The sequence below is a fragment of the Miscanthus floridulus genome, chromosome 16 (assembly GCF_019320115.1).
Source record: "Miscanthus floridulus cultivar M001 chromosome 16, ASM1932011v1, whole genome shotgun sequence".
NCBI classification, from domain to species: domain Eukaryota; kingdom Viridiplantae; phylum Streptophyta; class Magnoliopsida; order Poales; family Poaceae; genus Miscanthus; species Miscanthus floridulus.
Genome location: NC_089595.1, coordinates 117623175 through 117752718, shown reverse-complemented (window position 1 = coordinate 117752718; position 129544 = coordinate 117623175). Strand labels below are relative to the sequence as shown.

Here is a 129544-nt window from a genome sequence, read left to right as displayed (position 1 = left end):
ATTTAGTCAATAAGGAGGGTAAATCAAGAAAAGAGGACTACATTCACCGCTAGGTGAAGTGTAGCCACTTAGTCCCCGAGCCTATTGGAAGATGAAGAATGAATCTTGTAGTAGGCTCAAAGAAAATAAGTCTAAAAGCTTGTTGACGTCATCTGACATGTGCATATCAAGACCCAAATGTGCTGCCCAAGATCAACTCGCTGATCCGAATAGCATGGTGCAACTTGATAGCACATCGATGAGACGTAGCGAGATTCGACTGCCAAGGGAGTCCCCATCTTAGCTAGCGACTCTTGCACGAAGAATTCGAACACTAAGTCCTCAGCTTAGCTGGCGACGCTTGCACAAAGGATCTGAACACCGGGGAGTTCCTAGCTTAGCTGGTGAGCCCCGAGCGTGGCTGACAATGAAGCAATGGACAATCTAATCAGTTGGTTGGCGAAGAATCGAGCACCAAGCAGCCCCACCAACTGGTCAGCGACGAAGTGAGCGCCGAGTAGAAGTAAATGCTGAACAGTCCGACTAACTGGTCGGCGACGAAGTCCATTCACCTAGTGGTCTGACTAGCTAATCGGCGGAGAAAACTACGACGGAGCTTGCTAGAGACATCGACCTTAGGTGAAGTGTACACACTTAGGCTTTGTTGGCGAAGTCAAATGATAATCATTTATGACTTAGTCAAAGAGGATGTTAGTATTGATACATGCGTCGTAAGGTGCAATGTATACCTTGTAGTCCCCAAGCCTGACAGTAGGTGAAGAATGCATCTGGTGTTAGGGTCAAAAAATTACAATGATCACTTAGTCAGAATAACTGAGTCCCAGCTTAGTCGAGCACACAGCCAGTCCCTAGCTTAGCGGAAGACCAATAAGAAAAAAATAGTACACTCACCGCTAGATGAAGTGCACACACTTAGTCCTCGAGCCTGCTGTAAGATAGAGCAGCATCTTGTAGCAGGATCAAGGAAACAAGTAAAAAGGATGAAACCCCCGTGCTTAGCACTGGACATTGGAGTAAAATTTGGAGAGTGCTAAGCACTTAAAAATGGAGAAAAATTGTAGAGTGCTAAGCACTTTACCATTGGAGAACATGGAGAGTTCTTAGCACTTGACCGTGGCGAAATTTGGAGAGTGCTTAGCACTTGACCATGGCAAAATTTGGATAGTGCTTAGCACTTGACCGTGGCGAAATTTAGAGAGCCGTGGAGAACATGGAGAGTGCTTAGCACTTTACCGTTGGAGAACATGGAGAGTGCTTAGCACTATGTCATGGTGAAATTTGGAGAGTACTTAGCACTATGCCATGGAGAACATAGAGAGTGCATAGCACTTTACCGTTGGAGAACATGGAGAGTGCTTAGCACTATGCCGTGGAGAACAAGGAGAGTGCTTAGCTCTATTTTGTGGTGAAATTAAAGAACATGGAGAGTGCTTAGCACTATACCGTGGCAAAATTTGGAGAACATGGTGAAATTTGGAGAACATGGAGAGTGCTTAGCACTATACCGTGGTGAAATTTGGAGAACGTGGCAAAATTTGGAGAACGTGGAGAGTGCTTAGCACTATACCATGGCGAAATTTGGAGAACGCGGCGAAATTTGGAGAACGTGGCGAAATTTGGAGAACATGGAGAGTGCTTAGCATTATACCGACAAGACGTGTGGGGCATTCGATCCCAAGATTCTCGTGCATGCTTAGGAATATGGGCATCACCGAGGAGCCACTACCGCCCGCTCATGACGTAGGGCGCTACTACTCGTGCACGTTTAGGTGCTAAGTTGAGGATAGGGTTGTTTCTGGATAATGCAAATGAAAACGTCACTAGTCGGTGGCTATGAAATTGCCTAGCCCTTGAGCTTTTCTAGCCTATCGTCATGACGGCGGTCGCTGTTGTCACAACGTCGTTCTTTGCGGTGGTCATCATCGTGGCACGGCATGGCTTGCTTATGACTCAGGCAGCTCGCTTAGCAGCTCGCTTGGCGGCTCGAGCGACTCAGTGGCTCGAGTGGCTACGCAGAGTCATAGGCAAACATGCATAATCGGAGCCTGATGAAGTCAATTCGCGCGGGGAGGCGAAGCCCTTGAGCGTGTCCGACTAAGGCAAGGGCGTAGTCCGATTTGAATAGCGATAGTATGCGGCATCTTAAAGATGCTTAGCATGGAGAAAAGTCATTTGGAGAAAAATTATGGAAAACAAATGGAGAAAACATCACAGATAAAATCATTATTGAAATGCATATATACATAAAAAGGTACATAACTTTTGTAGAATGTCTTAAGGATAGAACAGCCTAAGGTGTTCGATGCGCTAGGAATTAGGGGTGTCGATGCCATCTTGATCGCAGAGCCTATATGACACAGTCGAGTCATAGCTTTTATATGTATGGACCTTCTTAGAGTCGGTGATAAAAGCCTCCATTCTAGTCAAGAGGTCCGTCGCTTCGGCGATGGCGAGTCCTTCTCTTTCGCATTCGTAGGCGATGGAGACATTGGCGCACAGGGTGAGGGCGCCCTGCTCCGTTGGAATCTTCAACACTAGATAGACATAATGGGGCACGACCATGAACTTGGCAAGAGCTGGTCGGCCAAGGATGGCGTGGTAGGCGGTGTCAAAGTCTACCACAAAGAAATTCACGTACTCAGTATAGAAGTGGTCGGCGCTGCCAAACTGGATTGGCAAGGTGATCTGCCCAAAGGTTGGGACGCTCTACCAGGCACAATACCCTAGAATAGAGAATTAATAGGAATGAGATCGTCCTTCGTGAGTCCTAACTCAGTTAGGGCTCCGGCAAAGAGGATATTGAGGGCACTCCCGTCATCAATGAGGACCTTCTTGAACCACACATTGCGTATGGTTGGATCCAGCACGAGTGGGAAACGCCCAGGGCATGGGATATCTGCCCACTGGTCAACCCTACTGAATGTGATAGGATGCTCCAACCAGTCTAGATATTTGGGATCGGCGACCGTGTCGTACTTGGTGATCGACATGACCCGCCGAGCGGTGAGCTTCTACTGGCGTTTGCTCTCAGAGGCGACCGTCTTGTTGGCATCTTGGAAAGCAAGTCGTGCATCCTTAGGACGCTCCTCCTCCTTGCCACCATCGGACTTATCGTCCTTGCGTGTCTATCATTTTTGTTGTTCATCGCAGAAAGCTTTGGCCATGACATAGCATTGCCGCATGGTGTGCTTGCTGTTCTTGTGAATTGGGCATGGATCATCAAGGAGATTTTCGTAGGCAGCATTAAAATTGTGCTTAACGCGTGGCTGCTCTATGTTGTTGATGAAGTTTTTCGATCAGCGGCGACATGGCTGTGTAGTTCTCGATCCCTCTAGCCGATCATTATGCTGGCGTTTGCGATCATCGTAACGCCGTTCTTCGCGGCGATCATCATCACGACGTGGGTGGCGATGCGAGCGAGAAGCACGAACAACGTCGTCCTTGAACTGCCTATCAACTTCTTTGGAATCTGCGTATGAGTTTGCAACCTTGAGGAGTTCGCCGATGGTCTAGGGCCTCTTGCCATAAAGTTTGGAGCGTAGCTCCTGATGGTGATGGAGTCCTCTGGTCAAAGTGGAGATGGCCTCGTTGTCCCTGATGTTGGGGATGGTGTTCCTTGTTTTGGAGAAGTGCCTGATGTAGCTTCGTAGAGGTTCCCCAAAGGTCTAATGGAGTTTCTCCAGATCATATTTTGTGCCAGGCTGCTAGCACGTTGCCATATAATTTTCGATGGAGACTTTCTTGAGATCATCCCAAGATTTGATGGAGTCCTCTCTTAGGCCCATAAGCCAATTGTTGGCTGATTGGGAGAGCATGATAGGCAAATAGTTTGCCATCACATTGGTGTTTCCTCTAGCGGCACATACGGTGATCTCGTAGAGCTACATCCACTACTCGGGGTTAGCCTTGCCGTAGTAGGGATCGACCCCGAAGATCTTGAAACCTGTGGGCCACTATACAGCTTGCAGCATTGCTGTGAAGGGGCAGGGTCCTATCGGCTCGATAGCTTGGAGTGGTCGAAGGCCGATGGGGTCGCCGTGTTGGTCGTCGTACTCCTGCCGGCATTGGAGCTCTGCCTGATGCCGCTGGGCACGACTGTTCTCGATGCTATTGCAGGCATTGAGATTGGCGTTGATACGGTCGCGGGTGTCACCGTGCAGGGGTTGTTTACCTCTGGTTGGTGTTACGAGTTGGTCAGCCACATTGATTTTGTGGTCCTTGTTATCTAGGATTGATGACAACATTGCCCCTAGACCCCCCTTGGACAATCTGGTCGTTGTGGTAACGACTCCCCCCATTATGGCGAGAACCACGGGGGTTACGACTGCGTTGGACGCTGTCGAAAAGGACAGAGCTGGGTTTCGGATGTCGTTGACCTAGACCTAAGCTGCTTTAAGCAGCGCTTGGATCTTGAGTACCTCCGGCGTTGGTGGGAGTCTAGCCAACTCATGGGTGGCCACAGCCAGATTGGCGCTCGGCGTCTGCTTCACTTGCTAGTTGTCCACCATGAGGAACTCTTGTTGGAGATTACGAGCGAGAGGCGGCGGGTCATCTCTGGCAGCTTGGTCGGCGTTTTCTGCTTCTTCATTACGACGTCGTTGGCAATCAGCGTTCCTGGCTTCGCGTTCACGGCGTTGGACACTGGTCTCTCCATCGATAGCAACGCTGTCGTGGCTAACCATAAAAAGCTCTCTCCCAAAGCCTAGAGGGAAAGGTGGACAGCTGCTGGTAGAACCCTCAGATTATGGCTCGGGGCTTTCCTCCAGGATTGTGTGGAGCGTATCATCCAGAAGATCTGTTCAGATGTGCACCATGTTTACCATTGGCGCGGGCTGGTCGGCCTTAGGGAAGTCGATCTGATAGAGGTCGTTGACGTGGCTTCGGTCGGCGTGGTCGGCGAAAAGATGGTGCACGGCGTCCCGACAGATCGAACCTTGTCGACGAAATATGGTCGGCAGTCTACCTAGGGGTATGCCCAAGGTAGTAGATTATCGGCAGACAGATGCGCAAGTCCCAAACAAGACGGTGACGCAAGACAGACACGAGGTTTTATCCAGGTTCGGCCGCCAAGAAGGCGTAATACCTACGTCCTGCGTCTGATTTGTATTGCTGTATGTCAATGAGAGATGTTTTTTAGAGGGGTCCCCTGCCCGCCTTATATAGTCCGGGGGCAGGGTTACAGATCTGGAAACTAATCCTAGTCAGTTACAATTGCCATATGTGGCCGGACAAGGATTCCTATTCTAATCGACCAGGATCCTGCTTGGTCGCCAAATCCGTCTTGATTCCTTGTGCGGGACTCCGATCAGGTGGACCGAGCCGCACGTCGTTTTTCGGGTGGACTGAACCCATCGATCCGGGCCAGCCCAAGCTTAGCCGTAAGGGTATAGGGGTTAATACCCCCACAGCTAGTCCCCGAGCATCATGTATTATGCTGCGACACGCCATTTTCACCTTCTCCGACAAGCGAGGCTTGGAACCTTGACGCCTCCGACCACCGTCATCACCGGAGAAGTAGGTTGTCCGAAGAATGTATGGTGCTCTTATAAAAAGAAAAGATTTCTGTCCTGAGAAGTGTGCCCACTTGTATTTCTGAAAAGAAATGTAAGTGGTCTTGAAGCATAGCATTCTTGAACATCAGAAGCGTAGGGGTCGAAAAACAAACACATTCACCGCAAGGTGAAGTGTGCCCACTTAGTCCCCGAGCCTGGTAGGAGGTGACGTAGGCACGTGGTGCCAGGGTCTAAAAAGAATTCATAGTTTAGTTGAGAACCCAATCGTCGTACAGGCGATACGAGATGCACCGGCAGGTGCATCGTACCGATGTAGTCCCCGAGCTTGCTGGAAGGCGAGGTATGAGCCTTGTAGCAAGGTCTAAAGAAATGTCTCTTAACTGTATGTGAGTACAAATCACATGTAGCCAAGGAAAAACACTATTCAAACAGTGGTCGGGGCAGTCCCCGAGCATATTAATAATCCTTATAACCATTCAAAGCACAAACACATTCACCGCAAGGTGAAGTGTGTCCACTTAGTCCCCGAGCCTGGTAGTAGGTGACTCAAGCACGTGGTGCCAGGGTCTAAAAAAGAAATTCTGCTGAAGTTAAGAATCCAATTGCCGTACAGGCCAAACAAAATACACCGGCAGGTGCATCGTACCGATGTAGTCCCCGAGCTTGCTGGAAGGCGAAATATGAGTCTTGTAGCAAGGTCCAAATAAATGTCTTTCAACTGTATGTGAGTATAAATCACATGTAGCCGAAGAGAGCAAAACTCCAAAAAGTGGTCGGGAGGGTCTCCGAACACAGCGGTGGTCATAGCAGTTCCTGAATATAGTAATGGTCGGAGCAGTCCCCGGGCACAACCGTGGTCGGAGCAGCCTTCGAGCAAAAAAGGTGGTCTGGACAGTACCCGAGCACCGTAGTGGTCTGGGCAGTCCCCGAGCACCGTAGTGGTCTGGGCAGTCCCCTGAGCACAGTAGTGGTCAAGGCAAATCCACGATCACGTGCGCTGCTTGTACTATTATTTGGTGTATTTATTTTTCTCTACTCTCTGCCAAGTCTAGTCTGTCCAGTCTGACACGTCTGGTCAAAAAAACAAATAGGTATAGTACGTCATTCTGTCTTCTTATTGTTTTCTGACAAACAGTCGGTTGACACCTGTATTGAGGTGTGTCAGTGTGGGCCCTCTTACACCATCAACGAAGAGGCGCGTACACTGTTATCGAAGGAGCGCGTTTATTGGCGCAGATTTCGGGGTTGTGTGAACAACCGTCCACGGCGCGTGCGCACGACTCCCAATATTCTCGGGCGGACGAAACGACGGTGCCCTTTTGCTTTATATAATGTAGGTCTGGTAAGTTACCCTCACCATTCCCCATTGTCATCCGCCGCCACAACCTTCTTCTTCCTCCTGCCAAACCCTATTCCCCAAAGATCATCACCAATCCCCTCGGTCTCCCGCATCCACCCACTTAGTAAGGACGAACAAATGGCGAAGAGAGACGCCCAGAAGAAAGGCGGGGTCATGGCGAAGGAATGGTGGAAGTCGCGGAGCAACGAGCAAACCATCGAGGACCTCGTCGCCATGGGAGTGCTCCACAACAAGGCACTTGCGGGATGGCGTGCACCCGAAGGAGAAAGCTTCCCCGATCCACAACCAGGTGAAATTGTGATCTTTGAAGATTTTTTCAAACGGGGTTTTGGGATTCCAGTGCACCCTTTCCTTCAGGGGCTCTGTTTGTACTACGAGATTGGGATTTGCAATCTGCATCCCAACTCGATTCTTCTCGTCTCTACCTTCATCCATCTCTGCGAGGCGTATGGTGGCTTCCAGCCCCATTTCGACCTCTTTCGCCACCTGTTTTGCCTTCGGAAAAAGGGAAGCGGTGGCTCGAAGATCGCCGGAGGCGTCTACCTGAACCTTCGGGACGGCATGAAGGCTCAATACCTGCACTGCCCCTGGAACACCTCTTTGGACGAGTGGTACAAGAAGTGGTTCTACATCCGTGAAGAGCCAAACTCCATCACTCTGTGCGATGTGGGACTGATTCCAGAGAAGAAAAGCAGCTGGTCGGAGAAGCCCGACAACTTGGAGCAGATCGCCGAACTACTCGGGTTGATTCCGTGGGGAAGGCTTGACGGCCCGAGCGTTGTCGGCAACTTCATCAGCCGTAGAATTCAGCCGTGCCAGAAAAGGATTCACCCCGGCTTCGAGTACCAAGGAGGCGCTGATCCGACGAGGACCAGAAAGGAGCCGCTGGACAAGCTGGAGATCAAGGCCAGGATTGGAGAGCTATTCAACCTGGCCGATCCCAACTATGTTGCATTGAACGCCATTGAACACGCCTTCAAGCTGGCTCGCCCTCCCCCAAAGGTAAATGACGCCTCCTTTTAACTGTAAAGTCATGTTGCACCAAGAAAATAACTGTTTTTTCCTTCATTTTGCGTCTCAGTATAATGGCCGTGACCGGGCAGGAGTGTTTGTGTCGTCTCCCCCCGGTGTAGAGTGGCCGCAAGTTACTGGATCAACCGCCCAGACCAGCGCCAGGACCGACGGCGTTCACTGGGCGGTACTCGAGACCGTTGAAGACGCCTCGACCAGAGCCGCCGGCAAGCGTCCGGCTACCAGCAAACGACGCCAAGCCATCATCTCCCAGTCGGACGACGAAGCAGAGGATGCGGACATCTTCCGGCTCATCCCCCGAAAGAGGAGAAGGCAGGTGGGGCCGTCGGAGCAGGGTGGCTCCTCTGTGCCAGCAGTGGTCACAGCACCGACCACGGCAACACAGAGCACAGACGAAGGGAACATGCCGCATCATCCTCCGACGCCCGTACCGGAGGTTGAACAAGTCCCGGTGGAAACTGCCGAGCAAGCAGAGCAGGGGCGGTCGAGGAGACGTTCCTTCGCCACATCCTTCCGCAAGTCAAAACTGTAAGTATATACATTTTGGATGTAAGCTTGTCATTTTGCATTGGATGCTATTGTCTTATGAATTTGTCTCTGAATGTATTAGATCGGCGTCCACCGAAAGCCCCGACCAGCTAGCTGGGTGCGGGACGTCCTTTCCAAAAACGGCGGGACAAACTGCACAGAAACAAGCCGTGGAGGAGCCCATGGAAGGGACTCTGCCTGGGCCTCGGCAGGCGTACGACCAGACGCCAGTCCCCGAGCAGAACACAAGTGCTCCGAGCACAAACCCCGATGAGGAGGATACCACAGCACCACAGGAGCTGGATCTAGCCGAGGGGCAGCAGCCAGAAGTTGCCCAGGACAAGGGTGCCGACGCGACGGCTCGTGGGAAAGCCCTGGTGGTCGTGGAGTCTGCGAACTCCGGACCACTGCCGCCTCCCGAACAGGAGGCTGAAGAGGATGAAGTGGAAGAAGTCCTGGGCCGTCCCCAAGATAGACGACAACATGTATATGTGTCGCGCTATCGGAACGATGAATGGGTCATGCACGAGGAGATCCCAGAGGCCGAGGAAACCTTAAGAGTTGAGCGAGCAGCCAAACGCCTGGTGACTGAAGTCCAGGTATATTTGGCTTTAGTCCTTAAACCTGTTGTGTAGTCAAGCTGTCTGACGTAGCTTGTCTGTATGCAGGACGTGATGAAAACTGCGAGGTACCGAAAAAGGTGCTTCGACCAGATAGAAGTAGTCATGAAGACCAATAAGGAGCTGACGGCTGAAGTTGAACGCCTACGGCGCCAACTTGAAGCCACCGACCAGGAGAGGACCAACCAAGAAGCACAGAACCAAAACCTGGTCGGCCAGCTCAAAAACAAAGAGCAGGAGAAAACATGTAAGTGTTCACCGTATCATAGCAAGTGCTGGACTTGTGTTTTTTTTTTTTTTTTTTGTTCCTGACAGTAATAGCTGTAATGCAGGTTTAGAAGCTGAAGTGACCCGCCTCCAGGGGGAGAACAGCCGCGCGCTTGCAGAATGTGGTCGCCTGAAGGAGGACAACGAGAAATTGGAACGCCGCCAGTCGGAACTCCAAGACCACACTAACAGAATGAAGGACGACCTGAAAAGTAAGCACTCCAGACCGCCTTGCTCATTCAACTGTCCACATTGCCTTGTCGTGTCATCACGTTTGATGTCTTGTAATATTTTCAGTTTTGAAAGTAAATGCCAAGAGGCACCTTGAGGCCGTGATCAAGGAGCGTGACGACTGGAAAGCACAATGCCTTAAGGCCGTCGAGGAGCGGGACACGTGGAGCAAGCGGTGCCAAGAAATGGCAACTGGCATTGTGCCCGTCCTCGACCTCATCGACCCGGTGCTCACAGAGGAAGAGCTAAGGACGCCTCAGCTCGGACTGGTCGAGAGATGCAAGCAAGCATGGGGATGGTTCCAAGACTTCGTGAAGGAGGCAGGTGAGTACACGGGCGCCCATGTGCTAAGCATGGTGCGTGCTCACTACCCCCTGATCGATCTCAAACGCTTGGAGGCTGGGTACCCGAAGGAGATAGACCCAGACAAGGCCGAAGAGCTTCGGACGGCCCAGCTGGACTTGTCGTCAAGGATAATTGGCGATATTAACCTGTGCGGAGGTGGGACAGCACCTGTGCAGGGTATGCCATCGACAAGCCAGCTGGAAATGCCATCACCTTCAAGCCAACCAACGAAGCCTGCGGTCTCGACCAGCCAGGCACCGGCGGGGCCATCCCCTTCAGCTTGACTAGCTCTAGAGTCCCCTAGAATCGAGTAGGGTATCGGAGGCGGCGAGCAGTAAATGCCATGCGCCCCGACCAGCCAATGTAATAGGCTTAGAGCTGTAGAAGGAGGACATAGTTGTGTTATTGTAAACTTGAGCCTTTTCAGGCAAGCTTGTAATAACGTAACTGTATATCATTATAAGCTTATTTGTTTTATACAAAACGCACTTTAAGCTTGAATTTTTTTTTTTTTTGTCGGTGTAACTAAGTGGGAACGTGTTAACGCTCTGTTTTAGTTGTACCGTTTTGCTCGACACGTCATCCTGAAAAGTTTGTGCGGCCCCAGTCTGGCATGTGGTCGGAGTATGAGGTACTATGACCTGTGCATACGTGGACGCAGACAAGTCAAACCAGAGGGGACCTGCCGATCACCCGCAACGCAGAGAGCAGATCCCGTGCACGTGTTGGGAGGAACCGGAGACAGGGCCTGCTCCGAAAACCGTAGAAGGAGTGGTGGTCGGCTTGTACTGCCTTAGGTTAAAATAACCATGAAATTCGGAGTGACACATTAGAGTGGTCGGAGAAATCATAATTGCTTTATTAAAGTAAATCAAAAATGTAAGTAGAGTACATATCTCAGTAGTTAAGCATAGAAACGTCTAAGCTTGTCGATGTGCCACGAGTTTGGTACGTCCGTGCCGTCCAGGTGAGCTAACCTGTAAGACGTTGGACGTGTGACTTCCTTGATCATGAAGGGTCCCTCCCATGGGGTTGCGAGTTTGTGGACGCCAGCCTGGTTCGTCTTCCACTTCAGGACTAAGTCCCCGACCACGAAGAAACGCTCTTTAACGTTCTTGTTGTAGTACCTGCGCAAAACAGCAAGGTATTTGGCCGTGCGTACGCAGGAATCAAGCCTTTTCTCTTCTGCGCTGTTGACTTCTAGCTCCCGTATTTCATTGACCCTGCCTTCATCGAAGTTCTCTACCCATGCTGATCTGAAAGCTATATCTGGTGGGAGGACTGCCTCAGCGCCGTAAACCATAAAGTATGGTGAGACGCCGGTGTTACGACTGGGCTGAGTTCGGAGGCCCCAGACCACGGCTGGTAACTCTTTGAGCCATCTTCCAGGAGCTTTATCATTTTCTCTGTACATCCTCTTCTTCAATGCGTCCAAGATCATGCCATTTGCCCGCTCGACTTGTCCATTAGCTCTAGGATGCGCCACCGAGACGTATCTTACAACTATGCTCCTTTCATCGCAGAAGTCCCAAAAAGCGTTCCCGGTGAACTGAGTACCTAGATCAGTAATGATGCTGTTGGGCACGCCGAAACGGTGGATGACCTGGTCGAGGAATGTGACAGCTTTCTCTGAGGATGCCTGTACCAGAGGCATGTATTCTATCCACTTAGAAAACTTATCAATTAGCACGAAGACACATGTAAATTTCCCAGGAGCTGGTTTGAAAGGCCCAATCATGTCCAGTCCCCAGCAGGCGAAGGGCCAAGAGGCTGGAATCGTCTGGATCTCATGTGCTGGTACATGGATTCTCTTGGAGAAGAACTGACAACCCTCACAGCGGCGGACTAGCTTCTCTGCGTCGGCCACTGCTGACGGCCAATAGAACCCTGCTCGGAAAGCCTTACCGACCAGTGTTCTTGAGGCCGCGTGGTTGCCGCAGGAGCCAGAGTGGATTTGGTCTAGGAGATGCTCGCCTTCCTCCTGGGTTATACACTTCATCAAGATTTCCTCCTTAGCGTTTTTGCGCCATAACTTGCCATCGGCGAGCAGATACTGCTTACTACGACGCATCAGGCGCTCATTTTCTGTTCGATCGATATAACCGCTACCATCTGTCAAGTACTTGATGAAAGGTGTTCTCCAGTCCGGCTCATGAGTGGTCGGAAGCGGCTCGGCTGTGCTCGGCGCCGGAACCGTAGCCACTAATTGCTGGTCTGAAATTTTGTTGGTCGTTGAATCTTCGTCTTCAATGGAAGGCGTGAACAGGTCCTGGACGAATACGCCATGTGGGATTTTGGCTCGGGATGATCCTAACTTTGACAACGCATCCGCTGCTTGGTTCTTGTCCCGGACCACGTGTATGTACTCGATGCCATAGAACCTGCCTTCCAGCTTTCTTATTGATTTGCAATATGCGTCCATCTTTTCACTGGTCGTGTCCCAGTCCTTGTTGAGCTGGTTGATGACCAGAGCCGAATCTCCGTAGACATAGAGACGTTTAACCCCAAGCTCAATCGCAATGCGTAGACCATGCAGGCATGCTTCATACTCGGCGGCATTATTAGATGCTGGGAAATAAATCCTGAGGACGTACCGGAGCTGCTCCTTGGATGGTGACACGAAAAGAACTCCTGCTCCCGCACCGTCAATGTTGAGAGAACCATCGAAGTACATCGTCCAATATTCGTCGGATCCCGGAGAGGCAGGCGTGCTTAAGTCTGTCCACTCGACGATGAAATCGACGAGTGCCTGAGACTTGATTGTAGTACGGCTTGCAAATTCCAAGGAAAGGGGGCATAGCTCCATTGCCCATTTGACGATGCGCCCGTTCGCATCCTTATTGCGAATGATGTCCCCCAAAGGATACTCGGTCATGACTACCACACGATATCCGTCGAAGTAATGTCTCAACTTTCGGGATGTTATCAGTATGGCGTAGAGCAGTTTCTGAATCTGTGGGTACCTGGTTTTGGATTCGTTGAGTACCTCACTAATGAAATAAATTGGCCGCTGTACCTTGTAGGCGTGGCCCGGCTCGTCGCGCTCGACCACCAGTGTAGTGGAAACCACCCGATCGGTTGCCGCAATGTAAAGTAGGAGAGTTTCGTCTTCTCTGGGAGCAGTAAGTACCGGAGGTGACGTGAGGTATTGCTTCAGCTGCGTGAAGGCAGCGTCTGCTTCCTCCGACCACTCAAACTTCTCGGACGCTTTGAGCAGTTTGAAGAACGGTAGTCCTTTTTCTCCTAACCTTGATATGAAACGGCTTAGAGCAGCCATGCAGCCGGTAAGCTTCTGGACATCCTTCACCTTTCTCGAGGGCTTCATGTCTAAGACAGCTTTGACTTTCTCCGGGTTAGGGCGTATGCCGTCGTAACTGACGACGTTGCCAAGCAATATGCCAGAAGGGACACCAAAGATGCACTTCTTTGGGTTTAATTTCCATTGGAACGTATTAAGGGCTACGAAGGTGCGTTCTAGATTGTCAACAAGGGTATGAGCTTCCTTGGTTTTGACAACTACGTCGTCGACATAAGCCTCGACGAGGCCGTCTTTTATCTCGTCGTTGAGGCAGGCCTGTACAGCGCGTTGGTAGGTAGCACCGGCGTTTTTGAGCCCGAACGACATAGTCGTGTAGCAGTAGGCGCCGAAAGGCGTGATGAAAGATGTCTTGATCTGGTCGTCTTTTTTGAGAGCGATCTGGTGATAACCAGAGTAGCAATCGAGAAAGGAAAGTAGCTCGCAACCGGCGGTTGAATCTACGACCTCGTCTATGCGAGGTAAACCAAAGGGGTCCTTAGGGCAGTGTTTGTTGAGATCAGTGTAATCAACGCACATTCTCCATTCATTATTCTTTTTGCGTACAAGAACCGGGTTGGCTAACCATTCCGGATGATACACTTCTTTGATAAATCCGGCTGCCAAAAGCCGCGTAACTTCTACCCTAATCGCCTCCTTTTTGTCGCGAGCGAACCGTCGTAGCTTCTGCTTGATTGGTTTGGCCTTGCTGTTGACATTTAAGGAGTGCTCGATCAAGTCCCGAGGTACACCGGGCATGTCGGAAGGTTTCCATGCAAACACATCCACGTTGCCCCTCAAGAACCTGACGAGCGCGTCTTCCTATTTGGGATCCAGGTCGGCCCCGATAAGGGCCGTTTTGCTGGGATCGCCTTCGACCAGCTGGATCGTCTTGTGCTCCTTGGATCTGATGTTCTTGCGCGGAGCCTCGAGCTCTGGGATCTCCAGGTGGTCGGCCGGGGTCTTCTTAGCGTCGAGCATGGTCTCGGCCATGCGAATAGAGAGGTCGTGGGCCTCTGTGATTTTGAAGCTGTCGTCCTCGCAGGTATAAGCTGCGTATACGTTGCCCCTGAGGGTTAAAACTCCTTTCTCAGTAGGCATCTTGAGCACCAGATACCTGTAATGAGGTATGGCCATGAACTTGGTGAGCGACGGTCGACCAAGAATAGCATGGTAGGTGCCGTCGAAGTCAGCGACCACGAAGTTGACGTAGTCGGTGCGGAAGTGGTCCGGAGTCCCAAACTGCACAGGTAGCGTGATCTGCCCGAGAGGTGTGGAGCTCTGTCCGGGGAGAACGCCCCAGAACTGTGCCTCGTACGGCTTCAGGTCTGCCTGGGCTATTTTCAGAGCAGGCAGGCTGTTCTTGAACAGTATATCAATGGAGCTGCCGCCGTCGATCAGTACCCTGTCGAATTGAACCTTGTTGATACAAGGATCGAGGACCAGGGGAAAACGCCCTGGCTCGGGTATGGCGGCCCATTGGTCCTTCCTGCTGAAGTAGATTTCACGGTGAGACCACGGAGGAAGCCGTGGATCGGTGAGAAGGTTGTCGGTGTTTGCCACGTTCATGCAAGCGCGGGCGAGCAGCTTGCGTTCTCGTTTGGTTTCGATGGACACCTTGCCGCCGATGATGGTGTGTACGCGATCAGTCGGCTTGACGTATTTGTGACGAGGGTCTACATCGTCGTCGTCGTTGTCCTCGTTGCGCTGTTCCCCCGCGTCGTTAGGCTTGTCGGACGTATCCGGAGCCTGTTGACGCGTGTAGATAGTCTTGAGGACGCGGCAATTCTCCATGGTGTGGTTCGACTTAGGATGGAGCTGGCAGGGCCCCTTCAATGCTTTGGCGTAGTCGTCCTCGTAGTTACGACGTCCGCCGCCCTTTTTCACGGTATTGACCTCGCCGTCGTCTTCCCGAGCGCGCTTGTTTCTGTAATCGCCACGGCGGTTGCGCCGCTGATTACGTTGATCACGGTGGTCGCGGGAGTCGTTGCGCTGGTTGCGGCAGTCAAAATTGTCGTTCCGACCACGATTACTGCGGTAATCGTCGCGGTGTGGAGGGTGGTCAGAGCGTGGAACCCTTGCTGCTTCTTCAACGATTATCTTTTTAGCGTCGTCAGCGTCCGCATATTTCTTAGCGGTGGCCAAAAGCGCTGTGACCGATTCGGGTCTCTTCCAGAGGAGCTTGTCTCTTAGGGCGTCGTGGAAACGGAGGCCGGTGACGAAAGCCTCGATTGCTTCGTTGTCGGATATTGATGGGACCTTGATGCGCATCTCCGAGAAACGCCGAACGTACTCGCGCAGTGGTTCATCCTTTCGATCTCGGATCCGCTGCAGATCGTACTTGTTGCCGGGTTGTTCACAAGTAGCGATGAAGTTGTCGATGAAGGCCTGCCTGAGCTCCTGCCAAGAGTCAAAATAGTTCGCTGGCAAGCTAACTAGCCATTGGTGACCTGCATGACCAACAGCGACTGGGAAGTAGTTAGACATGACGTGCTCGTCGGCCATGGCCGAGCGGCACGCAGTTTCGTAGAGCATGACCCATAATTCGGGGTTTTCCTTGCCGTCGTACTTCTGAAGCTTCTCGAGCTTGAAATTCTTGGGCCATATGACTTGGCGCAGGTGTGGAGTGAACTGCTTCAGGCCCGGCGGACCGTGGGCGGTGTCATACTCCATACGGCGATAGCTTTCATGGGATGCACGATCGTCGGCTCTCTGGTTGATGCGAGCACGTAGATCACGTCCACCGAGGTGATGGCGGAGATCGTTATTGCCATCGCGGCGATCTCGATTGCCATCTGGGTTGGCCCTGCGACCGTGGTTATCACGGCGATTGTCGCGGTTATCTCGGCGGTTGTCGCCTCGAACGTCATGGCGGTTATCCTCCCAGCGGCGGTTGTCGTCCCGACCACCATCACGACCACCGTTTCCGCCTTGACGGTTGTCTGATGGGTCGTTATTGCGCGAGCCACGTTGGTTGAGTGGCTGTGAGCGACTTGAGTACTGGCGGCTGTGGCTTGATTCGACAGAAACGGATGGAGCCCGGGCTTGGTTCATCTCTGCGGTCTGAGCCATAGCAGCCGTCAGATAAGCTTGTATGTCATCACGGATTACTTGAGTCTCGGGAGTGTTGGGCAGCCGCTGCATTGTCGCCATGGCGACGGCTACGTTGGCGCTTGGGGTCTTGAAGACTTGTTTGTCCCCCACCCTGTCGAAAGCATTGTTGAGGTCACGTGGCTGGACCCTTATGCGTCGTGCCTCCTGGTCTGCTCCAGCTTCGGTTTGCCGGCGATTAAACCGGTCAATATTGCGTGCTTCGCGTGCAGTCTTTTCTTGTTCTGTTTCGCCAACCGCTGGCGGCTCGTCGTTGCTGACAACATGGATTAAATCCCCTCGTCTTGGCGGGAAAGACGGAAATTGGGGGAAACCCGGGGCGTGGTCTGGTAGATCCAGATCGTATTTGACGCCTTCATCTTCGTGACGCTGAAGCTCGGTGTGGACCGATGCGTTGGAAGCAATGCCGGATGAGGAGCTGGAATCACCCTCTCGGACTGTGTGGACGGATCCTTCTTGATAATCTTCGATCCGGACCATGTTGACGATGTTGCATGGCTTCGGCCGAGATCGATGTATAGGACACAGATCCGAGCGGCGTCGTAGGTTGTACGCGTAGCTTGAGGCAGCGTTTCGCAGGCCGTAGGGCTGGACCTGGTGGTTCTCCTTCGGGACCTCGTACTCGCAGAGTCGGAGACCCGTCGCGAAGGCTGGCTGGCGACGAGCGGAGCGCCCCTCAGGGGTAGATACGACCACAAGATCTGTTCCAAGTCGTGCAGGACGACTGGTCCGAGCTGGTCGGATAGATCTGTTGCGGGGAGATGTTACCTGCTCATTAGGTTGGCTTTGAATCGTACTTACCAGAGCTAGGGTTTCAGCGAGTTTGATGCCGACCCGATCGATGGAGTCGAGCAAGTCGGTGTCGTCGATCTGCTTTCCTTTGTAGCGGGGAAGCGGACGACGGGTTGTCGGCGTGGCTGTAATCGTGGTCGGAGCCAGATGTACCGTGGTCGGAGCCAGATCCATCGTGGTCGGAGCCACGTTCGTCGTGGTCGGAGCCGTGTCCACCGTGGTCGGAGCCGTAGCCGATGCAGGTGAAGTAGTCGTCGGCGCGGGTTGAATCCACGCCTCCTCCGTGGTCATGGCGATGGAAACGTCGGGGCCGGTGGTCCAGGTGATCTGGCCGACGGTGAACGTGAGGCCGTTGGGCGTAGCCATGGAGCCGGAGATGATGACCATCTTGTTTGCTTGGAGAGCAGTACGCACACCCCCTACCTGGCGCGCCACTGTCGACGAAATATGGTTGGCAGTCTACCTAGGGGTATGCCCAAGGTAGTAGATTATCGGCAGACAGATGCGCAAGTCCCAAACAAGACGGTGACGCAAGACAGACACGAGGTTTTATCCAGGTTCGGCCGCCAAGAAGGCGTAATACCTACGTCCTGCGTCTGATTTGTATTGTTGTATGTCAATGAGAGATGTTTTTTAGAGGGGTCCCCTGCCCGCCTTATATAGTCCGGGGGGCAGGGTTACAGATCTGGAAACTAATCCTAGTCAGTTACAATTGCCATATGTGGCCGGACAAGGATTCCTATTCTAATCGACCAGGATCCTGCTTGGTCGCCAAATCCGTCTTGATTCCTTGTGCGGGACTCCGATCAGGTGGACCGAGCCGCACGTCGTTTTTCGGGTGGACTGAACCCATCGATCCGGGCCAGCCCAAGCTTAGCCGTAAGGGTATAGGGGTTAATACCCCCACAAACCTGCACCCACTAGCTCGAAAGAATAGGGCTTCAGTATGTTCTCCGTCGGGGCAGAGAGTGGTCGGCGTTGAATGGTATGCCCTTCTGGAGTTGCCTTGATCACCAGATCATAATCTGGCCACCTTGAACGATGTGGTCGAGCAGGTCGCCCGATTGCAGCGGCTTGGTGATCTTGGAGTACGGGAAATTGGTCGCTTGCTCTAGATTGATCTAAGACCGAATCCACGAGGAGCTGACATTCCGTTAAGCGGTCTGTGACCCGATCGATGGATGCGATCAGATCATCATTGCTGATGGATCTCCTAATCCAATAGCGATGCGTCGGGATTAGAGATGTCATTGTAGACGTTGGCACGATCGGCACAGGGTGATTCTGCACCGCCTCCACGATTTCCTCGACGTCGTTGGCGTCGATGACCCAGGTCATAGATTCGACCGTGAAGGTCTGGCCTGGCTCGGGAAGGATCATGGAGCTCGGGAAGCGGATCATCTGGCTCATCATGGAATCAGCACGCACACCCTCTACCTGGCGCGCCACTGTCGATGAAATCTAGTCGATAGTGTACCGAGGGGTATACCCACGGTAGTAGATAATTGGTGGAGGTGCGCGTAATAGGAACCGGATGGTGACACGGGCGCAGAGACAGCGATTTAGACAGGTTCAGACCGTCTGATCGACGTAATACCATATGTCCCGTGTCTTTGGTGGATTATATTGAATATCCCTACCCGCCTTATATAGTCTGGGGGTAGGGTTACAAGTCTGTTTAAACCTAGATCTATTCGGCTATATGGTAAGTATTTATAAGGAATACGATATCTATCATATCTGAACATATCTTCCTTCATCGTCAGGATGTTTTCTGATTGCCTTGCAGTGCACGCTAACCAGAGCCGAGCACCGTAGGCCTTGATCTTATGGGCTGGACCTTCTCTGATGGTGCGGCCCATGTCCATTATCATGGGTACTTGGTGTTATAACCCCACACCCGCCCATGTCACGCTCCGTGTCCTCTCTCTCCTGCCGCTCCTCCGGGTCCGGCTGCAGCACTGCCGACACCGACGCCGACGTCTCCGACGCGTGCAACCCGGCCAGGAACAACGACGTCGACTCGTCGTCTAGCTTTTGATGATGCCCTTATTCACTTCTCGTCGTCATGGTCGATGGCAAAATTTAGAATAAAGTGTACGCACGCGTGCTCGATCCATTCGATTCGTCGTTATTTGCCACGAACATCAGTGCATGCACAAGTGTTTATTGCTACTTGGATCATGATTTGATTTTCTAACTAGTAAGAAATTCATTCATGGTAATGGCTTTCCTTCTGGCCGCCGGCACACCTGATGCATCCCACTGTCCATCCATGATCCGGTGCTCCTCGTGCGATGACGCTTTCATGCTGATTGAAGGAGTCATCATTCCTTAATTAAGTATACATGCATGGTTCTAGCTTCAGTCACGTGATTTCTGCCCCAAGTTAGGATTCATGCACGCATGGGATCGACTGATTATCTTCCTTCCTTGTACAGGCCATTTGAATACGTGATTGATTATTCCTTCCTTGATCACACATCTCGCACGCGCCCCTTCCATCATCTGAAACCTCTTGCTTCAACTTCGCCCGGTCACATTCAGTCCCTTCGTTCCAGTCGTTAGGTCTTTCATTCATTGATTCGGGTTTGTTGCAAGCACAAAATCCCAGCCATAAGTCCTTCAGTCTTATTAATTCATTCTTTCTTTCAGTTTTTACTGATGCACAACAAGGCTGTTAATTTTGCAGTGTTGCCTGCCATTGTTGCGCATAAGCCAACAGCCCATGCTCGCTCTATTTTATTATTCATGCTGTTGTGTCCGAGAGGAAAAAAAATTAATCACATGCTTGTGACCGTGCTACATTTGTCAGCAGTTAGAAATAAGAAATCACTGGGTTATGCAATGCATTGGTGCACTGAGCATTACCATGCTCCTTTTAGTAAGAAATCACCTTGCTAGGTCAACTAATTAATTGGGCTTTCTTTAACCAGAATCATGAATGAATAAAATAAAAGCAAATGTCCTATGTATCCCATGTTTCAGCTTTAAACAAAACCATGAATGGGACAAACATACGTCAATCATTGCACATTTTCATTCTATGATAACTTTCTGTCTTTTGATGCATGTTTCTTTTCCCCGAAAGGTCAGCAAGAGATTTGCTAAATTTATATTAGTAGAAGAAATAGAGAACAAAAATAGAAACAATTACATGCCTCCTTATGAGGGGCAGCCACACAACCAAACACAATCCACCCCATACACGAAAAGAGACAGTAGGAGATCACTGTTGTTTTTCTTCATGTTGGAAAGTTCATTTGTTACATTCCTTCCGGATACTACACCAGAAATAGACCATGACTAGAAACGCGGGCGTGGCTTTGCCGCACCTTCCTTTTCGATTAGGCCAGTGGCAATAAAAATATAGGTGTAGTGATGAGAAACTCAGCAATTTTTTGTTCATTTTATGATTTTTATGTATTTTCGAGACTTTATTATGATGAAGGTATAATTTTATATTAAAAAAATCCTTACTAAAACATGTGATATTATGGATGCACTGCATAGTTCTACTCGTTAGGATTTCAGATCAACTTGATTTTCTAATTTATAATTTTTCTGTGATTTACTATGCAATTTTAAAGTTTCAGCTAATTTATTTTTTGAAAAAAGAGATATAATCGAAGGTGCCCTGTATTTTGATTTGAGAAAAATCTGAGGAGATTTTCGCAAAAATTGCTGAGAGTGTCTCCGGAGTGCGGGTTGATTTTTGATAAAGTGAAGGTCTTTTTTGCAAAAAAACCCGGACCATCCGTTCTGGACTGAGGGTTGATTTGGAAATAATCTGAGGTGTTTTTTGCAAAATATTCTGAAAGGGCCTCTGGAGCGCGGGTTGATTTCCGAAAAATAGAAGGGTTTTTTCGTAAAATGACCGCGCCCGATCGAACGGCCGCGAAAAGCCCGTGACGTGGCACGCTGGCTGGCCGCGGTTTGGGCGCAGGTTTCATATATAAAAGATGTCATCAAATTCTCCCCTTGTTTTTTTTTTAAAAAAAATTGATCTCCATTCTTCAACAGGTGTAGATAGTGGCCTGATATGGTTGGCATTATTGCTAATTCCTGCTACGTTGAACCACCCAAGAATAATGTTCCAAACTTGTTTAGTATAACTACAATCTTTGCAGTAGTGGTTGAGGTACAATATATATAGTCTGAAAAAATTACAAGTCATGTAAGCCTGTGGCTTGGCAGCATCTTTCCACTAACAACAACAAACTTTGTGAATATATTGCCTCAGTGGCTAGCATGGCAAGGCGATGGCTAGTTTGGTGCGGCAATAGAGTGCCACATGTTTTGGAGGATGGGTTGGCGTGTGGGGGTAGGGGGCTTTTGGGTGGAATTCCTGCTCGGCTATGTGTCGATGGCAACAATGGTGACGTCGTCTCTAGCGTCAATGTCCCTTGTTAGAGGCATTGTCGTGAAGTCCTTCACGTGTCGGTGCTCGTTGTTGTCGTTGCAATGCAAGTGAGTTCTGTTGTTTGTTGTAACTTAATCCTTCTGTATTAATAAATACCCAACAAAGCTTTTTGCCATGTACGTGTGTTTAATTTATAATTGGACTAATGGTGTGTAAATAAACTTGCTAAAACCAGGGTCAAGAATACATGGTCCTCCCAAAAAAGAAAGAGCCTGTTTAGACCCTGCCTTTGAGAAATGGAGGAGTGCATGTCCAGAATCCGAGATAGAACGTACGTTCCAAACGACCAACAAGTAACAAACGAGTTATATTACCACGCGTGCAACGACAGCAATTCAGGCTTACAAGCATGCGCCTGCATCTGCATTGCCATGCAGTTTCGTTCATATTACGTACACACAGACTGCCGGACATCGTCAGGGGTCGTCAAGCCGGCCTGCCGGTCCGCCGGCAGTTCTCTAGCAACAGACAGCCTAGTTGTTGTCGCTGTCACCGGCCTTCACCGGCAGCTCCATGCCCGTCGTCGTTCCGCTGCTCTTGGGCGTCGACCCGTAGTAGCAGAAGTAGAGGATCAGTTGCACCAAGCCCAGCAGCGTTCCCATGCCGTTCGGGATCTAAATTTGCTTGCATATATCTCAGTTCATCAATCAACTATATATATTTTTATATATAATTATATATGCATGCAGATCCATCATGCATGCATGGATTGAGCCACTAGAATAATGACAGACAAACAATTAAACCGACCGTGATGAAGATGTCGAATCTGATGAGCGCGTATGTGGTCCAACAGATGCCATTGAGGAAGCTAACAAACGAGAGCGTGAACGGCATGTACTCGACGCTCTGGGTGACGATGACCTTCTTCATGACGGTGAGCGGGGACGCGTACATGAGCGTGCCGAAGAAGACGCAGAGGCAGCCGACGACGAGGGACCGCTTCTCGTGGGTGTGCGCGCCGAGGACGACGCCCGCGACGACGGCGGCGATGAAGGCGAGCTCCACGGCCAGGACGCCCAGCATCTTGGCGCGCTTCGGCCTGGGAGCGAACGCGAAGAAGATGGAGAGGTAGGCGGCCTCGATGGCGAGGCCCGTGCCGTTGATGGTGGCCACCAGGATGCTGTTGGGGTGCACCACGGGGAGGCCGTAGAACACCCACAGCGCGCAGTTGAGGAACGTCGCTAGGTATGGGTCCGGCACGAATTCCTCCACGTCGCGCTTCCGGATGATCGTCAGGAACGTCGGCAGCGGCGACAGGAACAGACCGAACGAGATGAAGTTGCCTGCAATGCATGCAATTCATACATTATTCATGGATCATCTATCAATGCATTATATATATCGTTATAGATAGATAGATAGATCGATTGAGAAGAGAAATATGGATCGATCGTATCACCAATGATGCCGACGACATTGCGGACGTCGTCAGGATTAACCATCTTGCTTGCCGCCGCTTGGTGGGTCGCCTTCTTCCTCCTCTTCTTCTTTCACGAGTTCTTGCAAGGAAGTTGGGGATGGACGGGGGTTGTATTTCTTGTACGTGGAACGGCCGCCGCGACAGAGAGAGAGTGACTGATATATATGTAGCGTAGGATGTGTGCAACCGCAATGGAGAACTGGAACTGCACGCAGGAAAAATGGGGTTAGTTGTTCTGCACGGTTGCTACTATATGTACTATAGTTGTATATATATACAAATCCAGACAAGGGAATTACTAGCTAGCAGTAAGCAGTTGTATATGTGTGTTAATAATCAGGATATGGCTTTATCTAAAAATAATAATAATCAGGATATGGAGGCCTCTCTGCCTTTCTCCTTCCCTCCTCTTGCACAGAACGAACAAAGAGTCGGAATGGAGAGGCACATGGAGGCACGGTGGTATGGTTGCCTTGGGCTGCTGCTTTCCCCTTGCTTCCATGGCTGTTATATATAGGTCCCCGTCTATGGACATGCCAAATAAACTAGCTATTTCCGGCTTCCCGGCCGGATAAGACGAGCTATTGGCAGCGTGGACGATGATGGATGCTTCAATGGCGCACAGCCGCTCAATCGGAGGCATATTTATGCATATGCAGTTACTGGTAGGTTCCGTGACTAACATGTGGGCCATACACAACACGACCCTATAGGAGGTCATGCATGCATGCATGTTGTTTATTAGCGTCTAAACCACACGTGAGTATTTTAGGGCCTTCCAAGTGTCTAGACCACATTTGATCTTTCAGCCATCCAATAATTATAAGGTCATAGCTCATATTAAGGGTAGCACGATTCCAAATGGCTCTCGCTCCTTGAGGAGCCGGAGCCGATGAAGGGGAAAAAATGGTTTCACTAGCTCTTAGTTCATTTAAAAGAAAAATAACTCCTTGTTGTAGTGCATAGAGGAACTAGAGTTGAAGCTCTACCAAACAAGGCATAGCTAGATCTAACCTTGTGCCAAACAAGGCCTAGCTAGATCTAACCTTGTGCTAACAAAAAATATGTGTTGTGGGAAGCTCTTTTTCGAAGGAAAGAAAAATATATAAAAACTTGGCACGGTACATCGTCAAATTAGAGATGAAAAAAAATCTGAAATAAAAAGATATAAAATTATATCGATGTCTTCTTCTCTGTGTGTTTGTTGCATGTCCAAGAAATAAGCAACGAAGCCGGTGAACTACAATGAGGGGGTTCGGCTTATCACAAAGGACATTGTGCCGAAGGTGGATGCGAAGAACTCCAACAACAAGGCAGAGGTGGAGCGGGTATAGGTGGCCATGAGGCCTGAGGCCTGAGGCCCATGGACGGCACCTGATGGTTTGGCCTAGCTCAGGCACCCCATGGCTCAACAGTAGTCGTGCCCGTGCTGGCTCGACCCAATGGGAGGGCCGCTACTACCTTGGCATGGCGTGCTAGCTACCCCCGGCTCGGTCAGATGCGACTCGCTATATTTTAATATATAAACCCTAGCTCCCGCATCATCTCTGGCTCTCCCCGGCCCTCTTCCTCCGGGATCGACTTTCTTCACCCAATGACCTGACCACCTTCTATTTCCGCATCGCCTTCCTCGATCCCGCATTGCCTCTTTGTGCCCCTCCTACCACATTGTTGCCTTTGCGGGCTTCTTCTTGGCCACCATCCATTCCATCTCTCCACTCCCCTGACCCCGAGCAACCGTAGCAGTTCCTCCTCTCCTCCCACATCACCTATTGCTCCAAAGCAACCACAACAGCAGTCAAGCTGACCACCTTCCATTCCTCCTCACCCATCCCCTAATCTCTCTTACAACGGCATAGGTGTGGCGGCACAAGCACGCACACTACTACAGATTGATTTATCACTGTCACCACTTTCACTGCCGTAACGATAGAAGCGACAGTGTTATACTTACACCGTTGGTTGGACTGATGGCAAGGCCTCCTAAGGAAGAAAACCGGTAGTTGAAACTTCTGCCACCCACGGGTTAACGATAGATGCAGCAGTGGTATTTTTTCCGTCATATGAAAAGCCGAGCCGACTGGGGTAAGCGTTATGGTTGACGGCTCTGCACAACCGTTTTGTGTACCATCGGTAGTAAATTTAGCGTGAGTTATTTCCTCATTTCCCAACTACCCACACAACACAGGTGCATCACCATTACTTCCTATGCCTCGTCTTCCCTGATGCGTATTAACTGCTCCTCTCTACTTCTCCATCTTCAAGGTTGGCCTATTTAAGCCGGGGCTGGATGCGCTTCTTGGCAATCTAGACACTCCTTCCTCCTTAGATACAGATAGATACAGACAAAGCTCTTAAACCAACTATATATTTTTTCTTCATCGCCATGGCGCTCCATCTCCAACTCCTCTGGCGGCGGCAGCGGAGTTGGGAGAAGGCCCTCAAGATTGGGTACTACCAGCATCTTGGCGCAGCGAGGGCTGCTCGATCTAGGTGCTAGTGGAAGTTTTGCGATTAAGGGGGTTCGCTTATTTGGGCAAGCCAAGGGGTACTGAATTCACTTTGGTATCCCTAGTTTGGTAAAGTAGGGAATGCAAAGCACCTCACTAAGATGCTAGTGGAAGTTTTGCGAGGTGCTGCCTCGTCCTAAGCTTGCACTGCTTGTCTCCAGACTCGACTAAGGGTTGTACCTGTACTCGATAGGTCTTTATTATTATACATCCAGTAGTCTTAGATAGGTCTTTGTTATTGTACAACTTGTGGAATGTAAGTTAAATTATCAATGAAAATTTTCCTTATGTGGCTATGATGCTTGTTATTATGTCGTTTATATATAGTTTTTGCCTTAAAAACAATTAATAACTGAATCGCTGTGATGCTTGTTAATCCATTATTTAAAGTGTCGTAGATTTGCCTTGGCTACACAGACGTGAGATAAAACACCTCACTGAGATGGTGCTAGGGTGGAAGTATCCGCCATGTTGGCGGCCATAAGCCTTCTATATTTCTTATATTGATATTAATTGTGTTTATTAGTGGAGATAACTTGAATAACTTGTATTAAGAAGTTAGAAACATGTGCAAGGAAATATGAACCACATCATACAAGAAGGAAGGTAACTATAACGAGTTTAAAAAGGAATCATACTTGCATATCATATCATTGCATTAAGGAAAATAAAGAGTTTATCATACAAATCCCCGCCATCCAGATATATACATATCAACATTGATCTGCCCAGAATCTACCACATTCTTCTGAAGAACCTATCACACTCATTGTGGATCCTACACTCCTCGCTGCAGAACATAGCCCACTCCTCCCAAGCTTCCCATCCTGCGTGGTCGCCGTAGCCTTCACCTCCACACTGATGTCTATCCTGGCAATGCACCGGCATGGCCAGAGGAGGTAGAGGATTAGACTCACCCGGCGTCGGCCGCCCCACCAAGTCCCGCAACACCCACATGGCATGTTGGAGCCACCATGTACATTTCTCATTCTTCCACATCACATTCGCCACCGGGGCCGCTTTATCACCCTCGACCTACCTCAATAACCGCCGGGCAATGTTGTCGTTGTTGGCACTGCTATTGGGCCTATGGAGCACAAGGGTGAGAACAAATGCAGCAACATCATGGCTTGCCGCGGTAGAGCGCTCAAGCATGTCGAGCCATGGCGTGAGCGCACCACGGTCTTCCATGAAGATGACGCACATCCTAGCGTAGAAGTAGGCCTTTAGGTTGCCGATGCTAGCAAGCCAGGTGATGAGCTTGGCATGGTACTCATGGTCATAGTACCGCTTCTAGATCCCATGCTGCAGCCCATGCAACGCACCCGCCACAGTGGTATATTCCGTCCCACTACGGCATCGCCACACACCCTGTGCATCTAATAACAGGTTGCCTACAGGCTGCCAAGATCTTTCATAGGTTCCAATACAGCCGCAGTGACGCGGCTAGCAATCACAACAGCCACCTCCGTGGAACGAGGACACCCGCGGCAGTGGCAAAAGATGGATCCTCGGGTCAGGGAGCGACATCGTGGCAAAGCAGAGCACTAGGAAGGGGGTTGGAGTAGAGCAAGGTGAGTTCCAAAAAACCCTCATGGGATTTTATGAGCACTCCGTTATTGAAGGTTCCACGGCGTAGGGATGGCGAACGTATCAGGGAAGTCAATTGTCATCCTCCAAACCGTGGGAACCGCGTAACTGCTCGCACCGCATGCTTCTCCAAACTAGCGCTAGAGGGGGGCAAGCCGCATGGTCGAGTCAATTTTCTCCGTCCAACTTCCATCACCATTACTTCTGCTGGGAGAAGCGTGCTCTACTAAGATCATACGAGATGTGGCCTCGCCTTAACTCCTGTTCTTGCCTGGTGTAATCGAAGGGAACTCCAACGGGCGCCTATCTCGCACATCGTTGTATAAAAGCAAAGGCTCAGACAGGGAAGCAAATACACGATTCCTTTCTAAACTCTATCTTCTCGTTCTATCTTCTTCGTTCGGTGATTCGCCTCGACACACCCCCATCTTCCAGATCTCATCCAATGACAGATCGAGGAATGAAGCGCCCAATGGAAGAGTCACCAGGGGTTGTCTTAGCTCGTCACTACATTCATGTGATCCTATGATGAGACGAGGAGGGCAGCTCGGTGGTGGTGCCACCAGAGAGTCGATCCCTACTTCTAGCTATCTCCGACGATGACGTGGAGATGATGTCCTAAGGTTGGTGGAGAAACTAGACATGGTCACCTCCACCCTCCGCGAGGAGAGCCGGGAGGTGGACCGGCTGCGCCTCTCTATTGCCGCCGTGAAATAGGAAACAACCACGGCAGAGCTTGCCACCGCTGAGGCCTAGGCGTGCCTTGCTGGTAAGGCATTCGGCATGGTATGATCTTGCTCTCTTACTTTGTGCGACATCGTGTCTTCAGTTGTACCATTTTCTTGTCTTCTTTTCAGCCATCCTGGAGCAGCTGATCGCTGCATAGGGCGAGGCGGTGGAGGTGATCCACCTTCGCTAGGTAGCCGAGGACAACACTCGTGTCTCCTCCCAAATGGCGGCGGAGAGCAACAAGCGCTACCAGGACCTCCACGGGTCCTAGAGGTCCTATGCCTGTGAGGATGACCATGGCAAACCACCTACGCATCGTGCCACCATGGGTCCTAGAGGTGGCCACATACTGCATTCGCCAAGGGGCCGCTTCGGCCATGGCTGCTGCCCAGCTTCGGCTGGGTGAGGACCTGACCGTGGTGGAGACAAGGTTCCCAGGAGAGACGAGCTATCAGGATCACGACAACCTAATCGATGACTTCTCCACCATGGGTGATGGTGTCTTGACCACGGTGAATGTAGAAATGATTATAATATTTAGTAGTTATTACTTTGAGTTTGAACTTCTTTGTTTCATGTTGACTGGAACGTTCCATTTGTGCGCCTTAGAGTTCGAGACCGTATGACACATCTGTCGTTAGTAGGTGCTAACATCTCCCAATCACCACCACCGGTAGCCTATACTGCCGCTTTCGTCACATTCCAAGCCCGTGCGTGAGTCCTACGCGTCACTCGCGCGTGTATTTACTAAGTTTTGTAGAAATGTGGCTGAAACATTTGCTTACAAAGGATGCTCAGCACTGTGTCTTCTACTCACTGCTGCTGTTCCTCATTGCCCCTCCTTGCTCCCCAATGTTAAACTACGTGATAGCCCCTACTCCTAGTAGGATGCAAGCCGCCACTCACCGCTGACAAGCTAGTACCCCGCGCTAGTATGCCTCACTGGCACGGCTCGCATAGATCCATCAGTGACCAAGCTAGTACTCATCGCCGTCGTGGCCGCTCCAGCTCAATCCCGCAAGATTCCAAGGCAATGGTAATGCTTTCGCACTTTCCTCCATCTTTCTTGGATTTTGATTCCCCTCTTCACTCATTTGAGTATGAAGCAAGCTTCCATCTGTTTACTAGGAACCTCACAATCCAATCTCCACAAGTGCTCCTTCTCTGAATTAGGTGACAGTGCCACCACTTCCATCGCTGGCCTCGCTCCACCAGATCGTAGTGAAGATGGAGAAGGAGGCCCACAACAAGAGGAACGAAGTGGCTGTCCTCACAGACCATGTATTGGTCCTCATCCTTCATCACCTCACCACCTGCTCCTTATGCAGCTACAAGTGTGCCTATCGCTCCTAGAACAGCCTCATCTCAGGATCCAAGTACCGTAAGAAACTGCTCCAGATTATCACTGAATTCTTCTATCGCAGCTAGAAAGGCAAACGCAACTTCACCAGCATCACCGATGATTAACCCTCCTTGTCCTTCTTGCCCTTCCCCATTCAGGATGTCATGATCTCAAATTGCTCCTAGGGCCTCATCCTCTACTAGTACATTGGGTTTTGCTATGTTGTCTGCAATCCGGTGACTAAGAAATGGTTGCTACTACCTGATAGCAACCATTCTTGTGGTTTAGCTCGCTTGGGGTTCAAGCCGACAGTCTCCTCGCACTTCCATGTGTTTGAATATGGGATCAACAATGATGACTCCTTAGGTGTCAACATCTACTCATCTAAAACTAGAGCATGGATCTTTAAAGAATCTGAATGGAGCGAGGGTATTGTAGTATCCACATATGGGAAAGTGTGTTTGTTAATGGTTTTATGCACATGCTAGAGTTCACCCAGATAGTTGCTATTGATATGGAGGGAAAGACATGGAGAATAATACATAGGCCAACTGGTGATGCAATCTCCATCCATGAAGCTCAGGGTCATTTGTGTTTATGTACCGCTAATACTCTGAATAGGTATGAGCTTTCAATCTGGATCCTTGAGGACTATACTAGTAAATGGACATTGAAGCATAAGGTGACCATGCTGGAGCTATTTAGATAGAAGAATATTGAAATTGGTACCAAGGTTTGTGATGTGGCGTACATAGTGATTACAGTTCATCCAAAATGGAATTTGATTTTCCTTGTTGGGAGGACAAAACACTGATTGCATATGACATGAACCGCAGTAAAGTTCATATCCTCCTTGCTCGGCCCATCGGTTATCCTAGAAGTACCTGGAAACTATTATGTATGAGCGGTAGACCTTGCTATCTTCCTTATGTGAAAGCTCTAGTTCGATTTTGGTGAATTGATGAAACCTTAAGTGCTTACCTAGTTTATCAAAATGATCATAAGATAGGTAGCATTATTCCAAGTGTGGAGAAAATGGTGAATATCATGATGATGGTGATGCCATGGTGATGATCAAGTGCTTGGACTTGGAAAAAAAGAAAGAGAAAAATAAAAAGCTCAAGGCAAAGGTGAAACTTGATAGGAGCTTTTTGGTTTGGTGATCGAGACACTTAGTGAATGTGATCACATTTAGGATTGATAGCCATACTATTAAGAGGGGTGAAACTCATATCGAAGTGTGGATATCAAAGTGCCACTAGATGTTCTAACTCATTGCATATGCATTTAGATTCCCATGAGTGCTAACACCCTTGAAAATGTTTGTCAAAATATGCTAACACACGTGCACAAGCTGATACACTTGGTGGTTGGCATATTTGAGCTAGGGTGGAGAAGTTAGTGAAGTTAGGGAGCTCAATGGAGCTGACTGGACGTAGGACCGGATGCTGGACCTACGCGTCCAGTTAGTGTTGGCTCAGTGGCGCTGCTTTCGGCGAATGACCAGACTCTAGCGCGTAATGGTGATCATACATGCAGGGCTAGGGTCCGATTGTTGCTGACATATGGTGATGTGGTGCTAGCATGTGGCTCGAGTGAAGACCTGACTCTAGGCGAGTCTGGTCGGTGGAGATCGGACACATCAGGTCACGAAAAAGGGGCTCGGGGAGCTCTCTGGAAGTTACTAGATGCCACGTTGGTTGCGCGTCCGGTCAGTCCACGGAGCGTTAGGTCGTAGGCTTTGCTGCTCGGTCGAGTGTGTGATCAGACATGACATTGATGCGTCTAGTCATCATGGGCATATGTCCGGTCGTCACTTAAGTGAGGCGCGGGCATAATTGACCATTGGAATCTGACGGCACACATTCAAAGCGAGGACATGTGGCAGCGGATCAGCGACCAGACGCTAAAGGTGGTGCGTCTGGTCACATTGACTAACGTGTTCGGTCACCCCAAGAAGTGTGCAATGAGGAGCCCAACAACTCAATTTCAAGAAGGCCTCTATTTAAGCCCTATGGCTGGCTTAAGCTCACTTTTTTGGCCATTTGCATTGACATAGAAACCTTGTGAGATTAGCCAAAGCCCTCTCACTCATCTTCATCATTGATTCATCATATTTGTGAGATTAGGAGTGAATCCAAGTGCATTGCTTGAGTGATTGCATCTAGAGGCACTTGGTGTTCATGTTTTGCCTCGAAATTCACTTATTACTCTTGGTGGTTGCGCCACCTAGATAGCTTGGTGCAGTGAGGATCATCGAGTGGAGGAAGTTGCTTGTCTTTGGCTTTGATCGTGGTAATTGTGAGGGGTTCTTGACCTTTCCCCGGTGAAGAGCCAAAAGATACTCTAGTGGATTGCTCATGGCTTGTGTGATCCTCATCTTGTGTTGGTTGTGCGGCACCCTATTGAGGGTTTGGCATGTGATGCCAATTAGCGTGTAAACCTCTAAGTGAGTGAATCGCCATAATGAGGACTAGCTTGCAGGCAAGCAAGTGAACCTCAGTAAAAAATCTTGTGTCATCATTGTCCAAGGATTTTATTAGTTATCTTGTGATTGATTGTGATCATCTTGTAATTGGCTCACTCCTCAACACATTGGTATAATCATCACCGCCATCTCTTGTATTACATTCATAGTGTTGCTATGCTCTTTAGTGTAATAAGTTTTGAGAGCTAGCTTGTGTCAGGTCTAGTGGTTAGTGTGGCTCTTTAGGTAGCCTTTGAGAGCACACTAACTTAGTGTAGTGACTTAGCTTTTGTGTGCTTAGAGATCATACTCACTAGAATTATGGTAGGTGACTTGCATTTTTAGTAGGCTAGCACAACACTCGCTTCACCATTTGATTGTCTAACATCTTTGCTAAGTGTTGTTGTAGAAATTTTTAATAGGCTATTCTCCCCCCTCTAGCCATTAGGACCTTTCAAGTGGTATCAGAGCCATGGTCACCGTGATTTGAGGATTAACAACCTTCGGTGTTAAAATAGCTCAAATCAACAACATTAAGAAGCCACCCTAATTTGATGACTCCAACTATCCTTATTGGAAGGCTAAGATGACAATATATATGTAGAGAACCATGGCGATTAAGAGGGAGGGGTGAATTAGGCAACTTAAAATTCTAACTCTAAACTATGACCTCTTTTTATAACCCTAGCAAAACCTATGCAATAGATAAACTATCTAAAAGTGCAACTATGATTTTGCTAATGTGTTGCTATCTCTACCACAAAAGGAGTAATACAGTCAATATAAATGCGGAAGCTAAAGAGCAAGGTAGAGATATGCAAACTCCCATTGATGACTCTGGTATTTTTACTGAGGTATCGAGAAGCATGCAAGCTTCCCCCTAGTCCTTGTTGGAGCCCCTTGCAAGGAATCCCTCGCAAGGGCCAAGCTCCTAGCCAGGTAACTCCGTGGATAGCCTTGGGCCTTTCCCACATGCAAGTGGGTCTCTGACGTGCCTTTCAGCAAGCCTCTCTCGGATGCTCCCCATCGTCTTCACTATCAAGCTTTCGACCGAAATGCCACGGGCCATGTTCCCTCTGGTATACGGTGATGACCACACCACAGCCACGGTTGGTGTGATCTTGCAAGACTATAAGCCCCTCTAATGTACAACAATGGTGCGCGCAAGCACTGAGTGGTAAGAGGTATGAAAACCTCACTAAACACTAAGCCTAAACCTAGAGCAAGTGCATAAGCAGTGGTCTAATCAACCTAAGCACTTTGCAAAGCACCTACGCTAATCACCTAATGAATCACTAAGCACTATGCAAGTGGAAATCACTAAAATGATGTATCAACACTCTTGATATGTTTCCTTAGCTCCACACACTTCAAATGGCCGGTTGGGGGTCTATTTATAAGTCCCACTGAGAAAGTAGCCGTTAGGGATGAAATCCTGCTTTTCTGCTACTGATCAGACGCTGATCACGTCCTGAACGGACGCGTCCCGTCGTCCCGATCATTGGAGCTATGATCAATTGATCGGACGCTGCCAACGTCCGTTCACATACCACCAGACATGTCCAGTCGTAGTATCGCCGCTCTAAAACCTTTCTATACTTGATCGGACGCTGTTGTCCTATGTCTGGTCGATTTGGCTTTTCAGCGTCTGGTCCAGCGTCTGGTCACTTCTGTGAGCTTGTTTCTTCATGATCTTGCGCCCAGCTTGGTTCCTATCTTTGTGCTTGGACTTTACTTGGTATCTTAGGTCTTCTCTTGTGCTTCTAAGTTCTTGCTTATGGTGTTAATCATCGAATCATCACGTTACCTTCGTCCAAGTCACGTCTTGCATCCTATTGAACTACAAAACAATCACTTGCAAATTCATTAGTCCAATTTAGTTGTGTTGGTCATCAAACACCAAAATCCAAAGTAAATGGGCCAAGGGTCCATTTTCCTTACAATATATCAAGTCAATCAATAGAAAGATGTGGAAGGTGGTGAGGACCAAGATTGAGATTACCAATGAAGAGGCTCCCACCGCCGCCGAAGAAGTGCTAATCCAAAACAATGATATTGCTCTTAGTGCCATTCATGATGCTTTGGATGAGAGAATATTTGAGCAAATCAAGGATATTAAGATGGCTCATGAGGCATGGAAGACGTTGGAGGAATCATTTGAGGGCACTCAAGCCGTGAAGGGTGCCAAGGCATACATCCTCAAGAAGAAGTTTGCTAGTTTCAAGATGAAGGATGATGAAAGTGTGCCGGAGATGTTCCATAGGCTTCAAGTGCTTGTCAATTATCTCAAAGCACTTGGAGAAGAAGTGAAGGACAAAGACTTCTCCCATAAGTTCTTGAGATACTTACCTTCGAGATTTGGCATATTGGTCACTATTCTAGTGAGGAGTGGTTTGGACACCATGACACCAAACCAAGTGTTAGGAGATGTGATGACCGATGACACATATAGAGATGATGATAAGAAGGAAGAAAAGAAGGAGAAGAAAGCTGAGAAGAAGAAGAAGAGTGTGGCATTCAAGGCCACATCATCCAAGGGTAAGGCAAAGCAAGAATCATCAAGTGAAGATGAAGACTTGAGCTTTGATGAGTTGGATGATGAGAAGATGGCTCTGTTTATCAAGAGATTTGATAAGTTCATGGTGAAGAAGGGCTACCATGCTAGAAGAAAGAAGTCTTCATCCAAGAACAAGGAAGAGTCAAGAAGGTGCTTTAATTGTAGAAGCAAGGATCATCTTGTTGCTCAATGCCATACAATAGCGACAATGATAATGACAACAAAAAGAGCAAGAAGAAGGACAAGAAGGAAAAGAAAGAAAACAAGGACAAGATGACCTTTAAGAAGAAGAAGAAGGGTGGTTCATTTGTGGCCACTTGGGATAGTGATGCTTCATCAAGTGATGTTGATGATAGTGATGATGACAAGACCACCAAGAAGAAGGCTCTCGCAAGCATTGATATCAATGAGAAGCCTTCTCTCTTCTATACTCTATCATGCTTCATGGCTAAGACACTAAGGTACAAACTTTTGATGATGGAAGTGATGAGGAACATGATAATGAAAGTGAAAGTGACAATGATGATGAACCAACTAAAGATGAACTAATTGACATGTTAGAAGATGCTAAAGAACATTTTGACATTAAGAGAAGGGAATGCAAAGACTTGTGAAAGAAACTAAAAGCCCTTAAGTAAGCCTTTGATGAGCTCAATGCATCTCATGAGATGCTAGAGAAAGCCCATGAGAAGCTTGGCAAGGCTCACAAGAAGCTTGATAAAGCTCATTCCTTTCTACTTAACGAGCAAAATGAGAATGAGCATGTCATAACATGTGACAAAGGCTTAACTTGTGATATAATTGATGAATCATTCTATAAGCCTATCATTATTTCTCCCACTAACCCTTCTTGTAGCACATCCACTTGTACCTCATCTAGTAGTGATGGTTTTATTTGTGATGCCTCCCTAATAGTTGAGAATAAGACACTCAAGAAGGAGGTAAAAGAGCTCAATCACACCTTGTCTAAGACCTATGGTGGTGAGGACCGTTTGCTTATGTGTTTAAGTAGCCAAAGAGCTACTCTCTATAAAGAAGGATTAGGCTATACCCTCAAGAAAGGCAAGGCGACATTTGCTCCTCACAAGACTAGTTTTGTGAAGAACAATGGTCGGTTTTACACTAGTTATAAGCAAGTTGGTCATGTAGAGCAAAAGTGTATGAAAAAGAAGCCTCAAGCCAATGTATCCTCTATTAAGCATGATTCTTTCTATGTGCTTACTAAGGGTACAAATGGTGTGAAGGCTAAGTTCATTGGTGTACCATGGATAGGCTCAAAGAAGAAAGCCATTTGGGTACCAAAGAGCTTAGTAACTAACCTTCAAGGACCTAGGCAAGTTTGGGTACCTAAAAAGAATTGATCTTCTTTTGTAGGTAAATTAAAAAGCTGGAGGAAAGCATTGGGTTCTTGATAGTGGGTGCACTCAACACAAGACTAGTGATGCAAGAATGTTTAACTCAATCAATACCAATGGCAATAATGGTTATGATAGTATCACATTTGGTAACAATGGCAAAGGCAAGGTCAAAGGGCTTGGTAAGATTGCAATATCCAATGACATGAGCATTTCCAATGTGTTGCTAGTTAAGAGCTTGAACTTCAATTTGCTATCCGTGGTTCAATTGTGTGATCTTGGATTCAAATGCATATTTGGGGTAGATGATATAGAGATCATAAGTGTAGATGGCTCTAATTTGATCTTCAAATGCTTTAGATATGAGAATCTATACTTGGTTGATTTCAATGCTAGTAAAGATCAATTGTCAACATGCTTGTTCACTAAGTCTAGTATGGGTTGGTTATGGCATAGAAGGCTTGGTCATGTTAGAATGAAACAATTGAATAGATTGGTTAAGCATGACTTGGTTAGAGGCTTGAAAGATGTTGTGTTTGAGAAGGATAAGCTTTGTAGCTCTTGTCAAGCCAACAAATAAGTTGGAAACACCCATCCTAAGAAAAGCATGATGAACTAGTAAAACATTTGAGTTATTGCACATTGATTTGTTTGGGCCAACACAATACACTAGCATCGGTCGAAACAAATATAACTTTGTGATAGTGGATGACTATATAAGATACACTTGGGTATTCTTTCTAGTGGACAAGAGTGATATATTTGCAAGTTTCAAATCATTTGTCAAGGGCATTCACAATGAATTTGAAACAATCATCAAGAGAGTTAGAAGTGACAATGTTAGTGAGTTCAAGAACACTAGAATTGAAGAGTTATGTGATGAGTTTAGAATTAGACATCAATTCTTGGCCAATTACACTCCACAATCAAATGGCCTTGTTGAGAGAAAGAATAGAACCTTGATTGACATGGCAAGATCAATGTTGAGTGAGTACAATGTGAGTCAATCCTTTTGGACCAAAGCTATCAACATGGCTTGCTATTGTAGCAACCGCTTATATTGTCACCCATTGAAAGAAAAGACACCATATGAGCTCTTGAATGGTAGAAAGTCCAACATTGCATATTTCTAGGTCTTTGGTTGCAAATGCTATATCTTAAAGAAAGGCACTAGATTGGGCAAGTTTGAAATGAAGTGTGATGAAGGATTCCTTCTTGGTTACTCCACTACAAGCAAAGCATATAGAGTTTAGAATTTGGCAAGTGGTACTCTTGAGGAGGTTCATGATGTTGAATTTGATAAAACCAAGGGTTCTCAAGATGAGAATAAGAACTTGGAAGATGTTAGAGACATCCAACTTTTAAATGCCATGAAGAACATAGATATTGGTAAATTAAGGCCTAGGCAAGTGAATGATAATGAAGATGACCAAGTGCAAGTTCTCTCTAACTCAAATGTGCAAGTTGACACTAATTAAGCAAGTATAATTGGCTCTCATGATAATGCGCAAGATCAAGTGGCTAGTACATCTTCTCAACCCAATGATAAAGCAAGTGTAAGCAATCAAGTTCCTATTCTCCAACCAACTCATATTGCAAGAGATCATCCATTGGACACTATTATTGATGATATCTCAAGAAGTGTGCAAACTAGATTAAGACTAGCTTCATTTTGTGAGTATTTCTTATTTGTGTCATCCATTGAACCAAAGAAGATAAATGAAGTATTGAAGGATGTTGATTGGGTGAATGCTATGCATGAAGAATTGAACAACTTTACAAGAAATCAAGTATGGGAATTAATGGAAAGACCAAAGGGACACAATATGATTGGAACCAAATGGGTCTATAGAAATAGGCAAGATCAAGATGGGATAGTAGTAAGGAACAAAGCAATATTGGTAGCACAAGGCTATACACAAGTTGAAGGTCTTAACTTTGGAGAAACATATGCCATGGTTGCTAGATTGGAAGCAATTAGAATCTTGCTAGCCTATGCTTATGCCCACAACATCAAGCTCTATCAAATGGATGCCAAGAGTGTATTTCTAAATGGCTACATCAGTGAAGAAGTATATGTTGAGCAACCTCCCGGTTTTGAAGATGACAAGAAACCCAACCATGTATACAAGTTGAAGAAGGCATTGTATGGCTTGAAGCAAGCACCTAGAGAATGGTATGAGAGATTGAGGGATTTTTTACTCTCTAAAGGGTTCATGATGGGTAAGGTTGACACCTCTCTTTTCACCAAGAAGATTGGTAAAGACTTGTTTATGTTGCAAATCTATGTTGATGATATCATATTTGGATCAACCAATCAAGACTTTTATGAAGAGTTTAGAAAGATGATGGCTAATGAGTTTTAGATGTCCATGATTGGAGAGTTGAGTTACTTCCTTGGTCTTCAAATCAAGCAATTGAAGAATGGTATATTTGTGAGTCAAGGCAAATACATCAAAGACATGCTCAAGAAGTTTGGCATGAATTAAGCAAAGGCCATTAGTACACCAATGGGAACAAATGGCAATTTAGATAGTGATGCAAGTGGCAACATAGTGGATTAAAAGGTGTATCGGTCTATGATTGGAAGTCTACTCTATATGACCGTATCAAGGCCGGATGTCATGTTTAGTGTGTGCATGTGTGCAAGATTTTAAGCCTCGCCAAAAGAAAGACATTTGAAGGCTACAAAGAGAATATTGAGGTACTTGAAGCATACACAAAATGTTGGTTTGTGGTATCCCAAAGGAGCAAAGTTTAAGTTAGTTGGTTATTCCGACTTGGATTATGCGGGATGCAAGGTTGAAAGGAAGAGCACCTCGGGCACATGTCAATTATTGGGAAGATCACTTATTTCATGGTCATCAAAGAAGTAAAATAGTATTGCATTATCAACCGCCAAAGCCAAATACATATCCATCGGTAGTTGTTGTGCACAAATACTTTGGATGAAGGCCACCTTAAATGACTTTGGAATCAAGTTCAAGAAAGTGCCATTGTTTTGTGACAATGAGAGTGCAATCAAGCTCACCAACAATTTGGTTCAACATGCAAAAATAAAGCACATTGATGTATGCCATCATTTCATTAGAGATCACCAACAAAAAGAGGACATTTGCATTGAGAGTGTGGGCATCGAAGATCAACTTGCCGATATATTTACCAAGCCATTGGATGAGAAAAGGTTTTGCAAGCTAAGGAATGAGTTGAACATATTGAATTTCTCAAATATGTGTTTATGCCCCCCCCACTTATATGACATGCCTCTCTTTCGAGCAACCAAGGTAAAAGTTAATTGGCATGCATACATCCTTTGCTAAGGACATGTTTAGTGCATCTAGTCATTCCCCACATGTCTTAGGCTTATTTATAAAAATCAAATGAATTTGATGCCTATATTGTACCACTATTGCTTCTATGCTTGACTTGATCTAGTGGTAGCATATGACATGTTTGTAGGCTTATGAACCTAGTGTTTGATCTAGAAAATGAGCTACAAGTGTTTAACTCAACATGGTAGAATATAACCCTTGAAATGAGGTGTAAAGAAGCTTGTCCTTGGATCAAACCGAGTTAAATATCTTTGGCAAGTGTTCTAGATTGAACTAAATTTGGGAAAATGATCCTCACCCCATTGATTGACGTTGATAATCTTAACCTATCTAAAATTAAACCTTTATGGTCATTGATGACAAAGAGGGAGAAATTGCACAAAGATAAGGTTAAATGACAAAGGGGGAGAGATATGAGAAATTAAGGGGATCAATTAAAATTTTGAGCACACAAGTAGGGGGAGCAAGCTCATAAACTTGATTGGTGCATTTGGATGTGCATTTCATATGTTTGCTTGCATGGCACAAGTTTTAAATTTAAAATTCGATGCTTGTGTGGTGTATGCTAGTTGTAGGTTTGAATGATGAAATAAAAAACTAGCATGCATAGGTTGAGTAACTAGACTTGTGTTTATATTATGAAAACTAGACTCTTGCTTCTAATGTTGATCTCATGAGGTATTCTAGTTTTTGTGTGCATGTCTAGTTACTAATGGTGCTAAGGATGGTATATTAGTGCACTCCGATTGGTATCATGCTTCAAAGGTCCATCTCTTATACCTTAGCATAATTTGGTAGACTTTACTCCCCCACAACTCAATTCTATGCATATGTACAACCTTTCAATCCAAACTCTTAGCACATATGTAGGGGGAGCTAATGCTACCATTTGGGATTCATAAAACTTGTCCATATGCTTTTACACATGGTAAATATGCTTGGGCAAGCAACATGAATTCAATTAAATTTCAATTCATATCTTTGTGAAAGGGTTGTCATCAATTACAAAAAAGGGGAAGATTGAAAGCTCTAGTTTGGTTTTAGTGAATTGATGAAACCTTAAGTGCTAACCTAGTTTATCAAAGTGATCATAAGATAGGTAGCACTATTCCAAGTGTGGAGCAAATGGTGAAGATCATGATGATGGTGATGCCATGGTGATGATCAAGTGCTTGGACTTGGAAAAGAAGAAAGAGACAAACAAAAAGCTCAAGACAAAGGTGAAACTTGATAGGAGCTTTTTGGTTTGGTGATCGAGACACTTAGCGAGTGTGATCATATTTAGGATCAATAGCCGTACTATTAAGAGGGGTGAAACTCATATCAAAATGTGGTTATCAAAGTGCCACTAGATGTTATAACTTATTGCATATGCATTTAGATTCTAGTGAGTGCTAACACCCTTAAAATGTTTGTCAAAATATGCTAACACACGTGCACAAGGTGATACACTTGGTGGTTGGCACATTTGAGCAAGGGTGGAGAAGTTGGTGAAGTCAGGGAGCTCACTAGAGCTGATCAGACATAGGACCAGACACTAAACTTACGCGTCTGGTCAGTGTTGGCTCGGTGGTGCTGCTTTCAGCTAGGGACCGGACTCTGGCGCGTAATGGTGATCGGACACACAGGGCTAGGGTTAGATTGTTGCTGACGTATGGTGACATGGTGCTGGTGCATGGCTCGAGTGAAGACCTGACTCTGGGCAAGTCCAGTCAGTGGAGATCGCACGTGTTAGGTCATGAAAAAGGGGCTCAGGGAGCTCTCTAAAAATGACCGAATGCCACGTTGGTGGCGTGTTCAGTCAGTCCATGAAGTGTCAGGTCGCAGGCTTCGCTGTTCGAGCGAGTGTGCGATTGGACATGACGTTGATGCGTCAGGTCATCGTGGGCGTGCATTTGGTCGTCACTTAAGTGAGCTGCAGGCGCAATTGACCGTTGGAATCTGATGGCACACATTCAAAGCGAGGACACGTGGTGGTGGATCAGCGACCGAACGCTGAAGGTGGTACGTCTGGTCACATTGACCGGCGCGTCCAATCACCCTGAGAAGTGTGCAGTGAGGAGCCCAATGGCTCTATTTCGAGGGAGCCTCTATTTAAGCCCCATGGTCAGCTCAAGCTCACTCTCTTGGCCATTTGCATTGACATAGCAACCTTGTAAGCTTAGCCAAAGCTCTTCTAGTCATCTCCATCATTGATTCATCATCTTTGCGAGATTGGGAGTGAATCCAAGTGTATTGCTTGAGTGATTGCATCTAGAGGCACTTGGTGTTCGTGTTTTGCTGTGGGATTCGCTTATTACTCTTAGTGGTTGCCGCCACCTAGATGGCTTGGTGCAGCGATGATCGTCGAGCGGAGGAAGGTGCTTGTCTTTGGCTCTGATCGTGGTGATTGTGAGGGGTTCTTGACCTTTCTCTGGTGAAGAGCTAAAAGGTACTCTAGTGGATTGCTCATGGCTTGTGTGATCCTCATCTTATGTTGGTTGTGCGGCACCCTATTGAGGGTTTGGTATGTGATGCCAATTAGTGCAAGTGAGTGAATCGCTACAACGAGGACTAGCTTGCCAGCAAGCAAGTAAACCTCGGTAAAAAATCTTGTGTCATCATTATCCGAGGATTTTAATGGTTATCTTGTGGTTGATTGTGATCATCTTGTAATTGGCCCACTCCTCGACATGTCGGTATAATCATCACCGCCATCTCTTGTATTACATTCTTAGTGTTGCTATGCTCTTTAGTGTAATTAGTTTTGAGAGCTAACTTGTGTCGGGTCTAGTGGTTAGTGTGGCTCTTTAGTTAGCCTTTGAGAGCGCACTAACTTAGTGTAGTGACTTAGCTTTTGTGTGCTTAGAGATCATAGTCACTAGAATTATGGTAGGTGGCTTGCATTTTTAGTAGGCTAGCGCAACACTCGCTTCGCCATTTGATTGTCTAACATCTTTGCTAAGTGTTGTTATAGACATTTTCAATAGGCTATTCAACCCGCTCTAGCCATTAGGACCTTTCATTATGTTCTCTTATACATGGAGTCATTAGCAGAGCAGTAAAGTTGCATTTGCTATATTTCGTCGTCACGACATTCTTTGTTCAGGTAGAGAGTTGTTTTCATTCTACGTATGTATAGGCCAATTTTGGCTTGTTAACTAAAGCAATGGTACAATATTATTAATTCTGCTGCTTTATTCAGGTTGTGGATTAGAGATGAAGAAGAGAGGTTCCATGGTGCATTGGCTACTAATCTGAAGGATGCATTAATTATATTCATTTTGCCTTGCAAGCAGGAATGCCACATAGAAGGAGCACAATTACGTCATTTCATTATGTAAGTTTGTATACATTAGTACCTTTAGTATGCAATCTATGTACCACTTGTGTTAGGACATCAGTTGACAAAGATGTTATGGTAGCGTCCATTGTTATTGTAAAAAGTAGTCTTGTTTGTGAACATGATTTATGGATGTAATGATTATATATCTATATGCTTTGTGTTCATGAAGCTATTAAGAGCTTAGCTGAATTAGTAACTATTGTGAAACCAGATGAAATTCTGCCATTGTCAGATGTAAGCGTCATTCATTGTTTTGTTATCACCACCGCCGGTGGTGGTGCAAATGTCCAACACCATCGCTATACGTATGATGCGGCAGGGATCAAAAGTATATCATCGCTGACTCATTTAGTAACCCGACAGTGACTAAACGATCATCAAAGGCAGATCATGGTGCAAGGCGACGGTGACCATGACCTTTGTACTGGCGGTTCATACACTGAAGCGATGGTGGTGTTAACCTCTACATAGACGTCTCGGTCGTTGAAGCGAGAGCGATCCCGCACCACAGACAGTCAAGTCGAAGCGCAAGGCGACGGTGCTGGTGACATACACAGGCAGTTGATGTACCCAGACAATGGTGATGATAGCCTCCACATAGGCAGATCATTTGCCAATACGACGGTGTTAGTGACCCACACAGCCAGGTCGTGCTCCAATGCGATGAAAGAAAGGACCTTATCATGGACGCATCATAAGCCAATACAGCGGTGTTAGTATAACCGCAGATGGTCCAAGATAGCGACGGTGAGGGCTATGACCATCACTGTCGGCTGCTTACTGTCGAGGCCAAAATGCGGCTGCGATAGGGGTTACGATGTGGCTGTGAAAGGTCCGAGTGTAGTAGTGACATCACTATCATCGTATTCATTTTTTTGAGTTGGTCAAAAATTACTAACAGAGACGGATAGGCTGTCCGCCTCCACTTCACCGTCACTGCTAATCGGGAATGCCTGCCTTTGTTCATAAATTACAAAAAAAACAATGAGCCCATCAATGGGGCCTGCTGAGCTCATCGACAAGGCCCGCCAAGCCCATCTGCGCGCGACGCCACTGCTCACCGGATCCGTCTCCACTGGATCCATAGCTAGAGGGGCGGCACCATCGGAGAGACATCATCGTCGTCGGATCTGCCTGTCTTCAGAGCGTCGGTGGTCTTCTAGATGCACCGCCGCTGGAGGTGGAGGGGGCGAGCCCCCGAGCGCCGTCGTGCACCTCCACCTCGCTTGAGCACTGCCTTGGGGCTCGCCACCGCACTTGCACTGCACCGTCACCCCCAAGAGCGAAACAATAACTTGAATAGTCATTGAAATTGGTTGTATCTTCTACTCACCAGATTTGTAATGCCCAACGTGCCTCACTAAAATGGTACTACTATAAAATCTCTCATCCATGTTACCGGTCATCTAACTCTTATCTGTGTCGGTTATCCAACCAACAATTTGCAAAACACATGGATACTCAATTTTCGTGGTGGCTCCTACTGATCCCTCCGCTCAAATGTAAGGACTCCTAGGATTTCTTGACAAATTAAGGAAAGAAAAGTCATCCACATCAAGAGAGAGATACTACTCCTTCTGTCCTAAAACATAATGCATCCAAACAATTTTAGCACATATTATGGTTACAACAAATGATGCGTATAGCCCTCCCTGATTACTATATTTGGATTAGTGATAGATATTTATGGTAAGTTTGCATGTGAATGTTGCTTTTTAAAAGGTTTGTTTATACTTTTAGGATGGAGAGATTGTATGACAACTTGATATATAGTGTGTAAATCTCGATGCAAATCATGGTACATTTGTAAGGATAATTTCAATGGTGACACCCTAGCTATCTATATATTGCATCCACGTTGGCATTTGCTTGTGTGAAGGGAGAAAGAAATTGGCTGTTAAACCCAAGGTGCTAAATAGAGCTACCAACATCCACACCCTCTCCCTACCATGTAGATCCATGCCAGTTTTTTGGATAGTATATATATTTTGTAGTGTATATGACAGATTCACCCCTTAGCAGTCGTTATTTGCCCTTTTTCTTGTCTCCAGTTTGTATCGTTCTCTTCCTGCTTTAGTCGTTATGTGAGAGTTTTCTTTTTCTATAATGAAAAATGTGCTCAGCATGTTATCCAGATTTCTTGAGGAAAAAACACACTCAGTCCTTAATTACTTGCTTATCGTAGCTAGAGGCATGTGGCCATTTGGGTGGCAACAGGCGAATTTCACTCATGAATTAGGTGACATTTGCTTTGATTCAATCACTTTGTATTGGCAGACATCCTTCTCTTCTGACTCGAGAGCACACTCCAATTGCTCTATCTGACCACATGTTTCACTAGTAATGGAAAGTGACAACACTACACCAAAGCATACACTACACATGATGGATCAGCAATGCAAAATTCACAACAGCTACTCTACTATGGCTTTCTTTGGGGCTAGAATTATCTATGCAGGTCTGAGTTATATGCTAGCTGGACTGCTCTCCAACTTGTGCTTTTTCCTGCGAGACAAACATAATATACCTTACATGTTAGAACATAGTAGAAAGAAATACACAACTAGCTGGAACAAAGAGCAAAGATTTCTAGCCTAGTCAGGACACCCACCTTCTCTGAAAATGGTTTTGCATCGGCTTAACAATATCGCCATTGTGCTTGCTACCTTTCTCTCCCTCCTCTTGAGGATCATGCTCAAGTGAACCATTTGTTGGACAGCCTGGAGACTGAGCACGGGGGAGGACACAACAGATAGCAAGATGTCAATTCGATATAACTCATGTAACACCAATTATTCTTTTTTATGTGTCCCACTATTTTTATCCAGATGGAGTGGATGGAAAGTGAGGGTGTCGGGTACCATAAAACGGGGTACCCCGAGCATACACCAAAAGGGTCACTTAAATCCCATCAACAACAAAGCTAGAGGGTAAGCCATGGGCTCATCACCAGCCCCATCCGAGCCCACCGGCTCTTCGCCTTGCCTCAGGCCTCGCACGGGAGGTCTTGGCGCCGCGACGCAATCTCCGCCTCGCGCGAGGCCTCTCATAGGAGGCCTCGGCAAGGAGCCCAATCTCTGTCTCGCCCGAGGCCCCGTGCGTACAGCCTTGAGTGAGATGGCTATTCTCCGTATCGCTCGAGGCTGGCTTGTTAATAACCCGTCGCTCCCACCTCGACTGGTCTTCCCGATAGTATGTCATGTCCCATTAATGCGTCAACCACTCCCGCAATCTCAGCCGGACGACGGCTCGACACCGTGGAGCAGTCGATAAGACAAGGAGTCACATCAATGCTATACTGGCTGGGATAAGGCGCAGCGGGGATTATCGACCACTGTGTTCTAGCGCTGTGCCCACGATCAGCGCCTGAACTGCACTGTGCCCCGTAACCCCCGCCTCGAGGACAATGCAGCATGGGAAATCTGGCCCGGGTCATCATCATCTCCGAACCAGTGGACCAGATCGACCGCTCCCTCCAGGCCTCGGCACTCTACGTCAGGGTCTCGACTATCTCGGGATTCACGTCTACCGAGACCCCCCACCGCAGTTCGGCCTCGGCGCCAACCGAGCCTCGACCTCACGCGCAGTCAATCCACAGCGACCCGCACGCTGACCGCCGCACCCGCTCTGAGGCAGCCCTGGAGCTCCCATGACGCACAGGATCGGATGTGACCAGCACGTCGCCTCAGCGCTCCAAGGATGGACCGCTCTGATGACCACACCACCACAGGAATAGGCTACAGGGCTCGGGCATGCCTCCTCTGTTCGCACGACGCCATATAGTTAGCACATGTACTACCCTTGTCCTCCCTTCAAACTATAAAAGGAAAGGACTTGGGCCATTTCTAGGGGGAAGATAGGCACTCACGAAGAACAACACCCTGTAACACGCACACTTCCCTACCGCCTGAGAGCAACGTCTCAAGCAGCCCACATCACTCCCTGCCAAGACCTGGGACTAGCTCCCTCTCTCACCTGGCTTGTAACCCCCTACTACAAGCACTTCGGTGCAAGGAATACAAGATTGATTTCTCAGACTGGACGTAGGGCACCAATTGCCTGAACCAGTATAAGCCTTGTGTCTCTTTGCATCACCATCTAGGATTGGGAACACGCAGCACAAATTCACTAGTTGGTTGAGGATCCCCCGGTCCAAAACACCGACAGTTGGCGCGCCAGGTAGGGGCCTCTACGTGTCAGTTTCGTCATCCCAACAAGTTCCGGATGGCAGACCCCGTACGACTGCTGCGTCTTGGCACGGTGGTCTGGTTTGGGAGCCTAGAGTTCATGTCTCTAGGACACGAGTACGACATGGTACTTCTCACACCCTGAGCCCCGCCTGCCGACGACGACGTCACGCACCGGTAGCCTAGGCGCAGGCGGTGCCCGGGCGGCCGCTCTCGCCGCGCTCACCGGGCACGACGCGAGCAGGATCACCCCGATGCTACGCGAACCTAGGGTGACTCACCGCTCTCTGTCGGTATCCTACGACCAGCTGTTGGCACAGGGTCCCTGGTTGGGGATCTGTCTAGCCTAAGCCTGGACAAGGGAAAAACGCCGGTGGCACCCGGTGACGCCCCGACATCAAGCTCCGCTCCACCACTCCCTGAGGAGCCAACACTGGCAGAGCAGAGCTTGGCGACGACACCATCTCCATACCCCTTTGGGCTGAGAAATGCCATTGTCACTTATGCTCACGCCTACGCTTCCACTCACGTGGATCTCTCAGGGCGCCGCCAGCGCTTCGTTCTCAACTTCGACACCACCGTGTCGACCCACACCCACACCGACTCCTCAGAGGAGGACGAGGCATGGGCTAGAGCGGATTTCTACGACCTCCACGACCGCAAAATCATGCGCTGCTTCTTGGCCGCAAGTGACTATTGCTTTGGCTACTCTGATTCTGACGATGAAGATACTTACGATCCCACTCGTGAGTGCCTCCACGTCGGACTTGGGATGCCAAGCATGGGCGATGAGGATGAGGGGGTAGGCAACCGCACTCCGCTTCATCAGGGAATGGGTGATGCCACGCCTTCACGCATTGTTCCACCAGTAGCATGGAACGAGAACCTTGCCCTCGGACAATTTCGACGCCCGGACCTGGAGCAGCTCCGTGAGCTTCAGGCCAAGGTCGAGCAAGATCGACTCCTTCTGCAACAGCTCCAAAACACTCTCGAGCAGGAGCAGCAGGGCCACGCTGATGGCGGAGGAACCCAACGATGGGCTCGCGACGTGCACCACCGCATCAACGACGATGAAGGGGACGATCGTCCCCCAATCTTCAATCGCACTAGCCAGAATGTCACGGCTACGATGATGCTAGTGCACGTGATGCCCGAGCCCTCCACCACGAAAGGGTGATAGGTTCGCGGTGAGCTCCGAGATCTCCTTGAGACCGCCGCGGTGCAACCGGCCGAGAGTTCCACCTCCCGGCGGCGCGGTGCCGTCTCAGACCTCCCCTCAGCACTGCATCGGCAGGATAGGGAGGCCTCGGTTCATCCTGAGCCCGCTCGGGCGCCAACAATCAACAGGGTCCCCTTGATCCATGACCGCCTCGACAACCGACACGAGGCTCAGGGCGACCACGAGGTGATCAGCCAACGACGGCGCCACAACAGTGAGGGGCCCGCTCGAGGCTACCATCTGCATCGAGGTGGCTGTTATGACAGTGAGGAAGACCGTAGTCCTTCTCCTGAACCACCTGGCCCATGGGTCTTCAGCAGAGCCATCCGCAACGCTTAGTTTCCAGCCTAGTTTCGCCAGCCATCCAACCTCACAAAGTATAGCAGTGAGACCAACCCCGAGCTCTGGCTTGCTGATTACCGCCTGGCTTGTCAGCTAGGCGGTGCGGACAATGACCTGCTCATCATCCGCAACCTCCCCTTGCTCTTGTCAGACTCAGCGCGAGCCTAGCTCGAGCACCTTTCTCCCTCTCAGATCCATGACTGGCGCGACTTGGTTTAGATCTTCGTCGGGAATTTCTAGGGCACATACGTGTGCCCTGAAAACTCCTGGGACCTTAAGAGCTATTGCCAAAAACCAGGCGAGTTTCTCCGAGACTTCATTCGGCGCTTCTCTAAACAGTGCACCGAGTTGCCTAGCGTCAGCGACTCAGAGATCGTCTAGGCTTTTCTCGCTGGCACCACCTGCCGAGACTTGGTCCGAGAATTAGGCCAGAACATGCCGCGCTCGGCTGCCGCGCTCCTCGACATCGCCACCAACTTCGCCTTAGGTGAAGAGGCTGTAGGGGCCATCTTCCCCGATAACGACACCAAGGGGAAGCGGAGGGATGAGGCCCCTGAGGCCTCGGTTCCCCGCCTCCCCAAAAGAAAGAAGAAGGATTGCTAGGGGAAGCGGGCCGTCCTCGAGGCCGATCTGGTCACGGCCACGGAACGCAAGAATCCCCGAGGCCCTAGGGGCCCCAGACCTTTCGATGACATGCTTAAGAAACCCTGCCCTTACCACCAAGGCCCGGTAAAGCACGCCCTCAAGGATTGCTCCATGCTGCGGCATTACTATGCCAGGCTCAAGCTCCCCGACGACGATGCCAAGCAGAAGGGCGTCGGTGACTGGGACGATGACAAGGACGACGAGTTCCCCGAGGTGCACAACACCTTCATGATCTTTGGCAGACCCTCGGTGTGCCTTACGGCGTGGCAGCGAAAGAGGGAACGCTGAGAGGTCTTCTCGGTCAAGGTGGCCACTCCTCGGTACCTCGACTGGTCTCGGGAGGCGATCACCTTTGATCGAGATGACCACCCCAACCATGTTCCGAATCCTAGGCAGTTCCCACTTTTTGTCGACCCGATCATCGGCAACACCTAACTCACCAAGGTGTTGATGGATGGAGGCAGCGGCCTCAATATCCTCTACGCCAACACCCTAGAGCTCTTGGAGATCGACCGGTCGAGGCTCTGAGGCGACGCCGCACCTTTCCACAGCATCGCGCCTGGGAAATGCACGTGACCCCTCGGGTGCACCGACCTTCCCGTCTGCTTCGGCACCCCCTCCAACTACCGCAAGGAGGTCCTTACCTTCGAGGTGGTCGGGTTTAGGGGAACCTACCACGCCATCCTGGGGCAGCCGTGCTACACCAAGTTCATGGTAGTCCCCAACTATACCTACCTCAAACTCAAGAGGCCAGGCCCCAGCGGTATCATCATGATTGAGTCCATGTACGAACATGCATACGACTATGACGTCGAGTGCATCGAGTACGCCGAGGCTCTCGCAGAGGCCGAGACCCTCATCGCCAACCTCGACCAACTCAGTGGTGAGGCGCCTGACTCCAAGCGTCATGCAGGGGCATTTGAGCCCGCAGAGGCCATCAAGCTCATCCCGGTCGACCCTGCCTGCCCCGACGACTGGGCGCTAAGGATCAGCGCCATCCTCGACATCAAATAGGAGGATGTGCTCATCAACTTCCTCCATGCAAATGCCGACATGTTCGCATGGAGTCCCTTGGACATGCCGGGCATACCGAGGGAGGTCGTTGAGCATGCCTTGGACATCCGAGCTGGCTCTAGACCGGTGAAGCAACGCCTACGCTGATTCGATGAGGAAAAGCGTAGGGCCATCGGCGAGGAGGTGCAGAAACTCTTAGCGGCCAGGTTCATCAAGGAAGTGTCCCACCCAGAGTGGTTGGCTAACCCTGTGTTAGTTAGGAAGAAAAATGGGAAATGGAGGATGTGTGTAGACTACACCGGTTTAAATTAAGCATGTCCAAAAGTCCCCTTCCCATTACCCCGAATCGATCAGATCGTTGACTCCACTGCGGGGTGCGAGACCCTGTCTTTCCTTGATGTGTATTCTGGTTACCATCAAATCAAGATGAAAGAGTCCGACCAGCTTGTGACTTCTTTCATCACCCCATTCGGCATGTACTACTATGTGACTATGCCTTTCGGCCTCAGAAACATGGGGGCCACGTACCAGCGGTGCATGACCTAGGTCTTTGGCAACCACATTGGGCGAACCGTCGAGGCCTATGTGGATGACATCATGGTCAAGTCCAGAAAGGCCGAGGATCTCATCAACGGCTTGAAGATAGCCTTCAAATGCCTTAGAGAGAAGGGCATCAAGCTCAATCCTGAGAAGTGTGTGTTCGGGGTCCTCCGAGGCATGCTCTTAGGATTCATAGTCTCGGAGCGTGGCATCGAAGCCAACCCAGAGAAGGTCTTGGCCGTAACCAGCATGGGACCAATCAGAGACCTCAAGGGAGTGTAGAGGGTCATGGGATGCCTTGCGGCCCTGAGCCGCTTCATCTCGCGCCTCGGCGAAAAGGGCTTGCCTCTGTATCGCCTCTTGAGAAAATCCGAACACTTTTTCTATACCCCTGAGGCCGAAGAAACCCTCGCCAAGCTAAAAGCACTGCTCACTAATCCTCCTGTCCTGGTACCCTCGGCCAGGGACGAGCCCTCTTACTCTACGTCACCGCAACGACCCAAGTGGTCAGCGCTGCCGTAGTAGTAGAAAGGCAGGAAGAGGGGCATGCTCTACCCACCGAATGACCTGTTTACTTCATCAGCGAAGTGCTCTCTGAGACCAAAACACGTTACCCCCACATCCAGAAGCTAGTCTACGCTGTAGTCCTGGCCTGGTGCAAGCTGCGTCACTACTTCGAGTCCCACCCAGTGACCGTGGTATCATCTTTCCCCTTGGGAGAGATAGTCCATAACCAGGAAGCCTCAGGTAGGATAGCCAAGTGGGCCGTCGAGCTTATGGGGGAAGCCTTGACTTTTGCGCCTCGAAAAGTGATTAAGTCTCAGGTCTTGGCTGATTTTGTGGCTGAGTGGACTGACACCCAATTACCACCTGCTCAAGTCTAGACAGAATGCTAGACCATGTACTTCGACGGGTCTCTGATGAAGACTGGGGCAGGCGCGGGTCTCCTCTTCGTCTCATCCCTTGGAGTACACATGCGCTACATGGTGCGGCTCCACTTCGCCACCTCCAACAACGTGGCCGAGTACGAGGCCCTCGTCAATGGCTTGCAAGTCGCCATTGAACTTGGGGTACGGCGTCGCAACGTCCGGGGTGACACGCAGCTCATCGTCGATCAAGTCATGAAGGAGTCAAACTGCCTCAACCCCAAAATGGAGGCTTACTGCAAGTTGGTACATCGCCTAGAAGACAAGTTCGACGGTCTCAAACTAAACCACATCACGCAGAAGTACAACGAGGCCACCGACGAACTGGCAAAGATGGCCTCGGCACGAGCTTTGGTCCCCCCGAACGTCTTTGCCAGGGACCTCCACAAACCTTCCATTGACTACACCTTGGTAACAGAGGAGGGCCCACCAGCCAAAACCACCACGGGGCTCGACGCCCCCTCCGCTGCTGAGACTCTCTCAATCAAGCCCGAGGTCATGGAAGTCAACACCGAGCCTCCACAGATCGACCAAGATGCGGACTGGCAAATCCTGTTCCTTGATTGGCTTGATCAGGGGGAGCTTCCTAGTGATAGGACTGAAGCCCGACGGCTTGCGCGCCAAGCTAAGACTTACGTCCTCTGCAATGATGAATTGTACAGGTGAAGTCCCTCCGGTGTCCTCCAATGATGCATCATCGCTGAGGCAGGCCGAGCCCTGCTTTGGGACTTGCACATAGGGGCCTGCGGGCACCATGTGGCGCCTCGAACGCTCGTGGGAAATGCTTTCTGCCAAGGGTTCTACTGGCTGACGGCGGTCGCCGACGCCACCAAGCTAGTACGCTCCTGCGAAGGATGCCAGTACTATGCTCGGCAGACACATCTCCTAGCCCTGGCCCTCCAAACCATCCCCATCACGTGGCCGTTCGCCGTATGGGGGCTCAACATGGTTGGGCCTCTGTAAAAGGCCCCTAGGGGCTACACCCATCTACTGGTATTAATCGATAAGTTCTCCAAATGGATCGAGGCTCGTCCGATCAATCGAATCAAATTCGAGCAAGCAGTGCTGTTCTTCACTGACATTATCCACAGGTTTGGGGTTCCTAACACCATCATCACCGACAACGGGACACAGTTCACCGGCAAAAAATTCTCGACGTTCTACGACGACCACCACATCCGTGTGGCCTGGTCGACCGTAGGACACCCAAGGACCAATGGCCAAGTAGAGCGTGCCAACGGCATGATCCTACAAGGCCTCAAGCCAAGAATTTACAACTGGTTGAAGAAGTTTGGCAAGAAATGGCTCACCAAACTCCCATCGGTCATCTGGAGCCTAAGGAATACTCCAAGCCGAGCCACGGGGTTCATGCCTTTCTTCCTAGTCTATGGGGCCGAGGCCATCCTCCCCACTAACTTGGAATATGGCTCTCCAAGGCTACAGGCCTATAACGAACAAAGTAACTGCACCCCTTGAGAGGACGCCCTCGACCAACTGGAGGAAGCCTGAGATGTCGCGCTGCTACACTCAGCTAAATACCAGCAAACCCTACGACGCTATCAGGCCCGGCGCATCTGGAGCCGAGACTTGAAGGTAGGCGACCTGGTGTTGAGGCTGGCGTAGAGCAACAAGGGTCGCCACAAGCTGACCCCGCCATGGGAAGGACCATACATCATCGCCCAAGTGCTGAAGCCCGGGACCTACAAGCTAGCCAACGAGAAGGGCCAAATCTTCACCAACGCTTGGAATATAGAACAACTACATCACTTTTACCCTTAAAATTCCAAGCATTGTATATATGTTTTTTCTCGGAATACAATTGAAAAACGTTCTTTAGTTCTTCTAATTTTTCGAGAACCCCCCCCCCCCCGAGCCCATTGTTGGTCTCAGCAATACGATGACACTATAAGGAAGACTCGGCTCTGCCTCCGTAGAACCAAATCTCCCTCGGGGGCTAGATGGGGGATTCCCCCTAAGTCCCATGCACCATTTTTAGTCGTTTTTTGATAAAATTCCTACGCCAAACCCCCTAGTACGCTCTGACAAATCAGTTGTGAAAAACCCAAGGACCGAAAGCCTGTCTTAGGGCCAGAAGGCCGGTAGAGTCACAAGACGGCCTAAGCCTCCGAGCTACGACGCTCCCTCACCACCTTCTGCCCGGTGGATGGCTTAGGCTCCAAGAGGGTTTTTTTGCAAAGAAATCTGATCAGAGACAACAAGAGGGCAGAGGCTCGGAGATACAAGACAAGCGATTAAAGAAACATGAGTACTTTAAAAAGAAAGGCCTTGACGGCCACAAGCGTTACGATACAAATTTAATTCCTACTCTATTTACATGGCCGCTTGGGCCTAGGTCAAGGCTCAGGACCTCCGACATCAGCAGACGGTGGGGGAGGGACCACCTCCTCTTCAAACAACGTTGCCAGCGTGGTGCCAGGGCCTTCTGCCTCCTCCAATAGCTTCGTCACCACCTCGTCGGCCTCATCATCATCATTGGGCAAGACGTAGCCATCGCTGATGGCTTGAAGGTCAACACCAACGTAGTGCGAGGCGATGACGGCCAGTGCACGCTTGACGCCCATATGTAGCCCTCCTCGGAGCCGCTCACACACTTGACCGCTCAGCGCAATCAGACGGCTCCCAAGGGAGCTGCCTGACTGAACCCCCTCGACCACCAGGGCCTCACAAGCGGCACAGGCGGCACCCTTCAGCGCGTCGTGCTCCTTGATCTCGATCTCGAGCACCGTCTACACCACGACGGAAACCTCAGCCGCCTAGGTGACCTCCGCCTCCGACTCTGCACCACAGAAAACAGAATGGGGTTGAGCGAGGGAAAAAACAAGCTAAATAGGGATGGAAGCCTACGGAACTCACCCTTGGCCTTAAGCTCCCAGTGTCGGGCCTCGACCCGAAAGGCCTCGGCTTTCTCCTTTAGGCACTGAGCCTTGACTCTAGAAGCCTCGGCCGCCCTGGAAGCTTCACTCCCCAGCTCTGCGTCACACCAGGAAGTTAGGGAGCAAACATAAGGAAAAGAAAATAAAACGAGGGGACTAGGACTCACCCTTGGCCTTTCCCCTCCAAACCATAGCCTCGGTTTGCGAGGCCTCAGCCGCTGCAAGGGCCTCATCCAAAGCGCCTTTTGTTAGCTAGTACACACTCTGTTCCACTCCCAGTTGCCCAGCAAGAGCCTTACCTGAGGCCATGGCTTCTTCGGCCCGAGACCTAAAGGCATCCCGATCATTGGCCACGCGGGTGAGCTCCTCCTCCAACTCCTTGACCCACGCTGCTAGAGGGGCGAGCTGCTCTTGAGCCGTGGCTACCTCGACCTTTGTGTTGGCACAACGAAGGCGGAGGTCCTCCACCTCTGCGCTCCACGTCGATAGGAGCTCGTTGGCACCTGCAAGAAGGCCCTTCTGCCATTGAAGCTGGTCCCAGACGTCCCTCTCCTGCCGGAGAAAGACTGACTTACTAAGAGACCGGGTCTCGAGCTCCTGGGGGAAACAGAATAGGGGTCACTCCCTACAAAGAAAACTCAGAAAAAGACCACCACATGAGAGAAGAAAGCACGAACCTGGGCGACTCCGGGCAGATCGTTGGCCACCACGGACAGTGTCGTCCGTAATGATCGCTCCGCCAGCTAGCGGTACTGCTCAAACGTGTCCCAGCGGCTGCCCTCAGCCGTGTCCTTGAGGGCAAATAGGGGCTCAGTCCTAGGGTCGTCTTGGCTCTACCACAGGACACACGGGTGTTCCCACCCATGGGGCTCGGGTCGTACTCGCGCGAGGGCCAAGCTTCACTCACCCGGGGTTAGAACCGGTTGTTCCATGACACCGGCCACCTCGGCGCTAGCCATCTCCTGCACCTAGGAAGTATCGTCAGAGGAGATCGGAAGGACCTCCACCTCTCGAGCGCTTTCTCGCAACAACAGCAGGCCTTGAACCAAGGGTGCCACCGAGGCCTCCACCGCCCTCATCTCCACTTCCTGGGCTAGCGGCCTCACCACAATCACGTCAGCCTTGGTGGTCCTAGGGGCTCTGGCCTCTGCCATCGTGGCCTCGGTGGTCTCGGGGGCTCCGGCCTCCGCCATCGTGGCCTCGGCGGTCGTGAGGGCTCCGGTGCCCGCCGCAGCGGCCTTGATGGTCCCGGGCGCTGCAGCCTCCATCGCCCTGGCCTGTGAAACCCCAGGGACCTTGGTCCCGGTGGTCTTGGTAGCCAAGGGAACCTCGGCCGCATCTGACCCATGGGCCTTGCCATCGCGGGGCAGAGGCGCTCCCTCCCCCTCCTATGTTAGGGCCACCTCGGTAGCCCCTCCTTGGGTGGCCGGCTCCTTTGGGTCAGCCCTCGCCGATGTCGCACCACGTTGTAGGGCGGCTTGTGCCTCCGCCACCCAGTGGGCGGTGGAGCTGGGGTTAACCTTGAGCACTTTAAGGTGCGCCAAGGTAGGAGCCTCCACAGGTCGCTTCCGGCTAAGGACAAAACGTTTATAGGGTCAGCACAAGACAAAAGAACAAACGGAAAGCACTACAACCCCACCAAAAATACACCTACCTCGAGCGGGGCGGCAACCGCTTCGCCACGGCGACCCTTGTTCGCAAAGGCGGTGGCGGCGGTAGAGGCATGGCCTCCGTGTCCATCAGCGCCGGTTGGTCCTCAACGGACCCTAACGCCCCCTCAGTCCTCTGTGGGGGCAGTTGCGTCGCCTTCGCCGCCACTTGCTCTACCGCTGCCCCCAAGCCCACCGGGCTGACAGTGCGTTTGCCCAACGCCCGTGCCTCGGGCATGTCGGCCTCGGTCCTGGAGCGGGCAATTGCTGACCCTGGGTCAGCTCCTCCTCCTCCTCCCGAGAGTGCCGGACTGCTTGCCAACACCCCAGGCACCACCTCCCCTATGTCAGGGAGATGGTCCAGGGGACCTCGCCCCATCTCGTCCTTGTCATCCCCGTCCGAGGCATCCGTCGATATCGACAACGACCGGGATTCCTCCAATGGGAGGCCATCCTTCCTTTGCTACCGGCGGCGCTTATCTAGTTCCTCGCGTGTGAGGATCTTCTTCGTGCATTTCGCCGCCTTGGTGTCTTTCTACTTTTTATGCGCCTCGGCGTGTGCCCGGTTGATCGCCCGCCGCCTCGGGTCCTCGAGAACGGGCGGTAGAGAGGCGCACACGTCCCTCATCCCTTGCAGGAATGGCGAACGCGCATAAGGGAACGAGAAGTAAGGAGAAATGGAGGAGGCTTGGGGGCTATGGTGGCGCATGACTTACCTACGAGAGGAACCCCCACGACAGGCACATCGCGATGGGGGTTAGGTTGCCGCCCCTCAGCTTTGGCTCCACTGTCTCCCTCACCCGACGAAGAATTTCCTCATCAGAAAGGGCGGAGGAGGACATCCGGATGCCCTCATTGGGCTCACCCGGCCTCATCTCGAACAGGCGCCACCGCTGAGCCATCAGCGGCAGCACCCTCCGGCGGTGGAAGGCAGCCACGACCATAGCCGCGGTAAGGCCACGGCCCTGTAGCCTCTCCAGCCCCTCTAGAAGCGGCTGCAGCTTGGGCTGATCCTTCCTCGGGACGCCGTACTTCCACCTCTCCGGGTAGCTCCCCACAATCCGCCTAGTGTAGGGGGGAGTCCTCCATCGTCGTTGCGAAGATAGAACCAGCTCGTGTACCATCGACGATTGGATGACGCGAGCTAGGCCAGGATGTAGAGGTGCTGGCGGTCCTGGCGCACTTGGAGAGTGCAGCCGCCGGCCCTTGTCGCTTTCCTTATTCCCGACATGCCCATCGGCTTAGTGGTATGCCCCGCCCGGAAGAGATGGAGCCACAACTCCCAATGGGGAGCAATCCCCAAGTACCCCTCACAGACAGCGACGAAGATGGCCGCCTGTGCGATGGAGTTGGGGTTGAAGTTGTGGAGCTCCACGCCATAGTAGTGCGGGAGCGCCCGCATGAACCAATCCGCCGGGATGCCGAGGCCACGCTCGTGAAAAGAGACAAAGCTCACGACATAACCGTCGCGAGGCCTTGGCTCCGGCTTGCCCGATGGAGCGATCCACTCTGGCCTGTTGGGGTCCATCACCGGACGAAGGAGTCCACCGTCGACGAGCGACTGAAGCATCTCCGCGGTGACGTCAGATGGATCCCAAGGGTCCGCCTCGATGACAACAATGTCGCCGGCCATGGATGCGGTGGAGGGATCAAATACGGCGGTGAGTTTCTCTCTCTCTCTCTTTATTTCTCGCTCTCTCCCTGGCTCGCTCTTCTCCCTTCTTCTTCCCAGCACCCGCTGCTCTAGCGACGGCTCGATGGGGGCAGAGCTAACGCAGGCAAGGTAAGGTGGGGAGGGGTGAGGCTCTTTGCGTATTTATGCAGGGTGAAGGCAAAACGGATGGGCGATGAAATCGGGGAAGTTTCCCCTGGATCCGGCGCGGTTAACCCCGATCCAATTTTACCACCCACGCGCCCACCTTTTTCTCATTAATTGCGGGAATAGTTGCGTCCCATCCGCTGACACCACGTCACGCCCGACCGCTGTGGCGGCAGGCGTCATTCCGTCTCCCCAGAAAACTGCCTCAAAAGGCGCGCCAGCCATTGTCGAGCCGATGGGGAAGATATTCCCCCCGCCCTATTCCTTTTAGATGAAGGAACTAGGCGCAAAGCCTATTACGGTCCAGGGGTTCGAAGGCTGGGCCCCTAAGGTTTCGACAGCCGCCCTAGGACAACAGAGTCAGGGATGACCGCGGGCAAGCCCACACGGGGCTGAGGCCCAAGCAAGCGAAACGCTTGGGACGCCCTAAGTCGTGTCCGAGACCGGCAGGGAGGTCTCTGAATGGGATCCCACCGTAGGGAGGCGCCAAGCCACCGAGGCCCAGCGAACGGCCTCGGCACCCACTAGAGAAACCCTCTGGTATTCTTGGAGTGTGTCTCTAGACCACTAGCCGTCCCCTAGCGAACGGGGCACGGGCCTCCACTCAGACTTACCCGATAACAGCTCACCGGAAGTGCCAACGCTCGTGCCCACCGAGGGTAGCCTGGCACATTCCACCCCTCCTTCTGAGTGAAAAGGAAGCGTGAGGGTCGTACAAAAAGCCAGGGGAACCCCTGACGGACCTCTTGCTCCATGCAGAGGCTAGGGGGCTCTTCCTGCGACCTTGCCAAGACCTAGCGACCCCGGCTCGCACTCGAGGGGGCTCGGCAAAACAACCCCTCCTTCCGAGCGAAAAGGAAGCACGAGGGTCGTACAAAAAGTCAGGGGAGCTCTCGACGGCCCTCTCGCTTTGTGCAGAGGCTAGGGAGCCCTTCCTACAGATATGTCAAGACCCTGCAACCCAGGCTCATGCCCAAAGGGGCCTCGGCAGATAAACCCTCACGTGCGAGGGCATACAAAAAGCTAGGGGAACTCCCAACGGCCTTCTCGCTCCATGAAGAGGCTAGGGGGCTCTTCCTGCAACCTTGCCGAGACCCAGCGGCTCTGGCTTGCACCCGAATGGGCTCGGCAAACAACCCCTCCATCTGAACGAAAAGGATATGTGAGGGTCGAACAAAAAAGCCAGGGGACCCCTGACCGCCATCTCGCTCCGGGCGGAGGCTCGGGGGCTCCTTCTGCACCCAAGACAAAGACAAACGACCTAAGCCCACGCTGGAAGTTTTGTTACAAATACGATAAAGGGCACCGAGCCCGTTACGGTCCAGGGGTTCAAAGGCTGGGCCCCCTGAGGTTTCGACAGCCGCCCTAGGGCAACAGAGTCAGGGACGACTATGGGCGAGCCCACGAATGGCCGAGGCCCGAGCAAGCAATTGCTCGGGGCGTCCTAAGTCATGTCCGAGACCGACAGGGAGGTCTCCGAATGGGATCCCACCGTAGGGAGGCACCGAGCCACCGGGGCCCAGCGAATGGCCTCGGCACCCACCAGAGAAACCCTCAGGTACCCTTGGAGTGCGTCTCCGGACCACTAGCCATCCCCTAGTGAACGGGGCGTGGGCCTCCACTCGGACTTACCCGATAACAGCTCACCGGAAGTGCCACCGCTCGTGCCCACCGAGGGTAGCCTGGCATATTCCACCCCTCCTTCCGAGCGAAAAGGAAGTGTGAGGGTCGCACAAAAAATCAGGGGCACCCCTGACCGCCCTCTTGCTTCGTGCAGAGGCTCGGGGGCTCTCCCTGTGACTTTGCCGAAACCCCGCGACCCGAACTCGCACTTGTGGGCTCGGCAAATACGATAAAAACTCCTCACTCAAAACACGAAAAAAGCCCCTAGAGGAGTAAAATCCACTCCTCTAGGGCCTCGGGGGCTACACCCGGCGGGTGCGCTCGCGTGCACCCACTGAAACCTCAAGAAGCGAGACACAATCCCTACAGAGGCCGCTGCAAGCCAAATCTCGACAAACCCTTAGGGAGAGTGCACGCACTCCCCCTAAAGCTCGGGGGCTACTGTCGGGTACCATAAAACGGGGTACCCCGAGCGTACACCAAAAGGGTCACTTAAATCACATCAACAACAAAGCTAGAGGGTAAGCCATGGGCTCATCACCAGCCCCGTCCGAGCCCACCGGCTCTCCGCCTCGCCTCAGGCCTCGCACGGGAGGTCTCGGCGCCCCGACGCAATCTCCGCCTCGCGCGAGGCCTCTCACGGGAGGCATCGGCAAGGAGCCCAATCTCCGTCTCGCCCGAGGCCCCGTGCGTACAGCCTCGAGTGAGACAGCTATTCTCCGTATCGCTCGAGGCTGGCTTGTCAATAACCTGTTGCTCCCGCCTCGACCGGTCTTCCCGACAGCATGTCACGTCCCATTAATACGTCAACCACTCCCGCAATCTCAGCCGAACGACGGCTCGACACCATGCAGCGGCCGACAAGACAAGGAGTCACATCAACGCCATACCGGCTGGGATAAGGCGCAGCGGGGATTACCGGCCACTGTGTTCTGGCACTGTGCCCACGATCAGCGCCTGAACTGCACTGTGCCTCGTAACCCCCGCCCCGAGGACAACGCAACATGGGAAATCTGGCCCGGGTCATCATCGTCTCCGAACCAGTGTACCAGATCGACCGCTCCCTCCGGGCCTCGGCACTCTACGTCAGGGTCTCGACTATCTTGGGATTCACGTCTGCCGAGACCCCCCACCGCGGTTCGGCATCGGTGCCAATCGAGCCTCGACCTCACGCGCAGTCAATCCACAGCGACCCGCACGCTGACCGCCGCGCCCGCTCCGAGGCAGCCCTGGAGCTCCCATGACGCACAGGATCGGATGTGACCAGCACGTTGCCCCAGCGCTCCAAGGACGGACCGCTCCGACGACCACACCGCCACAGGAACAGGCTACAGGGCTCAGATACGCCGCCTCTGTTCACACGACGCCGTATAGTTAGCACATGTACTACCCTTGTCCTCCCTTCAAACTATAAAAAGAAAGGACTTGGGCCATTTCTAGGGGGGAGACAGGCACTCACGAAGAACAACACCCTGTAACACGCACACTTCCCTGCCGCCTGAGAGCAACGTCTCAAGCAGCCCACATCACTCCCCGCCGAGACCTGGGACTAGCTCCCTCTCTCACATGGCTTGTAACCCCCTACTACAAGCACTTCGGTGCAAGGAATACAAGATCGATTTCTCAGACTGGACGTAGGGCACCAATTGCCTGAACCAGTATAAGCCTTGTGTCTCTTTGCATCACCATCCGGGATTAGGAACACGCAGCACAAATTCACTAGTTGGTTGAGGATCTCCCGGTCCAAAACATCGACAGAGGGTTAGACATGTTTCAGGCTGAATTTGACAGACATCAGAAGCATATTGATGGTAACTAACAGAAAGGATTTGAAACTTACAGTTCTCGTGTTTTGATGGCAAGATAAATCTTTGCCTGCGGCCGGTCTTCTCACTTCCTCATGGGTCTGAAGAATCGAGTTGTCAGCAACTGGACAAATTTTACAGAGCTGGAAGAACAGATTAACTGGATCAGGTAAGTGGAAGCTTTAATGTGACCAGGCATGTGCAATGGGTTTACTAACATTTAAGCACTAAGCAAGGTAGTCACTAGTCAGCATCTCTAATGTGCATCACACGCTAAATTTGGATTACCTGCTTGATAATTCGGTCTATCACCTCATTCAGAGTAAAAAGTACATGGGATCTCGGCCCAAGGATTGTCAGGCAGTACTTCTCAAAGTTGGAACTGTTAGTAAAGCCCGTTATTAGGTTAAAGAGCTCCACCTTAAATCTACAGCAATCAACGGAAAAAGAAAAGTGAAGTTAGAACCAACTGTTACATTACAAGTCATGAATAATTATGCTCAGATGCATACGGTAATAATCCTGGACATTACCCTGCATATAAATCACAGGTGTGTGAACCTCTCTTGGAAGCTTCCGCCGAAAGATTCTTTGCTACTAATAGCCTCTCATACAAAATCTGTCATACAGGAAAAATTAATAAATTGTAGTGCCAACAATTATAAAGGTTGGACAGTTTTGTCCAACACAATCTTTATTCCTTCATAACATAGACACTAGTATTGGCATTGAGCTTGCCAACACAAATAAAATCATGGTCCATTTAACAAGGTAAATGCTGAAATACCTGGTGAAGCCTTAAGAGCACAACCAGAGAACAACAAGGTATGCTGCCTTTCACATCATACAGTTCAGCTGTTCTTTTGGAATATGCTGATTTGCCCATTTCAATGTTGTAGCCTTCTCTTGATTCATAGTGCACTTCAGATTTATTACTGTGGTCACAATTACTATGGCCTGGGCACTGAGAACTTAACCCAGCCCCATTGGGAGCAGCAACATCACAACTTGCTGCTACGTTCCCATGTCCAAGCATGGATCCAAACTGGATGTTTCCTACAACAGGTATGAACTCACCATCCTCAATCTCAGTCTGACAAGCGTCAAGTATAGAAGCAGACTTATTGGACGTATTTAGAAGATATCCACCTCTCTGAAATGAAAAGTAACAGAAACCAAGTTATCTTTACTCCACAAGCGCAGTGAAGTGTCCCTGTGGGGTAAAAATTCGTTCTGCGTGTTTGAATTCAAATGAATCTGAAAGAACATAGTATTATATATACATGCGCATACCTTTGAAGATAAAGAATAATTATTAGCAAGCGAAGAGTCAGGGATACTCCTGAGAAAAGTTTTGCTGAGACCACAATGTTCACAAGCTTCTTTTGGAGCCACAGTACCATTCGATTCTTGTAATTGATAACTAATAGAAACAAATGGCTGAACTAATGTTGTCCAAATCATCATCAGCTTCTGTTCAGAAGGACAACTTTTGCATGCATAACGAACCATCCTGTCTATGTCCTTGTGGATATGAAGATTAATATCTTTAAATACATTTTCCGAGATCAAAGTTGATTGATTGTTGCAAGCAGAAAGATGTTTATCCCCATTGTTCAGCCTTGCCATGTTGATTTCTCTAGCTTCAGCAAGCAACGCTGCAATTGAAATGCAGATGAGAACATTGAATATTAAAAATATTTAAAACTTTGATGACTCAATGCAACTCAGATTCAGCATAACGTAATACTAATCATATGTATCTTGTTGAGTTGGACATTGACAATACCTTTTGGGCTCATCCTCCTTTTGTCCAATTGTTTGAAGGAAGAGCTGCGATGATCAAGCGATCTGTAGTAATTATTGGCAATAATATTTGAGCATGTTTTATTCAAAGATGACTGTGCCTCTTTCAAATCTTCTATCTTCTGGTTTAAACGAGACTGTAGAATAACAAGAGCCATACTGGTATCAATTTTCTCTGACAGAGCATCAAGCATGTCGAGGCCATGTTCATCATAATTGTTCAATGCATCTCCTATGTAAGGCTTTGCACAGAACAAAAACAAAGGAAAAGAAACAACAGTTAGTCAATTTGAAGAAAAAAACTTGACTCCAAATATTCTGCATGATATAACACTTTTACGAGTTAGATGCTCTTGAATTTTCATATCTTTGTCAACATAGTCTTGCAGATTTCTAATAAAGTCAGCAGTTGCTGTGTAGCGTTGCAAAAGCATGTCACTCTCGAACCTAATAAGAAAAATAACACCATTATGTAAAGAGGGGACATCATAAGACCATTGACCATTCACTATTCCGGTGAGCAAGCAAAATGCCACCTATATGAAATAGTTGATAAAAGACACACTGAAGCAGATGAACAATTGGTTACTTACATGTCATCTTCACATTTGAAAATATTTTCTTCATAATGATTTTTAGTTCTGAACTTAAAGCAGTCCTCACTCCCTGAGGTAGAAGAAACCAACATGTCGTTAAATATGAACTGTCCCAGCTCAGTGCTGTAGCTTGTTTTTAGAGTTAAACACTGCATTGAGAATGATCAAGTAAGAATTGGTTGTCAATGGGTTGAAATGGGGAGATGGGAATAGTATGAATTTATAGGAATTTACATTCTTCGGTAATAGGGAGTAGCTAGTAGAGTAGCGTGTGAACATATCCGGGTTTAAACACTGCATTGAGAATGATCAGGTATGAATTTATAGGAATTTACATTCTTCGGTAATAGGGAGTAGCTAGTAGAGTAGCGTGTGAACATTCCCTTGACGAACTCCAGCATGGTAAGGGATCAATCTTGTCTCCATCATTCTCTTCTGCATGAAGTGATTCTCCATTACCTATCAGAGATAAGCAAACAGAGTTTCAATGCAATGGGTATGCTTATAAGTGAAAACTACACAAAGCATTAAGTTTCTAGTATAACATATGCTTCTATTGACACAGTAGAACATATATGTATGTATAACAGAACTGCCCCCACCTTCAGAAAACACATAAACTTCTCGGAAATATTCATTGTGTGATATTAGCATGTCCTATTTATGTTTTTATTGGAAATTAGGGATACAAATCAAAATTTTAACACATGAGAAAACTGGCACACCTCTTGTAGATGTTTGCAAGAAGTCGGAGATCCACAGAGTACCTGTTGCTTCATTACCATCCAAGCTATGATTTGCGCTATGATTTTCATCTGGAGTAATGCATAAAACCTGCTGCGCAGGAAAATTTAGAAATTGATGTCATCCAAGCTCAGAAGAAAAGAAAAATGATACGATTTGTTAAGGGAAAAAAAGAGTTTTATGTTCTGTTGGTTGGTGAACAACGCACCAATACATGATGAAAAACAAAGAATCTATGAGCCATGGGGGCTTCCGCTAAGCCCCATGTGGTCTGGAACACATAGCAAATAGTGAGAGATGCAATGCATTACCTTGCTAATACTAATATTTGGACTTCTGCAAGGTTGCTCATTCGATAGAGGTGGACGCAAATAAGTTTCAAAGGTTTGAAATAATTCTGGACAGTGGCACATATATTTCTTTACCTACAAAGACAAATGGTTGTAAAATGACTGTCCAATTGTTCTCGACAAACCACCAAGAAAAACAAACACCTTTAGGTAAGTCTCCTGCTCATTGATCTTTTTTGTCATCGACTCAAACAAGGTGACCAAAAAATCTCCGTAATCTTCATTAGATATAGATGATTACGCCTGCAAACACAAAATAAGCAAATTATGCATCAAGTAAAAACAGCCACGGACACCAAGCCATAATAATAACTCAAACAAGGAGCAGACGCTTAACCTTCACCGTGTTCATGAAAGAGAGTGCACGATGTAAAGAAGGGTGGTCATCCTTGGAGGGATCACCCGATTCGACAAGGTGACGGAAGCCTTCTAGGACGCGAGTTTGGCCAACAAACACTTGAGATAGAATTTCTTCGCATTTTTGCACTGTGATTCCACCTTCAGGATTTGAACTGCAGCAGAAGAGAAGAACATATATAACCAGGAACAAAAAGGATGACTCGGAGAGTGCAGGTATACCATACGCCTATACCTTTGTTCAACAATCTCCCGTGCTGCCTTGACGAGCTCCTTGTAAGCATTCTCGCTCAGTTTGGCCTTAGCAAACATGACGAACCCCACAACCTCCTGGCCATGCCGCTCAAGCAGCCTATATAGCCGTTCTTCACCACCGGCTTCCTCCATCGTCCTCAGGCAACCTACCGCTGCAGCAAATACGCAAATACCTGCGCTGCACAAAAATCCTGATTAATGCGGTAAGGTCGAGGAGCACTATACCTTCCGTCCCTGTCGATACGGGACCCATAGGATACCCCATAAAGGAGAGAGAAGATCTAGTCTAACTAGGATTCTTCCCTTGTAATCCTAGTAGTAGTACTATTCAGTAATCCTACTAGTAACTCTCATTATAAACCGACTAGGACTCTGCCCTCCTGACTATATAAAGGAGGGCAAGGCTCTTGGACAAAGAGGAACGACAATTGTACAAGACAACACTTGACAATCAATCCAACGCAAAGGCTAACGCCGACTGGACGTAGAGCTATTACTCGATCCACGATCGAGGGCCTGAACCAGGATAAATCGACTGTCTCTTGCGTTAACCGTCGAGTTCAGCACACGCCGAAGCCCGAACATACTGCCCCGGGACCCCCGTGGCAGGCTATCGGTGGTAAAACATCGACAGCTGGCGCGTCAGGTAGGGGCTTTCGGCGACTTTGCATTCGAGAGCTCGATGGACCTCGATAACATGATCTTCCCGACGGGATCAACTTTCATCTTCGGCTCATGGATCTGCGAGGCGGACAACTACGGCAGGCTTCAAGGCCATCTCCTCAAAGATCCGGATCATCATGAAGAATTTCCTATTTCGACAACTACGACGGATCAGCTCACCAGAAGATTCGCGCAGCTCATAATATCCGATTCGAATAAGATTTCACGGCTACGCGCATCCGACTCGAATTCAAGCTCCGTGTCCAAGGTGAAGTCTTATTCGAGTGCTTTCAAGAAACCGAGTTCTTTTTTGGCAGGATTCCAGAGCACAACCCAAAACAACTCGGATTACCCTCAGAGTTCTTTCGAAAAGTCGAGTTCTTTTCCATTTGGGCTCGACAGCACGGCAAAATCCTATCAGGAACAAGTCGAAAGGTTTTTCAATCCAATGCTTGGGATACCACTAATAGGAGCCCAGGAGGGTCTCGTGCTAACGATAACATCGCAAGACTGTATCATCCACTGGCCAGGTTCCGTTCCTGAAGATAGCGGAACCCAACTAGTCGGCACAACAACAGCTATTCTACCTTACCAAGAAGGAGACTCGATCTGCGACATCGAGGCGTCTACTGAAGTCATCAGCAACTCTGATAGTATGAAAACCAACACCAATAACAGAACGGCTCACGCACGGGAAGTACTTATGGTTCGACGTCCTCGGTCACCATTAAATCCCCCAGAAGCACCCGATGTTAGGTCATCAGATGAATCAGAATCCAACATATCACCCTTTGCCCAGGGCTACGACGGAGAAACAAAAAGTCAGAAACAGGCTAGAGAAAGGAAAAACAAGTTGAAGCAAGGGCGCCAACACCGCGCTAGACAGCGTAGGAAAGCCTGGATCAGATACGAGTCAGATTTGGCTGAATACGACAGAAGAAAATCACAACAAGAAGTCGAAGAAAGATGCACGGCGAATACGCCTTACGATAAGATTCGAGAAGCATTAGAAGAACTCAGGGCAACTTCACATCCCGGAGAGAAGTATGAACAGCTCCAGGACTTGCTCCGATCGACGATCCCAAGAACGCATGAAGAAAGAGCCCGATCGAGACTACCCGCTAGATCAACAACCCACAAGCAAGAAGATCAAAATCAAAGGAAGTCCGCTTTCGAAAGACTTGGGCCAGGTGGAAGCCATAACGGAGAAAGTAGGAAGGAACATAATCAAGGCCACCAATTTGAACAACCAAGAAAGACCAGGAGTAGGGTGCCTATTCAGACAGCCTCGCAGAGTTATTTCCATCAAAACGACAATTGGCCAGAAGGAGGTGCCAAATCCGAATTCAAAGAAACCGGAACACACGATAGATTCCCCTGTTTCGCGAACAGGCTTGCGTCGGTGCGATTACCTCACAAATTCAAACCGTCTAACCACTCTAAGTATGATGGCAAAACTGAACCAAGGCAATGGCTCAGAATATATTCACAATCAATTGAACTAGCCGGAGGAGACGACGATATCAAGACCCTGTTCTTTCCCATGGCACTAGAAGCTATGCCCCTCCAATGGTTCGACAAATTAAATCCAGGATCTATCAGAAATTGGGAAGACTTGCAAAGAGCTTTTTGTGAAAATTTCGCGGGTATCATCACACACCCGATCACTCATGCAGAACTGAAAGGGCTCAAGCAAAAGGGAAGCGAAAGTATCAGAAATTACTATCGACGATTCGGCGAACTATGGGCTCAAGTGCACGACATCACCGAACGAGAAGTGATTGAAGCTTTCTCTCACAGAATCATGGCTAGATGGCAATTTCAAGACTTTTGTAAAGAAAACCCGAGAAACAATGAAGAATTCAGACGAATAGTAGAAAAGATGATTACTGCGGAAGAAAAACACGAGAGAGGTTCCCGGATAGAAGCAACCAGGACAACCCGGACAAGCAAAATCATCGAAATAACAGACATCAAGAAAGAAAACGTAGACCAGACAATACTGTGGCAATGGCCGACAAATCAAAGAAGTTTTCCAAACCCAGAAGATATGATGACATTGAAAGCATACGATGCCCATTGCACCCCAATGGGAGACACACCATTGGAAATTGCTACACTTTCAATGATCGATACATAAGAAAAGATAGTAAGGAGAACACCAAAGAGGACAATCAGAAAAAAAGATGAAAACAACCACGAGGACAAAGGATTCCAAAAACCCAGGGGAATGGTAGCAGTGATCTTCTCAGGGGCTCCAGATTGCAGAAGCAAACATCAGGAAAAACTAGCACTACGGACTATCATGACAGCAGAACCGGCTACACCAAGATATCTCAATTGGTCACAGTATCCTATCCAATTTACCAGAGAAGACCAATGGACTAGCGTGGAAAACGTAGGCCATTATCCACTGGTTCTAGATCCAACTATTGCTGGTATGACTGTCACTAAAGTATTAATCGACGGGGGAGCCGGACTTAACATCATCTTTTCGGAAACACTAAGGAAGATGGGACTACAACTCACCGGGATGATCACACCAACAAGCACACCTTTTTACGGAATAGTACCCGGCAAAGCAGCCATGCCGCTCGGATAAATTACTCTACCAGTCACTTTTGGAACACCCTCAAACTACCGTACGGAATTCATCAAGTTTGAGGTGGCGGACTTTGAGTCATCATACCACGCAATTCTTGGACGACCGGCACTAGCAAAATTCATGGCGATACCGCATTACCTGTATTTGCTGCTCAAGATGCTAGGACCTAATGGAGTACTCTCCCTTTGAAGTGACTTGAAACACGCTTTTGACTGCGATGTTCAAGCAATCCAAATTGCAGCCAGAGCACAAGATGACCAAAGTAGAAAAGAAATAGCCACAATTGCTGCAGAGATAAGCCAAGAAGAATTAGAAATACCGGCTAAAAAGCCCAGCATCATCACGCCACCAAAAGAAGCCGACGTCAAGCAGATCGACCTGGGTACTGGCGATACCTCCAAGACAACAACCATCAGTGCTCACCTCTCGGCAAAATAGGAACTCGCGCTCACCAACTTTCTTCAGGACAACAAAGATATCTTCGCTTGGAAGCCGGCCGACATGCCAGGTGTCCCAAGAGAGTTGGCTGAGCACAGAATTGATGTTAATGAAAGCTCCAAGCCTATAAAGCAACGGCTACGATGATTCTCACCCAACAAAAAGGCAGCGATTAAAAAGAAAATTACAAAACTGATGGCAGCCAGATTCATCAGAGAAATCCTTCATCCAGACTGGCTAGCAAACCCGGTCCTTGTGCAGAAGAAGAACATGGACGAGTGGCGTATGTGCGTCGACTACACAGATCTCAACAAACATTGCCCAAAAGATCCGTTCAGGCTACCATGCATTGACCAGATAGTCGACTCAATAGCAGGGTCTGCACTATTATCTTTTCTCGATTGCTATTCAGGGTATCACCAGATCGCATTAAAAGAACAAGACCAGAGCAAGACGTCTTTCATTACTCCATTCGGTGCTTACTGTTACAAGACCATGTCGTTTGGACTAAAGAACACCAGCGCCACATACCAAAGAGCTATCCAAACTTGCCTTGGGGATCAAATCGGTGAAAATGTGGAGGCATACGTGGATGATGTAGTGGTGAAAACAAAGAACCCAGACACTATGATTGAAGATTTAAAGCAAACATTCAAAAACTTGAAGAGATGGAGATGGAAGCTGAACCCAAATAAATGTGTATTCGGAGTTCCTTCAGGACAACTACTCGGATTTTTGGTCAGTCAGCGCGGGATTGAAGCCAGCACCAAGCAAATTCGAGCTATAATAGAAATGGGCCCACCTAGAAGTATCAAAGATGTGCAAAAACTAACAGGATGCATGGCGGCCCTCAACCGTTTCATATCAAGACTCGGCGAAAAGGGGTTACCTTTCTTTAAACTACTAAAGAAGACAGATAAGTTCGAGTGGACAAAGGAGGCCGACGAAGCCTTCAAGAAACTTAAGGCATACCTCACATCCTCACCAATTCTCACACCCCCAAGGAAAGACGAAGATATGATGCTATACATTGCGCCGACTACTGCTGTGGTCAGCACGACAATAGTCGTAGAAAGAGAAGAAGAAGAACGCGTGTATAAAGTACAACGACCCGTATAATACATCAGCGAAGTATTATTTGAATCAAAAATACGGTACCCGCATGTACAAAAACAACTCTATGCCCTATTGATCACTTCACGCAAGCTTCGCCACTATTTTGAAAGCCACCAGATCACAGTGGTGACAAACTTCCCGCTCAGAGACATCTTACACAACAGAGATGCGATGGGACGCATAACAAAGTGGGCAGTCGAACTCGGAGCTCTTAACATCAATTTCACCCCACGGAAAGCAATCAAATCTCAAGCCCTTGCCGATTTTGTGGCCGAGTGGACAGAGATTCAATAGCCTTTATCAGATACAATCCTTGACCACTAGAAGATGTACTTTGACGGGTCACTCAAACTAGGTGGAGCCGGTGCAGGCGTTCTCCTCATTTCTCCAGAAGGAAAACAACTCAAGTACGTCCTTCAGATATTATGGCAAGCTACAAATAACGAAGCAGAATATGAAGCCCTCATCCACGGGCTACGAGTGGCAATTACCCTCGGAATAAAGAGATTACTCGTATACGGCGATTCAGCAGTAGTCATCAACCAAGTCAACAAAAATTGGGATTGCACCAAAGAAAACATGGGTGCTTACTGTGCTGAAATACGGAAACTTGAAAAACATTTCCAAGGATTAGAAATTTTACACGTCCTGCGCGATTCCAACATTGTAGCAGATGTCCTTGCCAAGCTTGGGTCAGACAGAGCGAAGGTTCCACCCGGCGTATTCATAGAAGAGCTATCGGTTCCCTCTATCAAACAACCCGGTGAAACAACCCATGAAATTCAGGCTAAAGGCATTCAGATCTTGGTAATCAACACTTCATGGAGCCAAGTTTTCATCGACTATATTAAAGAAAATAAATTGCCAGTAGATAAAGCAGAAGCCACCCAAGTTGTTCGCAGAAGCAAAAACTACGTTCTAGTAGGAGATAGACTTTACAGAAGAGCAGCATCATCAGGAGTACTCCTAAAATGTGTCTCATTTGAAGAAGGCAAAGAGATCCTAGACGAAATACACTCAGGTTGCTGTGGAAATCATACCGCTTCAAGGACACTGGTTGGCAAAGCATTTCGCACCAGATTCTACTGGCCAACTGCTTTGAAAGACGCAGAAGAACTTGTTAGAAAATGCAAAGGTTGTCAAATGTTTGCAAGACAAGCCTATGTACCAGCTCACAATCTTATCTGCATCCCACCCGCTTGGCCTTTTTCCTGCTGGGGGCTGGATCAAGTAGGACCCCTGAAGAAAGCAAAAGGCGGCTTCAAGTACATCTTTGTAGCAATTGACAAGTTCACCAAGTGGATTGAATACAAACCACTCACGAAATACAGCGCAACCAAAGCAGTCGAGTTCATCCAAGACATTACGCACCGCTTTGGTATGCCTAATCGAATCATCACAGATCTAGGCTCCCCCTTCATAGCTACAGAATTCAAAAGCTGGGCACAAGACTGTGGTTTCAATATAGACTATGCGTCTGTTGCACATCCAGAAGCCAATGGACAAGTAGAAAGGGCTAATGGACTCATACTAGCCGGATTAAAACCAAGGTTATACGAAGAACTAGTGGACTATAGGTCCAAATGAATTAAAGAATTACCGAAAGTAGTATGGGGGCTACGAACTAAAATAAGCAGAGCAACAGGCTACTCACCCTTCTTCCTAGTTTACGGGTCAGAGGCCGTACTGCCTGTCGACTTGATCTGGACATCACCAAAGATAGAACAATACGATGAAGGAGAAGCAGAACACACAAGAAGATTAGAACTCAATAGCTCAGAAGAAGTCAGAGTGAACGCTACCCTCCAATCAGCCAGATACCTACAAGGTTTAAGATGACACTACAACAAGAGTACCCATCCTCGATCATTACAAGTCGAAGACTTAGTACTAAAAAGGATACAAAAGACTGACAGACGACATAAGCTACTCAGTCCATGGGAAGGTTCGTTCATTGTCACAAAAGTCACCGGACCAGGCATATACAAGTTAATAACCGAAGATGAAAGAAAAGTCAGCAATACATGGCACATCAGCCAGCTAAGAAGATTCTACGCGTAAAAACAACTCAAGAAAAAACAGAGATGCAAGCCACAAGGGACCAACGTTCACAGTCGACAAAGGGCAATATTCTTCGACAACATATGTATTAGTTTATATTCATGATCAATAAAGATGATATTCATCCACAGCATGTCTTGTCATGACTTTCAATGAGTTGTTTTCACAAAACAAAAAGTAAAATGGCTGAAAACATGCCTGAGCATCCCGGCCGAGAGCAAAATAGCTGAAAACACGCTTGAGCCCGCCGATGAGGGTAGCTAAAAGCTAACACCCGAAACAAAAAGCAAAATGGCTAAAAACATGCCTGAGCATCCCAGCCGAGAGCAAAATAGCTGAAAACATGCTTGAGCCCGCCGATGAGGGTAGCTAAAAGCTAACACCCGAAACAAAAAGCAAAATGGCTGAAAACATGCCTGAGCATCCCGGCCGAGAGCAAAATAGCTGAAAACACGCTTGAGCCCGCCGATGAGGGTAGCTAAAAGCTAACACCCGAAACAAAAAGTAAAATGGCTGAAAACATGCCTGAGCATCCCGGCCGAGAGCAAAATAGCTGAAAACACGCTTGAGCCCGCCGATGAGGGTAGCTAAAAGCTAACACCCGAAACAAAAAGCAAAATAGCGGAAAACATGCCTGAGCATCCCGGCCGAGAACAAAATAGCTAAAAAGATGCTTGAGCACACCGATGAGGGTAGCAAAAAGCTAACACCTAAAACTAGTCGACCGAAATTGAGCTTCAAAAGACCCTCCAGCTCTTCGTTCCAAAAAGCAAGAGGCTCGGGGGCTACATCCAGATAGGAATACTTTTTCCTCAGAAAGGCACAAGCGCCACTCAAGAAAGCATTCGGATGCCAAAGTTTTTCAAGGCAGCATTCTATGCCGAGTCGTTTTACATAGCACGGACGAAAGGTTGTCAACACAAAGATTTACATCTAACAAGTCATAGCGTGGACAGAGCACTCAACGGATCACAAAAGAGGAAGAAAAGAAAAGTACTCGACAAATCGAGGGGTTTCGTTAGGATAACACACGGAGTTGTTTACAGAGCAAAGACGAAAATAGGACAAAGCACCCAGTAAGTCAAGTAACTCCGACCACACCCAGGCAAAGAATACATCAACGAAAATAAAAAATCTTCACATAAAGAGGAGTGTAATATTACAAGAGGCTGGTCAATTGGATCAGGCATTGTCATCAGGAAGGGAAATATCAATATTTAGACTGTCTACAACCCTACTGGCTAAACCTTTGACCTCAGGCTCCATCCTCTCGACGGCATCAAGGTATTCTTGGCTATCAGCTTCCTCTGCTATCTTGGACAGAGGCGCCTCTGGAGCAAGGACCCAGACCTGGGCCAGCACATTCTTGGTACATACTTGAGCACACTTCTTCGCGAACTCTTAGAAACGAGTCGGAATCTGGGGAATGAACTGCGCCTAAGATTGCCCGTCGTCCGCTGGAGTCCGAAGAACATCAGCTACTGAACGAAAAGATTTCCACAAAACGTTCCAATTTTTAGTAGCCGTCGCCAGCTTCCCGGACAAGCCTTCAATAGTTTTTTGGGCCTGCACAAGATCTCTATCAGCTCCACGCCTAATCAGCTTAGCAAGGGCGAGTTCTTCCTTAGCATGAGTAATTACCTCCTTAGCCTTGTTATGACTAGAGCGGACAAGAGCCTTCATTTCATCGATACTCTCTGAGAGCTTCTGCTTTTCAACTCGAAGAACTGGACAAGACACCAAAGAACAAGTCAGCAAAAAAAGAAGTTAAAATACAAGAAGAAACAAGCAGAACCCGCGGCACCTTTGCATTCATTCTTTGTAGACTCCACCGCGGCATCTCTCTGCTTCTCCGTCTCTACTACCTAGGCACGAAGGGTCTTCGCCTCCTTTTGGTGCATTTGACACTCTATCTCCAACTCAGCCTGAAGGAGGTCAAGATTGGCTTTCAGAGCATTCACCTCAGAAGACAACTTTCTCTCATTTTCAGATGAGAAAAAGAAGCCAGAATGATCACAAGAGAAAGACTGAGCAAAAAGAGACAAAGAGAAACAAGGCGTAAGGACAGAAAAAAATGAGCATGCAAAGGAGGAGTGGCAGTAAAACTTACCTGGAGCTTTTCACCAAAAGAAGTCGCAAGGGTCGACAAGCTCCCCTAGGCTGCGGTCAGCTCCGATAGCCGATGGGTGGCATCGAACTGTTGCACCACGTCACCGGTAAAAGAGGGACCGCCAAAAGCAAGAGAAGGGGAAGGAGAGGCTAGCTGGGGCGAAGAAGGAACAACCAAAGCAACCTCTAGGGAAGCCAGAGCCAATCCCTCAGAAGGACCCGACGCGACGGCTACAGTCACCTCCGGGGCGGCCAAGTTCGCAACTTCGCCAGGGAGCTCCGAAGCCCCCACAGCAACTTCATCAACAGTATGTTGTGAGTCCTGAGGCTCGGAACTCGATGGCACGGTGGAAGGCTGAGAAGAAGTCGATGAAGAAACGAGAGAAGACGAAACACTGAAAATTGATAAAAGGAAGCACCGATGAGAACCAGAAGAAGGAAGACAGAAGCAAAAAAGATGAAGCCAGAATCTACTCACCCAACCACTTTCTTCTTCACAAAGCCAAAAGAAGGCCTCGCAGGGGGAACTACGACAGCGAAAACATCCCTGCCACCCGGCAACAGGAGCGGGATAGCAGATAAAGGAGCCACGGAAGAAGCCGGGGCTAGAGCTGTGGAAGAACTCTACGCTGGAGGAGCGGCAGAGCTGGGTACCGAGGCTACCAAAGAACTCGACGCCAGAGCTTTAGAAGAAGTCAGCGCGGGAGCCTCAGAAGAACTCATACCCGATGTTCGATTACTTCAAAAAGTTCAAGACTAAAAGTCAAGGCAAAGAAGAGAAATTCAATGCAACAGGAATATGAAAAACAACTCACTGCCACATGATGAGGGGTACTTCATCATCCTCCTCTCCCTCAGCCAAGGAAACCAGAGCACCTGCTGAAAAAAGAATAAAAAGTACTCGATTCAAGAAAGAAACAGGAAAACAAATGAACAAAGAGTATTAAATGCGCTCAACTAAGAGCATGCTAGCAACAACTAGAGTACCTGAGGGAGTACTTGGTTTGCGAGGCTTCTTGGAGACAGGCAGGCCAGATGAAGACCCATCCATTCACCCCCTCTTCGGGACACTACGAGGACCGCGAGGGACTAGACGAGGAACATATTCTTCATATACATCAACAAATCCAGAAGAAACCCCAAAAAGGGTTGTAGAGGTTTGAGACTTACTAGTTGCAGAGGTTCCAGCAAGTTTATCCCCAGTCTCCGCCACGGCGGGGAGAACATCAAGAGGGATCGGGTCGATAAAGTTCCGCCCAAGCTCCTGCGAAAAAGGATAAAACACCAAGACAAAGAAAAGCTAAGCAAAAATGTATACAGCAAGACTACATAAAGTACCCAAACAAAGAGACAGACAACTCACAGCTGGGGACGGGTTGTTGGCAGAGAACTTGGAGACAGCAGGAGGAATAACGCTCACTCCTTTCAGCATCTTCTGGAGACGCTCGAGTACCTCCTCACCGGTCAGCTCAAGAGCCGGGACCATGCGTGAAGGATCCTCGGCCCCAGAATACTCGAAGCCAAGGTGCTCCCGCTCTTTCGAAGGCTGAACTCGATGACGAAGAAAGCTCAAAATAATACCAAAGCCGGTCAAACCCTGCTGTTTCAGTATACTAATCCTATCAAGAAGTGGCTGGATCACTTGAATCTCAGCAGGTGACTCAAGTTTCTTGTCCCATCGATCATTCACCACAGGACCAGATCCAGAGTGGACGACAAGGGAAGGGATCAAATTGGCAGCGTAAAACCACTCGGCACGCCAATCTTTTATAGAATCGACCAGGTCATAGTCAAAAAACTTAATCTTGAGACCCTGGCGAAATTGAATCCCGCAACCGCCAAGAACGCTAGTTTCTTCGTGGCGGGGTTGAGGTTTCAGACGAAAGAAAAAGCGAAAAAGAGATAGAGAAGGAGGGACTCCAAGGAAAGCTTCACAAAGATGAACGAAAATAGAAAGATAGAGAACGACATTAGGGGTTAGATGGTTCAGACTAACCCCAAAATAACCAAGAAACTGATGAAGGAAGGCGGAAGCAGAAAGGCAAAGTCTGGCGTGGACAAAGGAAACGAAGAGGACAATCTCACCAAGACCCGGAGCTGGAACCCGATGCTCACCCAGAACTCTCCATTCAGTGATGACTTTGCTTTGGATCAAGCCATCGCTGACGAGCTCGCGCAGATGATCTTCGCTTGTTGTTGGAGCCGGCCAAACCTTCTGAGCAGCCCTCATGGCCATGAACTCCTGGTTTTCGATCAAAGAAAGGGATGACTCCTCGTCCACGAAGGTCGCCTGGGACTTGTTTGCGGTTTTCTTCTTTCCCATGAACTGGCGGAAGCAAAAAGGCACTAGGGAAGATGAAGCTAGGACGATGGTGCTCGGGTGACAGCAACGATGACGGCGGCGGGTTTCTGAAAGCTAGGGTTTAAAGGCAAGAGCTGGGCAGCAAAGGAAAGGAAGATAAAAGGTCTTTAAATAGATTTTTTAGTAATAAAAACGGCCCACAAGGTCCGTTAAAACATAGTGTGAGAACGCAACGGTCCATTTACCGACGTAGCTAAAACGATGGAGGGCACAAATCCACACAACGGTACAAACCAACGGGCAGATTTTAGACTTATCCATCTAGCACCATGATAGGGTTATCAGATCGCTACAAGAACAACTCGTCGAACCAAGAAGAAAGAAAGGGCTACCTCACAAGGAACAAAGGAACTCGGTTATTTAAGAAAGAACTCGGTAACCTCATGAACGACAGGGATCACTGCAGAAAAGTAAAAGACAACTCAGAAGATAAGATTCGTTCCATTACAAGCGGCTTCAAAGATAGAAGATTATAAATCTTACAAGACCCAACGAACTCGGTACCATGAAAAGCAAAGTAGCAAAGAGGAACATGGACATGGCTAGGCTCTGGAATGACTACATGTCCCAAATTGCTACTCGGAAGGACAAACCGCCATCAGCTACACTATTTTCTTCAAAGGACGGATGCAGTGCATCCAAGGTGGAAATCGGCAGCATGGTAAGGCAACATGGAGCAGAGAAGGCCGGCGGGCATCTGTCTACCCAAGACCAATGTGATGCTAGATATGGTGTTGATCTACACCGGACAGTCTCAAGACAGGCGACGAGGATCAACCCAGAACTGCTAGATGAAGGAACGAAGCCCACATCACAAGACTTCCTCCAACTACCACCACGTACATCCTGGCACAATGTTGTCGCGGGATTAGCCTACCTCTAATCCCTATCACAAGACTTCCTCCAACTATGACAAGACGTAAAGGAACTACAAAATATGCCCGGGGGCTGCTCTACTTTACAAACTACCATGTTCATAACCACGAAGGTTTCAACAGAATGTCCAATGGATGAAAACAAGCACTCCGGGACAGTATTTATATATCAAAGGAGCGGCGCACATGGACTAGGAGTACCAACGAAATAAGCCTAACAAAGGACACAGTGAAAAGACAGGACTCAATAATGGATGACTCAGGCGAGAGGGAACAGTACTCGAAGACGAGCATATTCGGAAGAATATACCAGCACAGTACAACCCGTGAACAAAAGGCATTTACACTCAACCACCACCATACAACTACGTCTGACAACAGCAAACTATCAAAGAATACGCCAAGACCTCGCATCCGAGTTCTTCCTGAACAAAACAACAAGGATATACGCTCGGAGGCTGCATGCTACGAAACTACTCGGATGATGGTTTAATCCAAGACTAAAGGGCTGCTTTAAAAAGATGCCGCAAAACTACTCAGATGATGACATAACCCAACTCTCAGGAACTACTTCAGAACATAAATTTTCAAACAACATAAAGATTCAAGACCCTCCAACTTTTTATTCTAAATAGCAAGAGGCTCGGGGGCTACACTCAGTGAGTGCCCTTTTTCTTCGAAAAAAGCGCACGTCACCAAAAGACTTCCTCAACGTAGACCACTTCAAGACATTACGACAAAAAGAACCCGGAACGAGATATATTTGAGTTCTTTTTTATAAAACTTCAATGAACAAATAGAGCAACTTCAAGACAAGATCCTCTAGCTCCTTGTTCCAAATAGCAAGAGGCTCGGGGGCTACAACCAGATGGATGTACTTTTTCTTCAAAAAAGCACTCACCACTCGAAGATCCCAAGAAGCGCTACAAGATTTCACTCCAGAAAGCACTCGGATGACGTTTGTTACTACTCATCAAGACCTGAAGGAGCAAAACGAGACTTTCAGAGCTCAACCATGAAGTGCTCGGGGGCTTGTCGATACGGGACCCATAGGATACCCCCACAAAGGAGAGAGAAGATCTAGTCTAACTAGGATTCTTCCCTTGTAATCCTAGTAGTAGTACTATTCAGTAATCCTACTAGTAACTCTCATTATAAACCGACTAGGACTCTGGCCTCCTGACTATATAAAGGAGGGCAGGGCTCCCAGACAAAGAGGAACGACAATTGTATAAGACAACACTTGACAATCAATCCAACGCAAAGGCTAACGCCGACTGGACATAGGGCTATTACTCGATCCATGATCGAGGGCCTGAACCAGGATAAATCGACTGTCTCTTGCGTTAACCGTCGAGTTCAGCACATGCTGAAGCCCGAACATACTGCCCCGGGGACCCCCGTGGCAGGCTATTGGTGGTAAAACATCGACAGTCCCCTATTTGCACCCTATGGCGATCACGGGCGGACCCAGTAAATGACATGGGTGTACACATGTACACCCAATAATTTTTGCAAAGCAATCGAACTTAGTAGGCATATACATACACCTGTAATTAGGGTTTGGGCGCACGGTTTTACCTACGAATTACGTTAAGGTTTGGGCGCACGGCTTCGCACAGTAGGAAGGGAGGACCAAGGCGAGGGAATACCTGGTGTCCTGGTGGTGCTCATCACCGGCCAAGGTGGCGACTGGCGAAGTAGGATAGCAACGACGGTCGCGGGGGCGAGTGGCGAGTGGCTGCAGCACGAGAACGCTGGGCCCCAGGTGGTGCTCGACCTAGCGTAGTCCCCTCTCCGGATTGCGGCGCCGCGAGCGGATGGAGGAGCCCGCGGGCGAGATGAGTTCAGGCGGCGGGCCAAACTTCGAGCAAGGTTAGAAAAAAGTGGTGGTATCTATACGGTGACCTCGCCTAGTGCGCACCTAAGACATTTCATATATATCTACATATATTATTATCTTAAATAAAAGAAAAGTAAAAAATTGTGGACTTAAAGTTGTAAAAAAGATTAAAAAGAAGGCTCAGTCCACCCTATGTATTACGTATTATCTTTCCCAACCTAAGTCACCACTCCATCCAACCTCGCCAGTTTCTGCCTCCACTTATCTACGCTTCTCGCTCGCCGATGTTGCCTCTATTTTCTCTAGGCCACGCCCATCGCCTCTGCCTCGCCCTCCTCCCAGCCTCCACCCGCTACCTCCAGTTGCGCCTAGGGACAGGATCCAGAAAAATGTCTATGGGGACTTCAACTTACATACAGCTTCAACCTCTCCTCAAGGTGCATCCATGGCAAAAATTCCTAGGGGGCTAAGGGGGCTCCATGGGTCCCGCAGCCGTAGGAGGGCTAGAGCCCCATCCATCTCACCGCTGGATCCGTCACTGGTTGCGCCCGCGGTGCGCCTTCCTCCTCGACGCGCCTATGCCACTAGCCTCCTCCTGGCGCGTTCGTCACCTCCTCCGCCACCTATCGCCCCTCCCTCAAGCAGTGTAGCCCTGGATCTAGGGCACGCTGTCCATCTATCCCCTTGGCGACGCGATGCCCCTCCGCCTAGCACATAAGCACGCTTAGACGAGCATCTTGTATAACATTGGGGCGAGCTCAGCCGCAAAGGGAGAGGAGGAGATCACCGCCCTCTGCAGATGGATCGAGAGTAAGAAGAACCGACAAAGGAGAGAAGAAAGAAAATAGAAAGGCTATATGCTGACAGATGAATCCACATGTCGAGTGTGTCGTTTCATGTTTTTGTTAACATAACTTGAGGAGCATCGTATGTATCAAAGAAGTGATGTTCTAATAAAAAAATGTACGAGACAAAGAAAGAGCCAAACTTATCACTAGGGTAAGAGGCGACCATGGAAAAGCATAAAAGATTTAAAGATAGTATCATACACGACTAATTGAAATAAATAACATTAAATGGTAGTGCTAAAGATGCCGATGCATATTTGTAGAACTTTCTAGATAAATAATGAGCATACATAAGATATATTTGTTATGTTTCATAGCAAAAACTTGGACACTATAGGTCTAGATATTATTATATGCTACAAATATCTAAGAAATAGATAAGTACTAGGAAAAATATAGAATTTTTTTTGTAATACCATAGTGGCCATGAGCAGCTATAAATAAACGTGTCCATTGATGTGTTCCATTCACATCCATAACAAGCCACCATAAATAATAGTCATAAGATAGCCACTTTATTTATCTTACTTTTTAATATGACAAGATTGTCTTGTTTGTACTAGAATTATATACGAATATACATGAGTCCAAGTTGTTCAAAACTATTAATAGTGTCATATGTATTGTTATTAACATTTATTTATTAGACAGAATCTTAAAAAATGTCATGTACACCCAATGTTACGAAGATATGTCCGCTATTGGTGGCGATCTAGTAGAATTCTAGTTCTAGGCGTGGGGACAGCTGCACGGGTTCAACGTGGTCAACCTCAAGAGAACACGAACTTACCTTATACTGTGGCAAGGCGAGGCTTGGAGATGGCGGAGAGGACGCAGAAGAGCGGCAGTGTCCTTCCTACGGAAGGAATCCAAAGTCCAAAACCACCAGCATCGGTGGCACCGGTGATGGCGCGACGGTAGAGGAAGAGAGAGAGGAACTAGAAAGCGGACGATTGAATCATGCATTTAAGCGCACGAGTTATGTGGGCCGGATCTAATTGATTCACCCGTAATAGAATTCAGATAGGATGCAAGCCGCACGGGCCTGCCTCGCAAAAAAAGGCTCACTGGACAATTGCGAGTAGAATGATTTCTCTCAACTCCCAGTCAAAATCAATCTAATTGTGCGGAAATATACACACATACTCCACATATCAACCATGAATCTGACGATGGAAGGACATACGAATAATAAGAAATAAGAACATGATCCCCAAATATATATAAGAGAGAAAGATAATATAAAAACAGTTTAAACAAATAAGAAATTACCTTTACTTTCAAATTATAAGATGTTTTGGCTTTTCTAGACATATTGTTTTTTAATACGCATTTAGACATGGTATATATTTAAATGCATAGCAAATATTATGAATAAAAAAAGTCAAAACGTCTTGATTTGGTAGAGGGAGTATTTTTATAAATTATAAGCGAGTTCTGTACCCAACAAATACGCTCCCAACTTTTTTTAGCCACTTAGAAAACTCATTGGTTTACTAATTATTTTTTGAGGTATTGGGGAAGATGATCTTAACAAGGGCGTAATGTTCATAATTTTTGCACTATATGCTCTTAGTGTCTGTTTGCTATAAAACTATAACTCCAGACAAACCAAATTCGACTATAGCTTCTCTGATGAAATAGTTTTTTTTCTGGCTTCGAACTTATTGATTAGAAAAAAATATTTACAGAAATGGCTTCTCCTTGTTAGTCAAAGGGAAAAGTGAATGTCCATAATCTTCTTATTTCTTCTTCTTCTTCTTCTCTACCTTATCCTCTTCCACGCCATCACCACACGCCTCCTCTTCTCTTTATTCTTCCTCATCACGCGCCTCTACCACATGTGCCACCGTATCTTCGTGTTGCATCGTCATCTCCCCGACCAGTGTTGTGCCGCCGTTCCTTCAACCCATGCCTTCATCGGCCTTGCCCTTCCCCACGCCATCTCCTTGCGTGCCACCATTGTCGGTCCGCCTCTTCCCACCCCTCATTGGCACGTGCCGCCATCACCCTGCACCGCGTCGCCCTCACCCGCATTGGGGCAAACTGGATGTCGGCCGTATGGTGGGCCCATAGGATTGAGAGGGACTCGAGCAAAGCTACTATTCTTAGCTTCTCCTCTATCTCCTCACTTCTCTCAACACGATTCTCGAAACTTCTTAAACGAAGGGGGTGTTTGGTTGCCACTCATGCGTAGAGCGCTACCAAATGCGTCCTTAATTTTTTTGTAGCTTTAATAGCATCGTATGGTCTATATGCAATTTGAATTGCTGTATATATATAATTAAATGTGCGAAGTACCAAGTCAAGCAAAAAGCAGCTATACTAAACTTCTAGCAATCCGCATGGCCAAAATTTGTAGTTTAGCATTCAGTTCCCCGAATATCTTAATGACAACAAGCCATTTTGAGTCACAGCGTTGCTTCCTCCTAAAACAAAACAGAGAAAAGGATACCTCTAACACTGTGGCAATTTGCAACCGCGAGGCGTTGGTCAAGAGACTTTGGCATTTCACCCATCGTCGCAAACTGGTTTTGCATTTTTACCATCCCGCAAAATGGTTTCGCTCGTTTGCCATTATGAAACCGGTGTAACCTGCTGAAATAAACTTTGGCTAGTTTTAATTCATAGAAAAAAAAAAGAAAACACCTCCTTCCATTTCTACCCCTGCCTGTCGTTGTCTTCGTCAAAACGGATCGGCCCTCTCCGGCTGAGAGCGAAGGCGCGTCTCCATCGGCGTCGAGGCCGTGCATGACCTGCCCGCGCTCATCCTCGACGAGCCCACCTCCGGCCTCGACAGCGCCTCCGCGCTCCAGATCGTCGGCGCGCTCCGCGCCATGGCCGAGACGCGCGGACGCACCGTGCTGCTCAGCAGCGCCTCCACGCTCCAGATCGTTGGCGCGCTCCGCGCCATGGCCGAGACGCGTGGACACACCATGCTGCTCAGCATCCACCAGCTGGGAGCGCGCATCGTCAAGATGTTCAACTCCGTCCTCCTGCTAGCTGCCGGCTGCGTCCTCCACCAGGGCACCGTCGGCCAGCTCCGCGCCCTACTCGGGAACGCGGGCCCCCACCTGCACCCGCACGTGGACGCCGTCGAGTTCGCCATCGACTCCGTCGACGCGCTCCGCCTCCACCACCGCTGTCGTCCCCGTGATGTCTAGGAAGTAACGGGAGGCGAGGACGGCGGGCGCGAGGGCAACGTGTTCCCCGCGCGTGAGGCGGACGGCGATGGGGAAGACGGCCTGGCGCATGGTGGACTCCGGGTGGCCCGGGAGGACGAAGCGCATGAGCCAGAGCGCGAGGAAGGCAGCGTGCTCGAAGACGGGGTCGGCGTTGTCGTCGGCGAGGAAGTGCTTGACCCAAGCGGAGTGGTGCGCCTTCTTGCAGGCGCTACGGTTGAAGCCGAGGGCGGGGAAGCCGGCGAGGACGGCGACGTCCTGGAGGGTGACGGTGGCCGGACGGCGTCGTGGATGCCGAGGTGGCGCCAGAGGCGGGCGTGGAGTGGGCGGAGCTTGGCGACCCAGTCTTCCCAGTGGCGGGGGATGCCGAGCCAGCCGCGGAAGGAGAGGCGGTGCTCAGCGGATGCGGCGGGGGCGGCGAGCGGAAGGGGGGAGGAGGGGGCGGGGGAGGCACGCAGTGGAGCGAGGGGAGGAGGTGCGTCAGGCTGGGCGCTGCCCCCTCCTCCATGTGGAGGGAACCTGGTGGATGAGGAGGAGGACGTCCTTGTCCCCGTCGTCTCAGGCCATGGCGGCGGCGGCCTGGACCTCGACACAGGACAAAGCAGGCGGGGGTAGAAACGGAAAAAAGTGTTTTCTTTTTTTTCTATGAATTAAAACTAGCTAAGTGTATTTCAGCATATTACACCGGTTTCGTAACGACAAACGAGCGAAACCACTCTGCGAGACGGTAAAAGTGCAAAACCAGTTTGCGACCATAGGTGAAATGCCAAAGTCCCCGCCTCAAGCTGCTAACGGCAGCGCCGTTCACCGGCTGCCATTTCTTCTCCCGTTCGCCCGCGCGCTCTCTCTCTCGTGGCGCTGGCGCAACTGGGCGACCGCCGCGGCCGCCGCCCTATGCCAGGTGCCTAGGCCTATCCTCTTCAGTCCGATTCCCTCGCCGGGTTTCGTCGGGCCCTTCGCCACCGGGACTGCCTCCGCGCCGTCCGGCCGCTGCCCTCTCCCACGGGCCACGGCCCCAACACGACTCCCTCCGCGCCGCCCTAAGCGCCGCCCGGAGCGCCGTCCGTCCGCACCGCTCGGAGCACCATCCACCCTAAGCGACGCCTGGCCGCCGCCCTAAGCGCCGTCCGCCCTAAGCGACGCCCGGCCCACGGAGCGCCGTCCGCCCTAAGCGACGCCTGGCCCACGGAACGCCGTCCAACTGCCGCAGTCCGCCGCGACGGCCCCCATCCAAGCACTGGCGGAGGAACGCCCTCCAGGCCCAAGGTGAGGCACACGTCATTTCTGGGATCTTGGAGGAATTGAATACAGGTTTCTTCTCAATATTTCTATGCTGCCATATGCAAGTTATAACCAGTAAATAGACGTAGGATGAGGAGACATGCTATTAGATGAAAGTCTCCCTTATTGCTTCGTGCTAATAATGTAGGAACAATTATGGTTTGAAGTTTGGGACACAACAGCAGAGGATTTCTACCTTCAAATTGAGTTCATGAGATTTCCTCTTTGGCCAGCCTGTATTATTTTTTGTGCCTTCAAAATATACTCTATTTAGTGAGACTGTGCAGACATTAGATCCTTCAGTTTCATGATTAAATGTCCGTCCATTTTATTCAGCCTCCATGCAATTGTGCATATGTAGTGGCCAGGACTCATATGAGTGTCGGATTTTAGTAGGCCAATGTGATGTGATGGCTCTAAAATCTGGGTGCTGTCTAGAGCTCAAAAGAACCTATAAAACATAGAAACGTAGAGATGGTGGCAATTGCCCATTCAACAGCTAATTTTTAGGCTGAGACTCAGGAAGCACAGGCATCTGGTTCTATAGCATAATTTTTTTCTACATTTTTGCAATTGGTACTGATGAGAAATCAACTTAACAGAGTCGAGATGGGAATATCATAGGCCGTGAGGATATCATAGTACTGATAAGAAAGCACAGGAGTACTGATAAGAAAGCACAGGAGTGGTGCCTGGAGGAGAGGGAGGTGGTCTGAGACGCTGCCGGGACGCTGTAGAGGAGAGTGGAGGTGGACTGCCGCCGTACACCATTGAGGAGATTGGTGTCCGAGAGCACCGTCAATCCACGATCAAACCCCTTGCTTGCTTCATCCTTTTTGAGGTAAGACATTACTCTCGAGGTGTTTTTTTTGACAACACTACTCTCAAGCTTTGCTTGCTTCATCCTGTGTACAACATTTTAAGTTTGCCTCTGTTTGTGCATTGCTGTGGTTGGCAAAAAAAAAATTCGTGCATTGCTATGGTTCCCGTAATAATTGGTTCACATGTACCAAGCAAAACAACAGTTGGCATCAGCAAATTGTTCGCATCCATTTGCACAAGTTGCTGTCTCAAAAAATTGCTCATTTACTGTGTACTGTTGCAAAAATTTATGAGTTTCCATAATCCGGACTTTGTCTTCATGCTAATCACTTAGCACCAAATAATTACAATTTTGAGAAAATATTGTAAGTACAGAGAAAAAATCTAAGAGAAGAATGCTCATGTGCAAAGTTAGAACCATCGCGTTGAGTAGCTTCCAGGACCAAACCACATTCATCAATGCCTATTAGAAGAGTCCTAAGGTGAAGGTGGACTTCACCTCTGATATCCTTTGTGGAGAATGGCTCACGATATTAACACATTTAACTGTGCTGGAGTTAGATAGATAGCTAAAATTTGTTTGGGCTAAAGAGATGGCATCCTATTTTTATTCTTTGTATAGACAGTTTATAAGGTACAAATGTTGCAAACAGTAATACATACTTTGGGAGAAAGCTGTCTACAATACTGAAAAAAGCCTCCATGCAATTGAAATTTATTTTGGCCTACATGCAACTGAAAAAAGTCTACATTTATTTCGGCCCTATGGTGAGTCGTACTCCTTGTGCGCCTTCGCTTTGTCGGGTTATTGGCTCGGGTGGTGGCTACTGGAGTGAGAGGGGATCTTGAGCGAGGGCGTGTTCGGTCTTTGGTTGGGTGGCATGAGGCCGTCGATTGAGCTTTTGGGGGAATTGGCAGTGAGTGAGGGCCACATCTGGAGCATGGAGTGGCCTGGTTGATGGAGCTTATTGCGATATGGTGACAGGGCTGACGAATGTTTGGGTAGTTTGAGGCGTTTGGCAAACTCTCGTGCTGTTTGAAGTCACATTTGTATTGTATATAGAGGTACATCATTTATCTTCTTGCATCTTGCATGAATAGAGATAAGTAACTATGTATCACTATATAGGCTAGCTGCAGTACAGCCTCCGCAAGGGTTGTTCCTTTTTCTGGGAATTTGTTAACCTGAATGATGACAAAAAAACAGCATGTTCTTGTAAATTTCTACCTACAGAGTTGCATTTGGGGTCAAGTGATCCCGTGCTTTTGTGAAATCAAAGACAAAATGATTTGTGAAACTAAAGAATATGAGAATAGAAGCCTCTCTGAATATAATAGTGCAATCTATTTGTTCCAGCCAATGCCTTTGCTACCAAACAATATTGACATGCTTGCATTTCATTTGCTTGAATTTCCCTGGCATCCTAATCAGTAGAGAATAGCTGTAAATGATTGTATATTAAATAGAGCAGCCTAGGACTGGATATGGGTGGTTGGTGTTTTGAGGATATCCCATTAGTCATCAGCACTATAGTTATTCTTGTTTTCTCCATACTGGATTTCATTTGAAGAGTATATACATTTACTTCAGCACAACAGCCATTTGAGTTGGCCTCCTACTGACCATTTGACAGACACATCCTCTGTACTATTACCATCTCCAAATTTCAGCTGGCCAGTCATATGGGAGGTGTGCAGCCTCTGCCATCATGTAGCCAGACCTCCAAACCTCTGAAACTCCATAACTCCTCACAGTAAGAGAGCTGGTCAGTTAGCATGGTATCTGAGTTGAGAAACATACATTAGTCAAAAGAAGGACACCTCAAAGCCTGGAAGTTTTTCAGTGTGTGTTTCCTAGAAACATAGTCATGTAGATTTACTGAAAGGTGCAGTGAATTTTTTGCGCTTTGTGCAGTGCAAGTGCATCTTGATGCATATTTTGTTGCATTAATTTTTTGTCTTCCCTTGTAACGTACGAGTGAACAGTATTTGTTTATCTATTGATTTTGACCCACAATATTTTTCACTCTTATTGTGTTAGAAAATTTTGAGTCCCCCGTGGCAACGCACGGGCATCTGCTAGTCTAACTACAAGTTTATATATGTATTATGCCCACTGACTTCGTTTTTTGTTTCGGCAAAAAAAGTTACTGGGTGAACATGGGTACACCAATGTCGCCATGGAATGGGCGGCTGCGCTCTCACCACGTGACCCCTCAAAGTTTGCCCAAGAGGAGGCTCCCTTCCCGGACCAAGAACCCGGATGAGAAAGAGGAGCTCCAAACATTGAAGAAGCCTCAAAGTTTGCCCAAGAGGAGGCTCCCTCCCCAGACCAAGAACCCGGAGGAGAAAGAGGAGCTCCAAACATCGAAGAAGCAGGCTGCCCCCAAGAAGATAACGAGAAGTCACCACGCTCGAGCTGCTGCACAGCAGCCGAGGGCGTCCTTACGCCTGTCGTCGCAGCTCGCTGGAAGATACCCTGAGCATCCAATTGTGATAGACGATGATGTAAGCGGGGTAGGAGTTGCTCTTGCTTGACTTATGTTTTTTTCTACTAGTACCATCCATTTCATTCCTGAATGTTTTCATGTTTGTTAGTTAGAAGCTTGATTTGTTTCATGCTTGATTCATAGATTATGAGAAATAGCATTTGTAATTTGAACTTCCTCTTGTAGGAACATAAAGCCAGGGCTGATCAATCAGCAATTACGCCTCTTCGCAGATCCCCACGATTCCATGTGGAAGATAAGAGTTTGGGCAAGTCACTGTTGCCACCAAATCGCCGGGAGACCTCTGCTAACAGAAAGACTAAAACAGCTCATAGGAAAGACAAAAATCAAGAGAGCCTGAAAAGGAATAGGGGAAGTGCTGGATTTCCTCCTAGGAAAGATATTTCAGATGTATCTAACAAAAAGAGTGACAAGCAAGAGTTAAAGCCCAATCATTGTAAAGTTCAGACAGGAAAGAGGAAGAGAGGAACAGAAAGGAGGGTGTCATCGAAGAAGCAAAGTTGCCAGGACCCCGAACCATTGCCTGCGTATTGCCAAGAAATTGCACCTCGCAATGAACCCATAAAATCCACCCACAGAAGGATTGAAAAGGACCCTTCTATTGAGGTGAAGCTTAAAGTTGGTGATGAGAGGTTGACAAACATTGATGAAAACATCAACAAGCCAAGTGGGACTGAGAGAGAAGGAATGGGAAATTTTTGTGGTTCTGATGAATGGACAAAAGAGCAGGACATGGCATTGCGCAAAGCTTACTTCAGTGCCCGACCATCCCCACATTTCTGGAAGAAAGTTTCAAAAATGGTACCTAGTCTTTACATTATTAATGTTCTATGGAACTAAGTTTTTTGCTGATCAATTTGGTTCCTTTTCTTCTGGTATATACAAAGATTCTAATGCACTATTTTAGTAGAAACAATATCTCATACATCATTAAGTTTCAATAACAGTTCATTCTTTTTTTTCCATAGTATACATATTTGCTAATTCCGTTAACAAAAGGATATGATTAGACAGATTCAAATAATAAAACATCTTAGAAAAAAGATGAATAGCTGGTGGTCCCAATTCATCAAATTTATGATTAACTTTTAAAAAAATAATTGCACAAATGTAAAAACTTGGGGACTAGTGGGCTTGATCACACAATCAAAATAGCCTGAGGTTTCATAGTGCCATTTTGCTTTTCTTTTTCATACTTCACTGGAATATTTCAGTGGTCGGTCCTATTTCTTATCCGGTATATTTCTTCTTTTATGTGTGGATATCTTCCCTTGTCATTTATTAGCTCAGTGATTTTTGACACAACTCTTTTCAGGTGCCAGGGAGATCTGCTGAAGACTGCTTCAACAGAATATATTCTGACCTCTCAACACCGACTCCAATTGGCCCACGTCCCAGAACAAGTAAAACAGCATATTCTCCTATAGGAAATTTCACATTGTCTGATCCAAAACTTCCAAATATCTTGGAACCTACAGTCGGAAGGCGAAAGACTGCTAAACAGAAGAGTCTAGTAGCGCAGAAGACAGTGAAGCATTTGTTGCAGAAGCATTGCCGCATTGACCACGCTCAAGAGGCTGACCACTTCTCAATTTTTGAAAGCTCACGAAGTGCGTTACAATTGAACTTATCTTTTGAAGATTCTCCTGGGACTCCTGACAGTTGTATGAATTCAGCTTCTCTAGGAAAGAGCAGTGGAAGTTCTTCAGCACGAAAGAAACCATTTTCAAGGTTAAGAACTAAGCCATCTGAACCGAGCCCAGCAGTCCTAAAGCCTATAAAGAATGTTATCTTACATGAGAAGTACATTGATCAACTGGCACGTAGAGAAGGCACAAAAAGGCCTCGCAGAAGGACTCCAGCAGGCTCTAAAGCTGCTGATTCTGCGAATTCTGTTTCTGAGCAGCAAGCTGGTAGTGTGAAGGCTGCTAAAAATGCTCTCATCTCAGAAGCAACTGACTTCATAAGCAGTTTTAAGACGCTGCAAGCCAATTCCCTTGCGCATGTTGTGGAGAATAGTGAAGACGAGATTGAATGTGATGCCAGTGATTGTAGCCATGATGATAAAGAATAAGGAGGTGCTTACAGTCTTGATTCCTAGCGACCCTTAGCAATCATTTCCTTTATGTCAACTGACGTTAGTCATCACTTATCAGTGCCTGATGCTGCAATAAGGCTAGGCAGTTGTCAGGGCGGTGTATTCTGCCTAATATGATGTATCTAGTTTTGAACCTCTCAGTTGTGAAAGTGCTGCCCTCGTCATGCCTTATGAAGATTGAAATAATGAAATAACTGGAGATTACAATGGTCGAACCTGATTCTCTTGTGTTTGCATAAATCAGAAAGCTTCATTAAGCATAGTTTGTTCCACTTTTTTCTTGAACACAAAAGAGAGCTGTGTATTGTTTTCGTTAAAGAAGAAAAGGGGAAAAATGGTCTGTTCAATTCATAAGGAAGTTCATGTTACATTAGTGCAATGTGGATTAAAAATACTCACCATGTAAGATCCACATAGCCTTACCTTTTCTTTCCAGTTACCTTATGAACCCAGGTAAGATGTGTCTCAGAATTAGTCTGAGCTTACATTATGATGAACGGCATGGCACTGATACATTGCCATTGCTGGTGATCGGTGCATGAGGAACCATTCAACATTAATTCAGAAAACACATATAGTTTGAGAAAGTGAAATGGCACTGTTTTACTTTATTGGTATATGGTATTCTGGCGAGTTGAAATATTTATTATTTAGCTGGTTCTGGTTGGTCTCTTAAAATAATGCCCTGCACTACTTGTGACTTGTAAAATATACTATGTTCAATTTTTTTTCTTAGCTGCTTAGGATCCATTGTAGCAGCTGTTTTCTGGCTCTAATCTTACAGATTGAAGGTATGAGCTCTCATAACTGAGGCTTTCACATGGAAGGTATGAACACCTATTTTGTACAATTAAGTATACTTACATTTACATCTTATGTGGTCTTTTTAAGGGGCAACATGATTTTGTTGTGAAAGGAATCAGTATACTCTTTCCTTGAACCAGAATTAGTCTGGTGTAAGCAGTTATCAAAGTAATATATTCCATTTGAAGGCTTCATTACTACTTTATTTACTGCCTGTAGCGCTGTAATACAACAACAACAACAACAAAGCCTTTAAGTCCCAAACAAGTTGGGGTAGGCTAGAGTTGAAACCTAGTAGAAGCAATCAAGGTAAATAATGTTACAAAATTGATGCATTATTTCCCTTGTTCAGGCAAGTAACATAATTCCATGTTCTACCCGCAACTGCTCTTGAGTCTGTTTTGTGTAGTTAGCTTCTGACACAAGTTTTAAGAGCCAATCCTTTGGGATCTTGTGCAATGCTGCTGTTTAAAATGAGGTATGGCAAAATTGGGCTTAAAAATGTTCAGCTGGTGCTTACAGTCCATTCTGTATTTTTCTTTCAGCAAGTATTAGAAGAAATTGTTCCTTCGTCATTTTACTTGAATTACTATTTCTGCCACTAAAAGAGTACTTCAGGAAGGCCCATCTGTAGCACTATACAGTATTTTTTTTCACTGCTCTGTCTTATTCCTCTGGAGCTTAAGATTGGCGAACTGCTAAGTATGACACGAAATATAAGTCTGTTTTTAGTTTTCACATGCACTCGAGCCTCATGTGCCTGGCACTGTACTGCACATTTTTATGTTAGTAGCACAAAGAGCTAGACATTTTTGTGGAGCCCAGAACATACCTTTAAAACATGTACCTATGGGTCTGCCCCTGACTGAACTGTGTATTAAATCTTCGTTGCAATGTCAAGAATCTTAATAAACTATAAGAATCTTAACAGAAATATCACTCGAAAAAAGGCTCTCCATAAGTCAAAACTCAAGAGTCAACAGTAATACTCTTGACCATATTTTTCTTTTTTCTGATACTACCTCATTTACATACGCAAAATTTGGTTGAGACCATCGTTGGTTTGTGACTTTCTGTTGCCCCTGTGTTTTCTCTGAGTATTGGTGTTGGTCTGTCACAATTCTTCGTATATTAATCTCCATTCTCATTTGCATCCTTGCTCTGACCAGATTGTTTCCTCTTCTCCTTGAGGAACTCAAGGAGATCCTGGAGTACAACATCACTGTTGTCGTTCCTCATCAGAACCTCAGCAACCTCCGCAGGTGAGACCATTACCTCCTGTATAAGCTGCTCAATTTCTGGGTACATGACATGATTTTCAACTGAGTGGTAGTTCCTTGCCAGTATCCGGAACGACTCTGGGGTGCAGTACCCCATGTGGATGTGCATGTCCATCCTTCCAGGCCGCAGTAGCGCTGGGTCAAGCCGCTCCCTGTAGTTGGTGGTGAAGACGATGATCCTCTCCTCCCCGCTTGTCGACCACAGACCATCAACGGAGTTGAGCAGCCCAGATAGCGTCACCTGCAGTTCACCAAAATTCCCAGTAGGCAGCGTTGGTAAGAAGCTAAAGCTGCCCAATTGACTAATGCATGACACATACTACCTCTGTTCACAAACACTTGACATACTTGACTCTGCGTGGTTTTCGATGATTATCTTTGACCACTAATTTTCTTCTAGAATACTTCCTCTGTCCCAGGAAAGGAAATTTCTAGGTTTGGTTGGAGCCCCAGAAAATAGTATTAACTTGACTGAACGTTATTCTAAAATTGTATCCTTTCTGGACGGAGGTAGTATGTTCTTAAAACCCTTAAAATACATCATGCTTCTAAACTAAACAATGCGGTACTAGTTATTAATGTTTGTAGTTTATAAGGTTTGACCAAATCTTATCCTAAACTACTAGTTTTTGTGACCGGAGCTAGTACTGTAAATAGTTTGTGGCAATATATATGATTCTAATAACTGGTGGATGGAGATGGAATAGTAACATTAGTAAGTAACATGATTCTAACCTTGTCGTCGTTTTCTTCTCCTGCAGACGCGGTGGCACGCCTCTCGCCTTCATCCCGCTGTTGCAGCTCAATGCTGCAGTCAATGTCTTCAACCACAAGAATGGAGCGGTTGCTGGTCTTGACGAGCAGCCTCCGGAGGTCGGAGTTGGACTTTACCTCAGTGAGCTCAAGGTCGTAGATGTCAAACTTAAGGAAGTTGGCCATGGCGGCAACGAGGCTGGACTTGCCGGTCCCCGGCGGGCCGTAGAGCAGGTAGCCCCGCTTCCAGGCCCTGCCGATCCTCCTGTAGTAGTCCTTCCTCCTGACGAACCTCTGAAGGTCCTCGATGACGGAGCTCTTGAGCTTGTCGTCCATGGCGAGCGTGTCGAAGGTGGAAGGGTGGCGGAGGTCGACGGCGGTCCAGACGTCGTACTCCACCATGTGCATCTTGAGGCTCCGCTGCCGGTCATTGATGGCCTTGGCCGTGGCGACGACGTGCGGGAGGTAAGACCCCAGGGCCTTGTCCTTGTGCCTCCTGTGGAAGCTGACCTCGAACGACTTGGCCTCGGGGCGGGCGGCCTTGTCGCGGCGGGCGGCGGCGCCTGCGGCCCTGGATGCTGTGGCGTCGCGGGAGACGACGAGGGTCCAGGTGTAGTCGACGCCGTCGTGGGCGTCGACCATCCCCTCCCCCTGCTCCATCCCCACGGTGATGCCCTGCGCGTCGTCGACGCGGCTGGCACGGAGGCGTGGCACGTCGGGGGTGACCCGGGCGGCCAGGTACGTGCGCGCGGCGTCGTAGAGCTGGTTGGCCGACAGGCCCTCGGCCTCGTCGATGACCACGGTGTGCCGCGACGAGACGCGGGCGCGGACGCCCCGCGCCGCCGCGCGCAGCAGTTCCCCCACCTCGTCGGGCAGCAGTTCGCTCACCACGGTCCGCAGCAGCATGACCGCTGCTGTCGCCGACGCGGCCATCGTGAAGTACCTCCCGTAGCTCCCGCTCCCGCTCCCGTCCGACGACATTGCTGGTTGTTTGCTGTGTGGAGGCGGCCGTGTGTGGTTGGTTGGTTGGTTGGATTGATCCACACGACGCGAGGTGGCCGCCGGTGAAGCGTGCCTAGCTAGGGCAGCGATGGGTTTGACTGTTCAGACCTTTTCTTCAGGCACAAGAAGACGAATCGTAGTAGTATGTGTGTTTGTGTGTGGAAAGAAAGGGAGATGCACGTGGACAAGCCGCCTAAGTTTGCGGCAGCATTAGCAGTCACGTCACGGGTGGGTTAACAATTGGGAACCAGTTTTGGAACTGAACGGGACACACCTGTCGGGTTAAGGACAAACAAACGGGCACCCAGAGGGTTCAGGAACGGTCCATGGGCCGTGCATCCATCTCCATCTCCATCGCCATCGCCATCCATGTAGGTGTGCGCATGCATGTCCATCCTGGTCCTTCTAGGCCGCAGCAGCGCCGGGTCCAGCTGCTCTTGCTGACCACGTATTGGATTATCATCACATAATTTCATTCTTTTTTCCTCGAACAGAGTGGCGTAGAACTAAAATTGTTTGGCTAAAAAACATTACGCAAAATTAAAAAACATAGAGCTGAGCAGTCCTAACTCCCAAACACCTCCTTAGTTAGGTCTACATTTCACCAATAAACATGGTTTATTTGTTTCAGACAGGGATATATACAACAAGTAGATTTAAAATACGCAATCTCATGGCCAATTTGACAGACTTCTGCTTCTAACTTTTTTCGGAGCGGATTCTATGAACCCGTATCAAATACTTAAAATACTAAAAGAATCCGCTCTCCAAAACTTGCCATAAAAAAATGATTCTCACCTACTCCCTATCGCTCCTTATTATATTCTCTCAACCAAATCACTCAATCAAGAAGTGAAGCTTAAGAATTAAGAAGATAAACTCTATCAAGCTGGCTTACTCTACTCTCCTACAAGAATCACTCTTTCAGATAATGGAGAAGTAAAACTTACGAATATTAAACTCCATATAGCGCCTACCTTCGGTGCAACAAGAGCGCTTTGACTACTGTTTCGTTAATGTAGACCAATCTGACGCAGCCACGTGGCATTGTGCGTGTGTGAGCATCGATTTAGCGTTTCCCGATTGTTCAGGTAAGCCACGTCATCTCCTTCTTCTCCGTAGAAAAAAAAACTCTCCTTGACTCATCCGGTCATCCCGTCAATCATCGACGAAAAAAAACAGATCGCCTCGCCTCGGCACCTCCGCGGCTCCTCCTCTTCACCCTCTTTCACTCTTTCTCTACCCCGGCCGTACATCTGCTGTCCACCGCCGATTCCTCTTCCCCGCGGCAGCGTGCGCCGGTGCGGTGGTCACGGCGATGACGCTTGGGGTGCAGGCGGGCATAGGGCGGTAGCGCTGCCAGGAGGCCGTCCTCATCCTCATCTCCGTCGTCAACCATGGGCTTGTCCACCAGTGCCTTGCCGTCGCCCTAACCCTGAGGTTTGTGTCCTCTCCTCGATCTCCATTCGGTGTCTGATGTCGATCTTTCTTCTCTCAGATCCCGCCGTTGGAGGAGGTCTACTGTAACAGAACCGACCAAATCATAAGAACGTAAGTACAAAAACAATCACCGAAGTGATCAAATTCCTGTACTTAAGCTCCCATAATCCCGGTGTCCAGAAATCACAAAGGATTTCAACCAACTCTCGACATACAAACCAAGATCGTAGTGATTCAACACAACACATCATTCGTTACAACATTTCACAAGTAGCATTCGGATTACATCCATCAGAGTTCAAATAAAATATTACAAACCAAGTTCGAATTTGCAGAAGCAACATAGTTTAGTACATAACTTCATAGTTTCAAATACATTGCCAGATCTCAGTCATGTCCCACAAAAGCATCTTCAGATACGAGAACTAGGAGTGACCGCGCCCAACGGTCTAGTCTTCATCCCCAGCCGGGAGAAGGCAATACTTGCAGCAACCAAAGTAGAACTGGTCATCTGCAACAGGTGGAAGATGAACCCTGAGTACGAGAAGATACTCAGCTAGACTTACCCGTCCAAACCAGAAATAAAAGACACCAAGGTTCATGCAAGGCTTATGAAGTAGGCTAGCTGGACACAGTTGCATAAAAGAGCTTATGAATATAGTAACCAATTTAAACTTCGCATCAAGTTTATCATCATTTACCTGTCCACTAGATTTGCACATGTACTAGAGCACTCACTTATTAGGAGCAAACAATATTAACCATAGCAGGTATAATAAGGCTGTCATCATCATATCATCATTTCCGAACCATTATGTTATTTAGTGTATCTACTTTGGAGATAAGCTCGTCAAGTTCTCACTAACCGGGAGAGATGGCGACTCGAATCGAATTATAACTCAGCTGAGGGGGTATTCCTAACTCTTACCCTGGCATACTTTGCAAGGGTAGCCGTGGGTCACTTTTGGGACAACTCAGGAACCAAATTCGCGGGTTCGATTAGCGCCAGCGCTCTCAGGGATTACCCTTCTGCCAGGACGATCAGGACTTTTAAATCACCTGCCCTTAGACTCACGCCTACGGCTCCCTTCCGAGGCGTACTTTATACTTATCGACTCCCGGCCTGAGTTGAGCTACTCGGCTTCGCGGTCGGTCTTCGGACACGGCCAACTAAGAGAGAGGCATGCGTTCAACATGAACAGGAAAGGCTCCAAGATTCAGTCCTTAAGCGACACGGACGGAGTCACTACAAACCGGCAAGCCTCTGCCCAGTCTTTATTTCAAATTAAGACAGGTTCTTTTCCACGATAGCAAATATAGCCAACCGTGCCATATGTATGTCCCTATATCTCGCAGGTGACAGGAAATCACCCGACTTCTACCACGTTTAAGTAGGGCTAAGCACTACATGAACCTGAGCTACATAGGATTCAGGGTATCAATATCTGGACAAGGATTGGATAACCAATGCAGCAAGTGTTTGCATCCAACACCTAAACTTAATGCAACAATATATATATATATATGTAACAATAATACTTTAACTGCATTTCAGAAATTATGAGGCTTAATATGCTCCGAGGCTTGCCTTTCACAAAGTTGCACGGACGGTGATCCGGGTACTCAACGGTGACCTCGTCTGGCACCTCTCCCATGGGCTGCACCTCCTGAACCTCCGGTGTTGGCTGCTGCTGCTTCTCGCTCGGTTCCTCGAATTCCAACAGTGTCACACCTTCCGGTACACCTATTGCATGCCGATGCACAAGATAAATATCATGGATGCATAAGGAATGACATGATGCTCATGATGAATGGATTACAGTAAGTGTTTAACGAAACATCACTGGACACTCGTTTACCGATTAAGAATGGCTCTATTCAAATCACTTTAAAACATGTATCTAACTTAACTTGAAGAACGAGATCTACTTACTGTCGATGTTTTACCACCGGCAACCCGCCACGGGAGTACCCGGGGCGGTGATTTGTTCGGAGGGGTATCGGCGTTTGCAGGAACTCGATGGTAAACGCAGGGAGACAACGATTTATACTGGTTCGGCACGCCGGAAAATCACGGCGCCCTACGTCCAGTGTGGGGTGGATAGTATATTGCGCCCTGCGCTATTTGTTGTGTTGCGAGGTATGTTGTGGTTATGTCTGTGTCGCTCCTGTGTCTCTTCTCTACCGATCTAGGGACCCCTGCGCCTCCTTTATATAGTCCAGGAGAGGCGGGAGTCCTAGTCGGTTATAAAGTAGAGATCCTAGTAGGATTATATGTAACTAGTTCTAGTAGGATTACATGTAGGGAATCCTAGTTGGACTAGGTCTTCTTCTCTCTTCTCCGTGCGAAACCCCATGGGTCCCGTATCGACACTTACCTAACTTGCATAACCTAAGATAAAGGTGCTCATCTTCAGTTAAAAGCCTAACACCTAGGAACATTACCACAAGCTTAGGAATAGTAAAGGCATACTTAATTCAAAGTTAAGGTTTTACATGCAAACGAGTTGTTCCGTAATTCAATCACAACCCGAGTTCTATAAATTCAAATGACTTGCAAGAGGACATTCTGGAAAGCTTATGAAATTCTCTACAATTCATTTATAAACATCAAAGCATGATTCTTAAGTTAACTAAATCGAATTAAGGCAAACATAGAATCTGTCCAGAAATGACAGGTTTACTAAATTAATTATTTAGTGATGATGCAAAAGCATAATTGGACCAAACCAAATTTACCAACTTATTGCATATATCAGAGGAACACCAAAAAGTATAGTGCCAACCTCTAAATAAATTATTTAATGTCCTTTTCTAATTTATTTAGTTAATTAGGTGATTAAAGCAACATATAGTAAAACTATTCAAAAAAATCTACAAAAATTACAGTAGCTATCTCATGCTTCACATAGACTACCATAAAAATTTCAAAGCAATTGGTCAAGCAAAACTTGCTGTATCAAAAATAACAGATGGCAGGGCCATTTCTAGCATAATTAGGAAACCCTAATGAAAAGTGTCAAGCAACAGATTTCACATTTTTCCTAGCATCATTCTAGCATAAGAATAGCACTCACCAAATTTTACCTTTACTGGATCTATAGAAAAATTATAAAAATTCACACAAGATCCATCCATCCATGCAAAAAGAGAATTTCCTAACTCCTACATACAGTGTCCAAAATGTATGAAAATTTAAATACAAGCTATTCATGATATGAGCAGTACACCATAAAAATTTCATGCCATTTGGAGCTACATAGAAAAAGATATAATTACCCCTATTTCCTTCATGATTAAAAGAGATAATTATCAACTCCATTTTTCATAACAGAACAAGGCATAAATTATATTTTTAATATAAACTAGACATTATCATGAACTCAACAAAATTGGAACCACATCATTTGGATCTACCAACTAGGAGATACACATTTTTGAATATATACACAAATCTGTGAAAAAGAATAAAATGAAACAAAAATGAAAACCCTAATGATCTACTGGGCCGGCTCGGACAGACTCGGCGGCCCACGATGCGCGCGCGTCAGCGTTCAGCGTGGCCCAGAACTCGGCGCGGCCCATGCTGGCTCCCGCCTCCGCTTCCACGACTGACAAAGGGGCCCCACGAGTCAGTGAGTCAGACAGGGGAGGAAGAAAGGACGGTGGCGTAGCTTGTCGTCGGTGACAGCTCCGGTGAGGTCAGCGGTGCCAACATGTTCGTCTCCCCCGTGCGCACCGAGGGGCACCATCTATTGCAGTGATTACCGTAGCTAGAGGGGGTGGCGACGGCCATGGCGGCGCACGACCACGGTTTGGCCGGCTTCGACGAGGCCCGACCCCGTAGGGTGCGGCTAAGCTCGGTACGAGCTTCTAGAGTTCACTACCAAGCTAACCAAGTAAGGAGGAGGGGATGGAAAGGCCACGGTGGTAGTTGGCCACGTGGAGCGCCAACTCCGACGAGGTCCCTGAAAGCTCTAGTTTGGTTTTGGTGAATTGATGAAACCCTAAGTGCTAACCTAGTTCATCAAGTGATTATGAGATAGGTAGCACACTTCAAGTAGAGAAGCAAATGAAGATCATAATATGATAATGGTGATAGCATGGAAATGATCAAGGGCTTAAACTTGAAGAGAAGAAAGAGAAAAACAAAAAGCTCAAGGCAAAGGTATAACTTGTAGGAGCTATTTTATTTTGGTGATCAAGACACTTAGAGAGTGTGATCACATTTAGGTTTGATAGTCGTACTATTAAGAGGGGTGAAACTCGTATCGGAATGCGGTTATCAAAGTGCCATTAGATGCTCTAGTTCATTGCATATGCATTTAGGATCTAGTGGAGTGCTAACACCCTTGATAATATTTGTGAAAATATGATAACACATGTGCACAAGGTGTGTGCAGGGTTGAAATGGGTTTGGGTCCCTCTCTCGCAAGCTTGGCGGGATTTGGCGCTTTCGAGAAAATGAAATGCCTATTTTCTATTGCGCCGGATGTAAATTCTTGGTGGTTGGTACATTGGAGCAAGGGTGGAGAAGATAGAAGTGAGAACAGAGCTAATGCCAGCGTCGGTCCAGTGACCGGACGCTGAATCCAGAAGCACTGGACGCTGACTGCCTGCGTCCGGTCGCGTTGACTGTTGGTACAGTGGCTAGGGTTTACCATCGGACGCTGGCTGTGTCCGGTCGAGGTGGACCGGACACGTCCGGTCGAGAAAAACCAGGTTTCAACCCTTACTGTACTCGACCGGACGCTGAGGTTCCAGCCTCCGGTCAGTTTTAACCGGACACGTCCGGTCGAGGTCGGTACCTTACTGGAAATGACCAGACGCTGGGGGTTCAGCGTCCGGTCAGTTGAAGCTGCTGCGTCCGGTCAGCGTCATAGCCGTTGGAATCTGACGAACAGCGTTTGAAGGCAATGACACGTGGCGTCCATTGGGCGACCGGATGCTGAGGGCCAGCGTCCGGTCAGTATGACCGGAGCGTCCGGTTAGAGCGCGTTTTACCTAGTGAAGAGGTATAACGGCTCTATTTGATGGGGGCTCTATTTATAGCCCCATGGCTGGCTCAAGGGATAACTCTTGCATATTTTCATTGACATAGCAACCTTGTGAGCCTAGCCAAAGAACTCCCACTCATCTACATCATCGATTCATCATCATAGTGAGATTGGGAGTGATCCAAGTGCATTGCTTGAGTGATTGCATCTAGAGGCACTTAGTGATCGTGTTTCGCTGTAGATTTCGCTTGTTACTCTTGGTGGTTGCCGCCACCTAGACGGCTTGGAGCAGCGAGGATCGTCGAGCGGAGGTGGTGATTGTCTCCGGCTCCGATCGTGGTAATTGTGAGGGGTTCTTGACCTTGTCCCCGGCGGAGAGCCAAAAGGTACTTTAGTGAATTGCTCGTGGCTTGTGTGATCCTCATCTTGTATTGGTTGTGCGGCACCCTATTGAGGGTTTGGCGTGTGAAGCCAATTAGCGCATGAACCTCCAAGTGAGTGAATCACCACAACGAGGAGTGGCTTGCCGGCAAGCAAGTGAACCTCGGTAAAAATCATTGTGTTCATCCTTTGATTCCGAGGTGATTGGTCTCCATTGTTATTCATCTTTGTGATTGATTGGTACTTCATCTACACGGCGGTATAACTATCCTAATCACTCTCTTTACTTTACCGCAAACTAGTTGACAAGCTCTTTAGTGTAGCTAGTTGTGAGAGCTTGCTTGCTTGGTTGGTGTGGCTCTTTAGTTAGTCTTTGAGAGCACACTAACATAGGATAGTGTCTTTGCTATTGTGTGAATAGACACTATCTAAACTAGAATTATGGTAGGTGGCTTGCATTTTAAGTAGGCTAGCGCAACACTCGCTTCGCCTCATAATTGTCTAACCACTTTGTTAAGTGTTGTTGTAGAAATTTTATTAGGCTATTCATTCCCCCTCTAGCCATTAGGACCTTTCAGTCCCGCCATGGCGACGGTGGAAGAAATGGCGAATACGCCCTTACCAAGCCTCAATCGACCTGGCTGAGAGGTGGAGGTGGTAGAGGAGATCACGGTGAAGCTAGGGACAAGATGGCCGACGCGTTTTTGCAGTGGCGAGCGCGCTAGGCGATGGCGAAGCTCGGTCGGAAATGGAGGAGCTGCTGCGACTTGTCGCTGCGCGCGGTGGAGGCGAAGGAGATGCAAATGAAACGGTGAGTGTGTCGGGCAGGTGGGTGCGAGTTCAAGGCGTGGCCAGCAGCGCCAGGACACCCACGACGCGTGGCAGCGCGAGCAGGAGACCGGCGACGGGTGGCAAACACGCAGCGGTGATCTTCTGACGGTCGGTTCACTGTAGCAAAACTAAAATTTTGATTCAGTACTCGATGGTGACGACTGACAGCTTGACTTTGATGACCTATAACTCCCAAACGGTGACGATCCGATTCATGGTATAGTTAAAAAAATTGAAGATCTAAATGAGTACAACAACTTTGTCAATTGGAGCTCGAGTTGGTTCGGCCTAGTTAGGGAGATATAAGGCTCCAAACAATGACACACGAAACTGAAAATCGTCTTAAGGACTTAGAAAAATTCTAAGTGTAGAATTCCACCCCAATTCTGACTTGTGGGCCATGTTTGAGGCTGTTCCACACATTTTCATGAGTTGATCATAAAACAACTTTTGTTCCTTGATAAATTGGCTACAACTTTGGTAAAGGGTGCACAGCCATGCAAGATCTCTAGGTTGGACTTTTGAATAAGTCAAACAGTGTCCCTCTAAGGGTCATTCAAAGTCAAACCTCTACTTGAGGGCATTTTTGTCATTTTAATCCACATGAACAATGTCCCATCAATTACCCTAAGTGTAGTTAAGGTGTATTAGACCATAATCAACCACTTTACACAAGTGCTATACCAATTTCTAATGATCACATGTGATAAAGCAACAAAACAATCAATTCACTCAAATGTTGCAATTCCATGTTTCACATGTTTCATGCCTTTGTTGCAATTTTAACTTGCCACATTCCTACCATGTTGCCATGTTTCAAGGTATGAGAAACTCATGTTGCATTCACATGCTGCACTACTACCATTCACAAGCAAATCAAGTATGAAACAAATAGAATTGCGAATGTTGCATATGTATGTTTTAGTGACAATGGCATGATGAGATAGATGATGCACATGTTTATGAAATGGAATGCACTTTTGTAGAAGCCAAACACCTAGGGTGTTACATCTACCCAACACGGCCTGAGTTGGAACGGCGAGGACAGTGATGAGCGGCCTCAGGGCCAGCACCGTTTCTCAGGTACTCCAGTGTCCTCCATTTTTGTAATTTTGTTTTGCCTCTCTGATTTCTCCCCGAATTGACTTCGATTCCTATTCTAGGGTTTGGGCTCTAATGCTTGGTTGACCTTTCAGACTTCAGGTAATCTCCTAAACCTTGCAATTTATGAGTTCAATTTGCCTGAAAATATGTATGGCGTCACAGTTACTGTGCTAACATAACCAATGACAAAGCCAGAAAAAAAATTAGGAGGGGCTGAACAAAAAAATAGATGTTTTTTTATCTTCTTTTAACCTTAGCCCCTCCTACCTAATACATGTACGCATAAAATTTTAAGGGAGGACTTAGAAAAACTCCACGTGCTCAGAATGGGTAGGGGGGGCTGAAGCCCCCCTAGCCCCACCGCTGGCTACGTCCCTGAACATAACTAAAGAGGCACACTATGATTTTTTTAGGATTGGTTCAACAAAAAACAGTTTTGTTTTTTCTATTCTACCTTCTCTACTCATATCAGCTCATGACTAGGTATACCAAATTTATTTCCAGTCTTACAAACGAAACTATTGATTACATATAGCGTTTGGCATTTTCACATTTCAGTTACTGAACCTGTGTCAGCATTATTCAGACAAATATGCTTCCAGCTTTCTGTGTTTAGTCAACCTTGGTTGTTGATCAAATCTCATATGTACCTGATTTAGAAGAATCGAAAACAAAACGTATTTTCCATCCATTAGGTTCAGATACATCAAGCCTCTTTCTCTTTCTGCATGTAGCATTTGATTGTTGGTTCAAACAAGGCATCGGAGTGATGCATCAAAGTTCATGGATTATATTTTAACTATTTCGTACTGGAGTTATTTGGACACAAATCATAGTCACACAATGCACCATTGGCCTACGTGCTTCAGCAACAATCAAACTGCGCAACCTATTGAATTTTAGACAAATGAAAACAACAGTGAACAATGAGACATCATCCTATGTACATGTCCTAAAAAACTGCAGCACGACTTAGTGTATCACGTTATCCCATTATGAAATAATGTTATAATGATATATAGATGTATAAAAAAACATATTTAGAAAGATCTTTCATTTCTTTACTGAGTTTCACTTTCATGCAAGTGGCATCAGGATCTTCAGAGGATGCTGCCATATCAAGATACAGATTGCCAGGGCAAGCACTAGGCAACTGCATATGTCTACCAAGCTGGCACAAGGTCTAAAAATGAAGAAAAACATCTGATTTGCCTTACACATTTTTTTCCAATTGCTCATTTCGTAAGATGACTACCCAGTCCAATACACTGCAGAGAAGCAGATGTAATTACCTTTATTGAACTAGGATGTTGAGCCCTTCCAAACTGAACGCTATTTTGTCCAAGGCGCATCCTTCGCTCTTTGTCAGTGTGGTCTTGGTCAATTACAAGTACAGGTAGAATCAATAGTAATCTTGGCTTCTGCTGATCAGATGTTGTAGCTTTATTCTTTCCATATTTTGGTGTCATAGCAAATTGGTAATAGTAAATATCTCTTTCAAAAAATGGTAATATTAAGTTACAACTAGAGAGGAATGACAAATCCATGCTCTAAGATCATTGATAACATGCAACATGATTATTCTGTGCCTCTTAGACATCTCATGCACCTTCCTGTATTTATCATTGATAACATCTCATGCATCTTGCTTTACTCGCATGAAGTAAAATCTCATCATGTTTTTCCTCTTTCATTGATTGGCAAACATGTCTGCATGGATACATACACAAAGCTAAAATTGGTTTCTGTTCTTGTGCATTCATCACACCAGCAAGTGTCTTACCTTGCTTTGGCTGAAATGTTCAGAAATAAGTGGTCATATCTCCAACACAAGTGAGGCACTGAGTTGGATATGATTGTAGTTACATGCTCTGGTCTGCCTCAACGTTCCTTTTCAAGCCACAGCGATATCACTGTTTTCCACACTACCATGTGTGTGCGAAAAAGTTCTAACAAAATAAGCTTGATTTGGTTTCATTCTGCTTCTTTGGACATGAAAAATCTACACACTCCTTCAGTTTTTAGCCATCAGTTTATTGGCTGTAGGCCCTGATCCAAAGAAATTTTACAATATCCATGTATGCTCCATTCCAAATATTTCTTCGGTTTACTATGTTCACCAACCTTTTTTGTATTTTCTAATGATTGATTTGTACATTATACCTACAGCATGATGACATGTGTTATGCATAAACTGATATCAATCCAGATGCTTTTGATCATCACCTTTATGTTGTATGTGGATTGTTACCAGTTTAACTAAGGTAACAAAGGTAAACCACAGGTCTCCATTTGGATTTGGACAAACTCATGCCGCTGTCTTTAGATTGTCAGATAATTTTCCAAGATGTTTCAAAGTTTTACGTTCACTTTGGTACGTATTTTAGTCAACAGTTCATTGGTTCTTAACGAGGCATCAGGTTTCCGCAGCGAGATGGTCTGTACTGGATACGTTTTTACTTGAAATGGAACTACTAATGTATGAGGAAACAACCATTTGTAGTATGTTTTCCTTTTAATATGAGTTAGCACAAGTACATAAGCGTACCTCTCATATATGAGAAAGGACTGCCAGTTTTATGTTCATAGAATGCAAATTGAAATTGTCTATTGTTGTCTTATATGCTCACACTATGCAGCTTAGTGCCTAAGGTTATCTAATTAAGCAAATATAAATATGTGTGCGCTCAACGAACGGGCGCAGCGGAGCGCGCCTATCGTGCTAGTTCTACCAAGCTGGCCCTTAGATTCTCAGTACTGAGCATTGTTTGGAGTAGTTGGTAGGCCAGAAATGCTATAAGCGGCCTGGTAGCCGGTTGCCGGGCTTACCGCTTTGCTAGCAGGCTTCAGGCACACGGACCGCAGCCCGCAGCGGAGCAAGCAGGAGGCGGTCGCATCGGCATCGTCGTCGGCGTCGGCGGTGCCTAACTCCCCTTTCCCCCTCGGCGTCGACGGGCCGAACCCCCGCGAGGCGCCGCGTCAGCGACACCAGGACCAGCTTGACCAATCAAGGATGGTGCGGGTGCTGTCGGAGCAGATCGGGCTGCGGGCGGGGTACTGCTCCGTCGTCCTCCTCCCGCCGCGACGTTTATGCCATGCCCGAGAGCTGCGCCACGATTTCGAGGTAAAACCAACCTTCTCTTCTTAGATAGATGCATTCCGATCGTTAGATGAGGGGGTCAATTTTGGGGAATCGATAACGCACCGCTGCCGCTGTATGTGGCTCTAGTCCGCTAACTGTTTGGTTTTGGTTCCAACAATCTAGCTCGCTAATTGTAACTGTATATAAGTGGCCCGCTAGTCGAAGTTGCCTTTGACGGCGCAATGGCGTGTTTGCTTCTGTTTATGTTCCTGTCCTAGTGTCCCGATTATATTGAGATGAGCTGTGGCTAATCTTGCTCATTCCAACATTTTTTCCGGTACCTAGGCTTAGGTATCTGAACCAGGGAACCAGGTGGTTGAGCTCGGGCCTGTCTTGTTCTTAATTGTTACTATTCTATCGTCTTTTGTAAGAGTAAGAATTGTATCTTTGTATGTCTTCTGTTATGCAATGGGAAATGGAAGGCACCTCGTTTCGGTTATGGGCAAAAGGTATATATAATGCCATATTGATGTTGCAGATTCGTATACTCAATGTTGAGACAGCACATTCAAATTAATTTCCGTGGATACACAATGTTAAGTATTGGCACAATGCTTTTAGTCATCAAACAATCACACATTTGCCAGTGGAACGCTAGTATCACCAGCCTATCTACATCTGTATGCACATTGTTTGGTCAGCGTTACTTTCGACACAAACTGCTAATAGCTTTTCACTTCTTGCCTTCCTTTCCTTTCTTTCTCCTTTTGAAGGGAATTTGCCAGGGATTTTATTGTCTCTATTATCTTATCATACGGATGTTTATTTGCACCCTTGTGGCCATTTGTGGTTAAATTAGCATATTTTGTCTTCACTTCTGGGGATCTACAAGATCATGGAGCACAATGCCAGTGTCACTATTCCTTATCAGAACCTCAGCAACCTATGCAGAGGTCACCATCACCTCTTTGGTCACCTCCTCAATCTCTGGATGTGGCAAGGAAAAAATTGTGGAGATCGTGTGAAATGCAGGACATCCACAGGAAATGACTCTAGATAGCAGAATAACATTAAGTACTGCTTTACACTTTCCAAGGTTGGTGTTTGAAAGGCAATGGCATGTTTGCAGTTTCATGTAAATTGTCATATGGATTTTGCATATCTGTAATTCTCCATACATGCTACTAAACAAGTATGAACAGAACTCTGCAGACGCACTGCAAGTACCAGTACACATCATTGGTCCAAAAACACAATGTTGACAATATGCAAACACTCGCATACGCCAATGGATTCCCTGTAGGATCAATCTATATGAAATACGATATGCATTGCTTTCATCTTCTTTCCTCTTCTAGAAGGAACTGCACTGGGTTTTATTTTTTTTCAATATCTTGTTCTCTTTCTCCTCATCCAGCTGGTTATTTGCTTCCTTGTGTTCAGTCTTGCTCTCAAACCGCTATTTGCTTTCATCTTCTTTTCTGGAAGGAATTTCACTGGATTTTATTTTTTTGTCATTATCCTCGTTGACTTTCTTCTCATCCAGCTGTTTATTTGCTTCGTTGTGTTCAGTCTTGATCTCATTGGCTTCCTTCATTTTTGACTTCAGGAAATCAACAAGATCATGAAGCACAACATCAGTGTCATCATTCCTCATCAGAACCTCAGCAACCTCTGCGGGTGTCACCGTCACCTCCTTGATCAGTTTCTCAATCTCTGGATACGTGTCATGGTACTCGATAGAGTGGTAGTTGTTGGCAAGGATTTGGAAAGACTCTGGGGTGCAATACCCCATGTGGATGTGCATGTCCATCCTTCCAGGCCGCAGCAGTGCCGGGTCGAGGCGCTCCTTGTAATTGGTTGTGAAGACGATGATCCTTTCCTCCCCACTTGTTGACCACAGCCCATCAACAAAGTTGAGCAGTCCAGACAGCGTTACCTGTTCAGAAAATCCAAATTCTTGTCAGGACAAGTGAGGAAGTGGTGGGATCGAGAAGATACAGGTTTTGTACATTGAAAGTTAGTACTCACCTTGCCTTCCTTCTTGTTTTGTTCTGTAGAATTTGACTCGTCATGTCCTTCACCTTCCTCCCGCTGTTTCAGTTCTATGGTGCAGTCAATATCTTCGATCACAAGAATGGATCGGTTGCCCATGTTAACAAGAAGCCTCCTGAGGTCTGAGTTGGATGTGACCGCAGTTAGCTCGAGATCATATATGTCAAACCTGAGATGGTTGGCCATGGCTGCGATTAGGCTTGACTTCCCAGTCCCAGGTGGACCATACAGCAGGTACCCCCGCTTCCATGCCTTGCCAATCTTCTTATAGTAATCTTTCCTTTTCATGAACCTGTTAAGGTCATCGATGATGGACTGCTTCAGCTTGTGGTCCATGGCAAGCGTGTCGAATGTAGATGGGTGGTGGAGGTCAATTGGGGACCAATTGTCGTACTCAGTCATGTATATCATGAGAGTTCTCTCCTGGGCTTTAATGGCCTTGGCTGTGGCCAAAATGAATGGGAGGTATGATGTGAGGGCCTTGTCCTTGTGCTTCTTGTTGAAGGTCAACTCGAAGAACTGGGACTCGCTGTGACTGCCGTTCATGGAGTCATTTGAGTTGTCTTTGCAGACAAGGCGCCACTTGAACTCCATGCCTTCATAAACATCCAGCATCTCGTCGCCCTCATCCATGCTGACCATCATCTTGTCATTCTCGTCCATGCTGCTGACGCGCAGGCGCTGCTGGATGTCAGTGTTCATGCGCGTGGTGAGGTAAGTCTTCACAGCGCAGTAGACGTAGTTGTTGGCGAACCCGTCGTTCTTCTTCTCGACGATGATGGTGTGGTCCGAAGACGTGCGCGAGCGCAGGTAGCCGAAGCCGGAGAAGAGCAGCTCGCGCACCTCGGGCGGCACCACCTCGTTCACCACGCTGCGCACCAGCATCATGGATGCTGCGACGGATGCCGCTGTGGTGAGGGCCTTCTTGTAGGACTCGAAGGCCTTGTCGTAGGACGCCATGGTGGTGAGCGAGTTCCTTGCCCCCTACTCTTTTTGCCTATTCTTGCTCTTGGATCTTGGTGTGGAACAGTGAGAGTGGTGTGAGAGGGTCAGGCTGGCTTGCTTTGTTGCTAAGGAAGGAGAGTAGGTGGAGAATTGGGTGCGGGCTGGGGATGGGTGGCTTTTATAGGCGTGAGTGAGTTGGGAGGGGTCAAGTGATGGATGACTTCGTCTAAAAGGAATAGTTTATATCACTAGATTATTCCAACTTCCTTGAGTGCGGTCTTGGTCAGAGAAGGAGGAGGGCTTCACATGCATTACCGCATACCCGGACCTGTGTCCAACTGTGAATAATAAATCTCTCTTTTCATTAGTTATAGGTTAAGGCCTTGTTTAAATCCAGGGCATAAAGTTTTGGGGTGTCACATCAGATGTCACATGGGGTGTCGTATGGGGTGTTCGGATACTAATAAAAAAAACAAATTACAGAATCCGTCAGTAATCCGCGAGACAAATTTATTAAGCCTAATTAATCTTTCATTAGCACATGTGTTACTGTAGTACCATATTGTCAAATCATTGACTAATTAGGCTTAAAAGATTCATCTCGTAAATTAGTCACAAACTATGTAATTAGTTATTTTTTAATCTATATTTAATACTTTATGCATGTGTCTAGACATTCGATGGGATATGAAGGAAACTTTAGGGGGAACTAAACGAGGCCTAAATAATGGAGGCTTTTAAAATGCCTTTTGGAGGCGCGAATAAGTACCTTCCTTTTTGTCAGCTGCTCTGGTTCCTTCCAGCCGTTGATTGTAAGCCCCCCAACTTTGAATAATATCCTACTGGATCTTATTCGGAGTTCACACACTGAAGACTGCACTGCACTTAGACTAGTGCTTGGATAAAGTCATCATGGTTCAGTAGGAATGAAATGAGAAGACAAGTGGTAGCTGCATTTCTTTTGTTGTTTGTTGTATAATTATATAGAGAAGAATAAAAGAAAAAGAAAAGGCAGCATTTGATTTATTGTATTTCCTTGGCATCCAAGCTTCCTTCTGAAACGGCAGGCTGCTGCTTTTTCCGCAGAGTGCTGTGCGCCGCAAGTTTCCTCGCTGAACTGGAATGGAGAGTGAGATTGCCAGGAAGCTTCTCCCGCCGATCAGGTCAGGTCCAGGTCTCCGCTTGTTGATTCCCACTACCAGGGCCTTGTTTAGTTCCCCCATTTCCAGAATTTGGCACTATGCAAAAAGAAGATTCCTCGTCACATCAAACTTGCGGTACATGCATGGAGTACTAAATGTTGACGAAATCAAAAACTAATTACACAGTTTAGTTGTACTCTACGAGACGAATGTTTTGAACCTAATTAGTTAACGATTGACAATTATTACCAAATAAAAACAAAACGGTACTGTAGCTACAGTGCGCCTGTTTTTTGGGCGGCGCCGAATCGGCGGATGAACTAAACGCGGCCCTAGATCCAGGGGGCACCTGTTCAACTGGGGCGTGTGCTGGAATGGTAATCGGTTAATCGCACGCGTTCCGTGCCGGCGAAGGAGCCTGATCCTGACGCGGTTGGTCGACGGCTCGATGGCGGCATCAGATAATCACAGTGTGGGATGCTAGTATGCTACAGGCTGGAAAGCGAGCGGACAGACCTTCTCTCCATCTCAAAATAAGTAGAATCAACTAATTTCAAGCTTAACTAGAAAATAGTATCAGACATCTGTTACCCTGTTTGCTGATGCTGAAATTTGGTTTATGCTGATGTTTATGCTGAAACGTTGTGAGAGAAAATATTGTTCCATGGCTGAAAAATAATTCGGAATAAGCTCAGGCGAACAGGCCAAACCGGTTTACCATGAAACTATATGATGTGGTTAATCTAATGATGTTTATTTGGTATCATAAACATTATTATGTTTTTGTGTATATTTAATCAAACTTAAGATTTCTTAATTTTAGGACGGAGTGCGTGGATATGTATCCGTGTTCTTTCTGTCTGTGCCAGTTTTGTTTCCTCCTGGCAAAAGTTGCAAGTGACTGTACCCACGATTGTTTTGGAAGTGGAACGCCAAGTCAAAAGGATGGATCGGTCGCGTGCCAAATTGGACGTGTCGCGTTGTGGTACGATGAATGGCTCCCTGCATCTGACAGGCTATGTTTGGCTGCTTGAAAAAACGGTTGATATTTTACTGAAACGGTAAGACTGATAAGTTCAAGCGAACAGGGCCTATGAACATCTGGATGCAATTGATCTGGAAATTTTTATATTAATATTTTTTATTAACTATGAATGTGCCCGTGCTTCATTCGATTCAAATCCTCTTAGATTTTTTTTTAGGTATACAAGAAAATATAGATTAATATTACATATAGATACATGTAGTGTTTTTAATATTAGGTATAGATATAGATTAAATATCAGTCTGTTCGGCTGGTGCTGATACGATCGTATACGATCGTGGATTATTACTGCTGGCTGGTTTGGTGTGAGAGAAAAATACCGTTCTGGCTGAAAATTTACGATCGTTTACGACCAAGCGAACATGCTGTATCACTTAAGGCGGAGATACAGCTCAAGATAGAGATAGATGCAGAGCTAGAGATAGAGATATATTTATGATCTCATTTGTTTTAGAAAAATGATTTTTTTTAAATTCTGACCTCTACACAAGTCATGCACTTAGTCATCCTTTATAACAAGTATAGCATCTGACTGATAGTAGCAAGCTCTCATAAAGAAAACAAATACATGCATGCACCAAACTAGGTGCTAACTACTAAGTCTATTAGAAAACAATCACTCATACTTAGCAAAGATCTCCGTTGTTGCGGCCTGTGACGTACAATATACCCTCTCGTTTTAGAGGATGGACCAAAAACGTGCCCAGCACATGGCCTTAAAAATAACCTATAAGTAATAATAAATTCACTTTTTGTCAAAAACCTTATCATTTCGGCTCAACCAAATACTATAGTAATTGATTACATTTACTCCCACACAAACTTGGGATCACGATTTAGAGTACTTTGTTTTGCCAATGCCAAAAAAAAAAAAACTATTGTGTTTCTTGGTGGTTGTAACCAAAAGCAACATGAACCGCTCTCCAAAGAAAACACGCCGCATGACAATCGTAAAACAAGTGTTGAGGTTTTCTTTATTGATGCAAAACAACATTTTTCAACATCTTTTCAATTCTCCTTAACAATATTATCATGTTGAGTTAAAATTACCTCCTTTATAAAGAACAAAGGGAGACTTAATTTTAAGGGGCAATTTTAGCTTCCAAATAGCCTTACGAACAAGCAACACAATTTGGTTTACCAAACGGTTTATACATTGACTGATTGACTATACTATAAAAGAAATCTTGTTGGCCATTTAATTGCACAAAAGTAACTTTCATGGCCAACTCATTCTATTTTGCTACAGAGTGTAAGATTAAGCAGTCTAGAATTAAAGACCTGAATATCTGAAACATGCCTTTTACTAACAATATTACAGAGAGATGGCATTGAGCGAAGCTTCCTAACCACTTATCTTTCCAAAACCTAATTGGTCTGGCCGGGCCACTTCGCTAATGGTCTGGGCGGGCCATAGATGCCGACACGATCCGATTCGCTACCAAGCTGGCCCCAAGGACCCATTGGGCCGTGGTCCACAGCCCACGGCCCGCGAAAGGCAAGGAAAAGCGCGACCCAGCGACAGGACAGCCTGCCGAGTCTCGTGTACCCGCCTGTCGTCTCCCCCACCCACGCCCACTGCCTCGCATCGGCATCGCCATCGCCATCGCCATCGCGTGCGCCAGTGCCAAGCTAAAATTCCCCAACTCGCGTCGCCAGTGTGCGTGCCAGTCCCCCGTCCCGTCCTCATCGCCAGGCCCAAAACCCCCACACCCAACCCCCAGCCCCGGCGAGCGATGGCGGGGTCCGCGGCCGACGCGGAGCAGGAGCAGAAGCGGGCGGCGGCGGCGGCGTACGACTACGAGGGCGACGCGCGCTGGGCCGACTACTGGTCCAACGTCCTCCTCCCGCCGAACCTCGCCTCCCGCCCCGACGTCGTCGACCACTTCAAGCGCAAGTTCTACCAGCGCTACGTCGTGAGTTCCACTTCCACCCCTCCACCTGCCCTGGAGTTCCGCGATTCCCCTTCCCCTCTGCCGCCGCCGCTGTTCCCCTACCCGTCCGCGCGCGCTGAGTAGCAGTACTAATTTAGGGTCTGACGCGCTTTCCGTACGGAATAGCAGTCCTGCTAAATTCGTGTGCTGGGGTTTGCTTAAGCTTGTCGTGTTGATGTCCAGATTGCAGGAGCGTGCCTTGTAGCGTCGGGTTTATATGCTGGACTGCTGGTTGCAGCGAGTGGCTGAGCAGAGATCCAGTCGCGGCCCGCTGCTTTGTTAGCCGCTGACGGTCTGCTTGCTTACTGTAGACTGTACCTGAACACGGCATGTTCGATCGATTCCATGTGTTGCTTGCTTCCAACCCTGGGTGCTTGTGCTACTCCTTCAAGCTTGTGATTTCATTATGGGGAATGCAGTATGCTCATTCTTAGTTAGTAAGTTTATTATCCATACAACCCATCTATAAGTTGAGTCAGGATACTGTTATGCAGTTGAGCAGGCAGGGCCACAGAACAAGTTTGTTTGTATGCAGACTTTTAAGAAAATGGAAAACAAATTCTTGCCATTTGCTTTTGTACACATTTTGAGTTAATAAATATCATCGCTTGTGTGCCTCTGGACACTGAAGAGTGAAGCAATACAGTAGTTCATGCATTTTGATTCCCCCCCCCCCCCCCCCCTTTGGTTCCACAGGACCATGATCTGGTCGTTGAGCCGAGGTCATTCACTGGTTCCACTCAGCCCAGCAGGCCAGATGTAAGGTCTTCGTCTTCGTCATCCAGCGAGAATGTCAGGGCACGTAATTCAGGTAAAACATATATGTTTTGGACATCCATCAGTTTCTGTATCACATGTATCGTTAGCTGAATCGATTTCTTGTGTAGGATCTACTTCGAGGTCAGTGCCGCCGCCGCCGCCACCTACACAAACAGACAGTGCTGCCAACCCTTTACGGTTCGATGCACGGAGTATACATTTCTCCCTCAACGCATGGGTAAGGGATAAGCCACTCTTTTCTTTGGTTTATTGAATTGTTAATTGCATGTGTCTAAAATGCTAGCTGTTTTTTCAAGTTCCATTGTTCTGCTTGTTTCTATGGCAATCCTTGTGGGCATGCCATTGGGAAACTCTCTTTGTTCTTGACCGCTGACTCATCAGCCTGTCATGTTACTGTTCTGAACCTTACTTGTGGTTTTTTGATTCATTACTTGTGGGCATGACCGAAATATTATGTTTCAGATACTTGTGGTTGCTGGTCTGGGAATGCTTCCTATTTTGCCAAAACACCTTGCTGACAGAGCTTGCAAACTTTCACTACTGGGAACAATATTTTCATCAGGATATTCTCTATACAGTACTTATGGGGTAATTACCTGCCTATCTTACCAGATTCTTTTCGCATGATGTGACCTTGATTAAATTTTCTTTTGTGTACAGAAACCAAGAGCATGGAACATGCCAGCAATTCAAGCTTGGTTGCAGTCTGTACTTGCAACCAAGGATTTTATCCATTTAATGTTCTCTTTTATGCTCTTCACATCTCAATTGCACTTGAAGAGTAAGATGCACCTTGTTTCGTGCAAATTCATATCTCTGATGTCTGCTTTTGGATATGCTTGCCTCATCATAATTTTATATTTCTCACAGTTGCTGCACTACCTGTGCTTTGCTGGGCACTTGATCATGTTGCCAGATTCCTAAGGCGTAACTTTGCTCGATCCTCTTTCTATAGGTAACTGTATGTGGATTCGTTTCTGTATCCTTGGCACAATCGGTATCCAGTTCCCATTTCTCAATACTGTGTCGATGTCTTTTTCAGGCAATACCTGGAAGAGCCTTGTCTTTGGGTAGAGACAAATAATACTACACTGAGCCTCCTTAGTTCAAATGCTGAAATTACCTTGGGTTTTCTTCTGATCATATCACTGCTCTCGTATGTATATTCAGATTTCCATACTATTCTGAAGTTTTAATTTTATCTTAGGAACTACAGTACATCTTTGACCTTTACCCTTTTGTGTTGCAGGTGGCGCCGTAGCATAATTCAGACATTCATGTACTGGCAGGTGAGTTAGCCCCCAAAAGTTCAGGCTTCCCTTTTTGTATTTCATCTCTTACTTGCATGCTGTTTTGCTGCATGTAATTCCTAACCTCTGTATCTTTGGCCAAATGTACTGATTTACCTTGTTTGTGTTATTGTTTCAATTCCAAGAGATCCAATTTATCTTCTGCCTTGCTTTTTGCCCACCAACAACCAGCTAGAATTTGGTCGACAATAGCAACTAGGTTATTAGTTATAACTATCGTCTGTTAGGTGTATTACTGCTCTTTCCCAAGTAACTTGTATTAACGGTCAGCACACACACGCTGCATTGCCTACCAGTGCCCTTCACATGCTTGTTTATCGTGCAGGTATTGAAGCTGATGTACCATGCTCCTGTGACATCCAGCTATCACCAGAACGCCTGGGCGAAAATCGGCAGGATTGTGAATCCATACATCCACCGCTACGCCCCGTTCCTCCAGACGCCCATTTCTGCGATCCAAAGATGGTGGTTCAGGTAGAGAGACAGGCGGGTAAAAAGAAAATCATGTATCTGCTGCTGAATCACTGAACCGCCTGGGTGGTTTAAGATGCCTATGCAAAACATAGCACAGCTGCCGCGTTCTTATGTAAAGCTGCAGCAGTGCACTGTATAATATAACCTTTTGCGGGATGACTGATATCCCTGAATTCTGGAGGGCCTTATCATAACAAGAAGGTTGCTGTATGCCTGTAAACTCTGAGGTTGCAGGGATGACCAACAATGCTGAATTGCAATCCGTGGGCTAATGTAACTATGTTCCATGCTTTTTAGTCACACAATCCACTGTCAGTATATGTACATTAGTTGTTGGACGGTATTATGTTTGTGCAGAGGTTATGGGTGAATCTTCTTGGTTCGACCCGCAATCCGTTATGTGTTATGCCGTGACTTTCCATGCATTTGGATCAACCCGCAGTCTGCAGGATTGTTGAGATGAGAATGAGATAGATGGCAGGCTTTTTTTTTGGTGCGGCAGTGCCGGACGCGTGTCCGAGCGCCCGTGCCTGCGCTCCGTCTTGCACGCCCATGTGGGGGCCTGCACCGCACGAACATCGCCCACACCACCTGAACCCCCCTTGCGCCCCCTCCGCTTCCCCGTTCGAACGTCTGTGCCCGCGCGGAGGTGGGTCGCTAGCACGATCATTCTTAACATTCTTCTAACACATGCGTCTAAAATCTTTGCAAGAATATAAAAACACTTGAAAAGCCATTGCAATACATATAAACATTTTGATAAAACTTGTAATATGTGTAAAACATATGCAACATCCAAATAAGCACACTTGCAACATACGTTTGAAAAAAGCAGATGAAACATTTAAAACGGATGCTCGCATCATACATGTACAACCATTGCAACATATGCAATATCTTGATCTATTTTTGCAACATATTTCTAAAACAATTGAAACATACTCATGTAACATCCGCTTTCAACACAAACATCTCCTTATTGCTCGGCAGAATGGAGGCTCATGTTCACTGGAGGCAGCGGCCCGGCGACGCTTATAGGTGGCGAGCGGCGACAATGGCTACACATCGCGGAAAAGGGAGGCATCCGTCGCACGAGCAAGGAGGCCGCGGTCGCGTGACTTGGAGAGGGCAGCTTCGCGTCGCAGGGTCGGTAGCCGAGCGCCACGACTCAGAGGTGGCCACGCACCGTGCCTGGCAAGGCCAGCACCCGAGCGTTGCACCTTGGAGGCGGCTACGCACAGTGCCTGGCAGGGCCAGCGGTCGTGCGCTCGGAGGCGGTAGGCAGGAAGGGGAACGAGCGGATAGAAATAAATGGATGAATATTTTTTTTTTGAGAAACGAAGGAGCTTGGGTTGTTGGGCTAGCGTCGTGGCCTAGCAACAGAGCGTTCGGACGGACGTCGGATTAAGAGCATTACCGCTTTTGGTGTTGCCTTCTTAGCCCTGGGCTTGATTTTTTTTTTTGAGGAAAAGCCCTGGGCTTGATGCCAAGGCATCAATTTAAGTTGGGTCCAGCCTAAATATTTCAACACTTATGGCCCAGTCCATCTGTCTCCTCCGAATCCGAAACCCTAAATAAAAACCATTCGACCCTAGCACACACCGCCGCCGCCAGCGCCAGCAGCCCAGACCAACCCCCGCACCGCACACGCCGCCGCTGCTCCGTCTCCGCCCCCACCTATCCAGACAGGCTCCGATCCGCGCCGTCCGTTCAGCATCCGGCCACGCGGCCGGTGGTCTCAGAGCTTCTGCCCTGCCGTGCGGGAGCAATTGGTCGATCAGCTGGAGGCGCGAGGCCGGGCAACCCGGGCGTCAACCATGCACTCCCAGCTGTTCGACGAATGCCTCTTCCACGCCAGGCCTTGCCACGGCTACCCCCGCCTTCAACCACCTCCTCGCCCATGTGTTCGCCGCTTTCTGGACGGGTTGCAAGGTGGAAAGAAACGTATATTTGCTTCTATAGGGCAGGCTGATGTATATGTATATGATTTGCAGGCTCATCGCCAAGTACAGGTCCAGTATGCCTATTCCTTCGGTTACCATTCGTCGTCTGATCTCCACCTCTAGTTTATGATGAGAACATGAGTTTTTCTTTTGTGGATGATGACCAGAAAGATGAGATTGAAAAGGTGAAGCATTTTGAGCTTCTTGTTCTTCCTGCTCATGGAGCAAAAGTGTCCTTGTTACTTTTTTATGCAAGTGCTAATGCAAAGGAAAAAAGAGGGGGTGGGGGAGCTGTATGCATTTGGTAATTCCAGAAATTAAGAAGTTGCCTTTAAAAGTTTAAATTCAGAGTTGATCTTCGTGTTAAACCATGCCAGTGATTTATATTTATATCTTTTTTTTTTAAGATGGATAAATATGATAAAACAAGCATCTGCTAGCAGAGATCTTCCCAAGACAGGAGTAGGAAACTAAGCTGAAAATTGTGTTCCTGTATACTTTTCTGTTTAGTTTTGTGAAGCACTGTTAGACAAGTAAAATGCATGGATGTATGATAAGCTCACATCCGCCTGCTATTAGAAGAGGTTTTGCAGCAGTTGCACTGTTGAACTTAGTTGAATTTAAAATACAACCTTGTGATTGGTTTGAGACATAACAAGGTACAAGGTTATCTGATTACACTTACATCCTAAAAAGTTTGCAGTGGTTCCGCTGCTGAGTTGAAAATGCAGAACCTTGTGTTTATTTATTTATACTTCCAGAAACCAGAACTGTTGTGTTTATTTATACTTCCAGAAACCAGAAGTGTGGGTGGTGGTGGATTATGTTTTCCTAATTTATCGAGGAACCTTTCTAAAATATTTTTGAGCCCAAACTATACAAGCCTACCCAACTTGCATGTGGCTAAATGCCTTTGTTGATTCCATATTATCCAAACTTCGTTTTGCAACCCAAAGAATGTGAATACATGCTAGTACTTGTTGGTTACGTGTTACACTTGATTAACTCATATATATCTTGTGCTTTGATACTAGCTAGATGTCTAGACCCTATTATTTTTTTGTTCTTGTTACAGGAATAGGGAGTCTCTTACTCACAAGCTAACATGCCATTGTTGGTAATGCACTCCATGATTTGACACATGATGATTTCATAAACGCAGTTAAGGCTGGACGAAAAACTCAAAGCAAGTTAGCTCGCTCGGCTCGTGGCTGGCTCGACTCGGCTTGGCTCGGCTCGTTATGATAACGAGCCGAGCCGAGCCAAGATTTTAGCTCGTTAGCTATAACGCCCAACTCGTGTCAGCTAGCAAGCCGCTCGCGAGCTAAACGAGCCAAGCTTCCACGAAAAAAGTATCAAAACTTTTATTAGTTTTTGTATTATTTCATGTCTTGCACTTTACAATTGACTGTTACTGGTCTAGATGCATTTCTTTTATATTATTATTATTCTCAAACTTTACATAAATGCAAATATTATATTTTGTGTATTTTTTATACCTGGCTCGCGAGCTTAACGAGCCAGCTCGAGCTTTTAACGAGCCGAGCCGAGCCGGCTTTCTGGCTCGTTAGGATAACGAGCCGAGCCGAGCTAGCTCGTTATCTTAACTAGCCAGAACGAGCGGAGCCGAGCCGAGTCAGCTCGTTATCCAGCCTTAAACCCAGTAGAAGAATTTTGAGCTGTTGCAGTGATATTTCCATCTTTTATTCGTGCCAGCAAACTTGCCCGTACGTTGTAATGTGAGAAAAACTATCAAACTCGTTCATATGAAACGGCAACGTAAATGGTAGATATCTATTTATGTTTATCCTTTCTATAAAATTTTGAATCTATGACTATAATATATAAGTTAATGTTGGCAATAATATGAGAATGAATATTAAGTTAAAATACAACCTTGGTAGATTTTTTCTCATTGCAAAGCACAGAGGTATTTAGATAAATATATTATATCTTTAATTTTCATAATATCATGGTTAAATATTAAGCTCCATGACTTTTTTTAGGACACGAATATATGCTAATTTAATCTCTCGCTAAAGTCAACAAGAAGTTAGTTGTTGACATATCAAAAATTGGTTTGGACCGTCGATGATTGTGATCGGAAACCTCTCGAGATTTGTCGCATAGCAACTCTATTTAGTGATTGCATTTATTTAGGCTGAATTAGACAACAAACTGTTCAAGATTTTAGTTCACAATTACCTAGATCATCGGCTATCTACATTTAGTAAGTATAAAGTTTGTTTCTAATCAGAACTACATCAATAATTTGATAGCGTAAATCTTTTGTTTTTGGAGAAAGATCAATCTCTTCTCTTCTCTATCTCTTGTCTCTACACCTAAAAAGACTGTAACATCGTCATCTTCTCGTTGATACTAAATCTCGATCCCGCGTCCGATATGAATCATCCTCCAACTAGAGCTCATGTGTCTGTATCCTGTCCGGTTTGGATACGAAGACCGAACGCATGTGTCCATGTCTTATACGAAATCCTCGGAGGTCACACGTCTGTGCAAACGTGGCCTCAGTGCAATGCACGGTCAAGCATTAACGACGTTCAGCATTAATTTCTCTAGTTTCTAACTGTCACTATTGATCCTAATATCCTATTGCTTGATTTGCTTCAAATAAAATAATCAATCAACTACTAAAGTGAATTAAAAATGAACATACCTTATACCTTACCCCTCAAAAAATAATTGAACATTCCGTATACCTGTGCTGTACGTGATCTGTTGGGTGCTCGCTGATGCGTACAGGTATAGCGCACCTCCTGCCGCAGACCCGGCGTGCCGGCGTGCTACCGAACTGTCTCCGGCCGTCTACGGACCACGATCCTTTATCCTGCTGCGTTCTGCTGGCTGCTGCTGCTAGTGCGTAGTTCTGCTACACGCGGCGCCGACGCTCCGAGTGGAAACCACGAATCTTTTCTTTTTAGAATGGAATTCGTGAATCTGCTGCCGAGATCCACCTCCATCCGTCGCATCTGGTGGCCAGCCCCTGCGCTCCCAATATGACAGTTGAGAGAGAGACATTGGAGAGGAGTTAAAACACCAGATTGGAGTAAACCCAAGCGGATCTGCAATGGAGAAAGAAAAAAAAAAACACCGCCGATAGGAGTTCAATCGGAGCCAAGCAACAGAGAAAAGAAAAACCAAGTTAGACGAAAAAAGTTGTTGCGGAGATTTTGCCCCTTTATTATACGGCAAAATTGGCTACGGGACACCCAAAGTGACCTCTCTTTGCTGCTGGATATTTAAAATGGAGCAGTTTGCTGAAATACACTCTGTTTCTTATCAAATTTGCTGGTGGATATCGGATCCAATCATTTATAGAATTCGAGGAGAGAAAAGAGCGGCAAAATGTCCGTTATGCCCCTGCCTCTTTCTTCTTCCCCACTCTCTACCCGAGTTAGCAGCAAGGCGCCCATGGCCTCGCCCAGGCTGCGTCCACCATGGCCGACTCCGGTGAGGCCACAGGGCCACCTGCGCTTGCCCAAGCCACGACACTGGCTACGACCTTCGTCCGCCCCAAGCCTGCCCAAGCCGTGAGCCCGGCCCTCGAAGATGGCCGCGTCCACCATGGCCGGCTCCAGTGAGGCCGCGGGGCCACCCGCGCCCGCCCAGGCCGCGATGCCGGCCGCGACCTCCATTCGCCTAGCCCTTTTGCTTTCACGGCAGGCTGCCCTCGGCGGCTCGCGCTCCCATGGCCGGCGAGCTCCTGCAACCACGCCTTCGTGACGCGCGCAGCTACATCTACCTAGGCCGCCGCTCGAGGACCACTATCGGGGACCAAATACTGGGGTACCCAAAGAGGTGGAGCTAGTAACCATCAAACGTTGACGATTATTAACAGACAAAGAACACAACTACACTTCTTGCCCATACGACCGAAGGTTGGCTGCGCCTCGCCCGACCCCTAAGGGATTGGCTCCGCCTCGCCCGACCCCCGAGGGCTGGACTCCGTCTCACCCGACGTCTGGTGGCAAACTCTGCCTCGCCCGACGGCTGAGGGCTGGCTTTGCCTTGCCCGACATCCGAGGGCAGGCTTCGCCTCGCCCAATGTCCGAGGGCTGGCTCCGCCTCGCCCGACGTCCGAGGGCTGGATCCACCTCGCTCGACGTCCGAGGGCTGGCTCCACCTCGCCCGACATCTGAGGGCTGGCTCCGTCTCGCCCGACGTCTGAGGGCTAGTTCCGCCTCGCCCGACGTCCCAGAACTGGCTCCGTCTCGCCCAACGTCTTCACCCTGCTCCTTCATAATGACAAGCACAGGGTAAGACAGGACACTCAAGTCAACCACAATACCGATGACCATACCCTGCACGCATATAGGAAAGTACCATCAGGATATGATAGGATTGGCGCTTTAAGCCCTTCCAGGCATGACAGAACCCGAATAGTGTTGTAGGCGCCGACTTTTGTCTTACAATATTGTGGGCGCCGCCATCAGCCCTCGGATGCGGATCCTGACATAAGCATACGACAACCACTACAATCTAGGAGGGAACTCACATCATCTACAGTACGGATGTATGGTCACTTCCTCGTCTGCTCGCCGTAGGGTCATGGCTCGGCACCCTGGCATGCCACACCGTCCACCGGAGTAGGATGGGACACGACCACTTGCTGAACAAAGCTAGAGCATCGCCCTATCAGGATCGACGAACGTGCTATCCCTGGCACCGTCTGTCATGTCAGCAGGGCAGGCTTAAGAGAAAAGGAAGACCCGGCACCTTCGAAGGACCTTCTCTACCTCTGGTTTTTTCCTCTTTCTCCCATCTGTAATCCCTGCTCCCCTTGGTCTATAAAAGGGAGGGCAGGGCACCCCACTAAGGGGACAGATCAATCCTACACACCACACAACACACAGCTAAGTAGCAACCGAGCTCTTAGTGCCCTTTCGACCTTTCCATTAGAGACTTGGGACCTGTCCCTCTCTCGATCATTTGTACCCCCTACTACGAACCTTTTTCAGTGCTAATAACACGAGCAGCAGCATACTAGACTTAGGGACATTCTGCCCAAACCAGTATAAACCTTGTGTCCTTTAGCACACCATCCGGGCCTAACGCACAACAAATATAAATTTACTAGTTGGTGTTTACTCGAAACACCGATAGTTGACGCGCTAGGTAGGGGACCTTTGCGTGTTTCGACGTTAAACATCAGACCATGGATGGCTAGCCTTCATCATCACGGTGGGAGGAGAGTTGGCATTGGCTCACGCTGCCATCCAATCTCTCTCCTCCATCAGCCTCAACCACGAGAGGCTTGAGCGCTAGCTCGGTGTCTCCCTTGGACCCCAGCAGTCTAGGGAGGACCAGCGCTGCCTCACCCTTTCTGACGTCATCGACATGATGCGGTTTTCCGAAGGAGGGTCCCTCTCTTCGGAACACCACATACGGAGCGCCCCGACAACGTTTCTGTTCGGTCTCCGCAATGCTACAGCGACCGTTAGCCACCTTGTGGCACAACGCATGGTCCTGCTGCCCGCGAACAATGAGTTCATGGTGGTGATCGAACACGTCACGGAATCCCTCCACAACCTCCTCACAGAGGGGCCAGGGTTGTCCTCTGGCTCTGACTCTAGCAGGGGGAGCCATCTCTCGTCCTAGGAATGCTTCATGACGGGTACCTCGGCGGGCAACCTCAGCGATAAAACCAAAGGGGAGATAGTGGCCCCACCTCGCATGGGGGTGGAGTAGCTAAAAGCCCGACAACGAGAGATTGAGGAAGCATGACTCTAGCTTGTGCAGGAATGCGCGGAGCTCGATTGGGAGATCGAGCACCGTGGAGACGGTGGGCGCATGCGCGCCATGGCCCATGATGTAAACCGAAGGATCATCATCGACGATGAAGCCCTTCCTCGCTTCGCTCAGGTGAGCTAGAACATCGCCGCCGCAATGGCCTTGCTCCATGGCCTCCCAGAGGCCATGATGCCTAAGGATCGTCAGGCCCACCATAAGATTTGCACACTGCTTGAGCGTGCGGTGGTGCAGCAGGCGGAGAGCTTGTTGTCTCGGCGACACGAGCTCGACACCAGCCAGCGTATGCCCTCCGGGCATCCCGGTAGGGACGCGTCGGTCCACCAGACACCACTAGGCGGTAGGCAGCGCGCCATGGTCCTGGTGCATCAGCGTCTCAGCCATAACCACGACGCACGCAGCACTCTCGACGCCCGTAGACGTACCCATGACGATCTAAGAGAGGGAGCCCACCACGGCTATCATCCTTGTCACGGCAGACGTTACGACAGCGGCGAGGATCGGAGCTTGAGCCCCGGTCTGCTGAGCCCTCAGGCCTTCGATCAACACATCCTCAATGTTGCCTTCCCACCAAGGTACCAACCACCTACCAATATCCCAAAGTATTCTGGGGAAACAAAGCCTAGACTTTGGCTCGAAGACAATCGGCTTACCTACCAAGCCGGTGGTACGGATAATGATGACTTCATTATCCATAACCTTCCATTGTTTTTAGCCGATTTGGCACGAGCATGGTTGGAATACCTGCCGTCCAACGCAATCTAGAGTTGGGTGGATCTGAAGGAGATCTTTGTGGGGAACTTCTAGGGCACATACAAGCGCACTGGGAACCCATGGGACCTTAAGAACTGCCATTAGAAGACCGGTGGACCCTCCATGGGTACATCTGGCGCTTCTCCTAGCAGTGCAACGAGCTCCCTAACATCGTCGACGCCGATGTTATAGGAGCCTTCCTATCCGAGACTACCTGCAAGTCTTTGGTTCATAAGCTGGGACGCAAGGGCCCACAAACCACCAAGGAACTCTTGGACATCGCCACCAGCCACACCTTAGGAGAAGAGGCGGTCGGAGCGATCTTCGATCGTCTCGAAGGCAAGGCAAGGTGGGATGAAGGCACCTCCAATCGTTCTGCCAAAAGGAAGAACAAGAAGCAACGGCGTGAGGACTTGCTTATGGCCACCGCTGACCGCAAGGGTGGTCAAAAGCCTACAGAGGGCACTCTGAACCACTTCAAAAAACTACTCAAGGGGCCATGCCCGAACCATGCCTTCTCGGTTAAACATCTGCTCAAGGATTGCAGCCTCATGCGGTGGTTCTTGTCTGGAGGCTCCAACAAAGGGGAGCATGGAAAGGACCCTGCCCCCACCATGGATGATGCCGAGGAGAAGGACAATGGCTTTTCGATGCCAGATGGCTGCCTTATGATCTTTGGAGGATCAGCAGCCTACAACTCCAAACATCGTCAGAAGGTCGCACACCGCGAGATCTACACGGCCAAACCGGCCACACCTCCCTTCCTCTGGTGGTCAGAGTCCGCTATAACCTTCGATCGGACTAACCATCCGGATAGCGTCCCACACCCAGGGATATATCCGCTTGTGGTCGACCCGATCGTCGGCCTAAAGTGACTCACCAAAGTACTGATGGATGGGGGCAGCAGCCTCAACATCATGTACGCCAAGACGCTCAACGAGATGGGCGTCGACCGAACATGCCTCTGCCCAACCCGAGCACCTTTGAACGACATCTTGCCTGGGAAGCAGGCCATACCACTTGGGCAGATCGATCTACCCATTACTTTCGGGGATCAGTTCAATTATAGGACTAAAACCCTCACCTTCAAGGTGGTTGGGTTCCCTGGAACCTTCCACGCCATCTTGGGATGTCCATGCTACGCGAAGTTTATGGTCGTCCCCAACTATACATACCTCAAAATGAAAATGCCGGGCCCCCATGGGGTCATCACCGTCGGCACCTCCTTCCAGCGCGCCTATGAGTGCGAGGTCGAGTGATGCAGTCACACCGCAGCAATCGTCACCTCCGGGGAGCTCACCACCCTCAAGGAGGAGGTCACCAAAGAAGCACCCAACGCCAAGAAGTCGACCGAGTCATTCGAGTCGGCAGATGGCTCTAAAGGAGTCCTCGTAGACCCCGAGAGCACCAAGGGTAAAACAGTGCACGTTGGTGCCACGCTTTCCTCCAAATAGGAAGGCATGCTCGTCGGCTTCCTCCGCACTAACAGAGACATCTTTACGTGGAAACCCTTGGACATGTCAGGCATCCTGAGGGAAGTCACCGAGCGTACCTTAAAGATCCACCCAGGCTCCAAGCCAGTGAAACAACGCCTACGTCGCTTTGACAAGGAGAAACACAGGGCCATTGGTGAAGAGATAGTGAAACTTTTGGTAGACAGGTTCATCAAGGAAGTATACCACCTAGAGTGGTTAGCCAATCCCATTCTTGTACAAAAAAAAGAGCAGGAAATGGAGGATGTGTGTTGACTATACGGGTCTCAACAAGGTATGCCCAAAGGATCCATTTCCTTTGCCATGCATAGACCAAATTGTCGACTCTACCTCGGGGTGTGAAACCCTTTGCTTCCTTGATGCGTACTCTGGGTACCATCAAATCATGATGAAAGAGTTTGACTAGCTCGTGACATCTTTCATCACCCCCTTCGGATTGTTCTGCTACATCTCGATGCCGTTCAGTTTGAAGAACACTAGGGCTATGTACCAGCACTGTATGTTCAAATGCTTTGGGGACCTCATCGGGCGGACCGTTGAGGCTTATGTTGAAGACATCGTGGTTAAGTCCAAACGGGCTGACCACCTCGTTGCCGATCTTGAGCAGACCTTCACAAAACTATGAGCAAATGGCATCAAACTCAATCCCGAGAAGTGTGTTTTTAGGGTCCCGAGGGGCATGCTACTCGGCTTCATTGTCTCCGAGCGTGGCATCGAATCCAACCCAAAGAAAATCTCAGCCATCACAAGGATGGGCCCAATTCAGAACATAAAGGGGGTTCACCAAGTCATAGGTTGGCTCGCCGCACTCAACCGATTCATCTCGTGCCTCGGCGAATGAGGTCTCCTCCTTTATCGACTCTTGAAGAAAGCCAGCCGCTTCGAGTGGACATCCGAGGCCCAAGAGGCACTTGACATGGTCAAGCTACTTCTGATAAAGGCCTCGATCTTGGTTCCTCCAACCGATGAAGAATCCCTTCTGCTATACATAGCGACCACCACACAAGTGGTCAGCGTCGCCCTGGTAGTGGAGCAGGAAGAAGAGGGGCATGCCCTTAAGGTGCAGCACCCTGTGTACTTCATCAGTAAGGTACTATCCGACTCGAAGACCCGCTACTCCCAAATCTAGAAGCTCCTATACGCCGTCCTCATCACCAAGAGGAAGCTATGCCACTACTTCGAGTCACACCCGATGACAGTCGTGACGTCGTTCCTCCTCGGTGAGGTCATCCAAAGACAGGGCACCACGGGAAGAACCACAAAGTGGGCGCTCGAGTTGATGGATCAAGGCATCACGTATGCCTCTCGAACGACGATCAAGTCCTAGGTGTTGGCTAACTTCATCGTGGAATGGACCGAGGTCCAAACACCACCAGCTATCATCGATCAAGAGTACTGAACGATGTACTTCGATGGATCGCTGATGAAGAAGGGCACTAGCACGGGGCTGGTCTTCATATCACCCCTCGAGATACGCATGAGGTACATGGTTCATCTCCATTTCCCCTCATCCAATAATGTGGCTAGGTATGAAGCACTAATCAGCGGCCTACGCATTGCCATCAAGTTGGGCATCCGATGCCTCGATATCCGGGGTGACTCCCAGCTGGTCGTCCACCAAGTCATGAAGGAGTCAAGCTGTCATGACAACAAGATGGCTATATACTACCAAGAGGTCTAATGGCTGGAGGACAAATTTGATAGCCTCGAACTCAATCACATCCCAAGATGCCTCAACAAGGTGGCTAAAGCGCTTATGAAGGCGGCATCCGACCGAGAGCTGATTCCAACAGGTGTCTTTGCTAGTGACCAACACAAGCCCTTGATGTGCAATGAAGGGTCAGAGTAGGCCAACGATGGACCATCCGATCCAGCCTCGAGGGCTAACCAATTGACGGCTCCATCTGGCCCTAAGGTCATAGAGCTTGAAGAGGATCCAGCGACAGAGCCTGACCCTCTGGTCGACTGGAGAACACTCTACCTCAACTACCTCCTCCGTGATACGCTATCGATAGACAAAATGGAGGCTTGATGGCTCGCATGTCGTGCCAAGTCTGTCATTCTTGTAGAGAGCAAACTCTACAAATGAAGCCACACTGGGATCCTGTAGCTCTACATCCCCATCGAATAGGGGAAGCATTTGCTGAGTGATATCCATGGTGGGGTCTATGGTCACCACGCTGTGCCTAGAACCTTGGTTGGAAATGCATTCCGACAGGGCTTCTACTGGCCCACTATAGTAGCCGATGTTGAGCAGATCGTGCACACCTACGAAGGGTGTCAGTACTATGCTCAACAAACTCACCTCTAGGCCCAGGCACTTCAAATGATCCCCATCACATGACCCTTCGTAGTTTAGGGGCTCAATCTGGTTGGGCCTCACAAGAAGGCGCCCGGAGGATACACCCACTTGCCTGTCACCATAGATAAGTTCACAAAATGGATAGAAGCTCGGCCGATCTCTGCGATCAAGTCCGAGCAAACCATACTGTTCTTCCTCGACATCGTCCATCGCTTTGGAGTCCCAACCTCCATCATCATGGACAACGGTGCGTAGTTCACCAGAAAAAGGTCCTTCGATTATGTGATGAATACCACATCCGGGTCGATTAGGCTACCGTCGCGCACCCCCAAATGAACGGGCAGGTTAAGCGCGCAAACGACATGCTCCTATAGGGCCTCAAGCCCAGGATCTTCAACCAATTGAACAAATTTGGCATACGCTGGGTCACCGAGCTCCCCGTGGTGCTTTGGAGCCTAAGGACAACCCATAGTCGAGCCACTGGCTACATGCCTTTCTTCATGGTCTATGGTTCCGAGGCCGTCCTCCCAACCGACCTCTACTATAGAGCGCTAAGGATCAGAGCATATGACAAATAGGGAGCTAAGGCATCCCACGAAGACGCCATGGACCAGCTAGATGAAGCTCACGACATTGCCCTCCTTCGCTCGGCCAAGTACTAGCTAGCGTTGCGATGGTACCATAGCCGATGGGTGCGGGACCGAGCCTTCAACATCGAGGACCTAGTTCTCTGCTTCGTGCAGAGCGACAAGGACTGCCACAAGCCCTCCCCACCCTAGGAGGGGCCGTACGTTATCATGGAAGTACTCTAGCTAGGCACCTATAAGTTGAAAACCATCGACGACGAGGTCTTCACCAATGCCTAGAACATTGAGCAGCTATGTCATTTTTACCCCTAAATAAATGCTTACTTTCTCTTATCAGTTTTGTCATCAAAATCCCTGATCTTTTTGTGACATCCGACCCCTGCAAGTGCGAGGGGTCGAACCTCACTCGGGGGCTGGTATGAGTACGTTTATCTTACAAATATTCTCTGTGTTTTCGCTCTTTTCTCATAGTAAGTCCTAAGGGCTAGGATTTTTGGGAACAAACTCTGAGTATAACTGGTAGGACTGCGGGAAACCCACATCCCAGCGGCTATGGTCTCCTTGCTCACTAGCATGATTAGAATTGGCTCGCCCGCACTCCGAGCGTTTTGTGACCTTAACTACGGGAAGGGTCGGAAGGCACTGAACCTCTTTTACAAAAAGAGGGAGAAGAGCAGAAAAGCTGTTTGCCGTAACGAAATTTGAGAACTCGTTCATTTTTTCCACAAATTCATCGCTTATAAAGTGATTTCATCACGGAAAGGGACTGATGTATTCATGAATACAAAAAAATGTTCCCATGGGGGCTCCCCCCACAACTTAAATGATTACATTTTCTAACCAGTTCTACTCTAAATACTACTACGATCGTCACGCCATACTCTCCATTGGCAACGCCCTACCGCTCCGTGGGATCCTTGAGGGCGCCATCGTCTACAACATCGAGCACCACATCGATGACCGTGGTGTCTTCGCCAGGGCGTCTAGGGACTACACCATCATGATTAGCTGCAACCCTAACAACAGCACCTAGATGGGGGGCGCTGCCCGCCAAAGAATGGCCGCCATGGCTGATGGATGTCTCTGACATCTCATCAAACTTTATGAACTGGCCGATCCAAGCGACTGCAAGGGCCAAGCCCCCCATCGATGCAGTCCTACGTGGCTTCCCCACTGACAAGGCTCGCCCGAAGAAGATTCACCGGAAGAGGTCACCATATGGCTCTATCCCGATGAAGGCCTCGCAGACGACAACAAAGCCGACGACGCTCAGCACCCTCCAGTGTGCCTCCTCCTTCGGTGGAAGCGACCCCTTCTTGGTGAAGGTGGCCAACACCATCTCATCTATGTTGGATGACCTCTAGCTCGATATCGCGCTCCGTATTCATGAATAGATCTGTGAATTCTCCTCTCCCTAGTATTATCCTCTCTCACTTAGGAACCGCCGTGACATGAGAACACACTCGGTGAGAAGGAAAAAGGAGGAGAGGTAGCAGTTCAAGAATTGGTGGAGGAATGGGATGAGAACCCTCTCCCTTCCCCTATTTAAGGAGGAGACGTAGCAGTTGGAGAAAGGCGAAAGGTTGGGACAAAAAACCCTCTCCCTT

The 129544-nt window shown here is 48.0% G+C and overlaps 6 protein-coding genes, 1 long non-coding RNA gene and 1 pseudogene across 8 annotated transcripts; 3 read left to right on the top strand and 5 right to left on the bottom strand.

The window, feature by feature from the left end:
• Window positions 1–21789: 21789 nt before the first annotated feature.
• On the bottom strand, window positions 21790–23413 carry LOC136514027 (bidirectional sugar transporter SWEET5-like). The gene is made up of 4 exons (XM_066508008.1): window positions 23240–23413; window positions 22920–23145; window positions 22268–22803; window positions 21790–22131 (listed from the first exon to the last, which is right to left on the bottom strand). The coding sequence occupies exons 2-4, from the start codon at window positions 22960–22962 to the stop codon at window positions 21991–21993; spliced, it is 720 nt and encodes a 239-aa protein (XP_066364105.1). The 5' UTR covers window positions 22963–23145; window positions 23240–23413; the 3' UTR covers window positions 21790–21990.
• A 20882-nt stretch (window positions 23414–44295) lies between these two features.
• On the bottom strand, window positions 44296–65120 carry LOC136512720 (paired amphipathic helix protein Sin3-like 3; annotated as a pseudogene).
• Window positions 65121–82829: 17709 nt separating this feature from the next.
• LOC136511652 (uncharacterized) lies at window positions 82830–83337 on the bottom strand. Its single transcript, XM_066505694.1, has one exon. It carries the CDS (start codon window positions 83126–83128, stop codon window positions 82889–82891), a length of 240 nt encoding a protein of 79 aa, XP_066361791.1. The 5' UTR covers window positions 83129–83337; the 3' UTR covers window positions 82830–82888.
• Window positions 83338–83816: 479 nt separating this feature from the next.
• LOC136512582 (uncharacterized) lies at window positions 83817–90130 on the top strand. Of its 2 annotated transcripts, none has more exons than XM_066506545.1 (5): window positions 83817–84286; window positions 84904–85142; window positions 87271–87640; window positions 87799–88434; window positions 88949–90130. In XM_066506545.1, exons 3-5 carry the CDS (start codon window positions 87284–87286, stop codon window positions 89705–89707), a joined length of 1752 nt encoding a protein of 583 aa, XP_066362642.1. In that variant the 5' UTR covers window positions 83817–84286; window positions 84904–85142; window positions 87271–87283; the 3' UTR covers window positions 89708–90130. The 2 variants fall into 2 exon arrangements, with proteins under 2 accessions (XP_066362642.1, XP_066362643.1); XM_066506546.1 differs by having other exon boundaries at window positions 87271–87631; window positions 88949–90129.
• A 1255-nt stretch (window positions 90131–91385) lies between these two features.
• On the bottom strand, window positions 91386–93858 carry LOC136513401 (protein HYPER-SENSITIVITY-RELATED 4-like). Its single transcript, XM_066507410.1, has 2 exons — window positions 92551–93858; window positions 91386–92056 (listed from the first exon to the last, which is right to left on the bottom strand). The coding sequence occupies exons 1-2, from the start codon at window positions 93547–93549 to the stop codon at window positions 91667–91669; spliced, it is 1389 nt and encodes a 462-aa protein (XP_066363507.1). The 5' UTR covers window positions 93550–93858; the 3' UTR covers window positions 91386–91666.
• A 12676-nt stretch (window positions 93859–106534) lies between these two features.
• LOC136513473 (AAA-ATPase At3g50940-like) lies at window positions 106535–108552 on the bottom strand. Its single transcript, XM_066507477.1, has 2 exons — window positions 107437–108552; window positions 106535–107344 (listed from the first exon to the last, which is right to left on the bottom strand). Exons 1-2 carry the CDS (start codon window positions 108418–108420, stop codon window positions 106865–106867), a joined length of 1464 nt encoding a protein of 487 aa, XP_066363574.1. The 5' UTR covers window positions 108421–108552; the 3' UTR covers window positions 106535–106864.
• Window positions 107285–110344, top strand: LOC136513474 (uncharacterized). Its single transcript, XR_010773378.1, has 3 exons — window positions 107285–107424; window positions 107509–107694; window positions 109492–110344. It is a non-coding gene; the product is annotated as an uncharacterized lncRNA (long non-coding RNA).
• A 1793-nt stretch (window positions 110345–112137) lies between these two features.
• On the top strand, window positions 112138–115484 carry LOC136512498 (uncharacterized). The gene is made up of 9 exons (XM_066506464.1): window positions 112138–112508; window positions 113223–113337; window positions 113414–113523; window positions 113769–113894; window positions 113967–114087; window positions 114177–114261; window positions 114349–114462; window positions 114556–114595; window positions 114942–115484. The coding sequence occupies exons 1-9, from the start codon at window positions 112329–112331 to the stop codon at window positions 115092–115094; spliced, it is 1044 nt and encodes a 347-aa protein (XP_066362561.1). The 5' UTR covers window positions 112138–112328; the 3' UTR covers window positions 115095–115484.
• Window positions 115485–129544: the final 14060 nt, after the last annotated feature.

Bases quoted from the DNA above. Each gene is read 5' to 3' on its own strand.
- LOC136514027 (XM_066508008.1), bottom strand. From the start codon at position 22,962: ATGGTTAATCCTGACGACGTCCGCAATGTCGTCGGCATCATTG. The intron at 22,804-22,919 runs GTGATACGATCG...CATGCATTGCAG, and splicing joins CAATGTCGTCGGCATCATTG to GCAACTTCATCTCGTTCGGT. The intron at 22,132-22,267 runs GTCGGTTTAATT...AAGCAAATTTAG, and splicing joins GATTCGACATCTTCATCACG to ATCCCGAACGGCATGGGAAC.
- LOC136512582 (XM_066506545.1), top strand. From the start codon at position 87,284: ATGGGTACACCAATGTCGCCATGGAATGGGCGGCTGCGCTCTCACCAC. The intron at 87,641-87,798 runs GTAGGAGTTGCT...TTCCTCTTGTAG, and splicing joins TAGACGATGATGTAAGCGGG to GAACATAAAGCCAGGGCTGA. The intron at 88,435-88,948 runs GTACCTAGTCTT...AACTCTTTTCAG, and splicing joins GGAAGAAAGTTTCAAAAATG to GTGCCAGGGAGATCTGCTGA.
- LOC136511652 (XM_066505694.1), bottom strand. From the start codon at position 83,128: ATGCGCTTCGTCCTCCCGGGCCACCCGGAGTCCACCATGCGCCAGGCC.
- LOC136512498 (XM_066506464.1), top strand. From the start codon at position 112,329: ATGGCGGGGTCCGCGGCCGACGCGGAGCAGGAGCAGAAGCGGGCGGCG. The intron at 114,088-114,176 runs GTAAGATGCACC...TATTTCTCACAG, and splicing joins ATCTCAATTGCACTTGAAGA to TTGCTGCACTACCTGTGCTT. The intron at 114,463-114,555 runs GTATGTATATTC...TTTGTGTTGCAG, and splicing joins CTGATCATATCACTGCTCTC to GTGGCGCCGTAGCATAATTC.
- LOC136513401 (XM_066507410.1), bottom strand. From the start codon at position 93,549: ATGTCGTCGGACGGGAGCGGGAGCGGGAGCTACGGGAGGTACTTCACG. The intron at 92,057-92,550 runs GTTAGAATCATG...GGTGAACTGCAG, and splicing joins GAGAAGAAAACGACGACAAG to GTGACGCTATCTGGGCTGCT.
- LOC136513473 (XM_066507477.1), bottom strand. From the start codon at position 108,420: ATGGCGTCCTACGACAAGGCCTTCGAGTCCTACAAGAAGGCCCTCACC. The intron at 107,345-107,436 runs GTGAGTACTAAC...TTTTCTGAACAG, and splicing joins AAAACAAGAAGGAAGGCAAG to GTAACGCTGTCTGGACTGCT.